The 119,152-nt window shown below is 28.5% G+C and overlaps 1 protein-coding gene and 1 long non-coding RNA gene across 9 annotated transcripts; one reads left to right on the top strand and one right to left on the bottom strand.

The window, feature by feature from the left end:
* The first annotated feature begins 5,750 nt into the window (after positions 1–5,750).
* LOC107457581 (asparagine--tRNA ligase) lies at positions 5,751–34,257 on the top strand. Of its 8 annotated transcripts, none has more exons than XM_071183259.1 (17): positions 5,751–5,958; positions 8,837–8,916; positions 13,762–13,841; positions 15,597–15,662; positions 15,755–15,937; positions 16,836–16,914; positions 20,646–20,716; positions 20,796–20,882; positions 23,364–23,450; positions 26,729–26,785; positions 27,309–27,464; positions 28,023–28,144; positions 28,230–28,365; positions 31,323–31,484; positions 31,663–31,746; positions 32,688–32,819; positions 33,926–34,257. In XM_071183259.1, the coding sequence occupies exons 2-17, from the start codon at positions 8,880–8,882 to the stop codon at positions 34,055–34,057; spliced, it is 1,671 nt and encodes a 556-aa protein (XP_071039360.1). In that variant the 5' UTR covers positions 5,751–5,958; positions 8,837–8,879; the 3' UTR covers positions 34,058–34,257. The 8 variants fall into 8 exon arrangements, with proteins under 8 accessions (XP_071039360.1, XP_042894944.1, XP_042894945.1 ...); XM_043039010.2 differs by lacking the exons at positions 31,323–31,484; positions 31,663–31,746 and adding exons at positions 29,402–29,563; positions 29,772–29,855 and having other exon boundaries at positions 5,820–5,958; XM_043039011.2 differs by lacking the exon at positions 8,837–8,916 and adding an exon at positions 10,121–10,200 and having other exon boundaries at positions 5,827–5,958.
* On the bottom strand, positions 33,215–81,054 carry LOC107446420 (uncharacterized). The gene is made up of 3 exons (XR_011637248.1): positions 80,821–81,054; positions 38,555–38,684; positions 33,215–34,085 (listed from the first exon to the last, which is right to left on the bottom strand). It is a non-coding gene; the product is annotated as an uncharacterized lncRNA (long non-coding RNA).
* Positions 81,055–119,152: the final 38,098 nt, after the last annotated feature.

Raw genomic sequence — 119,152 nt, 5'->3', positions numbered from 1 at the left:
GCAGAGGATCAAAATTGTGATGGCATGTCTTCGGATCATCCTCCGGGATGTTTCCCAGACCGTCGCCAATAGCCAATTGTGCAGCTCTAGTGCGACGTAAATTAACAACAAGAAATAACAACAAATATTTTAATAAAAACTTTAGCAGTTAACAACTGGTATCATAGAACAAAATTGCAGTATGTTTCCATCATCAACTTAAAGAAGCTTTGCTGTGGAATAAATTTGAATGAATCAAACTAGGTAAAAATTTTTACATTTGTCATTCCCGCATGTCGTTTTTTAGAGTAAAATAAAATACAACTTCATCGAGAAAGTGGATAATTATATGTTGCTTTCTTGTATGAATATAATGGTATGTGATTGATTTCAGAAATTAATTAGGCCTAACTGTTATTCTTAAATTTTATTAAATTTGTCATTCCCTCACTTGTGTATAAAGTGGGGGAATGATGTTGAAGTGAGGGAATGATTCAAGATGAGTATATTATAAAAAAAAAATTTGTTCAATCGTGCTAGCCAATTTATTTCCCAAGGCTTTAAAAACTATTAAGTATATAAAACTAAATTATAATAAATGTTAGATATACTTAGTATGTTATCATTTTCAAACTTGAGGTAGCTGAACTTAGAGAAAAACATGTATTAAAATAAAATATCATTCCCTCACTTTTTAACCAGTGAAATTAATTAATTTATTTAAATATTAAGTATAATTTATAGGATACTTTCTTTATAATGCCATTACGTATTTTTATTAATATAAAAAGTTTCAGAGCTTTTTATTCACTTTACTTTTTTGGGATTTTATGAACTGAAAAATGACAGTTTTCGTGAGAATGACCCATATAAAACTGAATAAAAATATTTTTATCAGTTTTAATATAAAAAATATCTAAAGCAGTTGAAAAACTTTAAATATTTTCGATATTTTCATTAAAAACTAGTAGTTTCATTTTTAAAAAATGACATTTTCTTAATCTATAAAGAGTTTTATAAAATTGTTGGGCTTTTTATCGATGGTGATAAACAAAGCTATCATGATAAATTAATATACTCTCCTTTTTTTCATAACTTGGGTGAGTTTCATAGTTCCAAAATTAAAAACAACTAATCCATTTAGTGATGAAGCGTTCTCATTATTAGCTTGTTTGCCGTGAATCTAAAAGACAAGAGAACTCAGCAGAGAAAACTCGAAGGGTAAATGTATAACAGGCAGCGGCATTTAACCCTAAAAAAACATCAGTATCAATCCAAGTACTATTAAAAATATTAAACAGTGCTTATTAATAATAGTAGTATTTCATACACATAATTTCCTAAATATTTTATGAAGAAAAAGATTAAAATTTTAAGAAATCTACCTGAACTAATGGAGAAAAAAAAATTTTTTTAGTAGTTCGAGTAGATAAATAAAAATAAATTCAAAGGTTATAAAATTTAATAAATAAACAGCATCAAAAAATTTATTATGTATTTCTGTTGTAGAAAAAGAAATGTTATATTTTCACATTTTAAAATAAATTCTGTTTATGTTTAAGGGGATTGAGGCAGGCATAATGGCATAGAGTGCATGAATAGTAAAAAAAAAAAAAAAGCAACTAAATAAAATTATTATCACTATTGGCGAAGAATCATACTTAACCATTCAACGGTAAAGGTAAACCAACTAAAATCGTCAATTAAATATATCTATGCACAAAAAATCCGCCAATCTCGCTCTCATCTCCAAATTTGCAAATGCGATTTTTTTTCATATCCAATGAGAATGGCCCTTTAACGTGAAACAAAATTGTGATGGTATGTCTTCAGATCATCCTCAGCACTATCACCTAGAGCCCATTGTGCAGTTCTAGTGCGACGTAAATGAACGACAATAACAATAACAGGGTTGTTTTCCAAATCTTCGTCAATAGCCCATTGTGCAGTTTTAGTACGACGTAAATAAAATACCTATCTAACTACCAAAATTTAATTCTCAAGCGAATTTTTTCGTATGCAGTAAAAACGATTGCTAAAGGACAATTCTCATTTGCAAGAAATTCGCATTTCCCATTACATGACAATGCTAATCTCGCATGCAAGAGCAGATTCTCGCTCGCATCTCCAAATATTTATAAGATTCTTCGCATACTGTGTGAATAGCTAAAAGAAACAACAAGTGTATATCCAAAGTTATCCAACGGTTACTTTTCATCTGCGCATGTGATCGCAACGCGAGTAGTGTTTCTGTTTCTAAACAGCCATTCTTAATGTTGTGCGAAAAAATTGAGTATGTAAACTCGGATACGAGAGTAGGAATTTCACTTACGAGGTGCTCGCGGGTAAATGTATTTCGCCAACTAGTTTCTTATTCGCATCTCCGAATTCGTATAAATGATCTTTCAGCCTCTAGTTTGAACTGTATCGAATGAAACGTTCTTACTGTATGAGATTTAGACACTTCTGATACCAATCGAAGGAGAATGAGATCATGATTGGTAGCAAATATTTTCCTACCAAAACGTCCCCAATCAGGTTCTCCATTTTTCTCGAAAATGATATAATGTGCTAGAATTGCATGTTGTGAGAATTTCTCTTAAGCAATAGTTTACACTAAATACATTTCACGCACTTCCGATTACTGTAAATTGGCAATTGAAATGGGCAATAGGTGGCTTACAGCAGGACTCTCTACCTATGGATGGTTGACCGTGCAAAGCTAAGCTCAGATGGCTCTTGATTCCTGAACTTTTTTGTCTCGCTGACCCCTTGCTATGTTATTCGGTTTTGGGTAGACCCCCTATTTACCTGATATTGATTTTTTGTAAATTCATCAACTTCAAATGTGTTTTTGACAACTGGTATAATGCTACTCACTGTGAAAGATTTAAATTTCTAACTGTAGTAAAGTGTAGTGTGAAAAACTTAAGAAAAAACTCTTGTTCATTTTACACATTTATTAATTAAATTCAAATGAATTTACCGCGGAAAAAGGTTTTTTTGTTACAAAATAAAACCTTACACGCAAAGAAAATAAAAACGTACGCGGGCGGAGCTGCAGCTAACTGCTAGTTTATAATAATTCAGCTTCATATAATCAGGAAATAATCCTAATAACTTAAATTTTAATAAAATTTTTACTTCATAGCTACTTTTATAAATTATGTAATGTAGATAGATATATGTCTTTATATTATAAGGTAGTATAATTTAAGTCAATAGGTAGGGGAGAGTGGGGTCAATTGTAACATTTTTAACTTAACTATTCTTAACTAACAAAAAATCCAATATATTATTAGTATTAATTGNATATGTCTTTATATTATAAGGTAGTATAATTTAAGTAAATAGGTACTATCAGTGTATATTGATTATTCCATTCATGAAATGCCAAAATTAAAGTCACGACCTCCTTATATGAGACCCACTGTCGTTGACCCCCATTTTCATTTTATGGACCCCCAATTTTTTTCTTCTCTTGACATTGACTCCTTGCAGGTTGTCCTCGTCCCCTAGGGATCGATGTAGACCACTTTGGCAATCACTGCTCCATAGGCTAAAATTTATCGTAAGATTTCTGGGTTACTACTTTCTATTGATTTTTAAGCTTAAGCTTGAAAAAGCACGCTATCCAATATTATAATACTTGTAGTTATAATACTTGTTTAAAATATAGCGTGTTCTTTCAATTTAAATTTCAACGAAACAAGCAACAAAAGTATTCGGAAAACTCCGCAAGCATGTTGTGATGCAACTCAAAAAATTACAAACGGTGATATTTTGAACAACTATAGCCAAATAAGGGATAACACTCAAAACATGTTAAACCTTACACTTTATTTATGTTTTGATATTAGTTTTCTTAAATTTGTTTTAGACTCACAATCAGATAAAATTTATAAATGCCAGGGAACTTTTTCAATGTTGAAATTAGGTGTATATCTTATGAATGTCTTATGAATAATATCCTATGAAATTTGAAATTACGCATAAATTTAAACATAAATTACAATAATAAAGCTTCCCAGAATATTAAGCCTGTGTTCACACATCACCTTGTAAGCATACCATAAGCAGAGTGACACACCGGAAGTTTTCTGAACTTTTCCGGTTTTAGGAAGCTTGTTATTGTTTACATTCAGTAAACCATACATGGCAACACTTTACATGTTTTTCCCTTTATGGTTATAGGAGAAAGAACTAAGTTATAGAGAAGGAATTCCATTGTTATAGGAGAAGGAACTAAGTTAAACTCTGTCTTAATTTTCAAATAGATTAAAAACTTTTAAGTTGGGAAACTATATGGAACTGAAAAATGCATTAAATATAGTTCTGAAAGGAAGCATCATGGAAATTTGTGACAGTTAAATACGAAAATATTATGGATGAGAAAAATACAATTGTACATTCCCATACAATTTAGAAGAGGAAGAGAGAGAAGGGTAAAAACATGGATACGGTTTTCTCCCCAGATGGCATATCTGAGAGTTGCGATAGCGAACAAATCCTTGCAAATGATAAGAAAATAAAATTTTGCTAATTTGAATTCGCGATCGCAACGCTTGAGTACGCACTCTGGCGGGAGCCTGAAAATATCAGTCGTTTATTAAGTTTTCATTTAGTTCCATCAGAATCATTAGCAGAGTCAGACGTCATTTTCTAAGCAGCAAAATGTCCCTAAAGAAAAGGCAGAAGAACTTGAAAAAACTCTCCAGAACATTGGTAAATCTTTCAGAAACAGAATACGCCAAACATAGCCGATATAGAGTTTAACATGGATTCAAAACAATCTCTATTTTCTTTCACCTGATGCTGTCGCCATATGAACTGTAATAAATAAGATTCCAAATGAAACAGCATTTCCAAAACGGACGTTTACCAAGATAAAGTTTCGTGTCATGGGAATTGGGGCATTTTTATTTATTTGGTAAAATATTTCACTCCTGAAAAAATGAAATTGCATCTTGTTATGTTTTTCGCAAATCCCAAAGACGGATTTTCGTAGCACTGAAAAATGGCGTCAAAAATCAGCAAGCAACAAGAAATCCAAAAGATATGATATCCAGGATTATTTGATGATAATTTTCTATAGAAGGGTTTTCTACGTCCGATTATGAATAAAAAAATAAAATAAATAAGTAAAAATAAAAAATTTTAAAAAAAAGAAAACATTAAAGTCTTTTATTTTAATGTGAGGAATTTTTGAAATTTTTTTCCCATAAGCATTCTTTATTTTACCTTTTTTAGTTTCTATAGAATTAAAAAAGGTAAAATAAAGAAGTTTCAATAATGATTTTTATTGAAACTTAAAATTTTTTGATAAAAATTATTGTCAAAAAACTTTTTTCTTTAAATTAAATTACATAAAATTATGATGCTTATGTATACTTTCGCTTATTTTAATGTTTGAAGTAATATGATTCTTAAAACTATGGAATATAAAGTTTAAATAGGCCTTTTATGTTATATCATTAAATTTAGTAAAACTATTTCTCAGGCATTAGATTTTAACTCTAATAGGAAGATACATATTTTTCTCTGTTTATTTACAAATATTTTTTCCGATTTGTTTTGGATGTTCCTCCACTAAAAAAAAAGAGATGCCATTTTGTTTTCGTTTGCAAAAGAAAGAATATCAAACATTTTTCTTTTTTAAATTTAATATGTCACAATAAAGAAGGAACGTCACAATGCTACACGCTACATTAAAGACATCTCCAGAGAAACTGAATAACTGTTCATATAGAAATCGCAGGTATTCGTCTCATACCACAACGCCGTCTATAATTTGTTGTGATCGCGAGTAGAGCTTGAGTTATGAGTATAAAAATTCAATTACAATAAGGGCCCTAACTACAACTAAACTTAACTTCTTCATCGTGTTGTCTTCTGCAACAATACTTAAAATTTTGTCAACTTGAATTTCAAAATTTTGATGCAATAATAGGCTATTGCAGTTTCAATTTACTGATAAAGGTAACTCAAGTTAATATTTCATCATTTCATATCGTATTATTTTTTATTTTTCTGGGCTGTCAGATCTCTTTTAGATTGGTGCTATAAATGGACCAATAAAGAGAAGACTATTAGTGAATAATTTTGTTTAAACATTTAAGGTTTTGTTTTTTTATTGTTATTAATCTGTAGAAAGTAAGTAGAAAGTATTCTGCATCTTTTTATGCAAATCTCTATGTAAATTTTCTTTTACTTTTCGTTAATTTTCCAATCGGCTTTAAGAATCTAAATATGTCTTAACCTTATATATGTCTTAACCTAACCTAAGTTTACTTAGGGACACTGATGCATATTCTTTATAACTATTCTTATACTATTTACGATTATTATATTCCTCATAGAAATTTGTACTATTATTATATCCCCAATTAATTTTTATTGTTTAAATAATTTTAAAACACAATATTTGATATTAAATCTATTGTCTAATATTGGATTACTGTTGCGAAGAATTAAATTATTAATGACAAGATTTATACGCTGTTTTCGATTACTTTTAAACTGCATTTCAAATTATCATTTTGAATAATTGTGTTTTATACCTAAGCATAAACTAGCGTTTTACAGATGAAACTTTGCATTCCAAGTTTCTACTAGAATGGCAGTAACTCCTTTTTAAAGGAAAATATTAATACAAATTTTAAAAAAATATATAGTTTCAATCAATTAAAAATATTAATATCCAAGATATTTAATAAACATTTTTTTTAATTACGGAGAAACTAATAAACATCTAAAACAGGGATTTCCAAATTGCATGAGGCCAGAGGCCTCAATTAAAAACACCAATAAAATGGCGAGCTGCAGCTTTATCAAAATTTTATGTAGGAATCTTTTATGTCTGAAGGAACATTAAATATTACTGTCAGATTTTTATCAAGTTGTAAAAAACAAAAGTATTGGATTACAAATAATTAATATTTTCTTGGATGCAAAACCTGAGAAATAAATTTTTTTTTGCACCATTAGTATGTTAAATTTCACAGAAACGATGAAATTAGATTTTTTTAATGAAAGAAAAATATTTTAAACTCGTATAGATTTTTTACGAAAATTGTCTGCAAAAAAAATAATAACTAATGTATTTTAGTTGGTAACCACTGGCCTAGAATGAAAGATTAATTTCTTAAATAAAAATTAAAATAACTCTTTGCCTTGTTTTGCTTAAATGAGAGAAACAAAGCTTAGTTTTTTATTTATTTATTCATCTGTTAATGTATCATAATCAAATTTTTTTAGTTCTTCTAATTTAACAAATTTCTTATTAAATACTTAAATTTTAGCAAATCATATATAGAGTTTACAAATACAAGAAATAACCTACTACTCTTTATAATCAAATACTGTTACATGTGATTTCTCAAATGTACTCTTAAATAATATGACATATAGATTTAAAATGTTTATATACAACTAAAATAAATTAGAGGAAAGTAGATTTTTTTTTTAAACGGTAGGGTACTTTTAGTTACCGAGTCGCAAGGAAAATAAACTTTTTTTTAAATATTTTTTTGATTTTATTTAATTTCTTGTGAACGTCCATGTTCAATTTTTTAAAAGGAAATATAAAATAAAAAATAGTAAAAAAAATATTGGCAAATGTCTATATTTTTGGCAGGGTTNACCCGGGCGGGTTTTTTCAAAGTGGGCCCACTTGGCGAACCCTGATTTTTGGTGAGCTTGTCTCCAGCTACCCGAAAAGTACCAAAATTGATGTGAAGAACTATCAACTTTCTGGTGCTATATTAAATATAATTTGTTTAAATTTAATATATTCTTATAGTTAGGGTTCAAACCAGTAAAGAAAATTTAGTGATCCAATGGGACCACTTAGGTATTCATTTAGCAGTCCAAGAATTCAATGAAGAGGACAAGCTTGAGAAGAAGAAAAAAATCGAACTTTGCAATTACATAATTCATGTTATGGTACACATCAAAAAATATTTATTGCCATCTATATAAGTATAATAACTAATTAGGTTAATTATCACATAATGATTCAGATTAGTATTTATTAAAATTAAGTGATGAAAGCTAAAATAATATTGGTAANGTGAGGTTTTTGACGTGACGGTTTAAACCATGGTTTAAACTGTCACATGTCAAAAACCTGCCAACCCTGGTAAATGGTAATACCAAATGGACCAAATAAATAAGAAAAAGAGAGAAACTAAGAGCTGACAAAATATTTTAATATTAAAATTTAATTATCTAGAAATTAAAAAACTTAAATGAAAAGTTATAAAAGGCAATTTTAAAAGAGCAAATATATTGTTAATATGTAAGAGCAAATATATTGTTCACATAATTGCAAAGCACAGCACAACATCTAAATTTGAAATTTCAAAATTTAATTTTCAAAAAATTTGTACCAAACACTTTCAGTTATTCCATTTGAATACTACGCATTTGAGTTCTATGCTTCAAACAATAAAATTAGTACAATAATTTTATCAGAAAACAATTTTTCGTTATTATTTTGTAAACTCTAAACGTTTTAAGGTGATAAATTTGTCACTCATGCATATGATTTTAGCGACATATGTAAAACGTTTGGCGACAATTGTTGCCATGTCGTCATACTGGTTTGAACCCTACAACTGTTGCTAAACAATCGCATTAGTCATTTTTAGTTTCATCCAATTTCTTCTATTTTGTCCAGTTTCTTACGGTTTCTTCAAGATGAAATGCCAAATGGATAAAATACAAATAATTATGCTGTACCTGTCTATATAGTTTTATATATTTGCCTTATAGTTTTCGAATCTATATGTATTTATTTTTATAATTTTCTATCTAGTATTATTGTGTCAATCTGATTCTAAAATTTTTATTTTAGTTTTAAATCAAGAAAATTTAATTCTCTACCTATTATCTAAAAAATGACTTTAGAAGACGACATGCAAGGTGCTTCATTACGTGAGTCTAATTTTATGATATTATTTCATGTGTCTAACACATATATAGACATAAATTTCTACAAATGTATCATAGGGGAGAGGGGGGTACATTTCAACATGGGGCACCTTTCAACAGCTAGAATTTCTCCCTTCTAATATTGCTTAATGATTGGCCAATATGCCAGCCGATAAGCTTTAATTATGCATAACAGCTGACATTTAGTATTTAGTTCTTTCTTTTTACCACTGTTGTTTTATTCTATAGAACAAGTTTTAACATTCCAAAAGTAAAAATACAGTTCTGATTTTGAAACTGTTTATCAATCAGTAATCTTTTAATAAGGTAAGTGATATTTATTCATCCACTAGTTTATTTAATTCTGCTTCTAACTGTATTTATTAGCAATAACTATTTTTCTAAAGTGGTTGGTGACACTTTAACCAAAATATCTGTACCAGGGGTAGATTTCAACAGAGCTCAGGGGGCACATTTCAACAGTGTTGAAAGGTGCCCCAGGCTTTTTTTTTTCTTAAGCTTTTTTTTTTTTCTTTTTTTTTGTTAAGTAATCTTGAAGAAGTCATTAGTGCAAAAAACACTACGGTTGTTACATTTAAAAACTTTGAAAAATTTGTGAATGTGTTTAAGGAAGCATATTTAATAATNATGTAAGAGCAAATATATTGTTCACATAATTGCAAAGCACAGCACAACATCTAAATTTGAAATTTCAAAATTTAATTTTCAAAAAATTTGTACCAAACACTTTCAGTTATTCCATTTGAATACTACAATTTGAGTTCTATGCTTCAAATAATAAAATTAATACAATAATTTTATCAGAAAACAATTTTTCGTTATTATTTTGTAAACTCTAAACGTTTTAAGGTGATAAATTTGTCACTCATGCATATGATTTTAGCGACATATGTAAAACGTTTGGCGACAATTGTTGCCATGTCGTCATACTGGTTTGAACCCTACAACTGTTGCTAAACAATCGCATTAGTCATTTTTAGTTTCATCCAATTTCTTCTATTTTGTCCAGTTTCTTACGGTTTCTTCAAGATGAAATGCCAAATGGATAAAATACAAATAATTATGCTGTACCTGTCTATATAGTTTTATATATTTGCCTTATAGTTTTCGAATCTATATGTATCTATTTTTATAATTTTCTATCTAGTATTATTGTGTCAATCTGATTCTAAAATTTTTATTTTAGTTTTAAATCAAGAAAATTTAATTATCTACCTATTATCTGAAAAATGACTTTAGAAGACGACATGCAAGGTGCTTCATTACGTGAGTCTAATTTTATGATATTATTACATGTGTCTAACACATATATAGACATAAATTTCTACAAATGTATCATACACATGAGTCTATATTTAAAAAGAAAATTAGATGTATTTATAGATCCTCAGCAGAGCCTAAAAGTAGGCTACTGAAATTTTTCACAAGAAGTATAAAAATTAAGGCTCGTCTTTCCAGACTGAAAGTGAACTAATTCCTTTGATTTCAAATAAAATTTCAGATTGCATCTGTTTGAAAAGCACATACTCTCACTTCTATTTAAAATTTGCTTGTCCTGTGAACTGCAAATATCTGTTTCCCTGCAGGGGCACACTTAAGGTTTTAGCGGCCCAGGGCAAAACATTGAGAAAGTTGATCATATCTTATTTAAAAATATATATATTAAGTATTACATTTTTTAATTCAATCAGTTTTTTTAATTGTTTTATCTTTCAATGATCAAAATTATAATAAAATGTATGAATAATACTTAATATTATTTAACAACAATACTGCAACTAAGATTTTTAACACCACTAATAATAAAAAGGTAAATATTATTATTTAATTATGGCAAATAAATTACTGAATAAATTAAATCTGTTAATATTTTCTTTAAAACTCAAAACCTTAATGTATCAGTGTGTCAAATGAAAACTAAATTAATTTAGATCAGAAAGCATTTTTAAATTAAATTATTCTTGACAGAACAAGTCTTTATTCTTTAATTACAAGTATGCATTACATCCATATTACATTGCTGCATATTTAATAAAATTGAAAATTTGAAAATTACTTGTATAAAAGTAAATATATATAAAATAAATTTGTATAATTGAAATATATTTACTGATAAGGAAACATCAAATTATTTGTAAATGAGCTCATTAAAATATGAAAAAAATAATGAAGTAGTATTACCATTAAAAAGTTACATTCTTGTTCTTGAACAGAAAAAAAAATCTTATTTCACTTTTTATTTTATAAACTTATTTCTCATTATAAAAAGAAAGCATTTATTGTCAATGAGTTTTTATATCAGTGATTTATTATCGCAGCCCATAAGTATATACATATTAGATTATGCAGTTACTGTATAAGTTAAATCAATGATTTTTTTACGTAAAATGTTTTTTAATCATGCAATCCTTGCTTTTTACTTTTTTTGACATTGTCTGTGGCAGTTCTTAGGGATTGCACTCCATGTCGTCACAGTTGAGCAATAATTAAAACTTTTAATGTAATTAATTTCTATGACACCGAAGTTGAATTCTTGTTATTATTTTAAAAAATACACTCTTGATATAAAGGATCATTAACTGAAAATTATATCTAGAAATACGAATGAAATAATTTGTAGGAATAATATATCCTTGAAATAGGAAAATTATATCCAAGATTTGGCAAATATAAGGAAAAAATTAGAACATTGTTTAAAAATATGAATAAATTATTATAATGCAATTTTTTTAGCTTTTTGAGTAGCAAAATTGTTTATGAAAACAGAAAAATCTTAAGAAGTTGATTTATCATTCTCAATAGATATGAGAGGCAAAGGAGAAAGGCTGGCATTAGTCATCGTTGATCTCAAATGTGTGTTTTTTTTTTTTGTTTTTTTTTTTTTTCAGTTTTAAAGATGAGCATTCTGCAATAGTAATGGTGACAGGAACAGTAAAAAAAATTCTTAAAGCAATCACAAAATGTGGCATAGAAGCCGTAAAATTGTTTTTGTACTGTAAAGCTGTTTTACTTCAGTATTCACCTCCTTCTTAAAACTAGAAACTTTGATTCATTGACAGTAACTAAATAAAAGGTGAGTGACGATGACAATGTCTTCTTTACAACCCCCACTGGAAAGATCTGTTAACATGCTTAAGCATGCCACAATAACTGGCAATTGATAAATAACCTTTTCTATTGGGAAAGAGAACTAGAGTGTAATTTATAAAGAGTTAAAGATATTTTTTTAACATGGCAAGAAAGTAAAGGGAGGAAAAACAACTTACGCCAAAACTTAATTTATAAATTTCATCATTTGGTTAGAACCGTCACTCTTCAATGTATCCTCTCTTTCTAGTGTACCACTGCAAAAGTATGGGAAATACGAAAGATAATAGATTAGCCCTAAAAGGGAATACCCAGACTACAATTTAAAATAAACCTGATCTCTGAAAAAGTGATGCGTAACACAGTATCAAATAGAGGAGGTACTATTTTTAATAGAATGAAACAAGTCCTTTCTTTCTCCGATGATGTAATATTGATAGCAAGAAGTGAAAATGCACTTGTTGACCATTTTAATGACTTAACCAAAGAAGCTAGTCTTTTTGGTTTAGAAATAAATATTGATAAGACCAAATGCATGATAATGGATTGTAAAGGAACGGATATGGACACAGAACTACAAATTAATGAAATGACAAAATTTGAAAGAGTTAGGGAATTTAAGTACTTAGGTTCAGTTGTCACTGAAAACAATGATATTATGCCAGAGATTAAGCAAAGACTAAATGCTGGAAATCGCAGTTATTTTGCACTTAAGAGATTGCTAACATCAAAAGTAATAACGAGGAAAACAAAGCTTCAGGTTTATAAAACTATAATCAGACCAACCGTTATTTATGGATCAGAGACATGAACTCCAACCTAGAAACAAGAAAAAATACTGATTACCTGGGGGAAAAAAATTCTTAGAACTATTTTTTGACCTGTCAAAGAGGGTTATCTGTGGAGAAGGCAATACAATTTTGAAATTTCAAGACTATTTCAAGAAAAGGATATAATAAATTATGTTAAAGCAAAGAGAATTCAATGGCTATAACATCTTGAGAGAATGGAGGAAAACAGAGGCACTAAGAAGATATTCAAGGGGCAGTGCCAGGGCCAAAGGAAAAGAGGAAGGCCAGCCAAGAGATGGTTAGACGAGGTGGAAAAAGATCTTAAGACTCTGAAAGTCCGAAACTGGAAACAAAGAGCTAGAGACAGGCGACTTTGGAGGAAAATTGTTAGTGAGGTCATGGTCCAACATGAACTGTATTACCAAGGAGTTAGTTAGATCTCTTTTTCATCTTAGATATAAATTATAACTAGAAAATTTTTATCTGCTATTAAAGAAAAGAATTATTTACTATATTTTGAAAGACTTCAGACTAAAAACCATTCCTTACTGGCCACCTCATGAGGATGTGGCTCAGTTCTCAATCTTCTTAGAACATGACTGTTTAGTCTCATATCGTCACTACCTTGATTTAAATGTGGTTCCTGAGTCATACTGATCTATCTATTGTGACCAATTTGTTCAAGATGGTTGCCATATTCTCCATTGTAGTACTTTTAAGCAAATATCTGTTGCCAAGGGATTACAAGAAGCGAAGGAAAAACTGAGAAAATGACAATTTATATTATGGTTTTTGTTATTTCAATATTTTGTATGTATTGTTAAATTTCTGCCATTAGAAATAAAAGAAAAATTTAAATGGACTTCTGTACACATTTGTAGCTTAAAAATTTGTATGCAAAAATTTATTAGGTTTGGAATTTAATTTCATTACATTATGTGCTTTATAGGGGAAATTTATATAGCCGAGAGTGGTAATGATGATTCTGGTGACGGTTCTGAAAAATTACCATTCAAAACTCTTCTTCAGGTAATTAATTGTTTGTTTTTTCTGTTTTACACATGCATAAATTGTATTTTTGTTTTATGCAAAATGCATAACTATTGTGTTTCAAATTTTGTGTTAGCAGAGCTGTATTCTGTATTGTGTTGTATTCAAACCCCAGATCAAAAAAAAAATTATTCAGCAATAATTTTTTTTAAGAAAGGTAGTTATTTTCTACAAATATATATTTGTAGAAATATATACCAAATTGCAATTATATGTGATTTTTTATCAATTTATGAAAGAATTTTTAACTTTTACAATTTTTTTATTACAGAAACAAAACTGTAGCTTAATTTTGGAAGTCAAAATATTGTTAGTTTAAATATTTTCTTTCTGCTAGCTGAAACTGTGGGATTCAAAAGCTAATTTTATAAAAAGAAATCTTGCATTTTTTTTTTCAATTTTATGCAATGTTTTAATTTTTATCAATGATAGTATCCTTAGAAGTGTAGAATTTCAGGTTTATGAACCTTGTTAAATTATTCAAAGATATGTATAACTTATTTTCTAACTAGGATTTTGGTTTCTAGGAATAGTTTCTAGAAATGTTTTATTAAACCTTAAAAGTGTTTTTTCTTATTGGCATTATATAAACTTTTTTCTAATAAAAATCTTCAAAGTAAAGTAATTAAACTAGAGGTGCACAACCTTTTTGATTCAAGGGCCACTTGCACAGCAGGTTGACTAACGAAGGGCCGCATATATATTTAGACATTTTAATGGCAAATGTAGTAATATGTATTTAAACATTAGTGTTCTAATTTTTTTTATCAATAAACTTAGTAATATATTTGTAGAAAATTAAAGTGTTCAATTATTAGATCTCGGTCAAAAATGAAAAAACTAATACTTCTTAAAAAATAATTTCCATTTTTATCTCATCAAAAATAGATTTATTAAAATTCGTAACCGAAGTACCACATCAAAAAGTGTTTATTTAAATGTGCGAATAGAAATTCGTCTCTGGTAATAACATTGCAGTTAATAATGATAACCTGGAAAAGTATAACAATTGGAAAAAAAAATCACTTAAATTAATGCTGAACTCAGCACGAATAAAGAGTGTGAAATGAGCGATTTAAAATTCCTAGTAAAATTATCTGAATTTTTTAAACTACGTGGGAATGCATAGCAATAACTGCCCAAGAAAAATTGTTGAAAAAAAGAAAGAAAGAACTGCCAAAAAGTGATTATTTAAATGGGTGATCTGAAACTTGTGTGTCATAATAATATCGTTATAAAAATTCAGGATTTTCTAATTATGTTGAAAAGCGGAAATAAGTGCTTAAAAAATCATTTTGATTTATGATAAAATCGGCTTAAAGAAAACGCGGTACACATACATTTTGCTATAGAATCAATAAAAATTGAGAGCTTCAAAATGTGATGACTCAAGAGTGCGATAAAAAAATTTTAGAAATTTTTTATATTTGAAATTTTTGTTTATTTTTTATTGAGTTCAAAAGCTCTCGCGGGCTGCACTTCAGTGGTCGGAGGGCCGCATATGGCCAGCGGGCTGCAGGTTGTGCACCCCTAAATTAAACTAATTTTCTCTCCAAGCTCTTATCTATTTCGAATCTTATTAATAATGACAATAAATCAATTGACTATCATAATGTATAAAATTGTTGCTCATGTTTTGTGAGTCATGAAAATCCGATTGACCTAATGCAATTAACAGAATTCTTTATCATTTTTTATTTTTGGTGCTTCATTATTTATTTTTAATTTTTGAAGGCTATGAGATTTGCTGGTAAGGAACCTTTTCCAAGTTTCTATGCTGAATCAAACAAAGATGGTGAGGTATGATTCAAACATAGCTTTTACCTTTTACTTGTTTATTTTCATTTACTTCTTAAAATATTAACAGTTTTAATGAAATAATATTGTTTTAGAAGTGGCAGTTGGTATCACAATCCCAAATAAAGAAAGTGAAGAAAATTTGGCAAAGGGAGCAATACAAGAATGCCGAGAAAGTTGCTAAGGAACAAGGTGATGCCGAAAGGAAGGAAAAAAATCTTGAAGAAGCAAAGAAAATAATCATCACCATGGATGATTCTTTACCTAAACCTGTTTTGGTAGTAAAGTCTTTGTTTATGTTTTTTATTCTTAGTTATTCCGATCATCTGTTGGCAATTATCAGTTTCTATTGTAGATCCTAATCGATATAACCCCTAACATTGGCTGGGATATATTTGACTCACTATAAGTAGAAAAATACCAGAATTATTATTTCCTAACTATAGGTAGCTATTATACTGTAGTATGCATTCAACATAAATTAACCCCTTTTAAAAAATTGTGCTTGTCTACTGGTTGATATGCATCTACTTATATAGCATGTCAGAAAAATGCAATTAAAATAACTAATATTAGCTTCAAATGTTACTATTAAATGATGGAAGCCCAATAGAAATTTTCTGTTTAATGTTTAATTTTTTTCACATAAATACTATTTATCCACATACTTATTAAGTTTTGTTATTAGTTTTTGTATTCCAAAGTCATCGATAAAAATTTATGCTATGATGCATGTATGCTTTAGTGCAGAAAACTCTGTGTGTATGTTGCAGTTAAATGTATAACGTGTACGAAAAGTGTCGTTTCTTATTAGCGCCATTGCAGCGGCAATGTTGCTGTTCCTTGCATGTGCTCATGTCTTATACAAATACAATGTGTACTTTTTTTCTTAAAGCAGTTGATCAAAGTATTATTTTAAACAAAAAATTATTTATTTATAAGCAAATTATTTTCTACTTATCATAGATATTTATTTTTTTCATCTTGTTTTCTTTTAAATTTTCAGCATTTTAACTTGAAGAATAGAATGAAAAAGTACATAGATTTTTTTAAATCTAGCTATTTGATCTAGTTATTTATGTATTCCTGCATATAATCTGACTTCTGTGATTAAGCAATTAAGTTTATTGTTTGTAAAATTTTTATATTATATATTTATCTTTTTTTCATTGATAGACTAAAATAAGAGATTGTGTTTCTCATCGAGGCAAACGAGTTAAAGTTTATGGTTGGGCCCATAGGATAAGAAGACAAGGTAAAAAGAAATAGATGCTTCTTTTCTATCTTTTCAGTTTTTAAAAATATTAATTTTAATTAATATTGTGTTTTGCCATAATTAACATTATCACATGTGATTTACTATATAGATCAAAATGTTTTGACCGCAGGTTAATTTTTGTATGTATAGTACAAAATATTCTTTCAGATGAAGGGAAAAAAATTACTTATGTAAAAAAGTGCTAATGCTCATTTTAGAAGTGTACTGTGAAAAAATTACTCATGTTCTCAGAATATGAATGATTTTTCGCAGTAACCTTCTAAGCAAAACAAAATTATTTAGCAATTACTTAAGAAAATGTAGAAATCTAATGATTATTGAAATATTAGATGTTTTTAATAATCATCATGATCTATTATGAAAGATATTCCTAATATTAATATTTTAATATGAAGGCTTTTTTTTTTTTTTTAATGTAAAACATTACGTTAAATCTCATTTTAAGATTTTCCATTAACAAATCTCTCTTTAAATTTATTGTGAAAACAGATTCCTCACAAAATCTTTTACTGTAATATTAGACGCTTTGCAAAAAATCTATCATTTCATATCATACATTGTTTTTAAAATGGACCTTCATAAAATTCTTATTAAAAAAATGGGGTGGCTGGCTTTTTAGTTTATAATTTTTAATCTATTAATTCCTTGTAAAATGTGTTTTCCACCCTTAAAAATCGGACCTCATTTGCACACATTCTCAAAGACAGAACTCTGGCACAAGGAAACTGATTCTTCAATAATTTTATATTTAGAATATTATGAGATAATTTTTCACAAACAATCTTAACAGGCCATTGGTTTTTAGTGATTTTTCATAAAATTATAAAATAATATTTAACTTTCACAAAATTGTGTATAGACTTTTCGCAATAAGCCTGGAATAACCTTTGACTGCGTTATCTTGAAAAAAGAAAGCTTAATGTGAACAAGGTAGGGGTTGTTTTTTTTTTTTTTTTTTTTTTGTGCTGACTGTATTTTGAGAGACTGGTTTGGTTCTTAGTTGCGGCTTGAAGCTCTCCCGGCTTCAGATTGATGTGTACTATCTTGTCTCAGAAGTAAGGACAGCCTATGTGAAATATTGACCACATTGTCACACAATCATACAATTAGTCACTAAGTAGGACCATAACCTCATGACCCCCTCACCACAATGGACAATTAAGAAAATGCTTTATTTATTTTCACATTGCTTCTGTGTTATGACATGCTATATAGTAGTGAAAGCTTAAACTAGTTTTAGTAATGTCTGCTACTTCCAAATGTATTTCTCAATTCAACTAATGTCTGTACACTAAAGTATTCTGTGAACGCAGTAAAAGGTATCAGATAACTTGCTGTTTAATCAATTACGATGCTATATGGCAAATTGATTTATTTTTAGGAATGTGTGTGTCATAAACATTAAAATATTTATGTGTCATGCATTTTTATGGCCATCAGCCAAGTCTGTTTTTTGATTTTATATTATTTGTTTGATAGTTGAAATATTAAAAAGTTATGTATTATAATTATATTTAACTTTGCATATTTACTTATTACAACAACAACAAATTGATTGATAATGATGAAAAATGAGGATTAAGATCTAGAACAAGGGTATTCAGCCTTTTACACTTAGGGGAACACATTGAGCTTACGGTTTTCTTGAAGAAAGATTTGATCAAAGGCCAGAAAAAGTGGGATATCAAAGCTTTATAATACTCAAATTTACAAAATCATTTTTGTATTGTTATTTTATCACAATTCAAATATCCTGATAATGGATGGTAAGGTAGCTAATTTGTTTTTGTTTTTTCACTATTATTAATTACTCCAAAATTTTAGTGATTTTTATTACGTAAATAGTGATCACTTCCAAAACTCTTGTCAAAGTCCCAGGATACCCTAGGGTTCAGCAATATCTAAGTTGAAGAAACCGGATTTAGAGCATTTAGAAATGGAATCTTGTTATTCTGTTTCCAAGAAAAAGCAGTGCTTAATATTTTTTAATTCTACAATAATTTAAAGCCAATTTGAGATCTATTAAAAGGATGTTCTACTCTGACCAGAAATATCAGAGTAGACAGATCAATAAGTATCAGAGTTAATCTGTAACAGATATTGTTACCAATCTTTTATCAAACATTCTCAAGACATCTATAAGCATTTAAAAATAAAGTTTATTTTATCGACTGTGAATAATTGATTATTTAATGAGAGAGGAATTTTGATTGTGTCTATTTTCAGAATTAATAATGTTGGGTAAAGAATGTGCCTTAAATTTTATTTTCACTGTGAAATATCTCCTATAAAAACATTTAAAATGCTACACAAAGCTTCTAAACAAATTACAACAACAGTATTTGATTAGCACAAAAAGTTGAAAGATGGTCTAGATCTTTTAAAGATAAAGAGAAATATGGTAGACCATCTGCTTTGATTAATGATCAGCATAGTAATCAAGTCAGAAGAGACTACTATTTGAAAATTCCTTATAAAACTCGTTGTCTTGTCCAGTAGTGCAAGGAAAATTAAATTTGTCCAAAAGAATTTAAAACAGCTTTGACCACATCAATAATATGGAATCGAGGAGTTTGCTGCGGGGGATCCAGATGGATCCTGAAGTGCTTCGCCAGCATGGCTGGGCAATCAAAGATATGGTCGGTGTCTATGCAGTGAGGACAACTTCTGTAGCTTCGATGGCCGTTGAGAGATATTTTCATTCCCTCGAAGTGTTTGGTCCTCAATCTAGCTATGGTTGTGGAAATGGCTCAATCACAGTTTAGGGCAGGAATGAAGTGCTTCTGAGAGGTATCAGAAATTTAAAACTCATTATTACTGATAATTAAAATTATATCTTTGCTTTTGATGCAGAAACAACTCAACAATCAAGTAAATGGCACTTTATATGTAAAGCATGACCAATAAGAACACACTAAAATCATTTCAAAATTTCGGTGGTGTTGCGTGTTTTCTTTGATTATCTGCAAAATGATTTTCTACATACTAGCCACACATCCATTAAGATAATTACTAGAAAGTTTTATAACATTTTCATGAAGCAATTGGTCGAAAACAACCTGAAATGCGTCAAAAATAAACTTACGACTTTTACATCATGTTAAAGTGCCTTCTCACCATAGTATTATGTGTTAGATTTTTGCAAGACATTCATCAAATACGGTTACAAGAGCACCGTATTCTCCAGATATGGTACCCTGAGTTTGAGTCTTTCCCTAATTTCTGTGTCAAAATTTCCTTATCATGTTCATCATTTTGAACATCAATTCCATTTTAAAAAAAATATTTGATCTTTAAAGGGTATACAAAAAAGTGATCAGTAAATATTGTGAGTTAATATATATGGTATTTTTATAAACTCAAAATGCCAAAGACTCGAAATGCACTCGAACTTCATGTTATAAATCTATTTTTGTTAATATGGGAAAGAATTGTAGAAAAAAATTTACCAAATAATTCAAGTAAAAAATATTTTCAAATATTTTTCATTAAAAAGAATTTAAATCTGTCTTTATATGTTAAAGGACTCTGTAAAAATCTTCATAATTGTGAATGTCTCTTTCACTTTATATTAATCCTTGGTGGTTTTTTATAACCTTTTCTAGCATATAGCCATTCTTTTAGCCATTTTTACTATAAAATAAAATTTCTGTTCATATGTCTATGTTTAAAAAATATTATTGTATAATAGTTTGTTTTACTTTCAGGAAAAGCTTTAATGTTCATCACTTTAAGAGATGGTTCTGGTTTTCTCCAATGTGTTCTAAATGATTTATTAGTATGTACTATGCATATTTTAATTTCCGTAGCAGTTGTCTGTCATATATGTTTTTTAATTATTTTTTTTCTTTCCATAGTGTCAAACATATGAGGCTCTAGTTTTAACTACTGAATCATCAATCTGTGTATATGGTGTCATAAATGAAGTTCCAGATGGTAAAAGTGTAAGTATTGTGTATGAAGAAAACTTTTGCAAACTGCTACTACCACATGAACAGCTTAAATGCTGACATACCTGTCAAGTCTCCTGTTTTTTAACAAAGACTCCTGTATTTTACAACTATCTCCTGTGTACTCATATATTCTCAAAGTTCTCCGTATTTGTTGAAAAAATTTAAAAATTTGGCAAGAAAATATCCCCTGATGCCGAAAATACTTCTTATTCCTCTACAGATAATGCTATTGTCAGTACTGCAGTATGTTGAGTGTTAATAGTTTAAGTAATTATAAATAATGGTTAAGTATTTATATATAATAAGATTAGATTTATATCCATATTTTTTACTTCTCTAAATATTATTTCCAATTTACAATGATGTATTGAAGCTTCACTCGTAGCCTAAAATATGTCCCTCGTAACATCTCCATTATTTTATTTCTCCAATGTTGGCAAGTCTAAGTACTTTTCAGAAAGTAAAGTTAATACTATACACTTAAGCCAGGGTTCCCGCGGCCTTGAAAAAACCTTGAAAAGTACTTGAATTTCATTTTGATTTTCAAGGGCCCCTAGAAGTACTTGAAAATTATATTAAATCCTTGAAAAATTCAAAATGACCTTGAAAAGTATCGAAAACTCAGGAAAACAGCCCGATTTCCAGCATTTCTGTGTTTAACTTTTTGACACACGTAAGTGTGAGAGAATGACTTTCCCGCCTTTCAGATTATGACACGTACTGTTTGATTTTAGGATTTTATGAATGTTTGGCTGATTTTAGGAATTTTAAATATTGGGAACTGTGCCAGATTCTGACAAAATCTCTATTCTGATTCAGGCAATTTTAATATCAATCATCGATCTTCGTATTAAACTGATTTAATAGCTATGTGTTGCGATTCGTTTTCGCATGATTCAAAAATTGTACTTGCAATTCCCATTAAAGCAATTTAAAAATCTACTATCGCGAATTGTTCCTAAGCGTTTTTAAACCCCAACATCGCGATTAGTTTTTCCGCAAGTTTAAAATCCAGTGTCGCTATTCGTATTCACGCATTTTGCAACATCAAACATCCATGTTGTAATATCAAACATTGATTTTCGTATTTATACTCTATTTGAAAACTTATTGTTACGATTCGTGTTCATGTGACCATGTCAAGTGCGTATGATCGATGCTACTGAAAAAAATTAATTCAAGTATGAGTGGTTAATTAAAACAGTCAAAGTGACCAAAATTGTTAGTAAGAATCTATCAGAAGATATTGAGGTGAAAGTTGGCAACTGATTTAATTTAAAATGGTTGACCCGTAATAAATTTAAAATGATAATTAAGCCGCAACATCCAATAATTGATTAATTTTCTTTAATAGAAAGGTGGTCAAAATTTCAAAATTATATTAAGGAACAATTTAAATTTCTCTGACTAAATGCTTCTGCCACTTTAAATATTAAATAAAAATCTCCCGGCAGAGTTGTTATTAAATATCTAATTGATATCACAGTATTATATAGAACATCCGCCCCCCGTCCTGCCCGAATTTTTGCTTATTCAGAGGTTGTATACCTAGCTTAAAATAGGCCTTGTGCAAAATTCCAATCTGACGTTTTTATGAATCATAAAATTTATTATTGACTTGATGCTAATCACCCTTGCTTTTTTTATACTTGATCACTTTCCGAAATCAAGAGAGCAATGGAAGTCTTATTTTTCAGTACGGCTATTATCGTCTAACATTTATCGTCAACTTACTATTATCGTCAAAACATTTTAGTTTAAAATGTAAAATTTTAGTCTATCTTTTACTAAAATTTAAGTCCTTGAGAATTTTATAATAAGTCTTAAAAAGTCCTTGAAAAGTACTTGAATTTTATTTCTAAAGTAGAGCATGAACCCTGTTAAGCTGTTTTAAAATGTGATCAATTTATGTAATTAATGATAAAAATATAAGAAAAACTAGTTTAAAAAATTTAAATTTCCGTAATCAGATCTAAATTAAAATGAAGTTGTGGTGGTATCATATTCCCATTTCTTTATCTAGCTTCTAATTTCTTGATAACTTGCCTGACTTCCATTTGCTAACCCTATTTTAATTTTTCATTAATATTTATATTTGCTTTGTTCTATATCAATGTAATAAATTCAGATAAAATTAGAAGATTGAATTATTAGGTAAGTTTATAATTAGATCTTCTAATAAATTTTATTCAAAATATGTGGGTTCTGTTGGAATAATCAAAAGAAGATGATCCTTATCTAAAATTTCTTTCAACTTTACCACATTTATATTAAAAATAATAATAATTTGTGCAAGAATATCTAAAAGTAAAAAGTCATATGTATGATTTAGATGAAAAACTATACACATATTTCATCCATTTAGAAAAAAATGCTTAAAGTCTATGATTTATGTCTCTCCTAAACTTTAAACTGAAAAGTTATTTAAATACAAAATTTAGTTTACAAAATTAAACAGACTTATTTTTTTAGGCACCTGGAGGTCACGAACTTCAGTGTGATTATTGGCAATTAGTTGGAGAAGCCCCTGCTGGTGGAATTGATGCTGTGTTAAACGAAGTATGATTTCTTTTCAAATGCACTTTCTCTTTTTGTTGAAATGATTATTTTTATTTAAGAAAAATGTATTGTTATTTCACTAGAGAATATGCTGGCCTTAGCACAAGCCCATCTACATGACAGAAATTTATCATTTCATTAGAAATCACCCTTATGCAAATGAGGAAATTTTGTCATTTGTATATTGTAGAAGATAATTGATTATCTAAGAATGACAGCATTTGATCAATGACTGCACATAATGCCAGATATGATTAACATATGTCTTATTCATCTTAACATACTGTTTTCTAATTTTGTATATTTAATATATTAAACTACCTCCCTTCTGACATAACTTCAACTTAGCAATATTTATGTATTACCTGTGTATAAAATAATTTTTGGGCTAAAGTTGATGCTTAGTAATAACGATTTATAATAATATTAAGAATGCATTTTCAATGCATGATATTTAGAAATGCATTTTTTTTATCATATTTAGTGTATGTAATATCCTTAAGAAAATTAATGATAACTACCCTTTTAGAAATGTTTCTTAATTTATAGTCTTGTCATAAATAGAGGTTATTTTTACCCTGATTTCTTAAAAAATTGATACAAATATTCAAAAAATATTGATTTCTCAGAAATAGAAAAATGTTATTTAAAAATTGAAATCTAATGTGAATGGTAATTTCAAATTGGCAAATAAAAATCTAACACTTATCATTTCTTAATTTACCATGACACAAAATAATTTTAAAAAAAATATTTAATATGTATAATTTTCAGGGGTCTCTTTAGAAGAAATTTGGGTTTGTTAACGGACCCTTGACAAAATATGTTTTCATGAAGACGAACCCTTCACAAATTTGTTTATCTTCATTATTGTTCTGTTAATTGAGCAAACTCTTCCCCGGGGGGGGGGGCGGTTTGAAACGAACTAAGTTTTTCTAAGTTTAAATTCCAAATGTAGTATTCTAAGAAAATATTTCTATGTTTACAAATATTGCGTGCACATTCTTATTGATATTAAATGATATTTTTTTATAAATAAAATATTATAAATTTAAGATGCGCAACACATTGATAAACAACCAAATGCGCAACACATTAAAAGTGATACATAACTAAGTTGTGTTATTTAAAATATGTCGATTGAAATTATTAAAAATGTGAGTGATTTTGTTTCCATTATTCATCTGAAATGAATTTTCTGTGTTGAGCAGTATAGACTAAATAACAAATACTTGTAAATTGCAGCTCGAATTTNGGGGGAATGTTGTCAGGGTCACGTGATGTAATAACACGCATTTTCTGATGTTGCGAGCTAAAAGCTTGATATTATAGATATGATTTTTTGTTTTGTTTTGGTTTTTGAAAAATGGATGAAAAAGAATAATAAAATGGTGAATTAGTTTTTGTAGAATTTTGCGTTATTTCTTTTGTAAAAGGTTACGACTGACAAGCAGTATAGAATAAATAACAAATACTTGTAAATTGCAGCTCGAATTTAGTAGCAGCAATTGTTGAGTAGAATCTTGTATCTATTTACAATTTAAAAACTTTTTGCAAAGGTTTTTAGCAATTTTTGCAACAAAAGGACTCTATTTGCAAATTCACAAAAGCAGGACCCTGGTTGAATGAATGTGACTTAACGCTCATTTTATATTCACAAATTATGAGTAGTTTTTTCACAATTTTACAAAATAGGACCTTTCTCAAAATGTCTGAAGTTTAACAGACCCCTGATTTTCTAATTGACAACTCAAAACTTTATATTTGATAACTTAAATCGATATAAACTAGTTACTGTGCCAATTTTTTTTAATTTAACTTTTTGAATTGAATTTAAATACTCATTTCTTCCTTTAGGAAGGAGTGAGCCTTTAAATCTTTGCACTATTTTTTTTCTTATTACAAATGATGTCCTAAAGATGTGTTTTATTATTAAATGATTCTGTCTAATTTCATTATTATTGTCTAAAAAGTACAAAGAAACTTTGTTAAATTTATAAAAAGTAGCTTTTAGTTTATAAATTCATGTTTAAAAATTAGATGACAGATAATATTAAACATGCACAGTTCTCACAGAAAATGAACTTTCAGGGTAGCTTATAATCAACCAAATCGTTTAAATAGTTTCTAAGTTAACCAATTTTAAATAAGTTGTACATTTACAATTTGATTTTGCGGGATCTATTTGACTAATTTTTCATATCCTTGACAATAAATTTTTTTCTCTATTATTAAATAATTAATAAAAATAATGGACAGCTATTAAAAAATATTTCGATAATGGAATTATTTTAGGATAAACAAATTTTTTAGCTGTGGTGCAAAAAAAATTTTGATGCACTTACAAATTTATCGAGTTATAGCAAAAAATGTAAAAAGTGACTTTAACATTAAGGAGTCCAAACTTTTGACTGCTCTCTTCTCTAAACTGTTGAAACTATATTTCCCAGATTTAGTCCTGGTAATTGAAAATCTGAACATTAGGTAAAGAAGTTATTTTGGGTAACCACTTTTTTTGCACATTCTACTTTGTTTGAAACATTATTTAATTTAAAAACGTTTGTTTCCAGTTAAATAATTATCAAAAATTGTAAATGTCTGAACCATCAAATAAAGGCTCTTTTGCATACACGTTTTTGTAAAGATATATGTTTTTTCCGATTTTTCAATACAACCAAATTATGCATTTACTTTTTAAGCTAATAATATATTTGAATCACCTTTTTATTATAGTGTATAATCTGAGGGAAAAAATATTTGTTATAATTTTTTAAATAAAAAAAGAAGTTTAACTACATTAATTACATGCATATTTAAATTTCTAAATTTGTACTGTATTTAATTTACATGAAGGAAAACAAGAGTCAAAAGTTTCATATATATTATGACCTAAAACAAATTTTTTGTATAACTATTCAAGTAAATACTTTTTTTTTAAAAATATAAACTATTTACTCTGTGTTAATTTTAAAGACCTCAAACATTTTCTACAATTATAATCATTTATTGTTATTATTCTTTAAAATAATTTAAATTTTCTTTTTCTTTCTCTAAACAGGAATCTCATGTTGATGCGCAATTAGACAAAAAAATAATTACCTATTTTTAAATGGTAATTACTTTATTTAGAAATATAAAATATTTACTATGTGTTAATTTGTTTTTAAAATAAAAAATATTAACTTTGTGTTCATTTTAAGGATCTAACACCTTTTTTTTTTAATTACTATCATTTATTATTATTATTTAAATAATTTTATTTTTCCTTCTCTAAATAGGAATCTCATGTTGATGTGCAATTAGACAATCGCCATCTAATGCTTCGTGGAGAGACTGTAGGTTTTCTTCTTTAATGATTTTTTTTTTTTTATTGTTTAGTTTCCATTTCTAAATAAAAAAAATATCTGAATCATTTCTAACAATAATAGAATTTTAAAAAAGAGTTAATAAAAAATTGATATCGAAAAAGATTTATACCAATAATATGTATTAACTTTAAAGCATATTTTCGTTATTGAAGACAGGTGAAAAAGCTTAAAGTAATTTCTATTCATTAAAAAATTGTTGAAATGTTTTACACATATACTTTGTAAATTAAGCCTTTGATTTTGTTCTTAATATACTAAGGGTTAATTAAATTATTAATTGATAGTGTTAACAATTGACGTTAACTATTAATTGAGTGTTAACGATTGATTAACGACAATATACTTTTGTTTGAATTGTAAGAATTTATTAACTATAAATAAGTATTTATGTTAAACTTTTCTCTTTTAGAATGGGTAAAAAACCTGTTATGTGAATGTATTATTATTTTATTTTTTTTTTTAATGTCAAAGTTTTCTTTTATTTTTGTAGCTATCAAAAATCATGCAGGTCCGCTCAACCTTATTGGAGAGCTTTAGACAACACTTTTTCCACGAAAATTATGTAGAAGTTACACCCCCAACATTGGTCCAAACTCAAGTAGAAGGGGGTTCAACTCTTTTCAAACTGGACTTTTTTGGAGAAGAGGTATTTCATTAGAGTATTATGTTTGAGAAAAAAAAATCTTTTCTAGTATATTAATTGCTTTTATATTAATAGTTACTCATCAATGTTTTAAAAAGTCATATTCCATTGTATATATATTAAATTTTTTCTATTTTGCATTTTCACCTGCTATTGCAATAGACATATTTCTACAATAGTGGTAACTATGGGTAGATACTGTGGTAAAATTTTGATTGTTCTTGTATTTGTAAATGGAGACATTAAAACTATATTTAAGCTTGAAAAGTTATTAATTTTTAATTACTTAATAAGTATTTTTCCTGTGGAAGTGTTATTCTTGTAACTTTTCTTGCATTATTTTTTTTTTTTTAAATTTGTCATTGTTTACGCAGACTGGTTTTTGAATGATTAAAATCCCATCAATGAATACTGGTTAATTTTTCATTTGAGCTATTTTTATTTTTTTAAGAAAAGTATTGCCATACATTGATCTAAGATTTTTGTTCGTATTATACTACATAATTGCTATAAATTTTTCCTTTTGAATATCGATTACATTTAATTTTACTATAATTTCAGGCTTATTTAACACAGTCTTCACAACTCTATTTAGAAACTGTGATTCCTTCATTAGGCGACGTATTTTGTATAGCTATGTCTTACAGAGCTGAACAGTCCAGAACTAGGAGGCATGTAGCTGAGTAAGTATTCATCCTTTGTTCCAAGTTTACTTTATTAAATAATTTGGAGAAAAAAATTAAATGACAAAATGTTCTTTCTCTTCAGGTATACTCACGTAGAAGGTGAATGTCCTTTTATATCATTTGATGATCTTCTAGATCGTTTAGAGAATATAATCTGTGATGTAGTTGATAGAGTTTTAAAGTCACCTATTGGACATTTAGTCTATGAATTCAATCCAGTGAGTGTATTGAAATGGCTCTTTTAATTTATTTGGATTTTGTTTAATTCTAAAAGAACTATTCTTAATTATATAATAATGTTCAAAAAACAATTGAGATTTTTTCATAAATTGATTGAGTTCAGAACGAAATTATGCACATTGCTTGCTAAGTAAAAGAAGTCCTTCTAAAAATAATTTGCAAGAGACATTGTCAAATCTCAACAAGAATAGTGATGAAATAATGTATGACGATTGCAAAATAGAAGTAATTTACATTAATTCCTGGCAAAATAATGCATCGTGATCACAAAGTGATAGAAATCCCACTGATAATAATCTTCAAGAAATGAATAATCCCACAAAAAAAAAGTTTATAAAAAAATAATAGGTCGCATTCTACATTCTGGCACTGATTCCATGCACAAAACTGTGACTTCTGATCCGATTCTCACCTTGCTATTGAAAATCATGAAACATAGTCTTTGTAGCTAGACTAAATCTACATAATTTTTGCATCAGGACAAAATCGAAATCGTCTACGCCAGGCACATTAACAGCATTCAGCGTCGGCAATAATCCTCAGATGTTCAATCACATGTGTCTTCTTAAATCGCCTGCTTAAGTCAGAATTCCGATCAATCGCGAGAAAAGAATGCCGTTATCACTGTGCCAATGTATACGCTAAATTGATATTTTGCAGTACATCACTTTTTCCTAGTCTTTTTATACCACAACACTTTTAATGGTATTTTACCCCTTATTAATGTGTTTGGTTAACTGTTAAAAAAAATAATTTTATTTTTAAAATTTGAGAATTCTTAGATATTGAAAAATATGGTACATTTATACATTTTATTAAATAAATTAAATATATAAGGACACCACTGATGATTCATTAACATGATATGAAATTTGTTCTTAAGTAGTAGATATTATAATAGATGGAATTAAATTTATTAGTGTTTAAATTTTAAAAAATGACTTATCAGTTTATTATGAAGAGTGGCTGCCAGAAAAAATAATTATTTATTTAGTTCTTTTAACTTCTAAATAGGAATTTAAACCACCAAAAAAGCCCCTTCGTAGAATGAACTATGCTGATGCTATCAAATATTTACGGGAGCACAACATAACAAAGGAAGATGGTTCCTTTTATGAATTTGGGGAAGATATTCCTGAAATGCCTGAAAGAAAAATGACTGACCAAATAAATGAAGTAAGAGCTAATGTTGTTATTATAACATTTTTAAATATTAATATATGTTGCATGAAATATTAATATGGATGTTGAACAAAATTGCTTTTTTCCAATGCAAAATTGCTTTTGCATTGGAAGACATATATTGACACTTCTTTCTCTTCACTATTATCAACCATGAGTAATGTTCTTTAAAGTATTACTGACTTAAACATTTCTGTTGCAGCCTATTATGCTGTGTAGATTTCCTGCTGGAATTAAGTCATTCTATATGAGCAAATGTCCTGAAGATCCAACTCTTACCGAATCTGTAAGCAAACTTTTATGCCTCAAATTTTATATTTTTGTTTCTTTCCAATCAAATGTTTCCTTATTAAATGTATCCATGATCCTTTTAAGAGGTCATGGGAACGTTTTATTAACTTTTTGTTTTCAATTATTTTTTTTTAACTTTTTTTCTGAAGTGCATACATTATTTTAAATTTTTATACTTTTGTATCATGCATAAAATATCACCAATTTTCTATATATCATATTCACAGAAATTTAACTACCAGGGAATGAGTTGGCTGATTCTGCAGCACGATCTGCAAATACTGAATTGACAATATCTGTACCATTCTCAGACATTAAACTACATATTCAACAGCTCATCTCGTCCCTTTGGCAACAACATTGGGACCTTCAAACCCAAAATAAACTTTATAACATCAAACCATATATAAACCCCTCACCTGTATTACGTTTACGTAATGCAGATGTAAAGCTTAATCGTCTCAGGATCGGCTGCACTCGACTCACACATCTTCATCTATTGTTTGGAGAATCTCCTCCCAAATGCAACTCTTGCAATGCTTTACTTACGGTTCATCACATTTTAACCATTTGTCCTTGTTTTAACCAACATCGTCTTACCTTTTTTAATAGCATGATTTTATGTATGAAGGATTTGTTAGATGATATTCATCATCCTAACATTTTCGCATTTCTGCGAGCTATTGGTATTTTATATTGTATGTAACTGTTTTATCTGATTTTATTCACTCTTATTTCCTACCCATGAACCGTTTTACCTTTTCTGTATACTTTATAGAATTACGAATTTTATTGATTTTTGCGAACTTTTAAAAATAATAAGTGTCTTGAGATAAACAATTTTATTAGCTTCGTTTATTTTATGATAATGAAACTATTGTGTGCAATTTACCATTAGATCTAACTCAACAAATTGTTTGATGCAGCATATCCTTCTTTGGATCTTGTGCCATAAAACTTCTACATTCAATCAATCACAGAAATTGATCTTTCCAATTTTAAAGCAATTGAAATTATTTTGCTGCAATGTTTATAATTTATTACGTTCATACATAAAAGGTNCAGTACATCACTTTTTCCTAGTCTTTTTATACCACAACACTTTTAATGGTATTTTACCCCTTATTAATGTGTTTGGTTAACTGTTAAAAAAAATAATTTTATTTTTAAAATTTGAGAATTCTTAGATATTGAAAAATATGGTACATTTATACATTTTATTAAATAAATTAAATATATAAGGACACCACTGATGATTCATTAACATGATATGAAATTTGTTCTTAAGTAGTAGATATTATAATAGATGGAATTAAATTTATTAGTGTTTAAATTTTAAAAAATGACTTATCAGTTTATTTTGAAGAGTGGCTGCCAGAAAAAAATAATTATTTATTTAGTTCTTTTAAGAAATGTTCATAGGTTTTTAGTTTATTTAGATGACTTTTTAACTTCTAAATAGGAATTTAAACCACCTAAAAAGCCCCTTCGTAGAATGAACTATGCTGATGCTATCAAATATTTACGGGAGCACAACATAACAAAGGAAGATGGTTCCTTTTATGAATTTGGGGAAGATATTCCTGAAATGCCTGAAAGAAAAATGACTGACCAAATAAATGAAGTAAGAGCTAATGTTTTTATTATAACATTTTTTAATATTAATATATGTTGCATTAAATATTAATATGGATGATGAACAAAATTGCTTTTTTCTGGAAGACATATATCTTTCTCTTCACTATTATCAACCATGAGTAATGTTCTTTAAATTATTAATGACTTAAACATTTCTGTTGCAGCCTATTATGCTGTGTAGGTTTCCTGCTGGAATTAAGTCATTCTATATGAGCAAATGCCCTGAAGATCCAACTCTTACAGAATCTGTAAGCAAACTTTTATACCTCAAATTTTATATTTTTGTTTCTTTCCAATCAAATGTTTCCTTCTTATTAAATGTATCCATGACCCTTTTAAGAGGTCATGGGAACGTTTTATTAACTTTCTTAATTATTTTTTTTAACTTTTTTTTTAAAGTGCATACATTTTTTTATACTTTTGTATCATGCACAAAGTATGCATAAAATATCACCAATTTTCTATATATCATGTTCACAGAAATTTTAACTACCGAGTCACGTCGGTATACCAGGGAATGAGTTGGCTGATTCTGCAGCACAATCTGCAACTACTGAATTGACAATATCTGTACCATTCTCAGACATTAAACTACATGTTCAACAGCTCATCTTGTCCCTTTGGCAACAACATTGGGACCTTCAAACCCAAAATAAACTTTATAACATCAAACCATATATGGACCCCTCACCTGTATTACGTTTACGTAATGCAGATGTAAAGCTTAATCGTCTCAGAATCGACCACACTCGACTCACGCATCTTCATCTATTGTTTGGAGAATCTCCTCCCAAATGCAACTCTTGCAATGCTTTACTTACGGTTCATCACATTTTAGCCAACATCGTCTTACCTTTTTCAATAGCATGATTTTATGTATGAAGGATTTGTTAGATGATATTCATCATCCTAACATTTTCGCATTTCTTTTGTAAACTTTTAAAAATAATATGTGTCTTGAGATAAACAATTTTATTAGCTTCGTTTATTTTATGATAAAGAAACTATTGTGTGCAATTTACCATTAGATCTAACTCAACAAATTGTTTGACGCAGCATATCCTCCTTTACATCTTGTGCCATAAAACTTCTACATTCAATCAATCACAGAAATTGATCTTTCCAATTTTAAAGCAATTGAAATTATTTTGCTGCAATGTTTATAATTTATTACGTTCATACATAAAAGGTTGATGTTCTTATGCCTGGTGTTGGAGAAATTATTGGAGGTTCAATGAGGATATGGAAACCAGATGAAATGATGGAGGCTTACAAATCAGCTGGCATAGATCCTAAATCTTATTACTGGTACATTGACCAGGTAATCATCTAATTTATTATTTATATTCTAGTACTTGAAGTTGAGACATGTGTAGTATTTGTAGAAGAACTTACAACATATTCTTCTGTTTTATCAACTATAATATTAAGTCAAATGTGGAAAGTAGTAATGTTAGTGAAGCAAAATGGGTAACAACTTAAATGAGCTACTTAAAAAACAAACCTGAAGTTAGCGTTAAGCACAATTTAATAAATTAGGTGCTCTAAGGCAATGTGAATCCCACAATATCGCTGATATTGAAATTATTACCATAAAAAATACAATAAAGGGAAATATTGGTTAGATGGCTCTCATACCATTTTAACCTTTATCCTGGATTTTACCTTTTTATGTAAACTGTAACAAATAAATAATAAGCCTATATCATTCATACATAATTTGTTTCTATGTTTATTTTTATACATTTGCAAAGAAATGGAATCAATTTGAGCATATGTAAATTACAAAGTCTTCTTTTGAATGTGATAAATCTAATGCTCCAAACAATTCAAAAAAAAGTAATTCAAATGAGTAATTTCAGTAGTATTAATACTGAAATATTCCTTAGATTTTTTTTATCCTTCTTTATTTTTGAATCATATTTTATGTAACATAAATGCTATTGCATTAAATTAGAACATATTTTTCATTATTTATGATGTATAAAAATAAACAGAAATCTTCATTTAACAGAGCAAAACTTGGTCTGATTTTAAATCTGGTAAATTTTTTAAAAAATACTTTCGTGTTTCAAAAAACATCTCATCAACTTTAGTTTTTAAACATTAACGATTTGATAAAAGGAATTATTTTTAATTAAAAAAATTTAGTTACTTTCTTTATAAATTTTCATCAAAATGTTTGTAATAAAAATTTAAATAAATAATTAAATCTAAATATTAAATTGAAAAATCAATCTTGATATTTATCCATTCTCTAATGTAAGTTAAACCGAAACTGGCTGTTAGCTAGCTAACAATGTCTTTAGCTGTTTGCTTTGACACTGAGAGAAATATTAATGAGCCTTGACTCTTATATATTGTTAATTATATTATTATTTAGAATAAATTAAAAGAAATAATCCTTAGTGTAACTTTGTTTTTCAGAGAACATATGGCAGCTGTCCTCATGGTGGTTTTGGTCTTGGTCTGGAAAGATATCTCACTTGGTTGTTAAACAGATTCCATATACGAGATGCATGTCTTTATCCTCGGTTTGTCGGTCGATGCACTCCGTAATTTGTTCTGCTCTCCCTCTTGGACATTCCTAAATGCAACATTATTTATTTTTTAAAAAAACATCTTCACTAAATGTGATAAATTAATGATACACATTCTAGATTTCAGAGATATTTTCTTTATAATAACAGAAAGTGTTACTTATACATTTTGCTTTTTTCTCTGCATTATTAATTAGCAATAAACTTTTTTATGGTTTATTTGTGTATGAAAATTCTTACAGCCTTCTGCCTTTTTTTCATTGTGAGAAACTGAAATATAAATTATCATTCAGTTGAATAATATTTAACTACACTTAGCACTTTTTTAGCGTGGATTATTTGAATTAGCATTGGTTCTTCTAAAATTTCTATTTCTGATCCTCAAAGAGCTAGATTTCATTAAGCAAACATGGAAAGTCTTTTGATAGATAAATTACTAAATTTAACTTATGTAAAGTTATATAATTATTTTGAGATATTTTATTTATACCAGTCAAATTTTGCAAAAATCTATATTACATATTTTAAGAAATGCATTATGCAGCAATACAGTCAATGAAGCAAAAGTGGTAAGTTGCCATTCTAAATAAGGAATTTGAATGATTCCTAAAGAAAAAGTTTTATAAAGCATATTAATTTAACAAAAAATATATGCTAATAAGTATGTAAAGTGCCCAAAATAACAGAATACCTTTTCAACTTATGATCTAATGATACTGATGTGCTAGGAAGTGATCTTAATGATTCAAAGAGCTAACTTTAAAATTACTAATTTATTTGTGTAATTGAAATTTTAAGTTACAAAATCAAACAGAAAATTCTACTTTCGACAAATGAACATTTTTTTACTGGTTCTGATTTTCGATTCTGAAAGCCATAACCTAGAAAGTATGGTTCAAGTTCAGTAACAATCAATCAAGTTAATAAGGTAAATCAAGAAAGCAGTTGAAAGTTTGGTTCCTTTTTTGTTAATAGTGATTTTCCTTATTTCGCATAACTTTATTTTATTTTTATTTTAAATAGCTCCAAAGTTTTTCAGCCGATTATGAAACTCTCTTATTTGAAGATAGTTTTTTGGAAAAATAACTTATGTTTATTTCTTCATTATTTAATAGTGAAAAAATTTTTGGAAGTACAAGGTATATAAATTTTTACATCGTTATGGAAATATTTTTCTCATACGCTCAATCTCTTTCAAATCTTGTCATTTAAAGTTACAAAGTTTAAAGTAAGGTATAAATTTGTTAATCTTACCATTCAAGATATTTTTTAAAATTAGGTTAAATAATAAAAAGATTAATAATTAAAAATATCGCATAAAATTATTCTTGGACATAATTTTTTTTTATGTTCAGAAATAAAAATTATGAACAACTAAACTTAAGATAATTTATTCAAGAATATTTCAAAAAATATTACATACTATAAAAACTTTTAAAACATACTATAAAGCTATAAATTTAAAAATTCCAGAACATCATCTGTGTTTGATTCAATAACGTTTGAATCCACATTTTCCCAAGTGTCTAATATCATTTAACACGTGTCTATAGGAGCACCTCTGATACTCCCTGTCCTTGTAAGATTTTTTACTCCTTTCAGCTACCGTGTTGATCCCAAAACGCTTAATTTTAGAAATTGCCAGTTTTTTTTTTCGGTGGTTGATTTATGCATCTGACATATGAGAAGTTTGCTATCTTGTTATCTAAAATAAGGGGATCAACTTATACAATTAGATATACAGTAATCAATCATTTATATTATCTCAAGTCAAAATGATAAAAAAATCTAGCTATTGCAAAAAAAGTGCAGGCAACACTAACTGCATCTTTTGTGAATGAAGATAGACTGCGTCCTAAAGGAGTAAGTGGCCCCTTTGTCTGTTCTCTTGTATATGCATTGAACGTTTTCTAAACCAAATTGATTTATTTTTTATTATTTAACAATAAAACTGAAGGTCACTCAAATTACACAATATTCATATAAAGCAAGCATAGAAAAATGGCTAAGCTTGTGTTTCCATTTTTTTACATAACTTGCGATTATCAGAAAAAAATAAACACAAAAATTATTTTTTAGTAATGTAAAGATAAACACTATTTATTTGTTTAATATGTTCTCTGTCTGTACAAAAACAATTTAATATCGAATTATTTAATTAAAAATCTGTATAAGGATAACCATCATAAAACAGAACATGAATTTTTCCTTGGGCCCGACTTTTCCCAATTGGCAACCCAGTAAGCTATCATTTAAGTACAAAAAAGTCTTACTCTCAGAATAAATAGGGATCAACCGCATGAAATTTATATATGTGTCTCTAACTAAATTCCATTATGTTTACCTATTTGTGAAACTAATCACTAAGTGACGAAACAAACTTCTATATTGTCAAACTTCATTCATTTTGGCTTGATATTTCAGTAATGCATGTGCAGTTTCTTTTTATGATTAAGTGCGTTGAAATTGTTTTGATTTGTAAATGTATGTATGAGAACTCCAGTCCAGTCATATTATTTGTTAATTTGATGTTACTTTTAATTAATTTTTGTGGTACTATTCATATGCATTATATTGCTTATTATGGCTTGCTGTGTTTATGTCTATTTCATCGCCCTATTGCTCATCTCCATGTCTCTCTATTTGTTCCTGGTGTTCATTCATTAAGTGCTTCGCTTAAAGTACTTTTATGCACGTGCATCAAAAATGTTTCGATTCTTAATTGTATTTATGAGTATATTAACACCTGCCATTCGTGTTATTTTGATACTTTCTGTCTTTCTTTGAGTAATTTCTGTGACTATTCACACATATCATTGCTTCATGAGCTACCTTGCTATATGAGCATCCTGTTTCATCTCCCAATGTCTCATCGTCATGTTTATTTATTTAATACATGCCAACCTGAAAATTCTAGCTTCCCGCATTATTGAAAGTCTTAGTGAAAAGTATTAGTTAAGCTTAAATTGATTAATTAGGACTGTATTTAACTTCTGTGAGATTATCAGGTCTAGGTATATCAGGTATGTTTGTTTAAAATAATTATTTATAGCAGTGGTAAAAAACACTGTGAATAAAATTTATTCAATCAAAATAAATTGCAAAAGAATGAATTTTCCTACCATTTTCACAGAAAAATCTGTCAAAAGCGGAAAAAGTTGTCAAGTATGCTAGTTGTTTCTGATATTGCTTCACACATTTTACGCCGTGTTGAAATAAATAATCTAAAATTTCTAATAGTCAGTAGTTTGCATTTTTTATTACAATGTCTTTTTATTTTTCCTCTTGTTACAGAGGTTGACGAATGGGAAACCCTTTTCATTGAAGGTTTGTAGCTCTCTTTCCTGCAAAGGTTACTGTCTTAAACCGAAAACATATCACTGCTTCTGTTAATAAAGCAAAATCAGAAATTTGAAAGTGGAAGAAATGCATTTTAAAAGTTATCATTTGTTCAATCAAAATAAATTGGAAACAAATGTATTTTCCGACTACTTCATAAACATGAGAAAAACCTGTAAAAAGCGGAAGAAGTTATGATATTTGTTCCTAATGTTGCTTCACACTTTTTTCACCCTGTTGCAATAAATAATCTAAAATCTCTAATGGTCAGTGTTAGCATTGTTTATTTCAATGTGTTTTTATTTTTCCTTTTGTTACAAAGATTGGCGAATGGGAAACCCTTTTCATTGAAAATGCATCACACTCTTTCCTGCCAAGGTTACTTTTTTTAAACGGTAAAAAGATGTAACTGCATTTAAGAAATATTGTAAAATATTGCATTCTTTTTGAGAAAATAAGAAAAAAATAGCTAAATCGTATAAGTAGAATTTAATAGTTAGTACTTTAGTGCAGAATAAATATCGGGTATTTAAGTTAACATAGCACTTTGTTTTGCTGCACAAAAACTGTGAGACTTAAAACTTCGAACGTGTGTAAAAATATGTACAGAGAGTACGATGGAATAAAAAAAAATTAAAACAATCAATTATTAGTTTGATAATTATTAGCTGTAATTTTTGTTGTGCAAAATACAACGTGGATCACTTTGCAGCCAGCAGAAATGCAACTACAGAATTGGAATTTGATATGCTGAAAGGGTCATTTTAATATATACATTTAACGCTAGTTTTTTTGTTTTTTTTTTTCAGTACGTAACTTGTTTTTGTGTGTATCATAATTTAATCTTGTAATCGAAATTTCAACAACTCTCCGAGTGCTATAATCATATTTTGCAGGTTTCAAACATTGCCAGATCACTACCAACAATGTATCGTGATATTATCACCAAAAAATAATTTACTGTCAGCGCAAATTTCGACTATTTTTCGAGATTTTAATCTGAACTCTATGATGGAAAACTATACAAAGAGGGAAATTATTGTGATATCATTACCAAAAGCAATTTTTCGGCAATTAAATTCCCGAGCTCTCATCCCTCTTATTAATGCTTGAACCCTCAAAGTTTAATTGTAGACCTATGCTTGAAATTAAAATAAAATCACATTGAAAATCTTACCTTAAGACGCAGAAAATGAAGGCGATATCTATTATCTTCATAAGGATTTAGAATTACGAAAGCAACTCATATCTGGAAATGTCTTTGAGCACTGAGAGGAGCTGAATGAACAAGCCGACAGTTCTTGGTACTGGAAGAAAAAAAAGTTAATAATCAATAACTCATTATTAATCAGCATAACGTTATTATATACAAAATTGAAAGGCATATAATACTGAAACAATTGATAATGCTAAAATAATTCAATTTCTTTATTATTTATTAATTTTTCGTTGTTTTTCCATGAGATCATTCCATTTCCATGTTTTTCCATTATTAGATTAGCAAAACACATTCACTTTATCAAAATAGAGCTTAACTTTAATTAGTATCAATCGACTCCAAAAAGACTGCTATTGATCGCGGTTGACTCAAGATCAGGGCTCGAAAAAACTCTGAAATTTTACCCGTCCCTGAGGACGACTTGTCCAACAACGGACCCGTCGCTTCTAAATAAATAAAAATGTTACTTTTTCTTATTTATTACAAACATTTATATAAATTACACAATGATTTAGTAGCTACTAGGATTACATTATACAGTAAAAAAAGAAATTCTAGGTTACTAATAGTAAAACCTAGTATTTCTTTTATGAAATAATTTAAATGACAAAGGTCAAGTTATCTGGAATGTCAATTTATCCGAGGGTACTGCGTTTTTTAAATGAATCAAATATGACGTTTGCCAGTTCCACAATCAAGCCTATGATTTACAGAGGTTTCTGCACAGAAATCCGAAAGGAGTTTTCCATTTAGGTGGATGTTCATAATTGCGTTTAACGCTTACGTAATGTGTTTTTTTGTAAGTTCATTGCTGAAAAGTCCCTTTCAACTGCTCCAGTACTCCCAGACGGAAAAAACATCAATCCACCATGCGCAGTATGTTGCTGTACGGGATTTCTAGATTAGAGGGTCATTTTAGAAGTGAGGCGCTAGACTCTTGTAAGATAACAAAAATTGAAAGTGTATCCCGAACATTAACGGGAAAATGCCCGTCCGCGCGGACGTCTGATTCGAGAAATTAGTTGTCCGCGGAAAATTTTTGACCGCCGAGGACGGGCGGTTTTTCGAGCCCTGCTCAAGATTCTTAAAAGTAGCAATTTTTTTTTTCATTTATTTTACGTCCCGCATTAGTCCCAGTAGAACAACGAAGTCGAGCATCACTGGCCTTGGTCAGAATAAGCGGGTGGGTTAACCACTTAGAGCCAGCCTGCGGAGGGACCCAGGATGTGCAGTATCAGTCCTTGTTGAACTGTTTTACCGTTAAATGCTCGACTTCGCGCTTAGGTCGTCGTGTTACCAAAGCAGAGGAATCATCCCTTCTTCAGAGGATCAAAATTACGATGGCATGTCTTCGGTTCATCCTTCGCCAATAAACCATTATGCAGCTGTTGCGGTACGGAAGTAAAATACCTACAATTTATTTTACTTTTTTTGTGCCCAACTTAATTTTTTTCTTATACTTAATTATTAATTTATTTTTACAAAAACAAGCTCCTGCAGCGTAACTATAAGCAAATAAACACGTGGTTTCAGAAAATTCTAATTCTGTGGCATGGCCTTCACATGCCATTCATGATCCTTGAGCTCATCTGATGTAAAGAATAATAAAAAAGGTACAATAAATTACGTCGGAGCCACAGTGGCGCAGAGGATAGAGCGTTCACCTCCAGCTGAGGTGTCCCTGGTTCGAATCTCAGCGGTGGCTAATTGAGATAAACTGGCTCGCGCCGACCACCAGACTGAAGTAAAATAACCTCACTGGTAGACGGGTAATGGGTAAGAATCCTCTTGCCGCCGGGCTAACCGTGAGAGAATTCCCTCTCAACGGAACGTGTAAGTTTTATAAAAAGTCTTCCACAAAGACTAGTTCGTCCCAATGCTTAGAGTTCCTTTGTCTTCTGGGTTGAGTTCAGAATTACAAGCTACCTATTTGAACATTGATAGTTAGAATTGGGTCGATTGTTCACTGTGATTTATTGTTTTTTTTTGTAATTAAATAAATTACGTTTTTAATTTAACAGATGTAAAAGCTATTAATCACTGTTGTTATTTTTTAAAGAGTTTAGGGGTTTTGATTTTATCGAGAACCCATCAATGTGAAACTTTTTTGACTTTCCATAATTTGTCTAAAATTTAACTTAGGATTCTGAATTTTCTATATGATTTTAACATAAGTACAGACATTATTTAAAATCGAACAATTTTTTGAAACAAAGCAATGAACTTTTGAAACTTAAATTTAAAGAATAGAAAAACTATGATAAAGATACGTCTTGGGCGCGATGTAAGTCATAAAACTCATTAATCACTTCAAACAACTTTTAATGAGCAGTCAGATATGTTCTTCTTAAAACCACACTGGGTCAAAGAAATGAAAAATATTACTTTTAATTGAAAAAAGAAATGATTATGATTTTTTTTAATTTTACTTTAATATTGGTAAATATTTTATATATTTTTTGATCAAAGTGCTAGTTCGAATTTAAGCAATGGAGAAATTCGTAGACGATTCCAATTTAGAACAGATTTAAAAACAAAACTTTTTGAATGAATAACTTAAAAGAGTTCGCAGACAATTCCAATTTAGAAAATGGGTGTGTCGGTTACAGTCATTTTTTTTTCGTAACTTGGAAGAAAAAAAATTTTTTTTCAGTACTGTCTTATATTTAGTGTCAAAGCCTGTGACAGAATTTTTCGTAATTTCTGCGACAAACTTCCCTGGCAGTAATATTTTGCTTTAAGATACATTTAATTATAACAATTACTAATTTAAAGTAACAGAAAGGTTGTGTTTACGGAAGAAAGTATGGAATAGAATTTTATAACTGTAAAAGTAATATTTTTTTAATCCTAATATTATAGGCGATATTCTCGCATTTTACAGGCGGAAAAATGCAATTTCAAATTTTATAAATCATTACACAAATTAAAATTCGTAAATAAATTAAACGATATTGAATTTAAATTCATACATAAATTAAAAATTGTAAAATCCATGCTGTAACTCCCAAAATAAAGATCACGAATCACTTGAATACGATTCTTTTAAAAAGAGAAACTCAAATAAGTGTATGTAAAATATGGTGTTCTTTAAAGAAAAAAAATTAAGAAAGAACATCATTTCTAGACCGAACAGCTTTAAATTTTCGCGATTTCTGAATTTTTTATTTTATATTATTAATTTGAAATTCTAGCTGAAGCTAGTTATTACAGATTTTTTTTAAAATCTCAAATGAGAATAGAAAAATCATGATTATTTCTTTCCTCTCTGATTCGCAAGAAAGACATCTTTGTAAAAAAAATTCTGCAGAAGAAAAAAAAATTATTTTTCGAAAAATTATGCAGAAAGGAAAACTAAAATTTTTCCTTTCCCAAGTAAAAATCTTTCGGCAAAAACTCTAATATTCTGCGACGATGTCGCCGCAATTCAGTCAAATTATTTCTAATAAAACAGGTCATAGCATATATTTTGTTTTAAGAATCGAAACTTTTGTTAGGAAATACCCTCTAGACCAGTGGTTACCAACTGGCGGCCCACAGGCTGCAACCGGCCCACTAACTAAAATATATTAGTTGTCTCTTTTTTGAGGACAATTTTCGTAAAAAATCTATATGGGTTTTAATTACTTTAAGTTTTATATCTTAACAATTTTATATCTGTTGCACATTAATTGTTTAATACATAGGTGCACATTAAAGTTACTGTAGCCAGAATTTTTTAATATGCAATTAAATATTTTTAAAAATCTTATTTTAATTTGTAATTCAATACTTTTGTTTTGTACAACTTGATAAAAACCTGACTGTAATATTTATGTTCCTTCAAACATGAAAGAGTCCTATATAAAATTTTGATAAAGTTGCCACCCGCCATTTGACAGGTGTTTTTAATTGCTCCCCCCGGCCTCATGTAAGTTGGAAACCCCAGCTCTAGACTCCTTAAGTATTAAAAAAAAAATAGTCTACAGATCAATTTATAACACCTTATCTTAAACAAAGGAGAAAAATTAATTTTTTGAATGATTCTAAGGACGGATGGTAAAAATTGCTTCTTGCACCCGCTATTCATAAATTTCAAGATTAGCATAAACGGTTCTGAAGTTATGAGCGAGACACAAAGGCACTATCTTCATTTTATTATATTAAGTTGTGTTAATTTGATGTTTACAAAAATCGCCTTCAAATACACCCAGTAAATATCTGTTCTAGCATAAATTAACGATTTTGCGAGCTTGACAAGTTAGTCACCAAATCATTGAACTATATGTAAAGTTAAGTTGAAATATAAGCTGGTTCTGAGTTTATTGAATGCAATTTTTGGCAATGATTATTGGAAAAAAATATTTGGTTAAATAAAAGTACCATTCCAAGTGGGCAGGAACAGTCAGTTCATAATGGGATGGCTCCCCTAGCGGCATACGTAGACAATTCCAAAAAGAGGTTGGTATACAATTCTTGATCTTCATGATGTGTCCAAGTTTGTAACCGCTGTACTACTGAATCACTTTGCATTATGCATTAATGTTCAATTTTCCAAAAGAAAATTATTAAACGTGCACAATATATCCTGATTATTCAAATCAATACAACATTAAATAAGTATGGTGTAGTCCTAAGAAAAGCTTAATCAAAAGCTCTTAAAGAACATAAAATAACCCAAACCTTCCTTCCGTTCAGCGAAAATGAATCTTGTGAAATCGTCTGAAGATATATATTTATTAGGAGAGAACGAATCTATGAAAAGAAACTTCGATAAAGCTTTATTTTCTTTTTCTTCATGAGAAACTCTAAATAGATATCTGAAGACAAATTGATCAATAAACCCCTAAAAAGAATTAAATAAGGCAGTTCGTAGCAATCTTAGTGAATGTAAGAATTAAAGAAGTTTTCTGGATTTAATTGGACAGCACCTGCGTAAATTTTGACATTCAAAACAAATGAATGAATGAGTTTTAATCGTTTAGATTAATATTGTAATGTACTATGCCATGAAAATAAAATCGATTTTTCGAAAGATTTTGCTTCCTTATGTCTGGAGTATTGGAAAATTGCTGTGTTCTAATTTTCTTCAGCACTTTGCCAAACATGCAAACGATAACTTGCAGAGTTATTTCCTTAAAAGTGTTGTTTTATTCCGTTCAGCAAAATTTAAAAATAAAGTGAAAACAATTTCAAAATATCGACCTTTATTAAATTTTTTCTTTAAACAGTCTTTTTTTTTCCCCTTTTTAGTAAAATAGGAAATCATGAATCTTAATGTAATGCAAATTTTCTACACTAATTCCTTTTCGTACATTTTGGGACCTAATTTGCCATATTTCTTATAGAAAAAGCATGCATAGTGTTTTGTAATGACCTTCAGTATATAATTTTAGAAACCTAGTTAAGAATTACATCACAAAACTATGCATGTGTGAATCGCAAATTAATATAAGTGCGGAGTAAAATCCTTTCCTAACTCTGTCTTATAAGCTTCACCCTAAAATAAACTAGTTTTTAAATGGTTTATAATCTTAATCCTGTTTTGTTCTTAATTATTTCAGCTGTGTTCAGCCATATTTTTATCTGCGTTGTTTCTCTTATAACTCAAGAACCGTTTTTGCTAGCCTTCGGACTCTAGATTAAAAGGACAATTTTAGCCCCCAATACTAAAAATCGTTTAAAAAAAATGTCAATTGGTTGCTTACAATTCGAGAAGAAGTGAAGTGATTATGCCTAACCATGGGATTTAAATCAAGTTTAATAAGATACCTTTAAGCTACGTTGCGCGTAAGTGTAATATCTGATTGGCTTTTGAATCGACAAATACCGCGTTTTACTTACGATGACATCACTTGCAGGTATCCAATTAGAGAGTCCAGGAAAGACGTTTGAAAAATAGAATTTTCTCATTGGTTTATCTAGCCAATGATTAAAATAAAACCATAGAAGATTCTGTTTTTTCCCCACTAATGCTGTTTTCTAGCTTATAGCTCTATTTAAAAAAAGTTTATTTTATGTTCTGTAGTATTTTTTTTTCTTTTATTCGTTATTTCAGTTAAACTCATGATCAACGTAAACATGGTAGCATAGGCTTATAGCGCCAGCTGCTCAGTATTTCGAAAGCATAAACTATGTGTTTATTTAGTTCATGGTTATACTTTAAAAAGATGCTTCTATAAAACTAAATAATTAAAAGTCGGCAGTACTTGAAATAAAAAATGCTTAAGCACAAAATTAATTTTTAAAAAAATAGTAATAATTCGTTTAAGAGAAACGTAAAAAAATTGCCAAGTTGTTATTGAAGTCAATGACACCTTATTTTGTTTTATAACCGTCGTTGAACAGCCGACCCAATTTTATAGGTTTACGACTACTAATGTTCAACTCCGTAGCCTTGTAATTTTGAACCCAATCCAGAAAACAAGGGAACTCCTGGATCGAGTATTGGGAGAAATTTTGCCTTCGTGGAGGAATTTTTGATGGATCTAACTCGCATTTGCGTTACATGGAGACGAAGACCACGAGAACCTCCCACGGTTAGCCTGACGGCAAGGGGACTCTAACCCATGATCCGTCTACCACTGAGGATNAGGCTCACCTCATTGGGTGGAATACGAACCCGGTTCACCTCATTGGAAGGCGAACGCTCTATCCCCTGAGCCATCGCGGCTCAAAGACACCTAAAAAAGTTTAGTAAAGCAAAAAAAAAAGCTATCCATTAAAAAGAAAATTAACGTAAAAATGGTACACTTAGAAGGAAAGTAAAACATCGCCTTACTATTTTTGACTATATTCACTTAATTTTGGTAATAGTTTCTTATCGAAATAAAAATAAATAAATAAGCTAAGTAAGGTAAAGCAAAATTAATAAAAGAAATTGTACCAATTTCTTTAGGTGAAATGTAAAAAAAAAAAAAAAATTGAAAAAATAAATCATATCACTATTATTAACGCCAATTAACTTTGGTAATAGAGGCACTGCCCGTATTATGGTAATCGGCGCAGTTTCAACGGATTTCAATTATACTAATATAAGTACAATGTATTATATTAGTATATTTGGTACCTAATAAAACTTCATCAATACTATACAGTTTTAATATAGGTACTGTGGAAAGATGTTTTCATGTTATTCAAAAAGGTAAGTAACTGGGAAAATCGGTTGGTTGTGATAAATTTTGACTATCATGTGTTGGCCTCGAGCAACAGAATCATGCCAAATTATACTAAATACCGTTACTCTTTATTTTAATGAGATGAACCACTAAAAACGTGTTTTGATTAATCCAATAACGTAAAGCCACCGGAAAGGACAAAAAATTATGAATAAAAAGTATTGGAATTATTTTAGCTTCATTAATTGTGTTGATAAATGGCTTTCAGTTTTACACATAATTTGGTAGTATTCAGTTCTGATTTTTTTAATTTTTTTCCCACCTTGTCGAAGTGCGGATATTCAGTTACAGAAATAATTGTTTTCAAATGCGAATATTTTGTAATTTAATGAAATAATACTTATGACTCTTAAAGCTAATTTTAAATCGTTATTTTTGAGGAATAATACACGTAATTTCTTAAGAATGTAAAAATTTACAAGAATTATCACAAAACATCTCGCATTTTTTAAGGTTGATAGCTTAGCTCAAACAATGCCATTTTTTATACTCGGATGTGAAAATCAAAAAAATATTTCGAATCAGAAGTAATTCTTCGAAAATATTTGACGTGAAAAGTGGATTCCCGATTAGAAATAAGATCCATATATTCAATTTGGCAGAATGTTTGATAATCGAAAGCTTGTAGTGGTGCGTGGGAGTTAAAGTGCTTTAGAAAATTTGAGCTCAGACTGTTTCACTTAAGCTGTTTGTGTTTCAATTGTGTTGTTTGTTTTTTTAATTAGAAAACTTTTCGAAGTGATTTTAAGTATTTTTCACATTTTACATCAGTTTTTTTTTATAATATACTTTTTTTACGTTTTTTTTTTTTTTAAAAAGTAATAACTTTGCTTTAAGTTATTTTTAAACCTTCAAAATTATTATTTAAGGAAGTTCTAAATAGTAAGGTATTGAAAGGAAGGTAAAAAAGAAACAATTTACTTTAAATATTAAAATGTTGTATGAAGGGAGAGCAAGGTTCAGGCAAACTTGAAAAATCCTTGTATTTTTCCGCAGCTTTCCAGGCCCTTTAAAACTTTGAAAAATTTTACAATTCCTTGAAAACAATTTCAAAGTTTCAACTAACAAATTGTAAATGATAAACCAAACTTTTATTTACTTTTTTTCTTCAACTTTTAAAACGTAAGCTTAAAGTTGATCCTTTGCTGTTTTAAATTCCTTCTTGTCTTCTTCCTTCTAGAGGGGGGCACACCCTATTTTTCACAACAATAAAAACGACCTCTGCCAAATTTTTATTTTCTAGTTAGCAAAGCAATTATATTCCTGTGTTATGTTCTATAAGCACATTATTATAACAGTGATTTTTTCTTCAGAGATGCCTCAATATTTTTGTCAGTAAGATATGTAAGAAGACGTTTGACAAATATCTTTCCAAAAACAAAAACCTTCTAACATAAAAATGAAGCTTCGGCATAGTGAAAATAGGTGAATAAGTTTTGAAAAGCTTTATGTTACCGAACAAAGAAACATTACGAATTGTTCGATTATTTTTTATGTTAAAAAAAAAGTTTTTATTTCAAAATAGTGAACTAAAAAAAACATAAAAAATCTATACATTCTTTTCATTTAATATTTCTGTCGTCTGTTACAAAATCGCCTACCAGATAAAAATTCTTACATAAGCATTTTGCGACAATTCTTTGGACTACTTTTTAAGTATTTTTATTTTTTTAAATAAATCTATAAAAGAAAATAATTTTAAACTGTTTTAAAAGAATATATTTAAAAGATAAAATACAGCGCAAAATTTATGTAATTACCTCACCATGTTTTACAGATTTCACGCTTAGACTCAGTATAAAAAGCTGTCAATAGTTGTCCTTAAAAATTTAACGTTTTCTTTTGAGAAACCATGAATTTCATTTTTGTGTATGTACAATTATTATCCTTATTTTCTTAATGTTCCTACACGATTTATTTTTAATTACGGGGTATCTGCTACATTTTAGATTTTCAAATCCATGACTTTCCATGAATAATTTCAAGAATTTTTCATGACTTAACGAAGTTACTATTTTCTCCGACAAAAGCACAACAATAAATTTAATAACGCATTATAATAACAGTAATTGAAATGATAGGTATAAACCAAAACTGTTATACATATTTATTGATTTTAAACTTAAAAAACAGAGTAAAGAAAGAGTTGAAGCAATAAAATGGCTAAAAAAAATAAAGCAAATAACAAAATAAAGTCAGATATGTGTAGTTATTTAAACCTGTTTTATTTCTTTTTAAAAGTAAGTGTAATATTAAAAGCCTATACTAGAGTTTTAAATTGATAAAAAAAATTCTGAAATCACAGAAGTTTAAAAGATAATTGGCTCTAGAAATAATGTTCTTTCTTTCATTTTTTGAAAGAACATTTTCATTTTTAAAGAACAAGATAAAAACATTTTATGTTTTAATGAAATATGACTATGAGTTGGGATTTTGTTACAAATTCAGATATTTGGAACACTGTGAAATCGGGAGGGGGGAGGGTAAATTTCATTTTAAAAATTAGATTTTCGGTCAACCTAAATCCATGACTTTCCATGATTTTTTTTTTTGTTAAAAAAAATAGTTAAAATCACGACATTTCATGACAAATTTTGTTCAATGCCGAAATCCATGACTTTCCAGGTGAGCAGATACCCTAGAGTAATTACAGCTGTAATTACATTTTGAAAAGCTTATAGTGTGTTCAACCATGTCTTAAAATTATATTCGAAAACACGAACTTTTTGAAGAGTTACAATGAAGGCATGGAATTGTTTTATATCAAAATTTCAAGACCTCAAACAAACTTGCAATTTTGTTACGTCATTGCTGTTGTGTAAATTATTAATAAGTATCTCATATTTTTAATTCTTTGCGCGGTAGAATAGGACCAATATGTTTGTTGACAAGAGATTTAAAAATTGTATTCATTGTATGAATGTCCGAAATAAGGCGAACTAATTTGTGAATAAAGCTTAACATCTTAAATACCGCACAAATAAATATTTTAAGTATTTCTGCTTTATTTACGTTGTTTAATAAAGCACAACTTACTGCTATTCGTAAGCTATATTATTTGTAGCTTATGCTCATCAGTAATTTTACCTTTTTTTTCATTTGGAACGACTTTATATTTTTCAAAATTAGAGTGTTTGATAAGAAAAGCCACACTGTTAAAAATTATTACATTTTAAAAAGTTTATATTATTTCCATAAATAAGTTGTTTCAACGTAAAGTCCTCGCCCAGCAAGAACTTTTAAAGGTGAAAATGTAATCATTTTCTGGTAAAAATCTATAGCTTTAAAAGTTTAGCACAAAATTCTTATGAAAACAGGTCTAAAAAAAGAATTTCTTACATATGAAATTATGCACGCGTGGCTATCTCCTTTAAAGTACTGGAAACATGCCAACATAGTACTAGTAGAATAGAATGTAAAAAAAAAATTTCTTCATTTTTAAATAATAATTCTTACAGGAAGTTTGAATTTATTAGTTCTAAAATGTTAGATCTAATTTTGAAAATAATTTGATTTAAAAAAAAATTATTGTAAAATTTTCGTTAGTACTTGTTAAATAAATATAAAATATTTCACTAAAAAAACTATTATGAAATTTTCGTTGCAACAGAACTTCACTCAATTTTCTTTAAGTCTAAATAAATAAAAAAATACTTATGGCGTACATCGTAGCCACAACTCGTCGTAACGACAGCTCATCGTGAGCACAATTTCTTGCTGTATCGATGAAATACATCAATTTACGAAGACAAAACTTTTTAATTGTCTGCATAAATGTTAAGTAAATAGTATTTAATTTGGGGTTGTTCAAACATTACGAAAAATTACTTGCAAGGAGTAAGTAACCAATGCTCGCCCTGGATACTAAAATCCTCTTATTATCACCTTTTTTTTATTCCAGAAAGTAGGAACAAAATTTTGGAAGGATATGAAATTCATATTTGTAATTATATTTGAGGAAAGAAAAAGTCAGAAATAAAATTTCTTTCAGGAGTTTTCGAGGTCAAGAAATTTGCCCACCGAAGAAAAACACGAAAAATTTCCTGAAGAATATTCTACCAAAAATTTTATAAAATAAATTAAATAGAAAGTTTAACTTTATGCAAGATTAAATTTTTATTTAAATGTAATTTTAAAGTTAGATCACTACAAGAAATCAGATTATTGTTTTAAAAAAAATGAAGAAAAAAAAACAAGTAGAGAGTGATGTAAATATCTTGCGTAACCATGGGAAAGGGTTTGTAATTTTATTATTTTGCTAACGGGGGGTGGAGATTAAAATTGGGTACTAGCACTTCAAGAAGAAGACCCTCCATAGCGACACATGTGACCTATGACGTCACCGCCAGCTAATCTTTATCAGCAAAATGGCGTATTAAAGTTGAGATAAGTTTCTCTACATAAGTCAGAATGTTAATTAACGATAAGTTAATCCGTATACAGAGCCGTATTGCACCTTCTTCTTTTACTTAACTTAGATTTATTATTTGCTTATGTATATTTTATTGTAACTGTGTATTGTAACTTTGTTTTGTGTTCCCGGCAACTTCGATGCATAATTAGTTTATGTTCCACATGGTTTCGTGTCTGTCTTTGTGTTAAGAGTCTGTACAAATATATAGTGAAAAAATTGAAGTCTCTGAGAAAGAATTTAGAATGTGTCACTTAATAGAATGGATACTTGACGGGCTTGGCTTACTCGAAATAGAATGTATGATACATGAAATAGAATAACGTAAACAAATGATACGTTTCAACAACCAATCCGGATAGAGATACCCACACTACGCCGTTTGCAGGTATCCCATTGCAACGTATATGACAACGAATGTAACAACGTATTGTTTGAACGACCATTTTTTAGATTTCACTTTAATTTAAAAATGAAACCATTTTTAATTTTACTCGCAGCGAATTGTGTCGCAAATCCTCATCGCGATATATTGTGCCCACAACGAACTATCGCCGCGATGAATTGTGCTCGCGACGAACTATGCGCTATGAATCGTCCCAGACGACTAATTAAAAAAACTACTTTTTTTTCCAAAAATATTAAGCTTCATTGTGAGAAGAATGTTTAAAGATTACTTTTAAATACTCCTTATGCACTCTGATTCTAAAGGTGTATGAAACACAGGTGTTCAGCTAGTAGAAAATAAATTACAAAATTGCGCGTTCTAAAAATATCGTACGTAAAACCATTTTTTAATATTGGGTTTAATTGAATAAATATTGGGTTTCCTAAATAAATATTTTTAACAAAACCAACAATATATTGCTATTTACATTTATTATTATTTTTTTTTTTGGTGACTCCGTAGAAGCAATGGAAAATGTCGAAAGAATTGAGAGATAATCTAGTCATACTCTAAAAATAAATGTATTTGTACTTAAAAATTTCGATGATCATCAATGACATTGTAAAACAAAACAATAAAGAAATAATTTTCTTACAACTCTAGATATCTATTCCCTTTGCTTACTTAAAAATGTACAAAAGTTAAATAACTGCCCATTTACTGTTACGAAATACTTGCATCAAAATTTTATAGTTTTATACACGCATAAGAAACTCGCTTAAAAATGTTTTACGAGAAATAATTCAACCACGTTTCTCAAGGAAGAACGTTACGTCCAAATAGACTTTAATTTAGAATCACCATGTCAGAAGCTCACTTATATTCTATGAATAATTTATTTTCGTGTTGGCATGTCAGTAAGAAACATAATGGCACATAAATAAATAATTCAATAGTTCGTATGGCAATGTAACATGCATGAGGGAAATAAGAAAACGAAGTCGAATTACATTTTCATTTTAGCTGCTATTGTTGCAGCATGGAACATGTTCCGACACTATTCTTAGTCTATTTGCCATGCGTTCTTTTTTATAATATGACCATTTATTTTTGAGTTTGCCTTATTGATCATAAAAATGATCTAAAAAAAAGTAGCTAGTAGCTCCTTTTTTTTTCATTACAAGAATTTTAAATGATATTTATTTATTTTTTTAAGATAAATCGTCTAATCTTTCTAAATTTTTTTTTTTCAAGATTCAAGCAACTTAAGAATTTTAAAAAAATCGTTTTCATTCTTTCTTTCTTTTTAAAATAATAATTTAAATGCAATTTTCTCTAAATTTTTTTTATTAATTATTGAAATGATAAAATAATTATTTTTAAACTAATTATGTAACAGACTGTTTTTACATCGTGAAAAAAATATGGTAAAATTTACAGTGTTTCTGGCTCTATGGAAACACCAAAAAGCTCTGTAATTTTCCCAGAACGTTAAGGTAACGATTTTGGTAAAAATAACAATAAAATAGGATTCTATAATATATGATAAAATTTGGTTAATATGGTAAAATTTAATAATTTTTTTATGATACTTTAAGCTTGCATCTTGTATCGTTTACTTTGGTAGCTATTTGCAATAACTGCCAGAAGATTTCAGTAATAATGGAGATTAAATATTTATGGAGATATAGCAAAAAATATAAGGAAAAAAATTTTCATAACTTTAAAAATGTTCAGTAAAATTAAACAAAATTTTTGGAGCAATTCAAAGCGAATTACAAAGTTATTGTTTTAAAATATGAAAAACATTTGTGTGTACAAAAATGAACAAGATATCAGAATTAATAGTAACTCTCCTATACTGCATGCGTGGAAAAATTTTTAAATGATTTTTTCCTAATTTTGTTGTAAATCGTATTTGGTAAGGAATGAAAAAAAAATCTGATTTAAATATCTTAAAAACGTAAAAGGTTTCAATCAATTTTCGAAGTAGTTCTTATATTTTTAAAAGAAAGCTCAAAACGATAAGGGGCTTTCCACATATTCAACTTTGTTCATGTTGTCCGGTTATTATAAGATTGTGTAATTTGCAATAATACATAATAAAATTTGTGAAAAACCTCTGATCACTTTTAGTTTCTTTCTTAAAAAAAGCACAAAAACTACTTAGAAAATTAATTGAAACTTTTTAAGTTTTTAAGATATTTAAATAAGATTTGTTTCCCATTAGTTGCCATATACCTGGGATGGCCAAGCTCCTTGATAGTCGAGCCATTTTACAAAATTTGAAATTTTTCGCGAGCCGCAATTAAATACGTATTTAAAAGGTATGAACAAAGGTATTAATTTCTTTTTTTACATAAATTATATTTATTGAGAACATATAAGCAAAAGTACAAAATATGTGTATTGAATTTAAGTGTTAAAAATTAAACACATTTATTTTACTTCTCTTGATAATTCTTTAAAATTTGGTAAATAATTGGTGACAGCACTTCTCAGTAATTCTTTGAGATGCTGGTTAGTTAATACTGATCGGTTTTTGGATTTCACGAACTTTAAAGTGGAATAAAATGATTCACGTAAGTACTTTGTACCGAATATTGAAATAATTCTACAGTCAGCCTTTTTGAAGTCATACTTCTTATGCGACTTCCAACAAGGTTAAACTGTTAACGCTACATTTTTATTGCCTGAGAAATCACGTGGTAGGATCCAGTTTTCCCTCATTCATTTCCATATTCTTTTGGTTCTCACTAGCATAAAAATAATAAAAGTCATAAAAGTATTGTTTTTCTATAAATATTTTAGTTTGATTTGATACACAAATAATTTAATAGGGTAGTATTTTTTATTTTCAAACTTAGTGGATAACAATTGTTAAAAATGAGTGAAACAATCCCACGGACAATGCGACGGATTTAAGGCTATGTCAAGGTACGTCTNATACACATATAATTTAATAGGGTAGTATTTTTTATTTTCAAACTTAGTGGATAACAATTGTTAAAAATGAGAGAAAACAATCCCACGGACAATGCAACGGATTTAAGGCTATGTCAAGGTACGTCTCTTGTGAATATCAATTGATTGTTATGTTTTCTCTTTTCTAATTGCCATTTATATTTCACCAAATGCAGCCATGAGGGATATTAAATTATTTATTGCAAAATCTTTATTGCCACTGTCCACTGCAGGTTCACAAGCTCTGGCAGACGTTACTGGTGAAGAAATTGATTATTGTGAGCGGCCTGTGATCCTTGCAGGAGATTTTAATGTGAATTTCTCGTTACCTGAAGCTGAAACATTATTAACCTTCCTTATAGACAAATTTGGATTGGAAATGACAAATGGTAGGAATGATCCAACAACCAAAGGGGTAACTACCATTGATGCAGTTTTTGCAAGAAATATTGAAAAAATAGAACTCAAACATTTCGTATCTTACTTTAGTTATCATAATACCATTGTAAACGTTATAGATGTGGATATTTCTCCACTCGAAAATGATAATTAAAAGATGCGATCAATTGTGAATTGTAAGCATTGTTAATAAAGTTTGTCTTAAATAAACAATATGATTTCACTAAAAATCAATTTCTACCCCTTCCTATTTTCATTTCTACATTACGAAGTTCCACTTCTTCCGCGCGGAGGGACTCCACGCACTATTTTTTAATTCAGGATACTTCGATTGTGGTACAAATTTCCAAAAGTAATCGACGTCGACTTATATTTTAATTGTAGAGATTGATCTTCTTGCATCTCTATTAATTCTAATTCTCCAGATGCTTTTTGTGTCATAATTATATTGGAAATGGAAAAATCACCTTGAATTGAACAACGTTGCACTTAATCTTTCATATTTGTTCTCAGCAATTTAAAGGACATTTTGAAACACATATGGAACGATAATAATTTTTTTTAAATATAATAGCACAAAAATTAAAAGGGAACTCGGGTACATTTATCGAGAGCCAAAAATAATCCTTCAAACAGCCACATGTGGCTCTCGAGCAGCAAGTTGGCCACCTCTGCCATATACGATTCACATACAAGATTATGAAAAAGTAATTTTAAATTTTTTTCTGCGCATGTTCAGTATAAAAGAACTACTATAAATTCTGATATCTTGCCCATTTTTGAACAGAATTGCTCCATAAATTTTTTTTAATTTTACTGAAAATTTTTAAATTTATAGAAAAAAACATAAGACTAACAAATTAGTTTTTTCTAAAATTGTTCATAGCTCCATAAATATTTAAGCTAAACTTACAAAATTTCATGCAGTTATTCAAAATAATAACCGAAGTAAACGATACACGTTGCAAGTTTATTGCTTGATTTTCTGTCATAGGGTGTTTAAAAATACTTGTTTTATTTCGGAATTTATTGTCAGTCTCTCAAACCTCTGAAAGCTTTAAACTTTATCACAAAGTATAAAAAATAACACGAGCTGAGCACTTCTAAAGTTACAAAATAATCCTTTATGCATTTCCTGAGAAATTAAAAAAAAATATCAGAAATTGAAAGTGTCTCTTCCATTACTGTAGGGTAGTGTATGATGAAAAGGTAATGTTTCAATAGAATTAAACTCAAACTAAGCTATTTAATTCAAGCAGGATATTTTTTAAGTAACGAAATTGAACAAAAAAAGTACTCTCTGTGTGATTCAACTTTTTCTACGAATGTAGATTCTTGGATCTCAAAACACTGAAGGAAATCAGTCGCTATCTGCAGTATATGGTCTGAATGATTAAGTAGCCGTTCGTAAATTGTGAGAAGGGGTAACGAGAAGTGCAAAAACTCACATATTGGTTAAAATAGAAACCTATAGCCGTTTATAAATTGTGAGAAGGGGCAACGAGAAGTGCAAAAACTCACAAATTGGTTAAAATAGAAACCTATAGCCATTCGTAAATTGTGAAAAGGGGCAGCGAGAAGTACAAAAACTCACATATTGGTTAAAATAGAAACATATAGCCTTTCGTAAATTGTGAGAAGGGGCAACGAGAAGTGCAAAAACTCACATATTAGTTAAAGTAGAAACCTATAGCAGTTCGTAAATTGTGAGAAGGGGCAACGAGAAGTGCGAAAACTCACATATTGGTTAAAATAGAAGCCTATAGCCGTTCGTAAATTGTAAGAAGAGGCAACGAGAAGTGCAAAAACTCACATATTAGTTAAAACAGAAACCTATAGCAGTTCGTAAATTGTTAGAAGGGGCAACGAGAAGTGCAAAAACCCACATATTGGTTAAAATAGAAACCTATAGCCGTTCGTAAATTGTGAGAAGAGGCAACGAGAAGTGCAAAAACTCACATATTAGTTAAAGTAGAAACCTATAACAGTTCGTAAATTGTGAGATGGGGCAACGAGAAGTGCGAAAACCCACATATTGGTTAAAATAGAAACCGTCAAATACAGCATATTAAATTATCTTTCATATCAAAATAACTAGATATCTAATCATTAATATTGTTGTAATACTCGCTAATGCCATTAAGAAAAGTAGTTAAAGTTTAAAAATAAAATTTGAAATGTGAACTATAACATGTGATTTGTTTCTGTACTACTAGCATATGTTTATATAATATAGTATGACATGAGAAAAGGGGGGTAGGGGTATGGCAAATTGTGACACTTTGTAACACAGCGGAGGAGTTGGTTAAAAATATTTTTAAAAAAATAAATAATTTGTTAATTATTTATGTATGTGAGATGAGTTATCGAAAATTTGGTCTCCTTATCTTTACTGTTAATTTCAATTTTTGCATATCCCAGCAACTATTTAAGAGAATAAAAAATTGTTTTACAAAAAAGAATATGTTCCAAAAATATTTATAAATTTAATACAGATCGAAAAAACTTTCTATTCGAAGGTTTTGATTTATTTTTGAATGATAAAATGTAAGATTTGTATGAATTTGAACGAACGGTTGTTTTGAGATCAAAACTTAAAAATACAACTTTTTTTTAAAAAAATTTCATAGCAATAAATTTATTTCGTACATATTTTTTTCACTTCGCGATTTAAAATTAAGTAGTTTAAATAAAGTAAACATTATCATACCTTCCAGTTAAAAAAAATTTGACCATTACAAATTAAATAGTAAGAAATAATTTTGAAAAAAAAAAATCACGGAAATTATCTTTGAATTTATGCAAAAATGTTTTGGTTCACTTAAAAAATTTCGGAGATAAGGAGATATAGCGAAAAGTGAAATTACCTTTAAGGATTCCTAACTTTCGATTGCTTTCCTATCTAAATTGGGAGATATTTCTGAGATTGCTGCTGACAACTCCCCCTCCCTCCTAATATTGAGTGTCATTAATCCACATTCATCGAAAAAGTTAAATTGTTTGATTTCATTGCTTAAAATATCACCTGTGCAAATTAATCAGTATATTTTAAGGTTAATAACTTAAACTTTTAAAAATTGCATTTTCATAAATGAAAATCCGATTATTAGATCAAAAGTTATTGGATTTATTTTGAGAACTGTACACGATTACCATTTACTACACAGAAAATAAATTATAATTCAAATGATACAAACAAATATTACAAAAAACGGTGATGCAATTGCCCGATTTTTCAAATTTGTTCTGAAATATGTCATTAAAAAACATTTTATACCTTCGATTTATTGGAATAGAAAGTGTTAGAAGATCCCGAGGAAAGTTGAATATCCAAGAGACCACCTTGTTTATAAAACTAGAACTCTCTTCATTCTAGCAGGTGATAAATGACCTTCAAAACAAACAAGAGCTCTTATTCTACATCTGGCAACATTTATTTTAAAAACAAAAGAAAAAGATATGATCAAGATAAAAAGCACATATCGTTTTTTATTCTTCTCTCTTCTATCTTTTCTCACGTTTTGTACCACTTTCTTCTTAACTCAAAGGGGAATAATTTTCTTTCACTGGAACACTGTTTACTGAACCTCAAGTAATTTAAAATCAACTTTTTCCTGTATCTCGTTTTTGTACATGGCACCTAAAATTGTGCATGCATAATATTTCTCTTTCCTATTCATTTACGTAAAGGTGTAAGTTAATGACTTAAAATACTACGTCGTTTAAAGGTATCAGTAACTTAATTATTCTGGTAAATAAATATTAATTCTCCACAATAAAATTTGCTTTGATAGTTATTTACATTTTTTAACAAAGCGTGAGAAAAACGACCCGAATACATTTTTATAATTTTTTTAAATACCTGGTACAGTAGAGTTCCTATTATCCGGACCAATCGGGCCTGATGCCGATCCGGATAATTGTACAGCTTAGTAAAAAGAGCTATGAGAATGTTTTTAATTAACTTCCCTTCATACTTTACCAGGCTCAGGATAAGCAATTGTATTAGCGCCTATTATAACATGTTACAAATGGCGTGTTTAGAAGTTTTAATTTTTATCACAAATGAGCATATATGGCAACGTTACTTTTAAAAAGTAACGAGTAAAAGTACAAGTATTTTTAAAGAAAGTAACGAGTAAAAAGTAAAAAGTTCTTATTTTAAAAAGTAACGAGTAAAAAGTACATTTTTAGGAAATCGAAAATTCAAAATAACCTAAAATTTTATTGAATAATATGTATTTAATTATGTTCTTTAATGTTTTTGCAAAATTGTTGTTACTTACTTAATCATTTTTAATTTTGAAAGTTATGGACATTAATTTATTTTTAATTCGGGAGAAAATTACTATATAATTTTATAATATAATCGTATAATATAATTTTAAAATCAAATGCAATTTTAATATCAAACTTTTTATGGATTTGCTCGAAAAAGAAATTTTATCTATTGATTTTAATTTTTAGTTTATTATTTTTATTTATTTAAATTACCATTGATTTAAAATTGTTTTACTCTATAGAAACGCGTTTTAAAAGCACAAACATAAACAAAGCAAACACGGGGTTTCAGATAGCTTTGTGATCTTTGAGCTAGTAAAAAATAATTGAATGTGCAGTATAAGTTGAAACAGAACAGTCTACAGTTTTATTTGTAACAATGGCTAATGCTGAAGTCATGCGAGAAAATCATTTTCCGAACATTTCTGCCTAACGGAATAATTAAAATTTGTAAACGAATTTTAGTATCAGCGGCTAAATTAATACCTTCGAGTTTTCAAGAGTTAAAATAGTAATTATAATAGTTTTCAATAGCACAAATAGTTCTGAAGTTCTTAGAGATTTGACTGGGCGTTGTTTGACAAGGTCGGGCATAAACATAATTTTAGTAAAAAATGTACTAGGTAAAAATGTATTTAGTAAAAAATGTATTAAGACAAAAATGTATTATTAGTGAGTTCAAAAAGAAAATTGAAAAACGTAATAACAAAATCCAACATTTTTTATTTAAAATGTATTAAATAAATGCATAAAACTCGAAAATGAATGAAAATAACTTGCTAATTAATATTTTTATTCATTTTGCAAAATAATTGCATTTCGAAAGTGGTGTCACTGAGTCTGCTGCGAGAATTTCTCAGAACGTGCTTAGCCACGCTGAATAAGAGCTCCACGGGAGCACTAGAAGGTATTGCAGTATTATATTTCACATATAATTTTTTTACGATTGGATATCGATTCAAAATTGATATGCTTTCGGTTTCGACATTTGAGCTCATGTATGCCATAAATTCTTCTGTCGCTGGTGATTGGCATGATGTTTTCAGCTTTAGAAAATTTAAAATCCCTGGGGTTCTTTTCTGTTACGTTATTACTTATAGGAGGGTGTTCAGCAATTTTTCCAATTTTTTTGTAGCCTCCTCCCTAGTTTTTTCTTCCAACCAATTAAATTTGATTCAAGGTACCAGACCTGCAGCAAACAATAAACCGTCCTGCGATTTCACATCGCGAAACCTTTCGCGCACGCAATCTAAAAGAGCTTTGTTTAAAGGTTTACAAACTGTTGTTTTAATAATGTTACTATGAAGCTCTTCTTCAAAAGAGCTGTCTTTTCCCTTTCAGGAATGACAATTTCAAAAGGTCAAGGTATTTAAACACGAAGTTAGCTTTGAATGCATATATATTGCACATTAATTTTATAAATTAAAAAAACATAAGCATTTTTTTAATTTTTTTTTTCAGAAAGCTTACTGAGTTTTAGAAAAAAGTAACAATTTCATTCGACATTTCAGTTACAAATACTTATACTTTTTTCCTAAAAAAGTAACGAAAGTACAAGTAAAAGTACTAAATTTAAAAAGTAACGAAGTACAAGTAAAAGTACGTACTTTTTACTTGTTCCGGCGGTACAAGTAACGAAAGTAAAAGTACTGCCATATATGCAAATGAGTTCCCTTATAAGAAACTATTTGCCTATCATATTGAAGCAGGCGAAAAGAACTAGGACATCGAGGAGGGACTAAAGAAGCTATTTTTTGAACCCTCTCAGATATTCTGAAAATGAAAAAGCACTTTAGTGATTATTATTTATTTAATATTATTATTATTATTGAAGAAACTAAGAAGGACACGTGGTCATTGAGCGATCCGGATAGTTGTACAATCCGGTAAATCGGCGTTCTACTGAGCTTTAAATCCTGACGTTATCGAGTCATGACCCAACAACCGAAGAAAAATAGTATCAAAATCAAAATAAATCGTCCACGGACAAAAAGGCATGCTTCGGTGATTTGTTTCGTGTTTCAAATGATAACTATCATATGATATAACCATATGTTAATTTCTTTTTTTCACGGTCGAGTACAATCGAATACGTTGCACTTATTTGTCACCTCTTTCTCTGATTTCAATGGGGGAAAAATTTACATTCTACGATATAAGTGATAGTTTTAACGTATTAGTGGTAAATTGCAAACGGTAAAAATTAGTCCATACAAGCATGGAAATAGGTACACAGAGTTAAAAAGTAAGGTCAGAACTACCAGAATGTTAAAACGAGTATTTACCGTGTTTCTGGCTCTATTCTGCAAACACTGTAAAAAATTCCGGATCGAACTACGGGAAAAATTTTACGGAAGAAACAATCTTATGTACCGTAATTTTTACAGCGGTTTTTACTATGGAATCACTAAATCATTGTATTTAAATAAATGTGACTGTAAAAATTACGGTATAAAATTTTACGGTAAAATTGGATTTTACGGAAGATGCACCCAAAGTGTCGGTAATTTTTACCGTAAATTGATCCGGAATTTTTAACAGTGTGCGAACACTAAAAGACTTGATAATTTTTACCGAAAGGCTTTGGTAATGATTTTGGTAAAATTAACAATAAAATATGGTTTAATGATATGTGATATAATTTGGTAGTTTTATCATGATATGGCATAAGAAAACATTTATTCGGTTAAATTTGCTCTTCATATATATATATATTTTACTAAGTGTGTGATAATAAGAACTCTAATTTTGAAAACCAGAATTTTTGGTAAACCATTATCATATGAAAGGAATTTGTCGGCCAGAATTTTTCAAGCTAATAGTAAAATCCTTTAGTTCATCTTTTTGTGCAAGGATATCATTACATCTAAATAATCTTATCTCCAATTATAATTTTGTGCTAATAGCAAAAAAAAGTAAAAACATAGGCACAAATAAACAGTGTAACAGTGTAATTGTTTTGGTGCTTAAGTTCAGTATTCTAGATGTGTCGAGGCAATGATAATAATAAGTACAGTGTGTTCGTTTGTGATTCCAAAAAGGTGCTTATAGTGATTATTTTACTGTACAAAGTGCCAATACAGTAGGTACTGAAAATTATTTCATTCGCTGATCATCATTATAAAAATATTAGCTTCAAAAGTACTTATTTTTCAGAAAGATGGTTTTTTAAAGATAAATGATTTTTTCCACAAAAAAAATTCGGGAAATTAATTGACATATTAAATTTTTTAAAATAATTATGAATCTTTTTCACCGAAAATATGTATATTTTCATAAAATTTAAAAAATAAAATCATGTATTCTCTAAGCTTGAGAAGTGTTCAGAACAAATATTTTTCAGAAAATATAAATTTAACAAATGGAATTTTTTTAACATTTCTGTTTAAAATATACGCATAAATGATAATTTCATTTTGTTTAATTTAGGTCTCCCAGAAACCTCAAGTTAAACAAAATTAAAAAAAATAGCTCAAACAAAAAAAACTATCAAAATTATTTTTCAAAACATTATAAATCAAAAATTTTAATTTCTCCTTAAATTTTTTCAAAAATAACAAATTCTTTTCATTAAACATAAATGAAAATAAAATAATATGAAATAGTTTGTAGACTTCAAACTTCAGAATTTACATAATCAAGAATGTGAAATTTTAAATTATTGTTACATTTTAATTATTTTTTATTCAAGGATAAAACTCACCAATAGCAGATACAACAATGAATACTTTGAAAACAATATACTTTTGTTAAACATTTGATTAACTTTATTTAGTAGAATAACTTATACATCAATCGATTCTTATAAATAACTCACGAACTTCACACAATTATTAAAATTTACAATTTTGAAAAACATCACTCAAAAAACCCAAATTTAATATGTATTATTAAAGGATTTAAAAAAATAACTTTTCAAATATATTTCAAGAATTTAAACATAACTCATTGCATTTTTACACCAACAAGACAAGATATTTTTCGTTCAAAAGGAACTCAAATTTACTTAACTTTTTCCCCCTTTTCCGTCTACTAAACTGAAAGTTCAATTAAGTAAAAGCTTTCTACTTAAAATTAATTACATCATTCATTTCACTTTATGAGATTAGAAATAATGTGGAGAAAGTCATTTACTGAGAATAATTTTGTTCGGTCTTTGGCAGAGGCTTAGAAAGATATTGTCAGGAGGATTATAACTGCGCAAAGAGAACAAAAAAAAAACCCGAAAGAAAATGATACTTATTAACTACTAGATGTTTTTATCATCATTGTTATTCTTTTTAATGAAAAAGCACCATACTCATAATAACGAAAAGTTTATCTGGTTCTAGTAAAAAAAACAGGTGTTTACACAAAATGTTCTTTTTAATTAAAATGTGTAAATTTAAGGCATTCAATATCATCGAAACTTATAAATTGATTTTGAGACTTCGCCGATTTTTTTTTTTTTCGTATCGCATTAACTATTTTTGTTTTGCACATCAACTAATTGTTTTAATCTTCAATCATAAAATTATGCAAAATATTTTTAATTAAATTCAATGCACTACGGAATAATTCAAAAACTAATTATCATTGGCGTCAATGGGATTCAATTTTTTGAGATAGACAAAATTAAAATACACAGTTCATAAAAGCTCTCTAAATCTCACACATAATGTAAAAAAATTCTTATTACTGCTAAATATTTGCAAAAATATTGATTATTTGCTTCTTGTTTTTAACCTTGACGTATTAAAATCGGTGATTGAAGGGAATCTGAAATATTGATATATACTCACTACTTTAGCTACCAACGACGCATATACTAATTTTCATATGAATTAAATAATTCAATCATGAATTATTGAAAACTAAAAGTACAAGTAGAGAAAAAAGAAATAAAGGGAAACTCCATCATTTAGGAGTGTCTAATTTTCAGACTTTAAAAGCATGTAACTTAGAGTAAAAAAAATTGAGCAATTTTAATATTTTTAGTTAAAATAAGTGTTATTTACGTTCATTCAATTTTTAGTTAACTTTTATTGACCAGAAATTCAAACAATATTAGCAAACCAATAACTAAAAATGGTAATTTTTATAACTAATATTTTGTAATTAGTTTTAGTATGTTTCATCTAAATTTTAATAGTTACTTTTGATTCATTTTTTATTTTTTGTGATCAATATTGACGTGACCGACATACCTGCAATGTGAATTGGCATGGCTACAATTGAATGTGGTTTTACGTAGCGCTATTCCAAGATTCGTCTACTTTGGTTAATCAAAGAATATCTTCTAATAAAGAACGCATTTTCATACTGCTTGATAAATATTTTATTTTTGAACCTAGGTGAACATGTACTACACTGTTGTAAGAAATTAAGCGAATTTGCAGACTTGGTCGTGATTATCTCTATAACTACTGAACCGATTTTAATGAAATTTGATGCGTACATACGTTGATACAATACAAATAACTATTCAACAATTGTAATACACACGTATGATCGTGCGTAATACTCGTTGGAGTCGGAAGGTATGAAATTGCCACAGGAAAAGATAAACTGCCTTGTTTCAAGTATGAAAGCATGCTGCAAGGCCTGGTATATCTGTAAGAGGGGACCTCCTATTAACCCATGTTTTTTGTTTATTCTGCAACTGCTGTTTCATACCTTCCTACTCCAACGCGTGTTACACACGACAATGCGTGTGTATTACAATTGTTGAATAGCTATTTGTTTTGTATTGTATCAACGTATGTACATATCAAATTTGATCAAAATCGGACCAGTAATTCTAGAGATAATCGACCAAGTCTGCAAGTTCCCTTACTTTTTTACACCAGTGTATTTAGCACATATCCTCTTGGCACATAGTTTGACAAGAATCCACGTGGGGCATTATCAAGGACGAAAATTCTATCTCCGCGGGCTCGAACTAAAGTATATGTTCACCCAGGTGCAAAAAATAATAATAATAATAAAGACTCCTGAAAATGCGTTCTTTATTGGGAGTTGCTCGTAGATTGACCAATGTTGACGGATCCTGGGTTTCGTCCACTGCTGTTGTAAAATCCTGGTGAACTCCATGAACAAACTCGCGCCTGTCACTTCAGTTATATTGTCAACTGGATTGAAATATATCGAGCCAATAATTTTAATTTATCACAAAAACTTTCTTTCAGATATTCATGTTAATTTTTATGAGGAGTCTTATTTATTCATAATTTCGCTAGTTATATTTAGAAAATAAAATATTAATAATAATTAAAAAATAAAAAAAAATTTCACGCCGCACATTATTTTTTAAAAAAAATGTTACAGCACTAAAAACATTTTCATAGTAGAAATTTATTTTATGGGAAAAACTACATTTACTGCATAGTTTCATTTTTTTTCTCAGTCTTCAACTATTTATAATTTTTCATATGTGCTATGAATTCAGCTCATCATCATCATTTAAAATGAAGTTCGGAAGCCAGTTGAATACAACCCAAAAAGAAATATTAGAATGTATTTGGCTACAATCCAATTTAATAAAAAGAAATCAATATCATTCTTTCACTCATTCCTAATTTTTGCAATAAAAAATAAGTTATTGTGTCTAGAAAAAAAGTTTAAAAAGATTTTACTCATCACTTCATAAGTGTCTCTATTGAAAAAAAAATATTTTTCAAACTTTTTTATAAATTGTTTCTTTATTTTAAAAGGATAATCAAAAGTCGTTATTCTTTAAATAACGATCAAAAAAAAGTTTTTTCGCTGAAATATTTAGGATATTACTTTTAACAGTAAGGCTTTGAGAACATATTTTTCTTAAAAAGTGTAATAAAAATAGTTCTTTTGTGTGTTTTATTGAGCTAGATTAATGTATGATTATTTTTTGTTGATAGAATATGAGTATATGATATTTCATTGTAATGGAAAATAAGAGACAAAATAGACATTTTTAACATCATTTTATGTGTTTTAAAATAAATACTTAATAAAATAAATTCTATTAAAGTTTAGGTGAATCAAAAAAATTTTTTTTCCCAATCTTTCTTAAGGGTAGCGGGCAAAATAGGTATGAGCATTTTTTGAATTATTGTTTTTTATTTTTGAAAAATGTTTAAAAATTTTGTAATACATTACATTTTAAAAAACTACCTTATAATAAATGTCTAACAATTTTTTTTCTTCACAGGGGACGACTCAAGAAAAGTTCATCCAATCAAGCATAATTGTTTAATATAACTAATTGATAAGCTTTTTTCAACTAATCATTACCAAATTAATGTTCGATAGAACAATGTGATTTTATTTACTCAAAAATTAATAAATTAAATTGATTGATAAATAATTAATAAAATTAACTAATAAATTAAATAAATTAATTAATAAATTTAATTAATTAATTAATTAAATAAATTAATTCAAAAATTACAAAATAACAAGAAACAGTGCTCATTTAGAGTAATATTGAAAAATTTAAAATCAAATATCAATTTCTATCTCAGTCATTTAAGCGAAAAATAATTTTAAATATTCACTACTCAAAACTTGTAAACAGTTAGAATTTGACAGAAGAACATTCTAGACCAGTGGTTTCCAACTGGCGGGCCCCCGGGCAGCATCTGGCCCGCGAAGCCTTTTTTTGTGATCCTCGAACTAAAATAATATTTGTCATTTTTTGCTGATAATATTCGTCAAAAAACTATATGGGTTTAAAATACTTTTCTTTCATTAAAAAAAAACTAATTTCTTCGTTTCTGTGAAATTTGACATACCAACGGCGCAAAATAATTTATTTCTTAGGTTTTGCATCCAAGAAAATATTTATTCAAATACAAAAATAATCGTGTATGTTACTTAATCTACTTCTAATTTAAATTTGTAATTCAATACGTTTGTTTTGTACAACTTGATAAAAATCTGACAGTAACACTTAATGTTCCTTCAAACATAAGCCCGCCATTTGACTGGTGTTTTTAATTGCGGTACTCGGCCTCATGTAAGTTGGAAACCCCTGTTCTAGACACTAAAGAATATTAGCCGAAGACTTTCATGTAGTGTGAATTTTTGTTAGTTCGACAGCATAAATTTACGAACAGAATTTTATTGCGTTAACTGACAATTTGATATACAATAGCTAGCACAATAATAATAATAATAATAAATAACAAAACAAAAATAATTAATTACGGTCATAATAATAAATTACACAATATGTAATGCATTTTATCTATAACAACTGATTTAAACTTGAAATATATAAAAAAGTTTCAATATAAACTGGTTATTATGATTATAATTTAGAAATCATAAGCCTGTAATAAAAAAAAATGAAGAGTTTGTGTGCATATCTGCGTGTCTCTCTTTTTAAGTTTAGAACCGTTTGTACTATCGTCCGGAAATTAGGACAAAGGCGGAAAAGGGGAGTTTTCGCCGCCGATCCTAAAATTCGTTCGATTCCTTCAATTAAATCGTTTGGAAGAGCTGTTTCAAAAGTAGAATCTTCTCATTGTTTGCCTTAGCCATTGTTTGAACTTTAACTATCGACGATTTTTTTCCCCCCAAATATTTTAAAGACAACATCAGTGATATTCGCTTGCTTATGACTGTATTTGATTTAAAAATAAGAAAAACTGTTTATTGCTTACTTAAATAATTTTTTTTCATTCGCTAAGTTAGAAAAATTCAATGATCAATATTAGAGCCGTGGTTGCTCGGGGAATAGAGCACTTGACTCCCAACGAGGTCACCAAGGATTCATCCCAGCGATGTCTGGGTGATACGAATCCTGCACTGGCTCGCACCGACCACAGGGCCAACGAAAAATATCCTCAGTGGTGGACGAAACATGAGTTAGAGCCTCCTTGCAATCAGGCTAACCGTGAAAGGCTTTCGTGGTTTTCCTCTCCATGTCATGTAATTCAAATGCGGGTTAGTTCCTTTAAAAAGTTCAGCCACGAAGCCTGGTGTGTTCCAGTACTTGATCCAGGAGTTCCCTTGAATTCTTGATCGGGTTCAAAATTACGAGGATACGGAGTTGAACATTGGTAATCGTAAACTCAAGATTGGGTCGGCTGTTCAACGACGGTTAAAAAATAAAATAAAATGATCAACATTTATGTGATATCATGAGCTACTAAGTCACCGAATTCCTAAAATGATATAAAACCTCGCGCTAATTTCGTTTATAGATATCATTTCAAAACCTATTTCTATAAAAGTAAATAATTTAAAATCAATGCAAATTGAAATGAGAAAAAAGTTAAAGAAGTATTAAAAGGGAAAATTAATTGAGAAGTGGTGCTGATTCGTTTAGGAGAAAAATAAAAAATGTCCTTACTATTATTGGACACCGATGATGCTTAATTTATTTAGATAATAGGTAGGGGAGAGTGGGGTCAATTGTAACATTTTTTACTTAACTATTTTTAACTAACAAAAAATCCAATATATTATTAGTATTTATTGACAGACGTGTAAAGTAGACTATCCTCTACTAGAAGAAAAATAAATACCTGATTTTAAATGTTATTATATTAGTTATTAACAATTTTTGACAGTCGTGCACTTGTTACAATTGTCCCCACTTACGGGGTCAATTGTAACAGTTCATAAATTCAACTAAAACATAGTTAATTATACATATTATCATAGTTGTGATATATTTTTTTATTGATCAAAATAGTAGTGATATTTTAGGAGTAAAAATAATAATGAACAGAGACCTAAAGGGTTAAACTTTTAACTTTAAGGGGTTAAAAATTTTAATTTATGCTGTGAAAGGTGACAAATAAAATAATGCACATGCAACGTAATATAAGTGCTATAGGAAACTATTGGTGGTTCTTAAAGAGTTAAGTAATGGTTTGTAAACATAAGATTATTTATTTTCAACTGTTACAATCGTCCCTTTACTTATTGTTACAATTGTCCCCAAGACGCCATTTCAGCTTCATTTGTTAAAAACAATGCTAATTAATTAGCAAAACTAATCTTTATTTTATTGAAATGTTAATTAAGGTGTCCACTTACATATTCGGTTACTAATTTTTATTTGTTTAAACAAAATTACTTTGTTATAATATAGTATTCTAATACCAAAAAAAGTACTTGCGTGGTGTGAAAATATCTTTTGCGATGTAACTCTTTCAAAAGTACATAAAAATGGTTGCCATCAGGGGTGTACATGTAGATTTGTTAAATGCACCTTGTGCGCCACCTAGGAACCAAATCTAGAACCCGACACTCGAAATTTTTGCTCTGTTACAATCGTACCCTGTTACAATTGACCCCACTCTCCCCTACCTAAAAGAAATGATAAGTTATGCACTAAAAAGCAAAATTAACAGAGTTATTCGTTTAAGTAACTGTAAGAAATTACCATTCAATTATTGACGCTTAATTAAGTTTGGTAACATGTATTAAATCAAATAAAAAATAATAATATAAAAAGTAAAATTAATAGTTAAAATAACTTTTCGTTTCGTCGTCTGCAAAAAAAAAAAAAAAAAAAAAAAAAAAAAAAAAAAAAAAAAAAAAAACTAATATTGACACGGATGACGCTTTATTAATTAAGGTAATACATACCACTAGTAAACAACAAAAAAAAACGTGTTTTGCCTAATTTAATAATGTTAAACGTCCGGGAAGGGCAATAAATAATAATGAACAAATAAATAATTGGAGTTATTTTGCTTTATTAATTATGTCGACACATGACTTTCAGCTTTGTGTATGATTTCCTAGTTTTGTTCAGCACTTTATTGATCATTTTATTTTTTCGATCCCCACCCCCTGTTAAAAAGAACTGGTATTCAGATAGTTAACTATAAATAATAAACTATTTATTTTGAAATTCAAAACAAAAGGTTTAAATTTACATTTGTTATCTTATTTTTCATTATTTTACAATCTATAATGTAATAATAAATGAAATATTAAATAAATGAGAAAGTAACAATTAAAAAATAAATTGAAAATTATAGTTAGCTAAAAATTATATAATTTTGATTGAAGTCAATTCTTTGATAATAAAAAATATTATTTTATCTATGAACAATTATGATGCCAGTTGAAGGATGTAAAGCACAGTACAACATGTACATATTAAATAACATGTACGCATAAATATAAAACTTTTCTTACCAAACACTTACAGTTACTCCATTTGAATATCAAGCATTAATTGCTTTTCCATAGATATTTTCGTTTCCCAATAATGTAATTCATTAAACAAAAAAGTTTTAAAAAATAATTCGGCAGATAAACATGATAGAATATCTACTCCTCGTAAAATGCTTTAAATCTCGAACTTAAAAATCGAATTGTGTAGAAGTAGAAGGAAAAGAAACTTTTACCATGATAGTTTCTGTTTGCTCAAAAAAAAAAAAAAAAAANAAAAAAAAAAAAAAAAAAAAAAAAAAAAAAAAAAAAAAAAAAAAAAAACAAGGAAAGATTTGCTCAATTCATTCTTACAGTGGTTTAAATTTTCTTAGGAACAAAAATATTCCTTCTAAATCCCTCGTCTTCTTTAGAATGGATTTCTTTAGAATTTGGGTTCTTTATTTTTATATTCTCAAAATTTATTTTCGAGTATAAAATACTTTCTTGAAAAGTCAGAAAGGTTAAAGAATTTGGAAACTTCTTCATTATACCACAGAAAATGTTTAGTTCTTGAAAGTTGTGTCGAAGAATTGTTTTCAAATATTATGTAACAGGATTTGGGATTTCTCGAGTTTTGATAAAAGCAAAAAAAACATTTGGATATTACATTTTTTAAGCTAGTGAATTATATAAATAAAGTGAATAATCTTTAGGTAAAATTCTTAGAATAAAACTCGATACGGGAATTCTGAATTAGCCAAAAGCTAGGATTCTATTCTTATATGCGATTAGAAGAACTGTTAAAATTAATTTGTTAATATTATACAGATAGAATAATATATTAGCGAAACAAATAGATACACTCTAACAGAATACCACAAGTTTTTTGACTGAACTTCAAGAAAGAGTTTGATTTGAGAGTCACCCCCTTTTTAATTTTACCTACAAGGAGCACCCTCCATCCACTAGCTACATCTTACTTCAATCCCAATGATTATACATAAGGAATTTCTACTTAATGTATTCCTAAATTGGAGAATTCTTTATTTGGTGAACTGGTTAAACATGCTGTTATCACAATACTGACTTAGATGGCAGCACTATAACTTTGCCCATCACCATTCGACTCATTTGATAAACTTGATAACAACTCTAGTACTATCCATCGTTCACACTAGATGACACCACTAGGCCAACTAACTAAGCCCAATTCCACAGTTGCATATGCCTTGTAGAAACGCAATTCAGTGTCTGATTACTGATTTATACCAAAACTATTACTGGCTTTCACTGGAAAGGTTTCTAAATTCTTCAGTAAGGTTCCAGTAAGTTAACTGATTTCGAGTGGGAAAATTTTTGAATTCTTAAAAAAGTTCTGTTTTCTGCCGGGTATAAATTAAGCACATTAGCTGATATCATATTTCACAGTAATTTTTACGGTAAAAAACCTTACATAATATTTTACAATAATTTTCATTCATGCAGATTGTATTCTGCACCGATGTATCTTCAATTATATAGCAATCAAACTTTCCAATTAACGTTTTAGTGTGTAGTAGTGTAGTTTTCCAAGTTTTTTCGAGTGTAGTTTTCCAATTAACGTTTAGTTTATAAATAAAAAAAGTGGAAGAATGCGATTTTCAAAAATCCAGGAAAGGATTTCTAATGACAGTTTTTCAAATAAACAGTTCAACTTTCATATAATTGATAACTTAGCTAAGCAAAATTTAGAATAAACAAATTTTTATGAACCAAAAAAGAAACTTTTTCATTTTAAAATTTATTAACATACTCCAAAGAGAATAAAAAAATGAGAGGAATTATTTCACTTATTCATAAATAAATAATTTAACTGATGGCATTTAAGTGTGCCGTAACTTCAGTAACTTAAAATGTAAGATCTATAAATTCCTTTTTTATTCTGGTACTAAGTAACTATTCTTACTTTTTAACCTTCCTAGAGTTTTTCACCCTTACTAATTCCTTGTTTAAAACTTTTTTTTAAAAATATATCGTATTAACGAGACTAATGGCTTTAAAGTATTAATGTATGCTTGAAAAACTTCGACAGTTAAAATATTTCATACCATCTGGCAATTCTTTAACACTTAGCAGTTAAATTTTATTTTATTTTTTAACCGTCGTTGAACAGCCGATCCAATTTTGAGTTTACGACAACCAATGTTCAACGCCGTAGCCTTGTAATTTTGAACCCGATCCAGAAGACAAGGGAATCAAGTATTTGTGAGAGTTTTCCTTTTGATGGAACAGCGTTTGCGTTACATGGTAAGGAAAACCACGAAAACCTCCCACGGCCAGCTTAGCTGCGAGGGAACTCTAACCCATGATCCGTCTACCATTGAGGATATTTTACCTCAGCACTGTAGTCGGTGCGAACCGGCTGCGGAATTAATGAGATTCGAACCCGGGTTACCTTATTGGGAGGCAAGCGCTCTATCCCCTGAGCCACTATGGCTCAGTTAAATGAATGCTTTTACGTTGCAACTTACGTTTCATTAAACAACAGCGTGCAGAGGAATGGGGGTTTTCAGGGCTAAATCTTTCATCACATGCCCTAAAAGGGCAGTATCACTAGAGGGAATAAAAAAGAAATAAAAAGAGCGAAATCATTTTTTTTAAATTATTAAAATTTATATATTTTAAAAAAAATCTAAATCTATTGAATTCATTTTTATTTAAAATTAAAAGGTTTTTCTTCAATAGTCAAAATATTTAAATTTTGATGACCTAAAACTTTATTATTAAATTCGTTATAAAATTATACTTCATTCATTATAAAATAAATCGCTTAAGCAAAATATATTTTTAAAAAAAAATTATTTCACAATAAAATTATTGGTAATACTGTTTAACTTTTAGTGACTTCAATTTTATCCAAAAGTTTAAGCGTTCAATTCAACAGCTGATTCAAATAGCTGTTCAAATCAATAGCCAAGTCAAAATTCACTCAAAATGTTCAAATCAATAGTTGAATGCCTGGGGCTGTTGCTCGAGCTTATCATTAACATATTTATAGATTTCAAAATGGACAGACGCGGACGGTTGTTATAAAAAATAGAACAAAAAATATTAAAGAATGAACATTTCTTAAATTATATTTTTCAAAAAAGACACACGTTAATGCAAAAAATAAAATAAATAAAAAATTAACTGCCATGAATTTTCAATTTATTATTTTTCGTTCTGGGCACGTTTAAGTTACTTACGCCGAACTTGACATTTTCCGTTATTTAATAAGGAACAACCTAAATATTCATCAAACTAACAGCACGATAGATAGATTGATTTTTGTTTAGGGAAATGTAGGGAAAATTTTGATTTCCGAGAGGGAAAATGTCACGGTAAAAGGGCAAGAAACCTTTATTTGAATACTTATCTTCATTAGTTTTTTCTTCTTAGATGGTTTTATTTTATCTCTCTCAGACGCGTACGACTGGCATATATTTTTCTCTTGAATAAAGATTTGTCTATTGTAAAATAATGAGCTTTTTAATTGTTTTTTAAACTTTTCGAGTCGTCTTTTAGATAAATGTTTGAAAGATGAACATTGAATTTCTATTGCATGACTACACTAAGTAAATATTTGCTTTAGATAATGCTGGACAGATATTTCATTTTCCCTCTGGGCAATTTAAGAGATTTAAAACTGATGTTTAAAAATCGGACAATTTATTACTTAATTCAATATAAAACAGATAGAAAAGCACTTTAAAAATAAAGTAATAAAAATTTTACGATAACATAAATAGAAATAATTATGAGTTCCAACTATTGTCATTATCTCAGTCATTAACGCGTCCTAAACGATAATAGCTTAATTAAAAATTCTATCTTAAAATTAACAAATTAGAAGTGTTTTTATTGTGAATTAGAATTATCATCAGGGTTCCAAGAATTTGAAAAATATTGGTAGCCAGCAAAAATTTCTGGTAACCAGTAAAAATATTAGCACACATTTCTAGTTTCTTCTTACTTAAAAATGTGAAATTTTGTTAAATCCATCCATGCATACAAATCAAATGCTTACAATTGGAGTGCATATTGTAAATGAGTGAAATACTAGTTAAAACATGATAAAATCTAAAGTTTTTGAAAGAAATTTCAAAATAATAAAGAACTATGAGTAATTTCAAACTGTAATGTTTTCACAATTAAATATGAATATTATCTGAGAATTTACGATTACGAGTAATAAGGTTCATTAGTCTCTTATCATGTGTGTTTTTTTTCCACGCAGATTTATAAATTAGGACGCAGCTTCATCGAAACTTCTGAGACCACGGGACTCAAAGAATTTCGAAAGCCAATTCCGGAATCACGAGTCCCGCACAAAAATTACGGAAATGCCGTGAATAAAAACATATATTTCTTATTATTTTGCTAAAATAAAATTGAATCGAAAGCGTTTTTCAATTTGTTGGTATGAAACTAACCCGTCACAGAAATTTCGAATCGCACATTTGAATGATCATCCGTTGATGGACTGGATATTACCCAGATTTCTTCATTAATCCATGTGGGTTTTCAGCAATAATTGTAACAAGTTTCTACATATTTTTTCTTAAATCCAAGATAAGTTTTTAAGATAATATTTTTCACGATAAGTTAATTTTGAATCCTGCAATAGAAAAATAACTTTTTGATGCGATTTGCGCCGATTTCGTCGTGAATTCGCATTGTTATTCGAAAAACTTTTTTGCGGGTTATATTCATTGATTTCTACGTAATTTTGAAATTATAATATTTTTTTTAACAAAACTATAACTACGCATGAATCTAGAATCGTACATAGGAGTGAATGCCTATTGATTTTCGGCCACATTCGTTCTAGTTTGCATTGATTTCATCGTAAATCCGCATGGTTTAACGGCAATTACTGCTACAAATTTCTACATGATTTTTTTTGAAATCCCGATATTTTTAACAGAATATTTTCGATTTTCACAAGTGAATTTCGAATTCCGCATTTGGACAATAGGATATTATTACGCTGGTAAGTTTCGAATCGGATATTTGAATCGTAGAGGAGAGTGGGGTCAATTATAAAATTTTTTACTTAACTATTTTTAACTAACAAAAAATCCAGTATATTATTAATATTAATTGACAGACTAGTAAAGTAGACTATCCTCTATTAGAAAAAAAAATAAATACCTTATTTTAAATGTTATTATATTAGTTATTAACAATTTTTGACAGTCGTGCACTTGTTACAATTGTCCCCACTTACGGGGTCAATTGTAACAGTTCATAAATTCAACTAAAACATAGTTAATTATACATATTATCATAGTTGTGATATATTTTTTTATTGATCAAAATAGTAGTGATATTTTAGGAGTAAAAATAATAATGAGCAGAGACCTAAAGGGTTAAACTTTTAACTTTAAGGGGTTAAAAATTTTAATTTATGCTGTGAAAGGTGACAAATAAAATAATGCACATGCAACATAATATAAATGATATAGGAAACTATTGGTGGTTCTTAAAGAGTTAAGTAATGGTTTGTAAACATAAGATTATTTATTTTCAGCTGTTACAATCGTCCCTTTACTTATTGTTACAATCGTCCCCAAGACGCCATTTCAGCTTCATTTGTTAAAAACAATGCTAGTTAATTAACGAAACTAATATTTTTTTTTTGGAAATGTTAATTAAGGTGTCCACTTACATATTCGGTTAATATTTTTTATTTGCTTAAACAAAATTACTTTGTTACAATATAATATTCTAATACCAAAAAAAGTACTTACGTGGCGTGAAAATATCTTTTGTGATGCAACTCTTTCAAAAGTAAATAAAAATGGTTGCCAGCAGGGGTGTACATGATTTGTTAAATACACCTTGTGCGCCACCTAGGAACCAAATTTAGAACCCGACACTCGAAATTTTTGCTCTGTTACACTCTCCCCTACTCTTTGACGCACGCGTTCGATTTGTGTCAATTTGGTTCGTGAATTCATATGTTATGAATATGCATTTATTTTGAAACGATCGCCATGTTAATAAATTGTAACTATCACGAAGCATGAATCTCAAATTGCCGATGTGAGTAATTACCATTCGATTTTTGACCAGGTTTGTTGGATTCTCACCGATTTCATTCGTGTGATTTTCTATCGCAATTCCGCAATTATTCTTATGAACTTCTACACGATTTTTTAAACACAAATTTTTTTAACACGATATTATAACAAAACTCAAATCATAAATTTAAGGAAAACGTGACAATGCGAAAATGAAAAAAAAAATTTTTTTTTTTCTACGATGCTTGTTGTAAACATAGGCGAGAACGGCGAAAAAACATTGCTTAAAGTTCAATCAGACCGATTTATTTCACATAAATATTAAACTACAAAAAAATGTTAGATCATAGTTAAAAATCTAAAAATATAGTCGCCACTCAAAATTAATTTGTCGTCAATGTCGACCGGGTGACCATATTTCACAAGCCCTGATAAAGACTTTTCCTTAAAAAATGAAAGACATTTTTTTCTTTTATATGAGAGAAGAAAATCAAACATTAATTATTAACTACTTATTACAATCATTTTTTTTTTCAATCTCTACAACAAAACTTTGTTTTCTGTCATTTTATTAAAGTTTTAGTTTTTATAGTTCTAAGTTTAGAAAAGTGTCCGTTTTCCAGGAAAATAAATTATGTTTTTCTGAATGTTCGATGATGAATAAAGTTCCGTTAAATTCTGTGACGGTCCTACAGTTTTGAGTTTCCTATAATTCCATTGTAAAAAAAGACAAAAAATGATGCTGAATTACATTGACTCATTTTATAATTAATAAACTTTCTTATAATAAAGTGAAAAATTCGGATGAATTTGAATTTTTAACCATGACATGATCTTATGTTACTATTCGAACATAATGTTACAGTTTGTTATTAAATAAATTCCTTCAGAGTTATCATGTCATTAAAGAAACATTAAGAACATCAAAATATTATAGTTTTAAAATTATCATAAAAAATACCACGTAATTTATTAAAACTAAACGTTTTATTTGACAAACTTAGGTGACAATACAGTCATTTAAACATAAGCGATTTTTTCGAGTTCATCGTAAAAAAATGGATACTCAAAAATTTCATGAAACTTTCTGCGTTTTTGACGAAACTGTTTCCTGGTACATGCTCCGAGCAAAACTTCAGTCACAGTAACGAATTAACTGTCGTCACTTCTTCGAGGAAATAAATTTCGTCAAAATTAAAGAAATATTTCGTTCTTTTTCTTTTTATCAAAAAGAAAGAAAAAAAAAGCTTATGTAATTGCAAAGCACCTATACAAAACCTAACGTCTTGTAGTGCCTACTGTATCTAACTTTTCTCATAAACACTTAATCGTAGTCACAATATAGGTCCATCAATATTGCCTAAACAGCACAAGAAAGACAGAGAGAACAGAGAGATAAATTACACCCATGCCTGAAGGGGTACTCGAACGCGTGATCTTCGTGTTTCGTGGCTAAATCCTTGAACACTATACAGTCCGGTGAACTTGCTCCCTCACTTTATTTTCAATCCTCTAGTCTTCATTCTAGTTAAGAATTTTCCACAATGCACTTCGATGAGGTTGCGAGTTGAGGTAACATTTTCGTCATAAACTGACAGTTCTCGTTTGCGTAATATGAAATCATCATGCGATATGAGACCCCTTTGGCGACTTAGCGCAATTACTTCACACAGATGGAAAACTAAACTTGTTACGATATTTCGAAAGCTGTAACCTTAAGCAAAAATTGTTAACGATGAAAAAATGAAGAATTATCTTACAGTAATACTGAGTCGCTTTTAAAATGTATGCGTAATTAAACTTTTGTTTTAAAATAATTTTGCTTTTCGAGGTTTTTTAGAAACATGAATTTCAATATTTTCTTTATGTTAATAGTACCCACTGCTACATAAATAAATTGAAATTTAGCTATTAGATTAAAAAATTGCAATCGGATCAATACTCGGATCAATGTTTTTAGACCAGAGATAGGTTGATGTTCAACTACTATCATGTTATGGGTTAATATGCTTACGTTTCGATATTTTAACTCGCGATTCAGCTTCTTTTTTTTTTCCTTTATAAGTGTATCCACGGAATTCAGACAATTTAAATTACGATTTTCTTAACGAAATTTTAATTACGAAAATTTCGAGTGTAAAAAAAAAAAGAAGTTTCTTTTATCACTTATTACTTTTTGAATTCAAATCAATCAAAAACTATAATTAAGCATAACTGAGATTTTATTTACTTTCCATTTATTTAACTTTACTTAACTCCAAATGAACTTTTTTATAATTATTAATTAAAATCGGGTATAATCTAAAATAATTGAATTGTTGAAAAATGCTCTGCCACCTCCTTCCATATCTTTTTCAGAAATAAAGAAACAAAGTAAATAACTTAACAAGCAGAAAATCAATAATCCAGTAAGGAAAAAGAAGAAAAAAAACTTTATCAAAGTATGACGAATTATTATTGAGAAATGCGAGATTAAATACATCAAAACCCGTTTAATTTCAAAGGAAAGTGGGAGAAGTGGAAAGACGATCTGTAAAAACAATTTCAGGTTTCCTAAGGCAATCAAACTAGTTTTGATGTTTCTAGTTACAGTTTCATTGTTATTAATTCGTCAGGGACTGTCGTCATTTTTTTTGTGTCGCTGTGAATGATGACAAATCCAGTTTTCAGAAATTATATGCCTGAAGTATGGAGCAAAAAATGAGCACAATATATATATATNTTTGATAGTTTGAAACTCCTATAGTATGCATATTTTTTAATCCATTTTCATCAAGATTTCTTTAATATTTAATGATAAAGATGAGCACTATATATATATATATATATATATATATAGTGCTCATCTTTATCATCAAATATTAAAGAAATCTTGATGAAAATGGATTAAAAAATATGCATACTATAGGAGTTTCAAACTATCAAATCAAGCGAATCACTATTGAGGAAAGCAGAACTCATAACTTGTTTGGTTATCGATGAAAACAAAAAACTTATGAAAGGCGATAATTATACACACTTCCACGTTTCATTATACAATGGTTTTCAACTAATTGTGATGTTTTTCAATCGACCTTTTTTATTAACGATTCGACAATTTTGATAACGGGTTTTTACCTGATTAAATATGATTTTGCGACCCACTAATTGTTATACTTCATTTTCGACAAGTAGTACATAAATATATTAAGGACGTGTTGCGTAAAGCCCTATAATAAACAGACAAACAATGGCATGCACTCCTAAACTACTATTTAAGGAAACCATAGTAAAATCAAGTAATCAAAAAATAATGGTTGAAAAAAATTTCTGATTTAATTTGCTTTCTGAAAAAATGTGAATACACATGCGTAAAATAAATTTACGGACAACCATATCTAATGCTACGTAGGGTAAAAAACTCTTTACAATCTAGTTTCTCTACTAAAGAAAATAATTATGTATTATAGGAAGAAGGAGAGAAAAAATTATAGAAGCTATACTGGCCAGTTTCAGTGTAAAAAAAGGCATATTACGGTTATGAGGGGAAAAGTGGAAATCGTTTTATAAGTTGAAGTCCAATATGAATTTAGACAACGTTTTGTGTTTGAGGGTGGGGGGCAAAAAGGGGTTACAACTTGAGTAATAAGTAGTTTATCCACATTAAAAATAAACAAAATTATTACACTTTTATGAAAAAAACGCGCGTTTTTTAATTTGCCCTCCACATACTTTAAGCAGTAAGGAATATAATTATCAGCAAATGTCTTGGATCTCAACTGCTAATTAAAAATGTATGGGTATTTAGCCAATCATTTAAAAATAAATGCAGCGTATTGAGTTTGTAATAACATCAATAAAAATTAATTATTTTCAATTCATTTTTTTTTGTTTTTTTATTTATGCTTTAAGATTTAAAAGGAAATTGAATAATAAAACAATTTCTATTTCAGTTTAGCCGATAAATATTTTGTTTTCGAGAGGCGTTAAAGATATCTTCGTAAGTTAAATTTTTACTCAGAGTGTATATATTTTATATTTAGCTGCAAAAACTTAAAAATATTTAAAATTGATTATCTTATTGCTTGTTGACTAAATAAATAACCAGGGTTGGCAAGTTTTTGACACATGACGGTTTTTACCGTCATGTCAAAAAACCCTCTGTCAGAAACGTCGAAAACTGTCAAAAACCCATAGTTTTAGAAAAACTGTATTTTTATTTGAGTTTAATTGCTTATAATTTAAAATTAATTCATTTTTGAGCAATAAAATTAAAAAAAAGTTGATAAAAGGTATTTAAGAACAGATTCTTGCATTTTCCCAACATGAATATATCAAAACATACTATTTGAAGTAAAATATTAGGATACTAAACAAAATCTTCAACATTTCCAAGCATCATTTTATTTGGCATATTACATTACTGAAGAATGTCAAGATTGATTATTTTCATTCATAAAATCTTGCTATGAGAAACACATGTACACATAAATAGAAAGCCTCATAAAATAAACTTTTCTTATCAATTTTATTTCAATATTTTACACAGAAATGAGACATGAAAAAGTCTGGGAAATCCTTTTAGAGTTTCAAGATTTCTGTATGAATGTATTTCCTTCTATAAGAATACATGTATACCTATAATTGCAAAATCAATAGCAATCATTTGCAACATTCATTTATAAAGGCAATTATGTGAAAATAATATATTGTCCGCTATATGCCATAAATTAAAGAGAACAGTAGGTTTTTGACGGTTTTTACCGGTAAAAACATGGTTTTTACCACTGTCATGTCAAAAACCAGTTTTTAACGGCAAAAACCCAACCATGTAAATAACATACAGTTATAAAAAAGTAAAGGAAAAATTGCAGAGTACTGAGTAAATGTAGTCTCATTTAAAAACATTTCTGGTTGTTAATTAATTTTTAAAGTTATGAATAAAATAAGCATTGAAAAATTTGTAATTTTGAAGAAAATTTTAGCGAAAGAACATATAAGACAGTTTTAAATTGCATTAAAATGAAGTAGCAATTTAAATAATATCTTCATTTTCGTTCTTCATTACTTCATTTTAAATAAAGATTGTGATCCAAACTTTGTGAAAACAATGTAATATTATGAAAATTCAAAATTGAATTAGATAAATAATTTGAAAACTCTGCAATATAATTACGTCACTTTTTTCTTATCTACATAATACGATTTAAAAACCGTAGACATTTAAATACAGCTTAAAGCTGATTTTACTGCATCTATTACAATCTGCTAAAAATAAAAAATAAAATTCAATAACTAATTCAGACAGATAAAATGGAAGAAAAAAAATTCCGATTTTGGTTTTGGAAATTCGTGAATAGTTGGAGATGCTAATTTATGCTCAAACGAGTTATTGATGCTGAAACAAATGTGAGGAAAATTCCAAGCATATAAATATAGAGTTTTTTTTCTGCAAAATATGTTGATAGAACATTTCATTCGTAAAACATAAAAAATAATAAGAAAAACATAGTAGTTACCTTTAAGGGTTTGACTTTTTAGATTGTATAGTGAAAAAGTGAGAAACTTCAGAAAATTCTTTTTTAAAAATTTTAAGCATCGTCTTCAGTATTTAGACTCACTCTCAAACCCAACTGGTTCAGGTGTAATTTTTTCGTTATATTTTATGCAGGTAGGAAAAGTAAAACTTTATTTAATTACAAGCACACGTTTTGTCTCAGAGTCCATCTTTCTTTAAGCAATCGAGCGCATGCGTAAAATGTTCTTTTGCCCATCTTCGGCATCGCATGATGATTTCAAATTACGCTTCCCGTGTCGTCACAAATCACGTAATTTCGTGACGAAATGATTCTCAAAATTAACGAATTACAGCTTAAGAGTTGCTGAATGGTCAATGCGAAAATTTTATATCTGATAGTGCTCGAATACTAGAATCTTAATGTCTGGTTTACTCTAGTTGAAAACTTGTTTTAAAAATAAAACTTATAAGACGCATGATAAGCGACAATAAAAATAGTACTTACAGGTCCAACGAAAATAGCATTAAAAAATATATCTAAACCCTTCATTTTGAACAACAAAATACCTTTGAATTGAAAACATTGAGAGATTTAAAAAAAAAAAAAAACATTGTTTAGAAATAAGTTAAGTCGTTATATTTTTTTAATTTTCAGATTCAAATACCATTAGTTAAAAATTTGTCAAACTATTTCGTAAAAATATGTATAACGGTCCATTACATATAATTTGGTTCATTAAAGTAAATTTTTAGTTTTCAGAATGATATTCGTTCAATGCGCTTAGAACGTTTAAAAATTGGAAATCCGAAAAAATTCTGCTCCTAACATTTGCTTATGAGGTTTGAATTTTTTATTGACCATTTTTATAATGAGAACGGTCGATTATATGGGATGCATTAGTTAGATATACCATTTTTAAGCCGATGACACAAGGCTATTGACAAGGTTAAAAACGTGAACTTTTGGAAAGCTTTTTAAGTATCTTTCATATTAAACAAAAATATATTATTGTTATTTTTATCAAACGTAATTTTTTTTTTAATTTTCAGGAACTACATAAATAAATAGAACTGAAAAACAGAAAAACAAAGCTTCGAAATTTTTCTCTCTCTTATTCTCTTTTTTCTAACTTATTCTCTTTTTTTTCTTCCAAGAGCTAAGTCATGCTGGTCTTTGGAAATGCGGCTACACGAAACAATAATTCTGCTGAAATTAGTTTTCTTTTACTCTGAAAATGACAAAAATCAATCGAATAAAGCGACACTAAAATATATATTTCGCGAACGCAACGACGTATAGGGGAGTTGTTATTTGAGACGAATGACTACTACCTAGCAGAACAACACGATCATCAGTTGCACTGGAAATTTCTTCAGTGCAGCATGGTAACATTACTTCTTTATTGTGGCTTATTAAATCTAAAAAAGAAAATTTTTTGATTATTCTTTCTTTTGCAATAAAAACAAAATGGAATCTCTCTTTTTTTATTTTTATATATGTATATATATATAGAGAGAGAGAGAGAAGGAACATCCCAAACACATCGGAAAAATATTTGTAAATAAACAGAAAAAAAAATATGTATCTAATCTTCTTATTAGAGCTATAACCTAATGTCTGTGAAACCACTCCACTAAATTTGACGATGAAAGGTCTATTTAAACTTTACATTCCATATTTTTCTGAATCATAGTACTTCAAACATTAAAATAAGCAAAAAGTATACACAGACACATATGCTATATCATTTAATTTTTCAAAAAAAAAAAAATTTTTTTTTGCAGACAATTTTATCAAGTTTCGATAGAAAGTCATTATTTATGTATTATAAAACGTTAAATGAAAATGCGATAAAAAAAAACGATCCTAAAAATTCCTCATATAAAAGTAAAAATTTCAGTGTTTTTTTTTAAATTTTTTTTTAGTCTTAAAAATCTTAGTATTTTGTCGAGAACTATCATCAAATTAGAAAAAAAATATTTGCAAGCAAATTTTTTATTATAAAAATCATAACAAACAAAAATTATAATTCCAAAATATACATAGATTATCCCTTCAACAAACCACACAATAAAATTTCATAATTGTAAGATCTCGATATGAATTTCAATACGTAACTTAAAAGCAGAATAGTTGAAATTAATTATTCAAAATTAAGAAAAATACCAAGCAAATAATAAAAATTTATTAATAATAAACTCAAATGATACTATTTTAAGTAATTCGGATGATTCTATACTGTTGTTTTCCGAATTATATAGATACAGAAATATATACTATTCCAGGGGTGATTGTGAGTCCAACTCAAAAATTCTGAAAATTTCTTGAGTAAAATCTTTCAAAAAATTAATATCTTTATAAATTTAAATCATTGAAATTTTCAAAACATGATATTCTAAATGAATTATATGCAGCATAATTTAAATGAAAAATTATGTGTAAGTTTACTTTTATCTCTAATCACATTTATTATTCTACTAGAAAAAATATTTACAAATGAAAGAGATACCAAGCATAAATTCTAGTTCTAATATTTTTAAATAAAATATACCAGAATTTTTATACATAAATGTGATCGATGATTTCTTGAAACTTCTGGACTTAGGATTTCCGGAAACTTTCGGATCGCGGTTAACGAAAAATCTGGAAATCCAGATTTTTCCGGTGCACAATCACCCCTGCTATTCTATAAAAACTATTCTATAATGTTATTCTATAACTATTACAGTTCTGCATGCTCTAAAATCACATTTATTCACTGATACTTAAATAACATCCTTTAATTTATTATGAATTGCCTTTAATTTAATTTAACCTTTAATTTATTATGAATTGCAGAATATAAAAAAAAACTGTGTTTTACCTTAATACACGCATCTTTAGTATGCGATCATGAAATTGGAAGTTATCGGTTGCAAATTTATTAGAAGGAAAAAAATTGAGAAATTTTTCTTTAAATGTTGTGCGCGTTCTGTTTCTGAATGATTTACCAATATTCTGGGTCGTTTTTTCAAGTTCTTCTGCCCTTTCTTTAAGGAAATTTTGCTTCTTATTTGCAACAAAACAAAAGCGTCCATCTCTTACCAATGATTCTGATAGAAATAAACGAAAATTTAATAAATAAAAACCTGTAAATCCTCCCCGCTAAAGGGCGTATTCAAGCGTTGCGATCACGAATAACTCAAAAATTTCGTGAACAAGGTAAATGTCTGACGCATCTTCAGACAGAAAGTTCCTCAAACTGTAGCGGCGGTAATAACGTATTATCTTCTTTTTTTTTTTTAAATATTTTGGGGGGAAATTATAACTATAAGTTTTAATTTTTTATTTTTAAATAATCCAGTTTTAAAATTCTAAAAATATTAGAGAAAACGATATTATTTTCAAAACTATGTCCACAGTTTTAAATTGTAAAAAAAGATACCCTTTCCTGTTATACATAATTTTATTACAAATTGTTTAAATTTATCTGAAATAGAAATGCTGTATTTATCACAGTATATTTCTTTTCCATGGTTCTTAAGTTTGCTTACAAGGCGAAAGCAGTTATACATTTCGATTTTTCCTTTAAATAAATCGTAGAGCCAACTCAATCGTATAAAAAATGTCGTTCAACTTACCGTCACTTAGATCGAAACGAGTTGACAATGAAAGAAATAAAAGTAAAAAAGAAGGAAAGAAATAGAAACACCTGCCAGACGTGCTCGTTTACTTCCGAAAACTCATTCCCGCCAAAGTTAGCACACGGATTTCAGTTAAATAACAATAGAAGAAGGCTAAAAAAGAAAAAGTTTGTTGTCGATTACAAGCTAAAAAAAGATAGCTGTTGCTCAAAAATTTTTCTTTTGAATTTTTATTTGGTTTAATGATCTTTATTTGGCTAATTATCTTTTATTATTAAAAGTAACAAAAAGTTAAATTCAAAATGAAATAGGTATTTTTGTGTGTCTTTTAGAATGATTTTTAATGTTCCCTCGTTTTATTTCTTATCTCCACAATGTAATGTGCTTTTAGCGATTATGTAATTGATCGCTACTTATTTATTTATTTTCAAGTAGAAAAAATTATAATTATGACAATAATAAGGCAGCAAAACTTTCTTGAAACTAGGGGAATATTTTGCTCTCTTCTATAAAAATTAAAATATTATTTTGCAACAAAGAATTTACTGAATCATTTTTCAAACGATGTAGCACTTTCTAGTTTTATCAGAGTTAGGAAAGTGATAACAATAACCAATAACCTAATTTACTAGCTAAATCTGGTTAAAACAAAGTTTCATAAAAACTAAGTAAATTCATTTGCTATTCATCATAATTTTTTATTTTATTATTATAATATATTGACGTTATTAATAGATCTTATTTGTAAAATAATTAATCTCAATAACCTTTAATTTATGATTAAATCTTAACAAGAGAAACTTATATACACTAATAAAAATTAAGTTGCGTTTGTGGATAAATGTTTTCGATTATGTATCTTAGATCACTTAATGATTATTAAAAAAAATAATATTTCATCATTTATTTTCATTACTTCATAATTTATTTTCATTGTTATTAATTTATTCATAATTTATAATTAATCATTAGAATAATTTTCAATAAGATAGAATACAAAATTATCTGCATTACGCATTGCATAATTTGTTTTATTTCCAAATATTTTTCTTTTCATTGGTTCCATCATGATTGTTTTTAAATATTTTTTCTAAAATAGTAAGTACTTAGAGAAAAAAAATGATTAATAAATTAATCGAAATTAAAAAATAAATTAAACAACTAAAAATAGAATTATACAGGTTTTAATTAATTTTACGTAGCTTTATTCATATTTGGTACTAAAATATTTCAAGCATATAGACAAATATTTACAGAATTTTTTTTAACAACTACGTTTTCCTTTCTTTCTCTCTTCTTTTTTTTCTATAATAAAAATTTAAAATAATTATAAATTTGAAAAAAAAAGAAGATAATTCAGAAGTATTAGTCCAATATAGCTTCATTAGGGTAATTTAAAATTAAAATAACAGTTAAATAAAAATAATTCTAAATATGTTCAAATTTTTGATCAGTACACATTTTTGACAAATTTATAAAAATTGTCAACACTTAGTAATCATGGGTGTAGCATGAGGGGGGGGGGCACACTTTCTGTTTTTAGATATTTTTTTTTCGCGTTTCATGTTTGTATGATTTCTTTCTTTATATGCATGTACTATACTTATGTATAAATGCTTGCATAAAACTTTAAATTGACGAACAATTTAATAAGAACAAAATGAATGCCTTCCCGCACGCTACACCTGTGTAAGCAATGAGCAATGCTTATTAAGACATTAAATACCTTTTACTAAAAATAAAAAAAATCTTAAGAAAAAAGGAACGATCTGCTTTTTTGAGAGAAAGGAAAGAAGGGTTCTATTAAATAGGCTTAAGTATATTTAAACGGAAACTAAAAAGATATATATATATATTTTTTTTGGCTTTTACATTTTTTAAACTGGTATCGTAAAATACAAATTTATAAAAGCATCTAATTGTGATAGTCACGTATCTTAAACATTTCCATAAATATGAGATTATTACCATGTTTATTTATCACCTTAATCTTAAAAGTATTATTCAAAAACAAATCCCTAACAGTCTGAATCCCAGTTTCTTCTAACAATGTTTAGAATAAAATATCAGATGCTTTCCTTATGATTTTAAAGTAAAATAATAAAAATGCGCAAAATAAGTGTGTACGTTGCAAATGCTTTCTGAAAAAATTCTATAATTTTTAGTTTCCAGAGGATTGAAAAGCTTAACTTGAGAAAAACATTTTAAAAATAGTAAATCGTGATGTGTATTTTTGTACAAGAAAAAACTACTAAGTGATGCTTTATCTAAATGTCCTTGATATTATATTTTTCGAATATTTGAGATTCAAATATTCTTCTGTATCTAAAAATTTAATTACCTATATCAAAAAAATTAATTATTAATATTTTGAAGAATAATATTTTATTGTTTTATATTTTTTAACAACTTAAAATTTAGAATTTAGAAGGGGAAGAAAACTTGAGCACAGAATTTCTAAGAATTAAAAAAGAAGAAAATTTAAAAAAAAAGGAAGCAACATTTTTTTAATAAAAATCGTTGGAGGATAACAAATAAATAAGCATTCAAATGATACATATTCATTAAAACTTAATTCTGCATTTTTAATTCATTGTTTTATATGAATGAAGAAAAAATTATTATATGGTGGAAAAATTATTATTAAAACAAAATTTTCTCAATTTTTTCTTAAATTTATGGAGTATTAAAATTTCAATGAACTAACTAAAACTCAATTATTAAACTTGNTTCACTCGACGGCTTAAATCAGATTTCTGATGCATCGCTTGGAATGAAAGTTGCTGTATCGGTTTGCCGATATAGGCGTTAAATCGATATGTCGCGATATATCGATTTATAGCCCAGTCCTATTGTTGGGTTTTCTTTGGTTCCGATGGGGAGCTGCGTATGTCTGGATACTTGAGGATACATGTTCCATTTATCTTCTTCTGATCGCCATTGAATCTTTCAAGTTTAAATTATGCATTATTTATGTTTATTCACATCCTAATTAAGTAGTGAACACCTTAAGTAATAAAACATTCAGCAGTTTCATAGTCAGGAATAAAAAGGTGCTTGATTACAAAACACCAGAACTAACGTCAATAACAAAAGAAATTTGCATTATCTCTCGTGAAATGTAATATACACTTTATAAACTTTAAAAATCCATAAAGAGCCTCTGCCTTTTGGCGATAAAGTGTTTCAAAACAATATTAAAATATAATGTGCAGCCAAATAATTCGGGGCAACAACCCAGACAAAGAAGTTCTCCTTCGAACAGTCTGAAACACATTCTTTCCATTCTAATAGTTTCTTTTTACCATTTAGAGAAAATGGCGAAACATCTACAACCAGCAGCTTATCTATTATTGAAATAAAAGAATAAGAAAACATTACATTTATGTCCGTATTCCAGACATTAATTTAATGAAGCATATATTTCGCTTCATCATCGCAAGAAGAAAAAAAATGCACGCCACTTGCAATAATTTAACTATAATAGATAAAGCTCTTATGGTTAAATGGTCTTATTTTCGAATTCAGTTGCAATATTGCATTGCTTAATGTTATTGTTTTTTTAATATGAATATTTTGTAACTGTCTGATAAAAAACACACAATCGATGCAGACTGAGAGAAAATTGAAAATGAATTGCAATTTCAAAAAAAAATAATAATAATGATAATAATTATAATAATAATAAGTAATGGAAAAAAGAAAATGTTACGTAGCCGGTGGATCTTTTTAACCTTTTATCCGCCAGACTCCCAGTTTGTAAAAATGAAAAGAGTGAAGATTATGCGTACAAGATTTAAATATAATATAAATTACTAATGTACTCCAAAATATAACACATCGATAACAGTCAATGGCAGCTCAAAATTAATTTAATTGAATTTTAAAAGGTCAGAATATTTCAAAAGAATTGAATTACAAAGAAAAAACTTGGTGTACTTTATTTGGCCCATTGAGAAATGAAATATGCAATGAAAATTAGCTTAAATTTTAGCCAATAGATGGTGCTCTTCGTGTGATTTGGCACAATTTTTGTAAGCCAAAAAATCTGTGCCATAACATTTACCATACCATTGCAGAAAGTAGAAGAAGTTAAAGGTTATATATTAGTATAGCAGTCTACTTTAGTTGCAAGGACGTCATATTGTTGCAGCAGGTAGAGAAACCCAATACGTTGCAGTTGAACAAGCTATAGCACAGTTTGAACATGTGCTCCTTTACTTATAATTAATAATAATCATAAATTTTTTGTAATCCTTCTCAATGATTTTTATCTTTATAAAAATTATCTTGTTTGTAATTTTTTACTGGCTTACCAAGAAATGTTAACGAGACGCACTTGTATATTGATAGTTTTTAAAATTAATTATCTCAAATATTGAAATTGAGTTCATTTTTGTCTTTATAAACAATACTTTTACGTTTTATTTAAGAATATTTATTTAGAGCAGCGAAAGTGAATAAAATAAACGTTTGATATTACAATTTTGTTAAATTTTTGTTCATGGACTGTGTTCATCCTAATGATCTTTTTCGGATTTACATTGAATAGAATGAACTGAAGGAATATTTTCAAATATATCTGATTTAAAGATCTTATACTATGGAGTGGGATTACGTACAGTCATCGAATTTTCAAAAAACATTCCTTTTTTTAAGAATTGCTTAAAGATTTCAGAAAAATTATTTATTGCTTCAATGTATTGTTTCTAGACAATATTTATTTTAGACTTTTTCGAAAGTTTCTCAATACAATTAGTTTAACAATCGCATCAAAAAGACAAGCACGTAAAAAATGCCCATTCGTAGTGTAAAATATAAAATTAATGCTTCTCAAATACTCATTCATACTTAGCTTGTAAAATTTGTAAAGTTTTTTTCCTATTTAGTTTTGTTTAATTTTCAAAAACAATTTCTAAGCTGTATAATTAAAAAACACGCAGCTGAGAAAAATTATCTGTACCCCCTTCCCCTCACCGATGCCATCCTAAACGGAGACGAAAAAGTATTTTCCACCATAAATTTGCCGTTTAATTTAATTTTTGAAGATATCAGCATATCTACGACACACAATTGTTATCCTTATCACAATCGTTTTCAAACAAAATTTCCCTGAACTTCCATACTGCGGTGCAATAGAAATATCAACGTTACAGAACTAACAACGTAAATGACAAAAAATTCCCAATTGCGATTTTTATATGCTTGGAATTTGCGTATAAACTACTTATAGCAATTTTTTAAAAAAAAATATAAGTTTTTTTTTCTTTTTTAAATTCTTTAGCGTTCATAGCATTAGCAATAGAAAGAAAATAGTCGTCAAGCCACTTTACTCAAAATCTATCATAAAGCACTTATATTGTTTTTTCGATTGCTCGGCAGTATGATTTAACCTCCCCAATTTCTTTTTTCATAACACATGGATTGACGAGTTATAATAATATATTACACAAATATTCATTCGTTATCTTTTTATATTCTTAGAGCACTAAACCTTCTGTTCGCTGCCGCTCTACAGCCTTGATGATTGCTTCGCAATAATTGTTGTTTCCTAGTACAAAACAAATGAAATTATTCACTTTAATTATCTGTCCCATAAAGAATTCTGTTTTCTCACGCTTGTGCCCTGACTTCCTACTTCCAACACTAATTTCTTTAAATTATATGTTTATTTTGAGTCAAATTTTATTGGTAAATAAATAACATGAAAGATCTCATATGATCAGTGAACACGAATAATTATGCTCAGTAATTATTTCTTTTAAATGAAGCTCAAATTTAAACATATATTGTTATAACAAATTTAGTGAATTCACAATCGCAATTTAATGTAGTCTTTTATCAAACACGCTGATATAGGGATCCCCGGGACTGCAGAGGGCCCGACCATAATTATTTTTTTAGAAAGTGAATTGTAGAAAATTGCTTTATATCACTAAAACTATAGTTTCGCATAAAGGGTCTTCAAAAATTCTAAAAAATATGAAACTAAGGTTTTTTTTGTGCTTCAAAGAAGGTGCTCGCTGCACTGTAAAAAGTTCTGACTAAAATTAGGGTATAAAGTACATTTGGGTGCATCATCCATAAAATCCATTTCGCCGTAAAATTCATGATTTACCATAATATATTATACCGTAATTTTTACAGTAACATTTATTTAATTGAAGTAATTCAGTGATTTTACAGTAATTATTACTGTGAAAATTACGGTGCATCAGATTTTTTGTTTCGTAACATACTCCGATAAAAATGGATTTTGCGATAAAAAGTGCCAGCACTCTCAGTGCTGGTACTTTTTACCGTAATTAGTTCTGGAATTTTTTACAGCCTATAAAATTTATCCTGGGGTCCGTAAAACCTTTGTTCAATCTTGATTAAATACAATTTGTGCTTTAATCACATTACGCTTAAAACTGACAGTTCAGTTCTAAATCATTTAACGAATCTCTTAAACGATTATTAATAATTGCATATTAATGTAATTTAATTAAAAAAATAACAATTATAAAACGGTTAATTAGTTTAAACATCGATTCAAATAAGTTTACTCTCTTAAAATGAAAGAGTGATTTCCCCTATTCAAAAAAGAGTGAAATCAACTTGAGTGAAATGTACACCTATATTTGAGCGAAATTCTTGCTTCGCGTTCACTCGAACTTGAGTGGTATTTATTTAAGCAATACTTGAGTGGTTTTCNAGGCTTCTGGGGCGATATATTGTGATTACACACACACACACACACACACAGCCGCTTTTATTATTATGTATAGATTTAATTGTGCGAGCTATAAGCTGGAATTTCTATCCTTTTATTTTAAAAAGCAAACGATAATAAATCGAAATAAAATTTTTATGTGTTCTAAGATCTAAATTAGTTAGATTCTCGCTTCTATTTTAAGTTATTTAATTCTGATGAATGTGTCTATTGATGTTTTGAATGAAAAAGAATTAAAACAACATTTACTTAACTGCGGCATTTCTGAAGAAGACGCTGTTTTACTTTTTAGTAAGTAAATATACTCTGTTCTTATTATCTGTATATCTGCTCTATGCATTCTGTTCTTATTATCTGTATATCTGCTCTATGCATTTAGCTATTATTTTTAAAATATTATAACTTAGAATATGTTCTATACGCTTTCCATTTAAATTAGCAGTTTTTAGCGATTTTATATCAAATTCCAGTCATTATTTTTCCAAGAGAAATTCATTAAAATTGAAAGTAAAAAATGTGGATGATTATGGAAAATTTAAAAAATCTGATTCCACGCTAGAATCTTTGTCCAAGCATGTCATGTGGTGATATATTACGTCTGTAAAGAGTTTTAGAATTTTTTCAGATCTCATATCAAGGTTATATCCAGGTTTAAATTTTTCTGATGTATAAGTTTGTTTGTTTGTTTGTTTGTTTGTTTGTTTGTTTGTTTGTTTGTTTGTTTGTATGTATGTATGTATGTATGTATGTGTATGTTCATAGCATGTATGTATGTATACCCGTTCATAGCATGTATGTATGTATGTATGTGTATGTTCATAGCATGTATGTATGTATACCCGTTCATAGCATGTATGTATGTATGTATGTACGTATGTATGTATGTACGTACGTACGCACGCATGCATGCATGCATGCATGGATGGATGGATGGATGGATGGATGGATGGATGGATGTATCACACACAGAAAACACCCCATGCATGCTAGAATATCCAAAATGTTACAAAAGAAGTCGAAGAAGAGCAAATAAACTGATTTTCCTGAATTTTTTCTGTTTTTTCCAATTTTCCCAAAAAAAAGTGGAGTTATGTGTAAAAAAGTGGGGTTTATAAAAGTGGAGTTTGGAGTTATGTATGTATGCATGCATGTATGTATGTATGCATGTATGTATGTATGTATGCATGCATGTAACGTATGGAACGTACGTACAACATTACCCATTCCACATTGTCACAGATACCCGTTCATAGGGTGACCCACATTCACACAGCACACAACAGAGAACAATATATACAGAGAGGGAAATATCCGTGCCCTGAGCGCGATTCGATCCCGCTGCCACTGGCTTCACAGCCAGGTACGCTGACTGCGACGCCATTTTGCCGGTAAACTCCATTTATAGATTCCTTGTATTTTATATTATTTATTAAAAATAATTTTGTTCTTATATTCCAGCTCTCACATAGTAATGATATTCAGAACATGTTCCCTTCAGAATGCGTAGTAAGATTTCCTGGTGTAAGCATATTTAATAGAATTTCCTATTAATTATATAAAAGTGATGGGGCAAAACTGTAAATGTGCCGCTTCTCTAGGTTTTTAATAGTACAGTTATTTTGACTATACATAGAAATGAAATATTTCATGACTGAAAGATGACCACTACGATTAAATCATATGCTACATATGATTGAGACAACCGAGTCTACTTTTTTAAAATTTATTTCGATAACTGAAAAGGGTTTTAAATTCAAGGTGAATCAAGAATAAAATCTGATTGTTGATAAAAAATAACTTTAAAATTCGTAGCATGAGAAATGAATATTTGTCAAATCAGAGCGTACTCTTCTCATTAAATTGAAAATAAATTAAAATTTAGACGATTCCTTCTAAAATTATGAAAATTGTTTTTAATTTTTTTTTCGCACATGCCCTTCATAAAAGAACAACTTTAATTACTTATATTTTGCACAGTTTTAAATAATTTCTTTTTAAAGTCTTAAAAGTAAAATTTTTAAAACAATTTGTTTTAGAACAAAAGTTTTTTAAAATTCATTGAATATTTTTAAAGTTATAGCTAAAAAAGTAAGATTTTTTTAAATTTTTTACTGAGTCAAGTTTTTTGAAATGCGTGTATTTCAATGGCAGATTTTAATCTTTTCCCCCCTCTCAGTGTCGGGGAGGGGGGGATGGACTCAGTGAGTTAAACAGAAATAAATAATGGTGTGTTTTATATACTAAAGTGAAAGGCGTAAATAACGTGATGTATATAAAATGTATTTTTCTGACTTATTGTCTTGTTTGATTGTTGAATTTTAATAATGTTATAATTTTTTTTTATAATTTATTTTTTGAATAAAAGAGATGCTATAAAAGTCTTTCAAGTTTACAAAAATGGTTAAGATTTTGAAAGTATTTCGAGTTTTTAACTGAAACAGTGGAACACATTCGAGTTTTTAACTGAAACATTTTACCTGTGGGAAAAGGGGAAAAAAGCATTAATTTGTCAGTTTGTTAGAGAAAGAATGAACCAAAATTAGTAATTACGTTTTAAAAATTGTCTACATAAAGTATAAATGTTTTTTTCCAGGAAAATGTGAATTTTGATGAGGAGCTTAATAAAATTGACTGCCCAGCTCATCTGTGAAATGGAAAAGAAAACAGTGGATTTGGAGTTTTTTCTTTTATTGGATAAGATAATTGTAGATGTAGACACTTGCTCCATAAGAGCAATTGACTATTTGCTGAAGAGTCACTGTGTTTTCAATGTAATATACAGTAAATCTAGCTCTATATATGTTCTTCTCGTTTCTTCAGTTTATGCTCTATGAGCTGAAAAAGGTGCACTATAGAAAACTTAAATATTCTACTGTGAACACATAAAGAATTTATGTAAAAGAAAACATATACAGTGAAATATCTTTTTTTCTGTAATTTTGTTGTCTTATTCACAAATGCATTTTTTCATTTTATGTTAAAGATCTTAACCCTTTGCAGTTGTATCATAGCTTTCAGGCACCAATTCTTTTTGCAAGGATGTTGACTGTTCCACTTCGAGAAGATATTTTATAAAGTGGCAAAGAATTAAAAACCGAGACCTGCATAATTTTGCTGACAAGAAAGTTACATATTTTCAATAATTATCATTGATGACTTAATGTGATTTTTAGAGCTGTGTTACACATGCATATAACGTTATATAAAAGCAAGTTAAAAATTACCAAAGATGCTATTATGTTTTATTTTTTACAATTAAATTGCGTTCAGTTCATTTGTAAATTACAATTAAACAAATGAACGATTAAAACAGGGAAAACCTGACATTGTCAGGGAATTTTATTTTAGTTCCAAAAATCAGGGAATCACCAGGGCAAGTTGCAATTTTTTTTCTTCAAAATCCTGGCGAATTCATATTTTATACCTGGAAAATAACCACTCTTAAAATTTTCAGTAACAGTAATTAGTTATTGAGAATCGAGTTAAACTATTCTAAATCTATTGCAATTATTTGTTGCAAAAATTTTACATTTTAGTCAAACTGAAATGTTCCCATCCTCATTTAATGATATATTTTTTTACTAAATATAATATTTGCCATTACAAATAAAAGAAACAAGTTTTTCTGATGAAAAATTGAATGATATCGATAAAATATGGTATTGATTTTAGTTGTAATTTAACTGCAATTCCTGGAAAAGTCAGGGAATTTTGTTTCTGAAATTGAGTGGGTACCTTAGTTGAGAGTGATAACCAGTTCTTCAAATAGAAATATTTAATAATGTTTTAAATCTATGTCAGCCTAATCTGGTTCTCCTCTCAGACGGCCCTCTTTTAAAATTCTATTCTACATAATATATATAGAGTTATTTTGCTACTATTTCGTAATTTTATTATTATTTAATATCCTTTAAGGAATCATTCCTTTGTGTACCAATCGGGAGGAGGCAAGGCCGTAGCCAGGATTTTTTTTCGGGGGGGGGGGATATGGTAAGAAGCAAGGACGGTTTCAGACATGCAAAGTAGGGGGAAAACATTGTAACAAATATTGTTTATTCTGTTGTTTGCAAAAGTTAAAGTAGTAATTAAAAATATTACTTAATAATTATTTTTCAATTAATATTACATAATAATTATAATCAATTTGTAAACAAAGTTTACAAAGTCATGCGACGGGGATTTGAAGAAAATTTTTCGATTATTTTTTTAGGACAAACCGGAATATCCCGAAATGTGCTTAATGAAGTTAGTTAATAAAAGGTTTGATTTGACAGTTTTTGTTTTTCTTTTTACTGAGAAGCTCAAAGAAAGACTAAAAAGTTTGAATCCCAGAATTTCGTGGGGGGGGATTTGTCCCGACGGTCCCCCCCCCCCTGGCTACGGGCCTGGGAGGAGGGGACGCAGGGGATGACGAATTTTAACTTCACTCACTCATTGTTATCGTATTTTATTTATCCCATTTATCCCTAATAATATTATCATTATTATTATTTTTTTTTTGTATGTAGTTCTGATTTTATTTTCTATTTTATCACCGATATGTCTCTTTCGTTGCCTCATGACTCAAATTTTTTAAATTAAAAAGAGGCAGGTGACGAAAGGCAGGCATCTCAAACAATACCCCCCCCCCCNCCCCCCCGCATTAAAACATAAACTGGGAATTTTAAAACTCAACTATGTTTAAACATTAAAAATTCTTAAAAAAGTATTAATTTTAATTTCATAAGTGAATATTTTTTTTGCATTTCATATTAACTACTTTTTTAAAAAAGTAAATAAATAAATAATTGCGAAAAATGTTTAAGCGTGCAGTTTTTTGAATGATTTAAATGCAATAATTGCATTCAGCATGCAGAGCATTTATTGGGCATCTATTTTTTAAATATGTTAATTTCATGTCCACATATTAGAAAAGAAATAGAAAAAAGTGGTTAAGCGAAACATGCACCCTAATACACTTAATAATTAGACGAAAATAATAAACAAAACACCTTTTGGTAATAAACAAAATAAACTACTATTTTTTAAGCATTTTCATTTGTCCTTTTTTCTTTTTTAAGGCAAAAATGCAACCATTTAACTCTCCTATTATCCTTTAAGTATCAAGAGAAAAACCCACGATGACTAGGATCAGAGTTTTCTTGGAAAATAGAAAATTCCCTTTTGTCGTCTATTTTTAGTTTGGTTTTCCCCGATAAAGGGAAATATCAAAGGAGAATGTAATCAAGAGATTTACAAGACTTTCTAAAGAACTCGCACCGCCATCTACATTTCATTCCGTAAACTGTTTAGTTTTGAAAATTTATTGGACTGACACGTGTATCAATATCAAGTCATCCGAACATCCTGCGCTGTAGGTTACGTACGAATAAATTATAATGAGTTCTTTATCCATGATCTAAAAATGCATATGATTTTCAATCATAATACTGTTTATTTTCGGTTTCATAGTTTTCAATAATTTCCGAAATCGATATCGAATAATTAATTATTTGTTGCAATTTCTTTCTTCTTTTCGATCTAATCTAATCTTTCTCTAAAATGAACTTATTGAATATTATAATTTTTGGTTTTATTCTTGTATATATATATCCACATTATTTTGTTATTATTATTTAAATCCTTCCTTACCCAAGAGAAAAGTTTTATTCATTTTGATAAAGGTATTAAAGATATTTCAAACTATAGATATTTTTAAAAAAAATTAAAGCACTATATTAGAATCGCACGGAAAAATACTTTTAAATGTAGCTACTCAAATCAGTTTTCCTATAAATTAGCGTTTCTAATAAATCGGAAAATAAATTTCAAAAAAAAAATATGTCTTAATTAATCAATGTACAATTTCGACAGTATGAAACAAAAATAATTTCATGCTGAAATATAAATTGAAAGAAAAAAAATTTTCTGTGAGAGTAAATCGTGAAAAAAAAATTACTATTTCAAAATTTGCACTGTTTTTTGAACTACACTAAATAACTGCTAAATGCAATCATTAAAAACAATATTATTTTAATTTTGTTTCCCTGAAATAGTTGAGTTTGAATGGTAAAAAAAAAAAAAAAAAAAAANTGGTAAAAAAGAAAAAAAAATTTAAAAATCTATAAATACTTTTTGAGATATCTCTTATAAATGAAAGTGATAATCAATTACATTATTTACCATATCCATTAAAAATTTTAGTTTTTTTTTAAAAATTAATTAAAAATAGCTTTTTGTTGTTTAAAAAATTAATTTTAAAAAGTTCTAAAATTTTGATAAATTTATATGGAGATACGTGCCTTCCTCTTCCCTCGTCCTTAAGCTTATGAGTATAAGACATTCCAACTTTGAATGAACTTTTATTTGTAGAAGATGAAGATAAGAGAATTAATGAAAAAATTTATTTAAATATTTACATTATATGTAAATTATTATTGTTATTTACCTATTCAACGTAGACAATTGTACACTTTTTGCTTATCTCCGTAAATTGTTTTAAAAAGGAATAATGAAATACAGGGTTAGCTATGATTCACACATTTTCAAAGGCTTATGTTATTGGTATAGGGCAGGGGTGGCGAACCTTTATACACCAACGTGCCATTTTTTATAAAAAATTGTATAATGAAATCACAAACGTGCCGTCAAATAGTTTTGACTTCATGATTATTGCGAAAATAATAATACTAAATACTATCAACTCAAAACTCTTTATTTACATTGAAAAGAAAATACATTTTGCAATGTCTCAGTTATACGCGTAATTCAACTTAAAGTAGCATCAGTGGGACTTCTGTTATTACAGATTAAATGACAAATAACTTATATTAGGTTGTAAGATATTAGTTTAAGCAGGACTGTTGATTTTTTTGCTAGTTATTTATTGTTAGCTTGTTTTTTATGGTTATTAATTGTTCTTTTAGCATTAATTGTTAAATTTTTTATTAATAATTGTTTATTATTTTGTTTGTTTTTTGTGAATTTTAATTTAATTGTCACATAAGCTTCATAGTGTAATAACATTTGTGTAATAACAATTCATAGTGCAATAACAATTGTGATCGGTGGTGTGCCCAGAATATTCTTTCGCGTGCCATAAATGGCACGCGCGCCATTGGTTCACCATCCCTGGTATAGGGGGTACATAAACTTGTTAAAGAAAACTTTTCGTGTACCCCCAATGTCAAGTTATGGGTGATCAAGGGGTGCGCACATTGAACATTTGTAATATTAACCAGACATTGGATGAGTATGTGCATGTTTTCATACATCGTACATCTTTGTACAGTGCGCAAAATAAAACCCTGAATAACTTTTAATCTAGTGGCCGGATACTCATGTTCTAGGATCAAATCTCAACGATACAAGGGGATGACCTTAAATATGCTAATTAATTAGTGCAGACGATATTTTAAGTTACGAAATCAGACACAAAAACGCACTTTGAGAAGATGGGTGTGCTTGATGCTTCATTTTATATTACAACCGACATAGAACAGCTGACCCATATTTGATTCTCGGCAACCAATGCTTAACTCCGTAGTTAATTTTGTATCGCTAACTTACTCTTTGTATTAGTTAAATTTTAATCCAAAACATTGACATTTGTCATAAGTTTGTTTTCTTCTTTAATGTATTCTTATTACATTAGACATATAGAAAATCATTAACTTTTTCGAAAATTCTTTTAAATTAAAAATAGTTTTCGGTGTTTTATTTTAAACTATTAAGTACGTTAATTTTCCTACATTCACAAGAAAATATTACTCTATGATGATTTAAATTATGAATATTTACCTTAAATTAGTACTATTGTTTGAATTAATATTACAAGAATGTTAGCACCATAAGTATATTTTTTATTAGACTCTTATATTAAATGCGAACGTTTCAGTTACTAACAGTTACATTTAATAAGCGGCAAAAACTGTATCGTCCATTTTTTAATCAAAGTTTATCGTACGTGCGAATGGCAAACACAATTGTTTACTATTTTTTTTTAAATTTTTTTTTAATGTTGGTATGGTAAATAAGCAAAACTATTAAGCTTACTTTAAAAATAAGCAGAACTAATTAAGCTTACTAAATTCTAAGTCAAATTCCGTATCAGTTTTGAGGGTTTTGCAAAGTGAACTCAGTTTTCAGTATGAACTCTACAATGAATTCAGTTCTGTTGAGAAAATACGATTGTCAAAAATATTTCTTTTTCGTCAAAACAATACATTCAAGTTTCTTCTTTCTTTAAATCTCTGTGTTGATTTACTTCGCTCCAAATGTTGAGCCATATCATCGTTTAAATTTTCTACAGCCTTAATATCATACCAAGTCAAACCATATTATTGAGCTTTTTAAATTTTATACACGATATCAACTTGAACAGCACACAGTAAAAATTTTAGAATATCTCATCATCAAAAACGGCGGTAACTACTTTACACTAAACGAGTATTATGAAAAACTCTTGGATCTAGGCGTTTTACTATACCTAGAATCATGTTCTTTTACACAACTTGGTGTAATGTTTGTTATTTTTACCCATTGGCAAAATGGGTGTTGTTTTGGGCTGATGGCGTGCACTCCTTATTTGGACGTCATCACACTTTTTAACTGTATTCAAGAGTAATAGTACACAGTGTGCATATGCCGCCAAGGATGCGTTGCTATGGCAACTTCTGCTGTTTGATACTTTTTTTAGAATTCTTTTTTTCACTTTTAATTTTGTTATGCATTAAGTTGGTGAGTTTATTTTTGAGATATGGGACCAGAGAGATATCATAAATACTTCTTGAGTTGTGAATGAAGGAGAGTTTCATCATTTGAACTATATTTTTGATGTTATTGCCAATGGCGGCGATCACATTTTTTTTCATTTTGAAATGTAATTATCGAAATAAATAGTTCAAATCGTACGTGTAACAATTCTCTGTACTTATAGGCATAAAAATAATAATTTATACTGAATGTTGGTAAAAGAGTAGCTGGAAACACTGCTATAATAATTTTTTAAATTTATTATTATTATTATTTTATTATTTTTTTTTTGTTATTCAATAACAGAAAAATTAGTAATTACAGTGAAATATGATAGACATAAGAGTCAATAAAGTTATTTTTATGATACAATATAAAGTAAGAATATTTATTTAAGTATAAATCTGTAGGCGTATATATATTGTAAGAATGAAGAATGGCAACAGCTGTTATGTTTTTATTTTCAGTTTCGTTTTGTGAGGTAAACATTTGTAGAACGTCGATATGAAATGCACGTGAATGTAGTAAGTTACGAGTGCACTTATATTATCAATAAATATTGTTTTTCTTTTCTATAAAGACTTTATTATTGTTAAATTAACAACATACGAAGCCAAAAAAATTAGAATTGAGATTCGATTGAAACATTTTACATCGTCAAAAAGTTTACTGTGAGTACAGAATGACTATTTTCGTTAATGCAAGAAAATGCGATGTAAAAATATTAGCTGAAGAACTGGGTGACGATATTAATGATACACTTAAAATTAGCGATTTAAAGAGGATAAATTTGGCGAGCAAAGAATATGATGAAGATAGTGTCAAAGAATGGCTGAAAACTATAATAAATGAAAGAAAGAAAAGGGAAAAAGAACGTAGATGTCAGCAAGAAATTGAAGAACGTAAACGCCAAGAAGAAACTGAAGAAAGCAAATGACAAGACGAGGTAAGAAAAATTGAAATGGAACTTGAATTACAAAAATTACGTATTGAATCAGAGAATAGGTCTACTAATTCCGTCGCCAATCAAAATATTAATAGTGCACCGATGAAATTAAAATTAGAACTTCATCATTTGATTCAAAAATTTAACCCTGATGAAAATGATATCTGTTTATATTTGATTATGTTTGAACGTTTGGTTAAACAGGCAGATATAATCGAAAATTCGTGGGTCACTCACTTTCTTGGCTTACTTCCTTAGGACGTAGCTCCAATTAATCTCCAGAGAAACAGAAGAAATTGCGAACTATTATAAAAAAGTAAAGCATATTTTATTAAAGCGGTTTAAATTAACGCCTGAAAAATTTCACCGAAAGTTTTTCAAGCATAACAAAAATATAGGAAGTGCATGGAAAACTTTTTCCTACGAATTACGGTGGAAACGGCTGTAAATAACCTTCCACGGTTAGCCAGACTGCAAAGAGACTCTAACCCACTGTGCAAGCCAGCTGTGGAATTGGTATCGATCCAGCCTTCGCTGGGATTCGAACCCGGTTAACCTCATTAGAAGTCGAACACTCTATCCTATGTTTTAGAGAAAAAATCCCCCTTGCAATTATATTCTTTTATATATGAAATGATTAACCCTTATACTATCAATTGCAGAAATATAGTTCGTTTCATTTGTAAAAATGTACGCTAAACAGTAATTTGGAAGCCTTTTTCAAAGCACATTACCTCAACTTTCTTCACTAAATCAGTCTATGGACAAATTCTGATTTCAATATTAAAAAGTAAAGTAAATCATTCCAGCAACAGCTCATTTTCGGCCAGAAAGGTCATGGAGGTTAAGACTTAATAGTAACGTGGCCAACGGCATAATTGTGGCAATGTGGTCAGCACTGCGCACCAACTGTCTTTACTTCCTTGACATGCTGGTTATGCCAAGGAATCTGAAGCCGGGTGTTATTCAAGCCACAGCAAGAAATCAAATCCCAGTTCTTCACAATAACAGTTAAGTGTTTTAAACACTGAAACCTCGTAGATTACTTCCTAAAAAATATAAAACAAACAAGTTCTAGGGTGACCCGGGGTAATTCACGATCACTCTGTTTCTGGGGTAAATAATGATCACCTAAGTTTTATTTCAAAAAAATTATTTTTTTTTAAATTTGAGACATGGACAAGAATGCTTGTACACTTTACTAAAGTATAATTACATTTACTTAATAATAGTTTTTTGTTTAATCGAACAAAATAAGTATCTTTTAAACTGCTCTCTGTATTTTCCATTTCAAAGATGGGTTTCAAAATGTGCACATTTCTGCAAAGATCCCCCTCCTTCTCTTAATAATAAATATTTTGAGTTACTTTCTTTTTCTTTGATATAAAAATAGTGTAAGCTTTTGTTTAATTGTTTCACATCTACTGTANCCTTAGGGCGCTTTTTCATTACACGACACGATACCGACAAAATCGGACGACAAATGTGTGAACGACAATGTCGTTGCCGGATCGTTCAAGCAATTGTTTTTTCACTTGTCCGATATCGTTCGTCCGAGAAGTAGAAATTCTTGTTCATTCAGTGTTTTGAGCTTGAGTGAGCAGTTGTTTGTTGGTGTTCTGCTGCGATTTTTTTTTTCTGCAAACCTTAAATATGCCCGATGATAATCGTCGCCTCCAACTTCTGTACTTACTTTATTTAAGAAGAAAGAAGCAAGCAGTGCAGAAACGTTTTTGGGTGCACGAAATAAATGAAGCAAGATGTTGAAGGAGATTTTTATGTGCTTTTCCATAAGCTACAAAAAGAGCCAAATAAATTTCATTAGCTTCTTTAGCTAAGCATTAAACATTCTTTAGCTTCTACGAGCTCACAGAGCAAAATGACATCAAATTTTACCTTTGACATGATCAAATAAACGACTAAAATTGATTAAGAGAATAAAATAATGATATCAAAAGAGGAGATAGAACAGGAAAGATACACAACAGCAAATAAAATCAGCACGATGGGAGGAGAAACGTGCATGCTTAACCGACATTTGATTCCGATAAACGATATTGCCTTGTCGGATACGACATAATCGTTATCGTATCGGTGAGTGAAAATGCGCTCAGTTTCTGATCATGTATTTTACTTGACCCAATGTCGTTCGCCAACAATCGGATCCGTTTTGTCGTTATCGTGTCGTGCAATGAAAAAGCGCTCTATTAGAGCGCTTTTTGTCCGATAAGACTTTATGTCCGATAATTAAATTTGCAGTCCTTGTGGTACATCTAGTCTATACTCATGAATTTGTTTTTGGTGTATATATACACAAGCAGAAAATGAATAAAATATGCCGAATAGTGGTTTGCGTTGGAATGAGATGAAAAATGTTTATTAGGGGAAAAATTTTTGTAAAATAATTTAGTTATTTTATTTTCATTTGAAAAGCGTATTATAAAATAATGCAATATTTTATAAGTGCTTGTTCCTTTCATAATTTGTCCAACATGTTGTTATTATACATCTATTTTCTTTTAAAAATGTTATTTCTATTTCATTGGCCTTTAACTTTGAAATCCCTGGTTACAAAAAGTACTAATTCGCCGAACCCATTTGCCACTTCCACTGAACCCTAGGGTTCCGGGTAAGACCATTTGGGAATCACTGTTCTATAATATACCTTTTCTACCAATAACACAGTTTTCATATTTAGATATTTTCAAAATAGTATTTCTCTTACGAGTTAAAATGATTCCTTTTGAAACAACGCTATATTAATGCGTTTTATTTATTAAACAATATTAAAACGAGCTGCATTCGTTCTGGATTTCACCGAAATGAATTCTGAGAAGAGGTAATTGAAATATTGATTTACCGGGCAAACATATTTAATTCAAAAATTTCCTTTCACTTCGGAGAATTCCCTTGTATTTCCTTCATGATTTCTGACTTTGAAACACATTTTCACTTTTGCATCATTTATATTCCATGCCTTTTGTTGAAGAACAAGGTCTCTCCAGTTCTAAATTCGAATAAAATTAGAGAATTAAATCTACTGGCGCTTGTGATATTTCCGTAGAATTCGAAATGTTGAAAGGAAAGCGAGCGTGTAATGATTAATGCTCATTTTAGTTGAATAATACGAGATAATTTCAAGTGTCGTAAGGCTCAAATTTTAAGCACTTATGTAATTTATTTACGGACTTAAATATCTCAAGTATATTTACGAATACTTGATTCCGAGAATTTTGATAAATTCGATTAAATACGGTCATGGGTTCGATAGATTGCAGTGACAGTGTGTTTCATTTTAAAATGCAATGCAATTCAAAAAACAATGCAATCGAGTGTGAAATTCAGATGAAATCGTGATATTTAATAAAATGTTTTTTTATGTAGAAAAATGTAATAACATTTTGGAAATATAAATAATTTTTAACTTTTTTTCGAACAATGGTAGTTAGACCATGAGCCGAAGCCACATTTCGAATTGCGATGGGACGGGATATGTTAATTCGTGATTGAATTTACATTAATTCTTTTTTCTTATCTTAAAAAATTTAAATTTAAAGCACTTATGTAATTTATTTACAGACTTAAATATCTCAAGTATATTTGCGAATATTTAATTCCGAGAATTTTAATAAATTCGATTAAATACGGTAATGGGTTCCATAGATTGCAGCGCAAGTATGTTTCATTTTAAAATGCGATGCAATACAAATAACAATGCAATTGAATGTGAAATTCGGATGAAATCGTGATATTTAATAGCTTGTTTTTTTTTCCTCTTGTGTGTGTAGAAAAATGTAATAGAAGTTTCTAAATTTTTAACTTTTTTTCGAACAATCGTTGTTAAACCATGAGCCGAAGCCACATTTCGGATTACGATGGGAAAGGATATATTAATTCGTGATTGAATTTAATTCATTTTTTTTCTCCTAAAAATGTAAAATTTTTTAACGCAGCTTTTATTAGCGTTTCGTTTAACGCTTTGTTTAATGTTTTGTTTTAAGCTTTTATTAACGTAACGTTGATGTAACCATTTCAGTATTTGGTAAGAATTCTTGCTGCCGGGATTAAGGCTTTGATTTGAAAAATGTTAGGTTGCAAACTAAGTTCAAACTGTATTTTTTAACTTTTTAACATTTTAAATTGTGGGAACGTCTTATTTTCTCTACCAGTTTCCATGTCGGTTGGCGCTAAATTTTGTATAGAAGTCGATTGAATCGTTTGTCATTAAACTCATTTGAATTCCGAAAAAGAGGAGCGTTTTTTATGTCAAAATTTCAATTTTTAAACTTGGTATACCAATTATGAATGGTCCTTTCAGCTATGGCCTCATCTTCATGAACAGTACAAATGTTACGAACAGCTTTTTGCTGCCTTAAAGCCTTGATTAAAAGCACACGAAAGAGGTGTCAAAATGCTCTTTTTCTTAAAACTTGACATTCCATTTTAATGATCTAAAAATAAACAAATTAACATATTAACCAGAGCAAAATAAATAAATAAAAAACGTAAATTCCAGTAGAAAAAAAACATCCTCTTTGGAATGCCCTTAAAAATTATGACAAAAATTGTATGTTAAATTAAAAAATAAAAATGTCAGGAACTTAGTTGCCAACTCAATTATATACATGTTTTGATGCGTTACTGTAGCTTCACCTCCAGCTCATAATGCAATACAAAAACAAAAAATCTGTTGCTCCAGTATAGCATCAAAACTTGTATATTTTAATTATTTATATATGAAATGTGCGGCCATTATTTTTCTGTAATAAATTCTAAAATATTATGTGAATTACATACTCATTTAATATGTTTCACAATAACTTCCACCTCCCGTAAAATGTACTTTTATGCGAAAGTTTCAGAAGCAACTTTTCTTGTTCGAGAATACTATTTAATTCCGACTTTGGGATTATCTTAATGACTTTGATATCCTCAAACACAGTCCCTTTAAAATATTTAAGTTTTTTTGGAGGAATCTTTCAGCATTCTTTTCGAACACAATCCAAGCAAATTTTTTGTTTCTGATGTTGAAACATTTGCCAAAGGCACAAGAACGAAGACGAAGAAATATTATGATCTTTTGAGTTGAGGAGCTGTTCTGAAAGAGTTCTGAAATGTTTACAACAGAGAACAAATGAGCGTTACTGCAGATGGTGGAACATATTAAATGGGTAAGTGAATGTGAGTATGAAATGACGGTTTAATGAAAGTTGTAAAAATTTTATTCAGAAATTTTGTAATTTAGTTACAAAAGATGCCTACGGTGGCGTTGCAAGCCATCAATGACCAGAGTGATCAGTGTTGAAATGCGAAGTGAAGTTTTCATATCGGATTACGAAATTTAAACCATATATTCAATTGAACTACTTTCTGGTACTGAAATATCACAGGTTAGGTTAGAGTTCTACGGCATTTGTATTCTTTTATATATTCCTGTACAGACTATAGCACCATCTGTTGGCAACTTTTGTGACTAAATTAATAATTAGTACTAAATTTTGTGACTATATCTGTTTAAATTTTTTACAGCTTTTGAAATAAACTAACGTTTACTTCATTCGTCTGTCATCCTTTGTTTCTGAGATTTTTAATTTTAAAATCATTCAGTTCTCCACTGGACACCCTTTAATTTGAAACCTTTACTAAGCAACTAAGGTTTTTATTTGCATGATAGGAATTAGGTGATTAATCCACCAATTAAAAATGAAACATTTTTCTTAACAGTTTCACATTAAAGTAAAAGCGAAAGTAATAAAGCCTGAGGAATTTATTAGATGGGGAAAACATGACGCTTTCTGCAGATATGTGAATTGCCCTTCAGAGAATCAGATGGGTTATCCACTCAGGAAGTAAAATAAATATTTGTTACAGTAAATGCTTCAGCTGCTATTGCAGAAATGCAACTAAATCGTTTATTTCCTCAAATATCCCAAGATAAGGAAACAAAAGTAATGGAACCAATTTTTTTTTTAGTTGTACTTTGATTTTATCTGTGTAACATAGTAAATGTAATCATGTTAAATCATGGTTTTTCTGATTTTGTTTCGTGAATGACTGCGTCATGTTATGCATTTGTTAAACTTCGCCATTAAAAATATTTATTTATTTATTTTATTTTTTAAAAAAGGTGTTTAGTATTTGTGGTCTTTGATTTTAAATCAGATCAGACTTTTCCGACTTGAAAGACTTTGTCCTTGGAATTTAAATTTTTTGATGTGTTTTTGGTGTTTTGATATTTACCGTACAAAAATAAACCAATTTTCTCTCATTTGAATTATACTGTGAAGTCCCTCTACTACAAAATTTTACGGCGAGTTCTTCCATATGGCGAAATTTTTTATCAGAACATTAAATAGAATTCAAACTGTTATTAAAACAAATTGGCCCAATAAGGAATTTTCCAAACAATCATCTTTTTTTTTCTTCCTCTTTTAGAAAAAAATAATTGCAGTTGAGAGTCGAAATTTCTGTGCAATGAATTAGTTCTCAGATGTGTTTGGTTCTATAAATCAGTGATTCCCAAATGGTACCCCACGGAACCCTGCTGTTCCGCGAAAGGGAAAAAAGGGTTCTGAGAGTTAAGACATTTTTATTATCTCACAAGAATAATTTTTGAAATTTTATTTACATTTAGATGTAATTCATAATCCATTATTTATTTAATATTTCGATTTTCCTTATGAAATTATTGAAAGTAAAATGTCAATAAAAAAGAAATAGCAATTTTTTTTCTTAAAAAATATATTTTTTCTAGGAACAGTTTCTTAAATAAATTATGAAAAAAATCTGCATCGATAAAAATTTTTTTTTAAATTTCCCATCGCACTTCTCAAATCAAAATAAAATAACTAATGAAATGTGTCTCCTATAATAAATAATGAAACGTGAAATTAAATAATGAAATGCGCTTCCAGGGAGCCATTTTTAACGTTTATAACAGTTCTTTTAGCTTTCAATTCAACAACCATAAAATGTGACTTATTTGAGTCATTTTCGATTATACATGTACCCCAAAATAAATTTAAAACTAAAGTAGTGTGGCGTAACTACCACTACGAATATTAAGCATCAATTCACTGATATATAAGACATGCCAACCTTCATCTATCAAAAGGTACCTCGTGATTGAATCATGTTAGCATGTCTTATATACCAGTTTATATAAGACATGCTAACTTGATTCAATCACGTGGTACCTTTTGATAGATGAAGGTTGGCATGGTCGATAACTCCACCCCCACAGTAGATACAGTTCAGTGGTGTGAATTCAATAAAACCTAATTCAAGATTGTTAATGTTTTCAAATATTTTCTCGTTTCAAATATTTTCAGAATAAAGTAGTATTTTATTGGTTAATACAATCAGAGTTTTTTAAAGACTTTATTTACATTGTCTTTATGTAATTTATTATTTATGAAGTCGGGGTTCCACAGAAGAAAGTTCAATCAATTAGGGTTCCATAGCTGAAAGAAACTGGGAACCGTTGCTGTCGCATTATTCCTTCCAGCGATAATGCATAACAACGATAATGCATAAGAGTTTCATTTAAACGAAAATGATTATCTCCAAATACTCCTTTAGTGGAACTCATATGCATTACTCCCATATGCAAACGAAAATGACTCTTTCCAAATACTCCTTTAGTGGAACTCATATGCATTACTCCTTATGCAAACGAAAATGACTCTTTCCAAATACTCCTTTAGTGGAACTCATATGCATTACTCCATATGAAAACGAAAATGACTCTTTCCAAATACTCCTTTAGTGGAACTCATATGCATTACTCCATTTTTAACAAACAGTTATAATTATATATTTTTGAACTTACCATATCGATTAAAAATTTCTTAGCATTTATTTAAACTACAGCATAACTCTCGAACTTTCCTACTATGAAATTTTTTCTAAAGCGAATTTTTCAACTGAAGCTTTTCATTACAGAGAAATTTCATTGTACTTTTTAAAAAGTTTAGACATTTTTAGAGATCTCAAACTGTTTTTCTCTTCGTACCTTGTACAAGTCCTGAAGTTTGTTTTTAGAATATAATGAACAAATGCTTCCTTTGAAGAAAATGATCTCTAAAAACTGAAGCGAAAAGATGTTCTTGGTGATGCAAAAATTCAATTTGCTTAAAAAATTTTAAATGTGGGAAATGTCGGCAAGTTTTGAGCTCTCGAAAATATGCGCTCATTTTCAAGACTCACCCGACGTGAATGATAAAAACAAAACTTATTCGAAAAAGAAAAAAAAACGTAGCGTTGCTAACAAAGAATATTATTTTGGAACGTTCGAAGTTGTCGGCATTTTCCTCTTTAATAATTTTTAAAGTAAATGAAGTTGTTACATTATTAAGTAAATGGCTTTATTATTTATTTATTCTTATATCGATAACTACAAAATGATTGTGAAGAATAATGAGAAATTTTGTCAAAATTTAGGGGTAAACAGAAGATCAAAGAGGAATCTATAATATCCCCCTAAGGATGTGAAGCTATGCGCTTATATAGATTATCAAAGAGAAATGATGGAAATATTAAAAGATTTAACGTTAGATAGGAAAATAAAAAAATGCAATTAGAATCATGTCACAGTATTTAACTAGAACAAAACTTAATCAATTGAAATTTTTTTATTTGTATTTTCATAATGAAAAATGGCCTTGAAATGTCCCTTAGGTGATAAATACTGTTAAAATTCTCAGAATCAGCAAAACAAGAAAAAAAAAGTTTCTTAATAAGTTCAATTTTAAACATTTTTTTAAAATACACTTTCGGGATTATTTCAAATATTAATTTGTCCTATGACCTATATTAGAAGTGTGAAAAGATAACTTTCTGGAAAAAAATTGACATAAAAGGGCACAAATATTTTAGAGTAAAAATTCTGATTAAATTACCTGAAAACCAAAATTAGTATGTTAATAACATTTTTGGTAAAAAAATAAAGAAAAAAAATAATAATTTTGGCAATAAAACCAAAACATATTTATGGTAACGGTATACTGGAAATTCTAATATTCTGGAAAAAGACAAGCATTTATTAAAATTGCACTAGTATTTTCGATTGCCTTTTTTAAATAAAATTAAAAATAACTTGATTCGTTAATAAAGAAATGTGTTTCTCTGCATAGAGATAAAAAATTTGGTAAAATTACCGTGCTGTATTGTTAATGAAATTTCTGGCAAACAAAAGCATAAATTGGGTTATTAAACTCAAAATTTTAACTATTCATTTGGTAATTTTAAAATTTATGTGGTAACTGTTTACCGGAAATTCTGGTTTATAAATTATAGTTCTGATTATCACACATTTAGTAAAAAATTCAAAACTGAGAAGCAAATTTAATCGTATAAATGTTTTTAATGCCATACTTTAATGTATCCTGATAAAATTACCACACATATTACAGAACCACATCTTGTTGCTATGTTTGCCAAAAGCATTACCAAAGCGCTTCGGCAAGAATTACCGAGCATTTTGGTACTCCCATAGAGCCAGAAACACGGTAAAATTTACCATATTTTAGTAGTCTTGACCATTCTTTTTCCCTCAGTGTGGTATATCCATTATCTAGCAGTTCTTTTTAACTTACACTTCAATATATATATATATATATACAGGATTATTCATAATTCCCTCCGGAGTTTCGAAGCGCTATAGTAAAAAAACGAAGACGAATATGGCAAAAAGAACATATGAATTATTCCGAAAGTATTCAAGTTTTAATTTAAGCAGTTGCCAGTAGATGGCAGTAACATGTACCACTGAAGCCAGTTGTTGTAAAGAAAAGTGGCGTTTACAGGCGGAGGGGATTATGAATAACCCTGTATATATATATTATTTTATTTGTTTTAGTTTCAGCTTAACCCTCTCCCCTAAAAATCAAAACTAAATTAGATATTGCTTCAGAAGTGCGAAATCAACTATTGGACATAAAGTCTAATTTAAGATTATTTATGATAAAATGATAAAAAAAATTTCATTTCTCTGATTAAATAGTTGCAAAATAGCCTCTTATTGGTTGATACGCTCAGAATTTTTTTTTTATATACATTATTTATAATGTCGGTGTTACGCCGAAAGAAATTCGATCTGCTTTACTGTGTTATTTTGAGCATAAAAACATCGCACAACTCAATTATTAATTAATTTCGTGGAAAAATATTTACAAAAAATAATAAAATAAAATGAAAGTGCTTGCCTTCCTAAATAAAATAAGAATAAAACAACAACAAAAAAAGAAGAAAAAAAACGCATCAGTAGTTTCCTTTTACTACGCATGATGATTTTCGAATATATTTTGAAGCAAACAATGTATCTTACGTGTCACATGACTATTGTTAATCTCTGCATTATGAGTTTGGATTAGTGAAGTGTTGTGAATGTGTAATGTTTCGCTCTAAAGTTAACCTGTTATTAAAAGTTTGTTTTGTAGACTGTGTCATGTTCTCTGCTTCAGTCGATTGTCAGAGTATTGACCTATAAAAGTCGTCGTTGATTCTTTTTGTACAAGATATAGTCAGTTGTAGGAGATAATTATTACAAAGGGATAATTAATAATTTATAAATTAGTATTTAATTATTAATATTAAATTATTTGTATTGTTTATGACAATTGTAGAGATAGTTATGATCTGTCTCATTATTTACGGTATGTTTTGATATTACTTTGACGACTTATTAGTTAAAATATGTTTAAAAACCAGAAAACTCAAATCGATAAATTGTTATTTCAGTTTGTTTTTCAATTATTTATTATTTTAATTTTTTCCCGCTTTTAAATTAAATTAAATTAAATTATTAAACGTAATCTGAAAGAAAAGAAAATTAAATAGAAAATGAATAAAAAATGAAAATTTAAATCGAAATGCCGAAATGGAAATTCAAATTTTCTGAAGTTGAATTTACTCTTTTAATATCCACGTGGAAGTAAATATACTTTAACTGATAAAATCAAAACTTAAAGAAAGTACTTATTATCTTAATATTTTTACAACTAAGATATATTTGGTTTTTAGAAACCAAAAATGAAAACTCATATAGATAAATTATTCCAGTTTATTTTTTATTTGTTTATTTTTTTAATTTCTCCTTGCCTTTAATATAAATTAAATTATGCCACGCAGCTTGAAAGAGATTAAAAAATAATAAGAATTAAAATCAATAAAAATAATCAGTAAGAATGAAATAAGAATAAATAGAAATTAAAAACTTTATATGCCCAGAAAAAAAATAAAAATTCAAATCTAAAAGCCAAAATGGAAATTCAAATCGAAAATTTCAAAAGTTAAATGTACTTTTCTAATATTTACACGGAAGTAAATGTATGCAACTGATTAAATTCAAACTGAAAGAAAATATTTTATATCTTTATGTTCTTTAAACATTTCTTTAATCATACGCGGAATTTCAAATTATTTCATCTAATTGTTTTTGAATTATATGAGGAAAAAGCGCGATCGACAGAAAATTTCCGAAAATGGCGGAGACAGTAATTTATTTTTAAACGGCAGATATTCTCCTAAAATCAAGAATATTAACTGGACGTAAAAATTAGAATTTTCTTTTTAGAAAAATGTGTTAAAAGTNTTATATCTTTATGTTCTTTAAACATTTCTTTAATCATACGCGGAATTTCAAATTATTTCATCTAATTGTTTTTGAATTATATGAGGAAAAAGCGCGATCGACAGAAAATTTCCGAAAATGGCGGAGACAGTAATTTATTTTTAAACGACAGATATTCTCCTAAAATCAAGAATATTAACTGGACGTAAAAATTAGAATTTTCTTCTTAGAAAAATGTGTTAAAAGTGAAATCTAGAAAAGAAAAAGAAAAAAAAACAGAAAGGAAAATAAGTACAAATACTTGTTAAAAATTGATAAATTTTAAAATAAGTTTACTATGTATACTTATATATTTTGTTATATATTTTGCTCGTGTTGCATACTATAGAAATGCACTAAAAGTTTAGTAAAACTTCAATTATTTTAATATTTATTGTTTTTGACGCTTCCCACTGTCAGTCACTGCATGGAGAAAATAAAATTGTTGTAAAATTAACGTTATATGTATGGTAACGATATTTCTGGTTAAAGAAAAACATAATTCTGATTTATAAAACCGTATTATCCACATTATTTTTCTATTCATATTGTAACGGTTTACCGGAAATTCCGTTTTTCAATACTTTAGTTCTTACTACTACACATTTGGCAAAAAACTCAAAATTGAAAGTAAATTCAAGTGAATAGATTTTATGCTATGCTCTAAGCCTCATAACAATAAATTTACCAACGTTTACCTTATTTTCCGAATTTTATAACACATTATAAAACCATATTTTATTGTTAATTTTAATAACAATGTAAAAATTACTGAGCTTTTGTTGTAACCATAGAGCTAGAAACACGGTAAATTTTACCATATTCTGGTAGTTTTGCCCACATTTGTTTTCCTCAGAGTAGTTTTCAAGGTAAAACTAATCACAGTTTCTCATAGACAATCGCTTTGTGAATGTAGAAAAACGAAAAAAATTGATTTTAAATATTACTTTACATGTCTTTCAAAAATTAAATACGAAATTCCATTAGATATGATAAATCAAAACACTCGGGAAGCGAATTTACAGGAAACGCATTATTTCCGGTTTGATATTTCTAAAAGTTCGAAAAGACTAAATAATATTTCTTCCCCACAGCAAGCAATTCGGCGTTCGCTATTCGTTCTGGACCAAGTGAGTAAGCAGGATACATGAGTAAGCAGGGACCACGGAACCGAGGAGGCGGGGACAGGGGTGTCTTAAGCCTCTTCACAATTTATAAATATAGAGGCACAGCCCCTTTTAATATTAAATTTTCTTACTTAATATTTATGGAATTATATTTACTACAAAAAAAATTCATAATTTTCTTTGTCTGAGTTCTAAAAAAGAAAAAGAAAGAAAAACATTTGTATTTCAAGCGAGCTTTAGCATTTCCATGGTAACATCCCCTACTCATCCCCCCACAGAGGAAATATACGTCCCTATTGCTGACCGATGGGAAAATTCTTGGTTTCAACTGTCACAGCAAGCAGAAATTTAAAAAAAAAGGAAGAAAAAAACATTAAATGAGAGATAAATGATTTGCAGATAAATAATTTCTTTTATTAATTTTAAAACAATTCGAATCATGAAGTTGAAATTGTATGTTGGAATTCTTGTTAATTAAGACCCGGTAAATACAAATATATATGCTTCCCTCCACTCTTAAGTTACTTCCGCGGTTACGCATGTACTGCCAATTTACGTACATAATTCATAACAGTCAAACGAAGTTGAAATTTTAGCTATAGTGCTATAACTCAAAATTCTATTAGCCGCAAAACAGAGTTAGCTTTTATGGCAGACGGGCAATAAGTTACAGTTTGATTGACATCTGGCTAACCACGTGGCATATTTGTCGCATTCCACAACATGTAACTCAAGTGTGGACAAATTTAATGCAAAAAGTCCACCATGGACCGACGACGCGTCAGTTGGAAAACTTAACTAAGAATAGAATCGAAAAAAATATATAAAATTATTAAACAAGAATGTATATTTTTACATTTTTAAACAACAGGACATTTTTGCTTCAGGGGATGCAGGATTCAAAAATCTGCAAACGATCAATATTTCTTTTTTTATTAGTCTTAAAAATTAATCTATTTTCTTTTTCATTTTAAATAACACAAAATTAGTTTTTTTTCATTATTATTAGAACATAAAATATGTCTTCTTTTCGTTTTCTCCTATTTTATTAATATAATTTAATTTGAAATATTTAATGGCTTTTTTTTCATGATAATTTTTTTTTCCAATTTTAAATTGTTTTATCTGAAAAGAGAAACTAAAGATAATGGTATGAAATTTGAAATGTACATTGTTTTCACGAAAATGTAAAAAATCTTTTTCAGATTTGTAAACGCAATTTTTTTGGAAACATAATGCAGGTGGAAAAACTAAAATTTAAGATAATAAATATTAATTGAAATATATTTTTAAAAAATTTATATAAAAAAGACGAATTTAAGTATTGATATTTTTATGGGTGTGCATTTTTTTAAAAAAATTGTTTCTTATAAATTAAAATCGTTTCAGTTACATTATTTAAAATTAAAAATCATAAATTTTTTATAGTTTAAAATTTTGGTAAAAAATGAGTCACAATGGATTTATAAACATATTTAATATGTTCATCACATGATAAGACAAAACAATATATTTCAAATCAATACATGCATTTTAAGAAAAAAGTTCCAAAATTATATTTGTTCAGGAAAAAATTCTTTAAGTATTATATCTCATGATCAATGATAGATTTTAATAAACAAAATATAGTACTAGCAGCACAATTGGCGCTGAACCATTTTTAATGTTGGTGAGGAAAATGCGTAGGAGAAGATGAGCTAGTGCGGATAAACTTTTATGAATTTACCAAACGAGTATATTTAGCATAAATTTTGATCACTGAGATAAAAATGGTCAAAGCAACTAGAATATGGAAAAATGTATCAGGTATCTAGTTCTATTGGAACATCAAAAGCTCGGTAATGATTTTAATGATATTCGGTAATGATTTAAAATCAGCAATAAAATATAAATTTATCATGTGTGAGAAAATTTGGTAAATTTTAGTAATTTGGTAAAATTTTGCAATTTGGTAAAATTTAGTAATTTTATCATGATACCTTAGGCATAAAAAACATTTATTCGGTTTGATTTGCTTTTCAGTTATGTATTTTTTACTAAATGTGTGGTAATAAGAACAATAATTTTGAAAAGTGTGAGTAAGAACAATAATTTTGAGTGTCCTGCACTCTCAAATGGCCATTACTTAAAATAACCCTAGCTCCAGTTAAAGTAAATTTTTCGCGGTTTTGCTGTTACGGTATAACATACTATTTGTAAATTGTTAAAAAATATAATTTTGTATACATGGTTCTTTAATCATACTATTTGTATACGGTTTTAAAACAGTAAAAGTGTAAACGTAAAAAATGTTCTTTACCGTAAACTTTACGGTTAATTGGATGGACAGACTGCTGCCGGTTATTTTACCGTAATTTTAGAATGCAAAATTCTGAGAACGTAAATCCAACTTTTTACTAATCGGAGTGATTTGTCATGCTACTTCATATGAAAATGCAAAACAAATCAGTCGAATCAGTCACAATTTTTAGAGAAATTTTGATTAATTTTTGACTAAAAAACAATAAATTAAATCTCAACAGTGAACAATTTAAACAAATTTCACCAACCTCAAGTTCACATTTGCTCTCTCTCCGCAAACTACAAATATGTTATTGAATTTTGCTTAAATTAGGTTTTTTTAAAAATAGATCAAATCAAAAAAAATTTAAAACGAATACAAATTGAAAATCCTTGATTTTTTCCAGAATTATTTTATCTTCTATCGTTAAACATTGTGATGGTAAAATTTTTATATTTCCTTATTCGACACATTTTGCTTTAATTATTTAATTATTAAAAAAAATATCAAAAACTAAGTGAAATGACAAAAGTGTTTTATTTTACTTTATTAAAAATTATAAAAATTAAAAATAATTATTTATAACATAAATTAAAGTGTCTATGTATTTTTTAAACGAAAGATGAATAAATTACTTGTATAATGACGATAATAAAAAAGTTTTTTCATTGTTGTTGAAAAGATTAATTGTAACTAATTAATTGGTAAAATGTTAATTTTTCACAACTCTTTAGATGAAGCTTTATATTTTATTTTTCGCTTTATATAATGATAATAATTTAAAAAAAACTAAATTTAAATAGATTTTTTTTTATAATTGATGAATTCAACAATTATTTGCAAGTTTAAAACAAAACCTGAAATTATTTGAACTGAAAAAAATTTCTATTATTATTTAACACTTTATGAGTAAGGAACTAATGAAATCCATGCAAATAAATCTTAAAATTTTTTATGACGGCATAAATTTAAAAAAAAACAAGATTTGTAATTAATTGAAATTTTATCTAATAAATATTCTTAACTTATACGAAATCCCATACATTTTTTGATATACTTTTAATATGATATATTTCATTATTATGTGCATTTTAATCCTATTTCATTCAAATATAAATTTTTCATGTGAGTTTTGTTATCCAACTACAGTAATTTTACATGTTTTCGTGATTGTAAAGAAAACAATAGAAATGGTTAAATAAGGATTTAACATTTATTTTAAATACAAACGTTAGGAAATGTCGATTTGCATAAGAAACTACTTGATGTACCAAATTTTTATTTTGGAATAATTACATATGCATTCACTATTTTAGCGAAAAAGATAATTGCATAACGAGATTTATTATCTGAATTATTATATCTGAAGATTGAGATTCTACTTAATTACGCATTATACGAAGTATGTTTTCATAAAAATTGTTCATGAAATAAATACATTAAATCTCTATGATTGAGTAAAATGAAACTTTCAGAAATTTACATTGGCGCTTAAAAAAAAATATACATATATATATTCTAGATATTTCTTAGTACGAGCGAAGAAAATTTTCGTGGCAGAAACACGATACAATCATCTAAATATAAATTAAGAATATGTAAGTTAGCAAAATGACAAGGTAGTTGATTTTTAGCAGATTCATTTTTAACAAAAGCTTAATGAAGTATCTTATTTTATGAAATCATAATGAATGAAGTATCGTATTTTCAATTTAAAATTTAACGATTTAAAACTTACAAAAAGGAAAATAGATATAAATAGACAGGCTAATTTTAATATTTATAGCTACTTGTTACTACTAATAATGAAGTTACTTTGTTAAAGATTCGAATTCATTCTAAAATAAATTTATTTCATAATTAAAACTGAACACAACATTGCGTCTAATCAAAATAAATTCCTTTATTGGTTGGGTTTCAAGCAATATCATGTTGCAGCAGCAGGGGCGTACGCAAGGGGGGGGGTTAAGGGGTTTAACCCCCCCCCCCTTGAGCTCAGACAAAGTGAATTTACAAAATAATACAGACAAAAATAAAAATTTTAGTAGAAATTATGCGGGTTATTATTTTTTAAGACTACATATTTTTATTTACCTTATGCCTACTTTTTTTTTCTCACGGTATTTCTCAGAATACTGATAAAACATTTACTATAATAGGCTAATAGGGTTGTATTTTTGAAACCAAATTCACGTGATACTGTTACGGGCGAGCCCCGATCACTGGTTCCTTTCTGACCTGCCAGTCGCGATAGTTTTCGAGACTGGCTGGCATTCGCGAGGTCTGGAATCCTAGACGTTCTGTCGTCTTTGAGACAATTCGAGAATTTTGTAGATGCGGTTAAAAAAACTGCCCAACTTATAGATCAATTTGTTACGCTCTTTGTTGCTCGTGCGAGAAGCAAATTTTTATTTAGACATTTGTAAACATGCCCGTTTTAGCTTTCTTGCTCTTGACTGCTCACTCGCTTGATATTCCAGTTCTTTGTTGCCAATGCGAAAATGAAATTTAACTTTAAACTCTTACGAAATAATTTAATTACAATTTAATAATAAGAGCGAAATAATTTGTCTTACAGGAATATTCGCTATACGCTTTTGTGGCATCAGTGAGTCTTGTTATTGACTGTAATTGTTTATTATTTTTTAAAGTAAAAGAAACAGGTTTTAAAGGAATTTGTGTATTGTTTCAATTTTAACAATGCGGGGGAACTTTTGGCACAGAATTTGATACAAAGGTGCGTCATTCCCGCGATAAAAGTGTTAACAATCTACCTACAATCGCTTTAGTGTTTTATATAACATGAATAGAAGGATACATACTAAGTTACACATTAGAATAACTACGGATACTTTTATAAAAAGAGAATTATCATTTAAAATTTTTTAAAAGAAATTTTTAACTATTATGCTATTACAATAGAATGGAGTATAAGGTCGTTCAAGTATTGCGTAACAACTAACGGGGATTTCCGATTTGCTTATTTTGGGTGACAAGAGCAGAGGAGGAGTGTGAGCAATGCTTACGTAAAACATTAACATTTCAAGCTCTTCTTGAAAAACAAAATATTAAAAAAAATGACAAATTGGAATGTGGAAAATACCAAATTTGGAATAAAATTTAAATTTAAGGAACGAAAAATAAGAAAAAATTTCCATGAAGAGTTTCAGAGGTTGGAAGTGTTGAACACAAAAAAATATCTATGAGGAATATAAAGGATTTAAAGAATATCTATGAAGAATATAAAGGATATAAAGAATATCTATAAAGAATATAAAGGATATAAAGAATATCTA

Source organism: Parasteatoda tepidariorum, chromosome 7, assembly GCF_043381705.1.
Source record: "Parasteatoda tepidariorum isolate YZ-2023 chromosome 7, CAS_Ptep_4.0, whole genome shotgun sequence".
In the NCBI taxonomy this organism is placed as follows: Eukaryota; Metazoa; Arthropoda; class Arachnida; order Araneae; family Theridiidae; genus Parasteatoda; species Parasteatoda tepidariorum.
The sequence above is the reverse complement of the archived record's forward strand: the minus strand, read 5'-3'. Positions and strand labels throughout refer to the sequence as shown.

What these genes read in the sequence shown, in the direction of transcription:
- LOC107457581 (XM_071183259.1), top strand. Translation starts at nt 8,880, where the DNA reads ATGACTTTAGAAGACGACATGCAAGGTGCTTCATTAC. An exon ending in CATGCAAGGTGCTTCATTAC is followed by an intron (nt 8,917 to 13,761) that starts GTGAGTCTAATT and finishes TGTGCTTTATAG; the next exon opens with GGGAAATTTATATAGCCGAG. An exon ending in ACTAGGAGGCATGTAGCTGA is followed by an intron (nt 28,145 to 28,229) that starts GTAAGTATTCAT and finishes CTTTCTCTTCAG; the next exon opens with GTATACTCACGTAGAAGGTG.